Source organism: Phascolarctos cinereus, unplaced genomic scaffold (assembly GCF_003287225.1).
Source record: "Phascolarctos cinereus isolate Bilbo 61053 unplaced genomic scaffold, phaCin_HiC Scaffold_1;HRSCAF=81, whole genome shotgun sequence".
In the NCBI taxonomy this organism is placed as follows: Eukaryota; Metazoa; Chordata; class Mammalia; order Diprotodontia; family Phascolarctidae; genus Phascolarctos; species Phascolarctos cinereus.
Window position 1 is genome coordinate 214,670,053 of NW_027555514.1, and position 115,495 is coordinate 214,785,547.

The following is a 115,495-nucleotide window of genomic DNA, read 5'->3' on the forward strand; positions in this document are numbered from 1 at the left end:
CGAATACTCCCCATGCCTGGAATCTTTTCCTTTCTCATTTCCACCTCCTGGTCTCCCTGGCTTCCTTCAAGACTTTAAGTCCACAGTCTACAAGAAGCCTTGTCCTGTATTTCCCACCCTTCCCCCAGTACTTTATTGCCTATGTGACCATTTGCCCATCACTCCCTTCATCTGTGCCTCAATTGCTCTTCTATAAAATGTGGAAGTTGAGTTTGATAATCTTATCATCAATTTATCTTATCTATCTCTCACATATACATGGCCATTTGCATGTTGTCTTCCCATTAGATTGTGAGCTCCTTGAGGGCGGGCACTGGGCTTGTCTTTGTTTTGGTATCTCCAGTGCCTGTCACTTAATAAATGCTTGTTGGCTGACTATCCGACCTGCAGACCTTGGGACCGGGGAGGGACATCAATTCAATGAACAACACTGGTTTTTACCTCTCCCCCCGCCTTTGTTCCCCCAAAGAGCCAATCTTATCTCCTGCTTTTCCCTTAGTCCCTCTTTGGCTGTCCTTTTTGTTCTTGGCGTTGCCCTAGGGCACCATGGAGGGGCAGCTTTCCCCACAGTCACCCAACATGTCGGTCTAGTCCACGGAGGATGGGGTAAACTGGAAGGCTTCTGCAATGCAGGAGCCAATTTTTGCCAATAGCTGGCGGCTTTCTCAAGCTGGAGACTCCTGGCCTTGCTCTTGCTCTTGCTCTCGCCCTGGTGGGGAGACATGAGACTGCAGGATAGAGAGTTAACATGGAACCTTGGAGATTATGAAATCCAACCTTCTCATTTTATAAAAGAGCAAATTAGACACTGATGGAGGGAGTGACTGGCAAATGGTTCTACAGGAAATGAACTGCAGAGGCACGAGTTTGAATGAAACAATTAAAGATAAATACAAGCCAGTCCTTCTCTAGGATAGTAATCTCCAAACTTATTTGATTATATGCCTCATCTATATATGGACATATAGACACACACATATATATATATACCATACACTCTCATATATGTGTGTTTACTTATTTATAAATTTTTGACATGTACTCTTATGTACATTATAATACTTACATTGTAGAAAAAGTAGAAATATAATAAATTATAATAATACAATATAAAATAATAAAATAAGAAATATATATATTGTAGAAAAAGTAGAAATCGGAAAAGAATGAGAATAATATTTCAATAGAAGTCCACTGGCATTTATCATATAGGCAGTGACATGGTCAGAGATCACTTTAACAAAATCACTTTGAAGTTGTGTGGAGGATGGATTGGGGGAGAGGGTGCAGCAGGAAGAGATCTGAGGCAGGGAGGCCAATTAGAAAGCCATCATAATAGCTAAAGCAAGAGCTGAACAAGGGTGGTGGCTATGTGCGTAGAGAGGGGAGGACATACAGGAGAGATGTTGTGGAGGGAGAAATGTCAACTGATTCGATGTGTGGATATGGGGTAAGGGAAAGTAAGCAGTCAAAAATAACTGGAAAGATGGTGGTACCCTTGATAATAATAAGGCACTTTGGAAGATAAGTTGATTTGGGGGATGGGGAAGGGAAAATAATATAACACTGTCTATGATCCATTAACAATTGGTCAGTACTTAGTTACTCTGTGTGACTCACTCTGTCCCACCCTATGTGAAAAGCATAGATTGAGCTCTTTCTCATTAGTCATTGCCCCCCCCTCCCCAGCTCAGACTCTACTCTCCTAGTGACACCAGCCACAGTCGTGAAGTGACCTAGGATACAGAAATTTCCTAGTGGCCCTTGAATGGTTGCTGTGGGTAGCCTTGGTTTAAGTTATAACTACCCTGAGGGGCTGGTAGCCAGCTCAGAAGAAGGGTGGTTGGAATGTAAGATGTCTTTGTTTCTTCTGACTATGATTGGTTCATCACACACCCCTTGGGGGTCAGGCCATACTATCTTGCAATGATGCCTGGTTCCCCAGGAGATGCTGACTCCTACTTTGGAGACTCTGGAGTCTTTGAAGGCTCTGAGGAGCCCTTTTGTTGGGGGAGGGAAGGCAATCAAGGTTAATAGGGACTTGCCTAGGGTCACACAGCTAGTTAAGTGTCAAGTGTCTAAGGCTGGATTTGAACTCAGGTCCTCTTGACTCCAGGATGGGTGCTCTATCCATTGCACCACCTTGCTGCCCTGGGAAGAACCTTTCTTGATATCATATATTCCATGTGGCTTGAGCTAAGTCCCAAAACATTACATTTCTTTTGCCTTATAATCTGCAAAACACTTGCCTTATAATAACCCTATGAGGTAAGTGTGTGAGAAGTATCATAATCTCCATTTGCAGATGTGAAAACTGAAGCTCAAAGAGATGAAATGATTTGCCTGGACTAGCAGTAGAGCCAGGAGGGGAGCCTACATCTTGGGGAATAGGTTCTTAGAGCTCACGCCCATTTCTTCTGTTTCACAAACTAGTTCTGTAGCACATAGAGAAAGAAAGCCCTTCTTATTATCTGTGTGACCCTGGGCAAGTCACTTAACCCCTATTGCCTAGTAAGAGAGAAAGGAAGGAAGGAAGGAAGGAAGGAAGGAAGGAAGGAAGGAAGGAAGGAAGGAAGGAAGGAAGGAAGGAGGGAAAAGAAAGGAAAAAATAAGAAAGAGAAAGAAAGGAAAGAAAGAGAAAGAAAGCCCTATCAGCATCATTAACTGACTGATTTTGGGCAGGCACCTTCATCTTTATGGGCCTCAGTTTCTTCATCTGTAAAATGAGCCAGTTGAACCATATGACCTCCGAGGTCCCTGTCTGCATCAAATCTATGATTCCATAATCCCCTGGAATCAAGTGCTGTAGCTTCTTAACTATTGAAGTTGTTCTAAAATGTCTTGTTCCAGTGGCAGCTAGGTGGTGCAGTGGATAAAGCATCAGCCCTGAAGTCAGGAGGACCTGAGTTCAATTCCAGCCTCAGACCAACCACTTAACACTTACTAGCTGTATGACCCCGGGCAAGTCACTTAACCCCAACTGCCAAAAAAATAAAATAAAATAAAATGTCTTGTTCCCTGTCACTAGAGGTTTTAAAGAAGAGGCTGGATGACCTATAGTTGCAGACCTTTTAGAAGGGCTTTCTGCTCAGGTATGGGTTGAACTAGGCAGCCTCTAACGTCTCCCCTAACTCTGGGATTCTGTGATATGTTTCTGTGATTATAGTGAATGGTCCTTGAGTCAGAGTAGGGGAGCTTTGGTGTGATACAGTGGAAAGAATATGGCCTTGGAGTCAGGTGGTAGGTTCAGGCACTTATTAGTTCTGTGTGACCTTGGGCAAGAGACTCACTTTCTGAGCCTGAGTTTTCTTCTGTGAGGAATATGGAAGTTGGATAAATCATCTTTTAAATTTCTTCCAGCTTTTGGTTCTATTATTTTTGGCTTTCTTTCGCTTTCTCTAACTCCCAGTGACCAAGACAAAGTTCTAGAGATGCATGGGTGAGGCTCAGTGTCAGTGGTGGCAAAGAGAAGAAATGATTCCGCCTCCCCCCCCCCCAACCCCTCTTTGTGTGTTGGAAGGAAAAGAGAAAAAAAAAGGCCACATCTCAAATTCTGGGTATTGTCTGGCTTCTTCTGCTGTCTGACGTTCTCCTAGGCAGCCATCTGCTGGGTGTTTCCCCATTCTGCCTCTCTGACACAGACCCCTTTCTCAGACAAAGAACGATTCTAATGAGCTCTTTTCTTTAAAAGCCCCAGGGGCCTGTAGACACTGGCAGTCAGCATGATTACAGCCTTTGGACTAATTAGAACCACTTCAAAAAGGAAGCCACCTCCCCAACCAAAACCCCTTTCCCATGCTGACTGACCTTATGTGTTGTGAAATCAAGAGCTAGTACAGACTGGAAGCAAGCATTGGAGGGGCTGTGGAAAAACAGATGCACCAATACACCGCCCATGGCACCAATGAAGCATGTCTCTTGACATAGAGGATGGTGGCATGAAATGAGGCAGACACTGGCTAATGCATTGATTTTTACTTCACTATAATTTTTTGTGACAAAGGGAGGGTTCTATCAGAGTTGGAGATGAGTCATTTGGAGTAATAATAGCTAACATTTATATAACTCTTTAAAGTTTGCAAAGCACTTTACAAGGGGCAACTAGGTGGTACAGTGCATAGATCCCTGGCCCTGGAGTCAGGGGGACCTGAGTTCAAATCTGGCCTCAGATGCTTGACATTGTGTGACCTTGGGCAAGTCACTTAACCTCAGATTGCCTCACCGAAGCAACAACAACAACAACAATAAAAGCTGGGGGCAGCTAGGTGGCACAGTGGATAGAGCGCCAAGCCTGGTGCTCTAAGGCGCTGAGTTCCAATTCTGCCTTAGACATTTGCTAGTTGTGTGACCCTGGACAAGTCACTTAACCCTTTTTTACCTCAGTTTCGTCATCTGTAAAAAATGAGCTGGAGAAAGAAATGGTATTTTTACCAAGAAAACCCCAAATGGGGTCACAAAGAGGTAGATATGACTGAACAACGACCATAATCATTGGGCGCTAAACATATGCATACATACATACATATATATACACGTTCACACATATATGTACATGTATACATACACACACACTCACGCCCCCATATATATATGCATATATATGTATATATATATATACTCGAAGTTCTTCAACTTTTCACTTCTGTGCATCATCTCTTCAACTAGATTGGGGGGGACAGGGATCTTGTCTAAAGATACACATTTATGGAGGCTAAAGCTTTCATGAAGTACTGTCCTCACAGTAACCCTTCCAGGTAGGTCATAGGGTCAGAGTTGAAAGGGATCATAGAAGTAATCCAATAATAATAATAATAGCCAGTGCTTGAAGGGTTATAAAGCCCTTAACAAATGTTATTTCATTTTATCCGCACAACAACCCTGGCAGTTAGGTGCTTTTATTGTCCCCATTTTACAGATGAGGAAATGGAGGTACAGAAAAGGTATTTACCCATAATCTCCCAGCTGGGTAAGTGTCTTACGCCAGATCTGAACTGAGGTCCTACTGACTCCCACTCCCAGGCTCTAACCATTGAACCACCTAGATGCCTCTCATTTTCTAAGCTTCTGATTTTACAGATGGAGAAACTGATTCACAGAGGAGTTGACCTTTGCCTAGGGTCGCACAGAAAATAAGTGGCAGAAGTAGAATTGGGACTAATGTCCTTTGACTCCAAGTCCAACATTCTTTCTATCATACAAAACTGCAGGGCACATAGTGTTATCATTCATATTTTACAGATAGGTAAACTGAGCTTCCAGGGGGTTAAGTGACTTGGCCAAGGTCACATAGTTAATGTGTTTAAAAGCCCCATCATTCTGCTCTTCCTACTACTGATGTACATGGCCTCTTTTCTTCCCTCTAGTAACTCCATCAGTGCTTTCCATATAGGAAGTGCTCAATGTGTGCTGAACGGATGATGGGATGCAGTGAATAGAGTTGGGTTTAGAGTCAGATTCAGGTGATATGGGCTCACCTCCCAGGTCTGCCACTTACTATCTATGTGAATTTGGACAAATTCCTTCTGCTCTGTGTTGTTCAATTGTTTCAGTCATGTACTACCCTTTGTGATCCCATTTGGGGTTTCTTTGCAAAGAGGCTGGAGTGGTTTGCAATTTCCTTCTCCAGCTCATTTTACAGATGAGGGAAACTGAGGCAAACAGGGTTTAAGTGACCTTTCCAGAGTCACACATCTAGTAAGTGTCTGAGGCCGGATTTGAACTCAGGAAGACCAGTCTTCCTGACTCCAGGCCTGGGCCTCTATCCACTGCGCCATCTAGCTGCCCCCTTCTCTTCTCTAGGCCTCTGTTTTCTCATCTGTAAAATCCGGAGCTTGGATCAGATGACCTTCAAGGTTTCTTGTAGTTCTAAAGGTCAGTCTCCTAGTATTAGAGGTTGAAGGCATGCTTCTTTATCCAGCATTTATTCCTGTGTCCTGGTAGCCTAGCATCATTGGGGACTAGTTCTCTTCCAGATTAGAAGGACATGGGACCCTTCAACTCTTAACAATTCTTCATTTCCTAGGCCAGGTCTATACTTGCTCATGTGGGAAAATAACCCTGAGCCCACTCACAGGGGATGATTGTGTATTAATGGGTTAATAGATATGTCAGGGCATGTGGGGTTGAAAAGGCAGGGGTGATGTTTATTGTGATGTAGGGTCTCTCAGATAGGCCTATAAAAAGCGGCAAGTTTTGGCTTTGCTCTTGGCCTGGTGAGTGGGAGAATCCCACGCTCATAAATTGTATGAAACAACTTTCCCTTCCCTTTTATATTGTCTGAGCCCCCTCCCAGGGCGCATAAAAGGGAGGGATGGTTATTGGGCAGGTCACAAGTCACATTGCCTTCTCTCCTGACTTCCTTTTTCTCAGGAACTTTCACCTAGGGAGACATCATGGCCTGCCGATCTTCCCACATCAGTTGGAAGAGTGGAACCAAGAACTTCAGTTCTTGCTCAGCTGTGGTGCCAAGGCTGGGAGCCCAGCCGAGTGTCACTACCCTCTCCTACCAAGCAGGAAGCCCTGGGGGTCTGGGCTACAGGAAACTTGAGGGCTTTAGCAGCCGGAGCTTGGGTGTTGTGGGGTCCCCTCAAATTTCTGTAGGCAGTGGACGCCCTCCACGCAGTGGGGGCAGCTTTGGCTACCGAGTTGGGGGCCTGTGTGGGCCCAGTCTCCCCTCTATCACGACTGTTACCATCAATGAGAGCCTTCTGACCCCACTCAACCTGGACATTGACCCCAACGCCCAGTGCGTGAAACAAGAGGAGAAAGAGCAGATCAAATGTCTTAACAACAAATTTGCTGCCTTCATTGATAAGGTGAGTTTGGGATCTGGGATCACCTGGGAGCCAGGAGGATGGACACAGAGGAGTTCACGCATTGACTCTCTTTAATATTCCATCTTCTGTGGCAAACATTGATTTCCTCTTCTCATTTGACACTGCCATTTCTTCAAATTTAATTTCTCTATGGAGTTGATCACTATCCCAATTAATACTCTTAAAGGAAACATACAGGTATCAGGAAAGAAAGATCTTTAATGCAAAAACACTTAATTCCTTTCTCCATATCTGTGTCATGCAACACCAGGTAATTGATTGTGGGAGGAGGAAGATAGATGACTCTATTCAGACTGGTACCATCCATCTAAGAAGTGATGCTGTAAACCTAAGCATTCATTCATTCATTCATTCATTCATTTCTTCAACAAACATTTATTAAGCAGCTTATCATGTGCAATACTCTTGAGAAAACCTAAAGTTTGATCTGGCCTCTGGCACCAATATGCCTCCAGTCTAGTAGGGGAGACCAGGAATGCATACAAACAGCTATAATATAAAACTGAACATAACCAGTATGTGAGTGGTAGGAAACTGTGCTCTGAGAAGCAGGGAGGAGGAGCAAGCCAGCTTTCCATTACCTCCTAAGCAGAGTCCTTGGAAGGTTATTTTAGTATTTGTCGTGAGGGATTTTGAATTCCTACATTACACATCTATCTATTGTAGCCTGTATATATACCACATATGGGTTACATTCTTGGTTTCTTTGGAAACTGTGGGTTGACACTCCCTTCTGCTCTGGTATATGTGCGTGTGTGTGTGTGTGTGTGTGTGTGTGTGTGTGTGTGTGTGTACTGCTTTAGATACTGGAGGCCTATCATCCAGGGCCATTGGTAAATGTTTAACAACTAGCTGGGGAACTTTTGGGGGGGAAAAGTATGTGCAACAAAATTTTAAATTTAATCTACATAATTAACATTTTGCTTAGCATGATTAGCATAAATAATTCAGCATTAGAAAAGCATACTTTTCTAAAGTAGATGATTCTTAAAAATCTCAATAAATCAAGCCTTGGCTTGTGGCATTTGCTCATTTCCAAAGCATAAATGCTCACACTGAAAATTTAACAACTGGCTCTCAGAAGCCAGTTCAAGCTAGCTGCAGCACACCCCTAGGCTTTTTGTCCCAAGCTGGGCTGGGGCCAGAGCTACAAGGAACTGCAGAGAGCATTCAGTTTAACCCCCTCAACTTACTGGTAAGGAAACTGAGGCAGAGGTTATGATACTTGTCCAGGGTCACTTGGGGAGAAAGTAACAGAAGCAGTATTTGAAGCTAGGCCTTGTGGCTTCAAGCCTAGCGCTCTTCCTGCTACGCTATGCTGCTGAGGGAGAGGTTCCTTTTGGAGTGTGTGTTCTGGTCTATGTCTTTGGCATAGAGCCTACAGGAGGATACGTGTCCTCACAAGACTGGAGGGATGGGGATTGGTCTGTCTGCATTTATGTCAGAGGGATAGATGGAAAGAAGAACCTATGGTGATCAGAGATTTCCCAAAAAACCCATTCACAAGCATGATACCAGGGAAAGAGCACTGAGTTTGGGGACAGAGGCTCAGAGTTCAAGTCTTACAACTATTATTTGATGCCTGGGTGCCTTTAGACAAGTCACTTACCTCCTCTGTGCCTCAGTTTCCACATTTATAAAATAGGTGACCTCTAGGGTCTCTTCCTGCTCTAGATCCATGACATTCTGATCCAAATACATTTTCATGATCTGCACCAGTGGCTTCCTTCTGCAATCCGGGGCTTGAGTCCATTTGCATGAGACGCTCTTCATTGCCAGAAAAGGATTCCTCGCTGCTCCCTGCCTGCCTTGAGGGAGCGGAGTAGACAAGAGCCCGAGAAGTGAAGTGATTCAAAGCCTTCTGTGTTCCAGTTTTAAGAGAGGACACAGCTAGTTCCAGGATCTTTTCAGGAAGGGGTCTCTGGAAGGAAAGAAAAATTTGGGAAAGAAGAGGACCTGCAGAGAAGCTATATCCTAATCCTACTAGACACTGTTAAGGATCTTCAATCTCTTCTGCCAGCTAAGGCCACCCTATTTCAGAATTAGAGAGAACTTAGAAATCATTTTGCAGATAAGAAAACCAAGGCCCAAAGAGAGAGAAAATGTTTTATCTAATTTTACCTAAGGTCACACAGGTATCAGGTTTAAGAGTCAGAATTCAAACCCAAGTCATCTAGTACTTTTCCCACTACTATGTAAGACCCCCACCCTCCCTTCTCAACTGGGGTGCAGTTAGCCCTATACATTAAAAAATTAATTTATTGTTTGGGAATTATCCACGGAGTTGAATGCAAGACTGGCTTTCCTTTTCCTTTGTTTTCCAAAGGCATCCATACATTCACAAGCGCAATTTTCTAGTCCTAGAATGTATCCCTTACTCATCTCCACGTGTCGAAATCTGTCTCTTTCTTCAAGGCTCAGCTTAGATGACATCTCCTCCACAAAACTTTCCCTGATCCTTAGGAGCATGGATTTAGAATGGAAAGGAACTTCTTAAGCCATTCACTCTAACTCCTTCCTTGTATAGATGAAAATGCCCACATAGAGGCAACATGACTTTCCCAAAGATACACAGGCAGTTAAGTATCAGAGGCAGGATGCCCCTAGTTGAAAGTGCTGTCTCTCTCACATTTTTCTAGAGCACCTTACCTGAATTTCTCCCTTCTCCCATCACACTCTTTCTTGCAACATGCTAATCTGAGAGCATGCTATATCTCCCTGAAGAGCTATCCAGTTACAGAGCTACGAACCCTTGAGTAAAGCAGGGAAGGGAACAAGCATTTATTTAGTACCTACTAGGCACCAAGGCAATCAGCACCTACTATGTGCCAGGCAATTAGCCCCTATTATGAGCCAAGTAATTGGCACCTACTGCGCTAAGAGCTTCACAGATATTTCATAGCCAGAAGGAGTCGGGATCCTGGACGTGCTGCTTACTGTCTTCCTAGAAATCAACTTAACTCCTCTGGGCTTTAGTTTCTGCATCTGTGAAATGAAGGGGTTTCATTAGATGACTTCTAGGGTCCCTTCTAATTCTAAGTCTATAACCTACTGATCTACTCAGCTTTTGTAGCACATTCTTTGATTTGGTGTTGGAGGCGACCATCTTTTAACCTTTCCATTCTATTGTGTTGAGGCTAACCATGAGTTTTCCACTCCTTATCATTGATTAACATTTGGTGAAGGAAAAGAAGGGACTTTCTTGGTTGGACTTTCTTAGGAAAATTCAATTCTGGTGCTCCCTGCTGAAAATAAGGCTATCAGGTGGAAATGACATAGTTCTTGTTTGTGGAGCCTGTAATCTAATTAATCTAATCTAATTAAAGCCATGGCAGGGTAGGGGTGGGGGAGCCCAACATTCTTCTTGTAGCCTTCCAACTACAAGAAGAATCATAGTTTGTGTCTGTTGTGTTGCCTATATACAAAAGAGGAGCTATTGGTGAACCAAGGGAAATTTGGTTCATCCATCCTCAGGGTGATAGTGGGGCAAGAGTCCAGGGAGTTGACTAGTTTCTAGAAATCTGAATATTGTAATTAGCAGGGTCCTTAGAGATCATCTAGGCCAAAATCTCTCATTTTACAGATACAGACACTGGAAATTAGGGCGTTAAGGTGGCTGGGCTGAAATAACTGGCTACAGGCTCTCCCATGATGTCTTTCTCTCTGGTGCTACAGGTCCGGTTCTTGGAGCAGCAGAATAAGCTGCTGGAGACCAAATGGAACTTCTACCAGAACCAGCGATGCTATCAGAGCAACATGGAGCCCCTGTTCAACGGCTACATTGATACCCTGAAGCGGGAGCTGGAGAGTGTTGAGACGAACAGTGGACGGCTGTCCTCTGAGCTCAACCACACGCAAGAGGTGTTGGAGGGCTACAAGAAGAAGTGAGTCTCAGGTTGGGAAGGAGCCAAGAGGCTTTCATGAAACTTGAATCAGGCTGAGTCCATAAGTAGTACAAGGGGAATGGGAAGATCAAGTCATTGGCTCCAAATCACAACTTTCTGGTCTCCAAGGTGTTTAGCCTGAGTCTATATGAGACAAAGGAGGGTCCATCAGTTTGCTCCCCCTTCCCCTCCCCTCCTACGTTCCATTATTCATACAGCCTTGTTTTGAGCATTTGGGAAAAATCCAGAAGAGAAGGATACATGATCCCTGTCTTTGGGGTGCTCCTAGTCAGAGAGAGGATATGGCACCGAAGCTACAAACAATATAGATTGATGCTATGGAGACTAATAGAAAGGCGAATACTTAGTAGTAGGAATTGCATATGTTACTGCTGAAGGGTACTTAATACCTAACTATGGAAGGTTGACTTCCTTGATTAAACAAGTAGAATCAATCAATGAAAAATTCCAAAGGAAGGTGATTTGATAATGATCTAGTTAATTTGATCAATGCGTATAAAAATGGATGGTTCTTTCCTTCCTTACCTCTTTCCCTCCTGTCTTCCCTCCCTTCCTCCCTTCCACACTCCCTTCCTTCTCTCCCTCTTTCCTTCCTTCTCTCCCTCCTTTCTTCTCTTCTCTCCTTCTTCCTTCCCTCCCTCCCTCCCTCCCTCTTTCTCTTCTTCTCTCCATCCTTCCTCAGATCTTCTTGACATCAGGCCTAGCACAATATCCATCATGACACCTAACTGTTTTAGATAGCTGGGAGACTGAGTATTTGGTATTGTTATATCTAAACATCATGCTTAAATTTTTATGGGTTGATGTTTTGACCAGAAAATTGTGGGTAATAGTTTGATTTGTGGTGAGACTCTGGTTCTTATCCAGTTGATTGTCTGCATTCTGCAGGATATTTTGAGGCTAGTATGGGATTTTGTCATTTCATGAAAAATAATGAGTTTATAAAATATAATTCTTGCCATCAAGTCATTTCTTACTAGGTATAGTTGTTACTGTTGTTGAATTGTTTCAATTATGTCTGACTCTTTACGATCCCATTTGGGTTTTCTTGGCAAAGATACTGGAGTGGTTTGCCATTTCCTTCTCCAGCTCATTTTACAGATAAGGAAACTGAGGTAAACAGGGTTAAGTGACTTGCCCAGGGTCACATAGCTACTAAGTGTCTAAGGCTAGATTTGAATTCATGAACATGAGCCTTCCTGACTTTAGGCCCAGCTCTCTATCTACTATGCCACCTAACTGCCCATATTAGGTATTATTAGGTAGCTTGCTAGTATTTTTTCAGCCTTCAGTGATGAGTTACAAAGTTTCTACCATGTCCTTACATAATTTATATTGACTCATTGATATACAAAGTCCAGGTTCTTTAAAATTAACCTTTGTGTAATTTTTGGAGAAGACAATATGGTCTTGAATTGTTGCCCCTACAAAGCTTTTCACTTCCACAAACAATTCTGCATGATTCAACCATTTATTCTGTGCTTCTTTGTTAATACATTGTGGGCTGAGTTCCTGAAGATGTCACCCACGGAGAACCTTTTGATTCTATTCTTGAATCTTAGTTGTTTATTGGACTCCAACCAGGGGTAAAACACATTCAATTACATTGAACAAATTGAAAGTTGTTTATCTGCTGTCATCCTTTATTATTTTTCAATGAAATAATGTTTACTTGTTTCAAAGGTGTTTCTGTAGGTTTTTGTGTCTACCAATCCTCTCTTCTTTTTGGTTAGGTAGTATTTTCCTATGGCCATCTTAGGATTATGGACCCTGTGTTTCATTAATATTGTACGGGTTTTTGTGAAGACACTTTTCAAATATGTTATGGTCCATTTTACATTTCCAGGAGTAAACATGAAGACTGGTGTTATATAGGTGTTGATTGCTTTAAAGGCATTTATTTTTTTAAATTGATCTTTGCATTCAGGGTGCCAGTACATCTGTTAATGTATTGAACCATAGCTTTCTCCTTGATAACTTCATGCTTGATATGTCCTGCCTAGGAGAACAAGGTATTTGTAGATATCTTTCTCCATCAGTTTAATACTTTAGTCTCCATCTTTTCTTGTCTTGTATTAAGACGTTTACATTTACTGAGTCCAAGATATCACTGAAGGATTTTCATGAGATGAAGTGACTATTGCAGTGGAGCCATGTAACTTGATTCCATTCATGTGCATCTACTGATTAATAACACATTTTGGTTACAGTCTTCTAGTTTGAGATCACATTTAGTTCTATTTAGGAGAGATGATGATGGGCTTAAGGATAGATAAAACCATAATGGACTTTAACTGTCTTACTAAAGAAATGCTACATTTTATTGTATTTTAATTAAATTTTTTTCAGGTCTACATTCTCTTCTATCCATTTCTCTTCCCCCCAATCAAGAAAGCAAACAACAACAGCAAAAATCCTGTTATAGACATGTATAGTCAGGCAAAATAAATTCCCAAATTGGCCATGCCCATACACACACACATAGAAACACACACACATATGCATATGTATGTATCTATGTATGATATACATATATGTTTATATCTATTTTATATATATCTAGTTTATATAGATGTCTATACATAGATGTTTTATGGATATATATATATAATATATATATATATATGTGTCTCAATCTGTAATTTAATCTTGACATTATTGTATTGGTGGCATATTTTAAACAGAAAACAGTTTGCCATGTGGATCTCAAATTCTCTAGAATTTGCACTCTGCTTAAGTCTGTTTTATAAATTTGTGCCACATGAATAAGCCATGAATGGGAAACAAAGTCAAAGGTTTGTTATAATCAACAAAGACAGTACAAATGTTATATGGTGCCTTGGGGCAAGTGTTCATTAATTACTAAGTGCTATAAATAATAACTTGCTCTTTACACACACACAGGGCTTTGAGGTACACCTTTTTTGTTTCTCAAACAATAGATAATTTTTTGCATATATGTGTATATATATATTTATATATATTTTAGTGACATAAGCTGTGAATGCTTTATATAAAGTACATAACACAACTGACCTATTTTTGGAGGGTACTTTAATGTTCTCATCTAATGCCTTTTGTTCAGAAAGATGAGAGCAGGCATAAGGGTAAGTTGGTAAAATGGCATGCTGGTAATTCACGGACCACTGTGAAGCATTTGAGATGACACATATGGATTTTAACTGCTCCTGCTACTTTAGAAGCTAGAGTTGTAGTTACCTCCCTTGATATAACTCTTCTCTGTCATTCGCTATATGAATGGTGCTCAAGCTTTCTATTTCTCATTTGATCTAACTTGGATTCTTATTGTACTTCTTGCAGCTATATAGATGACTGAAAATGTTCCACGTAACTGTTATTATTGTCATCGTTATTATTAGGAATGAAGACCTGCCACTATTCTGTAATTTATGGTCTTAGAGGGTTGCTTGGGGGCTGTTTAGAGGTTAAACGACTTGCTTCAGGCACATAGCTAATGCATTTTCAAAGGGATGACTTTAATCTACATCTTCCTGCTGCCAAGGCCAACACTCTATCCACTAGGCTATCTTGCTTTTCCAAGAGATAAGAACAGGGACCAGACCTGTGATTTCATTAGTGTAGGGAAAACCTAGAGAAGGAAGTCCCTCAACCAATCTGGGTCAGTCTTAGAGAATTGTCTGGGGCACTGAGAGATTAAGTGACTTGTCCACCGTCACACATGTGGCCAGTGGTGGGACTTAAACCTAGGACTTTCTGCCTCCAATGCCAGTTCCCTATCCACTAGATCAGTGATGACAAAATCAAATAGAAATAGATCCCACCTGACTACATATTAACTTATAAAACCACAAATTAACATAATCTGTGTTGTATTTTTATTCATTTTGTTAAAATTGTCTCAATTACATTTTAATTTGGTTTAGGCAACATTCAAGATTTTTGTGGGTCCCATATGGACTTTAGCCCATTAGTTTGACCCCTCTGTACTAGACCACACTGACTTCCCAGTTATTATTATTAATGTAAAACTTTGTAGTGAAATTTCCTAGATTATTGCTAATTTACCCTCACTTTGTGTCATAAAGATGCATCCTGAGTATCTAAGTCCCACGTTGATTGGAATTTGGGGAAATGATACAGTAGAGAACTAATTCTGATAATTCAGAAAATCACTTTTTTTTGAGAGTTGGTAGGGACCTTAACCACCATCTTGTCTAACCCACACAACCAAGACCTCCTCACCACACCGTACCCAATGAATGGTCATCAAGCCTCTGTCTGAAGACTTCCCAGGAAGGGGAAATCCACCATCCCTTTGGAAGCCTATTGTACTTTTTGACAGCTCAAATTGTTAGAAAACTTTTCCTATCATCAAATCTAAATTTCCCTCATTGCAACTTCATTCACTGCTCCTGGTTCTGTCTTCTGTGACAACATAAATATACAATCTCCCCTCCATAAATGCTTAAAAGGCAGCCATCGTATTCCCCCTGAGTCTTTCCTTTCCCAGGCTAAATATGCCAGATACTCCACCTCATCCTCATGTGTTATGGGCTCAAGGCCCATATGTTGTACTCCGGCTATACTCCCATGGAGGTCTGAAAAGGGCAGAGTACAGTGAGATGGTACAGAGTACAATTACTATCATTGCCTCTTAATATTTGTTGTTGTTCAGTTGTTTAATCATATCTAATTTTTTGTGGACCATCGCATGCCAATACTGTCCATAGAGTTTTCTTGGGAAAGGTACTGAGTTCAGTATCAGAATCAGAAAGACCTGAGTTCAAATCTAGCCTCAGACACATATGAGTTGTGTGATCTTGGGCAAATCACTTAACCTCTGTCTGCCTCAGTTTCTTCAGCTATAAAATGAGGACAATAACAGCACCTATCTCCCAGTGTTAGGATGATACAATGAAGTAATATTTGCAAAGTGCTTTGAAAACACTATGTAAGTGATAGCTATTATTATTACTATTACTGCTATTGCTATTACTGTTACTATTGTTGCTGCTACTGTTACTATTACAGTTACTATTACTACTACTATCATTACTGTCATCATCATCATTGAATAGGTGCCTTTGCAACTTTAAGCAACGAATCATCAACTACTATACCTATTCTTCCCCTGGCCCTTAATGGATGTCCACTTATCTGATACCGTTCTATGACTCTACTACATCAGTCTTTGGAGAACAAGCAGCTTCTCCCTCCTCAGGATATCTTTCCTCTTCAGGAAGAACTTTATATCTATTTTAAAGCTCTAACATTCTCTTCCTCTTCCTTCCCTTTCTCATCTTTGTAGTGTTTTTCCATTCTCTCCCATTCTGGCAAGGTCAAGCCTCCCTTCCTCTTCCTCAGATCCCTTTTTTTTCTGTTGAAGCCTCACTCTTGTTTCCTTTAAGAACATGTTCATTTTTCATAATGGTCTGGAGTGGGAAGAAGTCTTTTTTTTCAAGCTCCTAGATCAGTCTGAAGTGGGAACACAGATAACTTGATTGTGGTAGAAATATAGACTTGCAGGGTCAAATCTTTTACTTGGTTTTTTTTCTTTTTGAATTACATGCAAGTGTTTGTACCACAACCATAAGCCTTTGGCTAAAACTTTTTATAGCCCATTGTCCTCTCCATAAGTTGACATTCCCACTCAACTTCTTTTTCTTAGTCTCAACAACTCAATAATCAGATCCACCTCCCCATCAGCCTTCCATCAACCTATCTGCTTCTCCAATTTGTCCCATCCACCAGGCCACTGAATCAATGTTACCCTTTAATTGTTTCATTTATCTTTGCTTCCTCATCTTGCCTTATCTTGCCAACAACCTTTTCCTTATTCTTCTCCAATCTGCCTCTCTAGGTTCCATTCTCTAATCCTTCTGGATTCTCCAGATTTTTTTTGTATGTCCTTTCTGATTGTCTTTGATCTTTTCAACATGGAAGTAGAATCTGGACCAGTATTTGGGCCTGGAACTTGTTCTTCAAATTTTCCTCAATTTGTCTCCAAGTTTGCTCAAAATTTACTTTATAAAAGCAACCCCTGACCTAGGATAAGTTTTTCTCAGTAGTTCCTGACATTCCTCATATTCTTTCCTTTGCAGTTTGTAAAGACAGTGAAGTTTAACGCAGGAGATAGAACAGCTAAAAGATATCTCTTTGATTGAAAGAGAAAAGTGCAAGTATAACTCCTTACTATTATTTAGCTCATTTTTTTCTCTTTTCCTGACCCTTCTTTTATAACCTTATCTTAAAGAAACTCAAAGTAGAATTCCACCCAATGTGGAATTTTAGTTATGAACTAGCTAGACCAGGGACATGGATTCTTGCTTTGGTCTCCTCTGAGGTGTCAGAGAAAGACAATTGTTTAGCTCATGTTTTTTTCTTTTATTTTTTCCCCCACTGTCAGGGTTGGGAAAGATAGAATTCTAGAGCTGATGTTTCACAGAAATAACCAAAATTGCCCAAGATATCCATATCCTGTAGTTTAACTGTAGTGGACCTTACTGCCAAGCTGAGGAATGTGTGGGTTTCCATGCCAACTGGGGCTGAATTAACCTCAAATTCACTTCCATATTTTATGAGAAAAGGCAGCAGATCTAGAGTGGGAAAATCTCTCCAGAACAGCATGAACTCATCTTTATTATGTCAGATCATAAAGATTCAAGCCACCAGTGGTAGAATTGGGAATGAAGGACTTGAGTGAGAATAGGGTTTTTTTTTGGAGTAGAGCTCCATTAGATCTGAAGGGCATCTTGGAGGTCATATGTATTAATCCTCTCATTTTACAGAAGTGGATCGTGAGGCTCACAGAGGGCCTATGACACCATTTAGCAGTTCCCAATCTGATCTTTTCACTGAATTCTTGGCATTTTAAATTTGTGAAAATGAAAGCCAAGCAAGGTTTAGCCTGTTCTTTGAATTTTGAGGAGAGTCAGCCTGAAACAGTCCTAGGTCTTTCTACCCCTTTTGCTCTCTCTTCATAGGTATGAAGATGAGGTAGGTCTCAGAGCTACAGCTGAAAATGAGTTCGTGGTCTTGAAAAAGGTGAGTGACTCTTCCTCCATTCAAAGTAAATGTCATTGCAAAGAGAAATCTGAGTTCAGAGGTATGGTTTAGTTGTCACCCTACATACAGGGTTGTTAGCGGACATTTGAATTCACTGGTTAATGTTATTTAGATTGACTCAGAGGGAAATGAATAAAATAGAGGAGGTTATCTTCCATCTTTCCTGGCTTCCATGTCTCCATTTAGGACCCAGGCACTCTGTATTTACTGAGCATTGAAAATCATCTATTTCATTCTGAATGACTTTGTCTCTTTGTGGGCAACTGAGTGAATGGCTGTTTTCCTCTCACTTTATTTTGAGTTTATGTAGATACAGGCCACCTAAGACAATACTAGTCCATTATCATAGCTCTGTGACCCATAGTCCTTACTAGCTGCCATCTAAGATACATCTTGAAGAACTTGTAATGGTCACTATTCCAAAATATTGGACTAGCCCCCAAGGCAAACTTAGAATATAACCTCATGCCCTTTAATTATGTATAAATTTAGTCAAAATTAGCACCTTCTTTAAGATATTGTCATGGAACAGATAGATAGGCAGAGGGAAAAGCAGACAGTTGAGTCAAAACAGAAGTCCTGGTTTGTTTGGTCAGAAACCTCTGCTTGATCAGAGTGAGACAATGGTCTGCACAACAGAAAGGACTCACAGTGAGTTGTTCATTCTTTTTTTTTTCAGCCAAAGACAAGGTTTATTAGAACATCCACCATATTGAGCAGACTCTTAAAGAGTCTGAACATTAGTGAGCTATTGGCTAGATTATAAGAATCTGAGCCTGAGTTGTTCATTCTTGAATGACAAATGAACTACGAATCTGATTTTCCAAGGAGTCAAATTCTAGTGGCTCCATCAGTGACTTTTATACCTCTCTAAGATGTGAGGAAAACAGCTTCCACTAACCAACAAGCTCTCAAAATACTAGTGTAGTAAGGTCCTGCTTCCCACTATCAGTGACTCCACTTGAGAGAAGAGCTACAATGGGTATTGTTGAAAGCTGGGTTCAGTTTGACCTGAAGGGATAACTGAGCAGAGAATCCATTTTGGGATGGGGCCAGCCTGGTGTTATGGCTTGACTTTGAGTTCCAGATCTGGCATTTTCCTTGGTTAATTCATTTCTCCTTGAAAAGCTTCAGGTTTCCAGTCCATTAAGTGAGAAGGTTAGACTCCACAATCTCTACAAAGACTTTAGAGCTTAAGGGGGCCTCAGAAAGTCCAACCCTCTCATTGGATAAAGGAGAAAATTGAGGCCTTTGGAGGCTGACTGACTGACCCAAGGTCAGATTGGTAATAAGTATGAGAGCAGGGACCCAAGGCTAGGTTTCCCGACTCCACGTCCAGTGTTTTTCCTACTATTCAATGCTTCTCCAAGTTCTCTTTCACTGCTAACATCATGTCATAAAAAAAGGGCAGTTAAATGGGACCAGTGGGTGGAGAAACCTTGAAGGTAGGACTCAGGAACTTGCATAAAATATTCTAGGGAAGAAAGAGTCCAAATTAACTACAAAGGATATATGAAGGAAGAGGCTATCTGCATCCAAAGAAAGAACTGATAAGTAGAAGTATGTATAGAATGATTTTATATATATGCATATATATGTAGATATATGTATATATGTATGTATATACATTATATATGTATGTGCACGTATATATGTTATATAATATATATATAAACATCCATCCATCCATCCATCCATCCATCCATCCATCCATCCATATATATAATGGTAGCCACCTCTGGGGGAAACAAGAAAGAAAAAAAGGAAAAAAAAGAAATTTGCATGATAACTTTATTATATATTTAAAAGGAATAGCAAGTTGTACATAATAGATTTGTTGTTTCACGTGCAATTATCTTTTTTTAAATTATGTTATAGAAATGCTTGTTTTATTCCATAAATTAAAAATAAAATAAATAAAAAATTTTAAAAAGAGTCTCTGTTTTTGAGCAGAGGAAGAACATTGTTCTCCGTGGAAGATAACTCTAAGAGCATTGTTAAATGCATATGAAGGGAGAAAGAACTTGCGATCCAGCAGGAAGCCTGTTGCAGTCACTTGGGTGGGAGCTGATGAGGGGCTGGACTAAGGTGGGGGCTCTGGGAGTCAGAAGGAAAAGATGAAAGCTAAAACACATGGAGAAGAAAGAATCATGACCACCTCTATCTTCTTTCTCCCAAGGATGTAGATGGTGCTTACCGCCGCAGGGCAGACCTGGCAGCAAATACTGAGTGCCTAGAGGAGGAGATTAGCTTCCTTCGAGCTCTGTATGAGGAGGTAAAACAAACTTTGTATTAAGAGGGACAAGAAAGGAGCCCAGTGAAGGCATGATAAGCCCTCTGGGTCCCTGTTTTATAGGCAGTTGTAGACCCTAAATCATCCAAAGCTTTAACATTCCTTGCCAATGAGACATTCCCATCTCAACTGAATCCCCTTTGTTACATCCACAACACATTTTTGTGGTTTGTTTCTTCATACACATGTGAAATGGCTTGTCTCCTTTGATCTTTAGGATAATCTTGAATGCTGGAATTAAGGTTACATCTACACAGCACAATGTATGTCCATAAGAGGGGGATATGGACTTTTGGCAATTATTTTATTCATTCTTGGAGTAGAAACAAACAAAATAGCAAATTCTGAACCTCAGATCTAGTCAATGGCTCATTCAGCAAGCCAGCTGCAGATAGCCAGTGGAAATCAACCGAGCCTCAGAGGAGGATGCTTCAATTGGACTGTCTGCTTGGACCAGAAACCAAATTCTTATCTAATCTCCGCTTAGCTCTTGGCCGTGGGAATATGACCCAAGTAACTCCTTAGCCAGCTCTTCCTAAAGTTGTCTGACATTTTAAGGTTTATTCCCCAAAGCTCAGGGTTTGGTACCTGTCTTTTGTGCTTGATCTCATCATTTCATCAGATGAAAGTTTAACGTTTGAGAAAGGGAAGGGAGGGAACTTCCAGCCAAGAGTAATGGCCATCCCCTCTTGTAGGAGATTCGGGTACTCCAGTCACACATCTCAGACACCTCTGTCGTGCTGAAGATGGACAACAGTCGGGAGCTCAACATGGACTCGGTTGTTGCTGAGATCAAGGCTCAATATGATGACATCGCCAGCCGTAGCCGGGCAGAGGCTGAGTCTTGGTACCAAACCAAGGTTAGAGGATCCATCTCCCTTGTGTTCAGGAAACTGTAGTGGGGAGGATTCAGGGTAGATTTTGAGCAAGTGAACCTGGTGGGATGGGGTGAGACTTTTATTAGGTTCTAGTCAAATCTATAGGTAGCATCAGTCTTCCCAGAATCAGGGCTAGTGGCCTGATTCAAGGCCATGGACACTTTGAGAAGATGAAAGTTCACACGTTCAGACGTAAAGTGCCCTGAAGTTCATTCGTTGCTGGATGGAGGAAGGAGAACAAAGATACACCATATCTCCTCTTGATTCTGCATGCTATTGGAGAGGAGCAGTGGCCTAGCTCAGTACAAAACCTACTGTTAGGCTCAAATTTTCTAGTTCCATTGCAAAGAAGCCGGGTCAAATCAACATGGCTAACCTGTTTGATGGCTTTGATGGGCAAGGGGCTTGAGGGATGGGTGAAAGAGTCCTGACTCTATGGCTTGATGATCTGGGTCTAGGCACCGTCACTTAGAGTGTGATCTTGGGGATGCCACTTCTTTCTCAGCATCAGTTTTTCTACTCTGTAACTTGAGGGAGTATGGATGAAATGAACTTTAAGGTCTCATGTGCCTCTAGAAATCTGCATTTCTCTTTGGACCTGCAGTGTGAGGAGATGAAGGCCACTGTGACCCGACAGGGAGAGAATCTCCGGAGAACCAAGGAGGAGATCAATGAGCTGAACCGCATGATCCAGAGGCTGACGGCAGAGGTGCAGAACTCCAAGCAGCAGGTCAGAGGGCAAGGGAGAAGGGTGTGGGGCACCACAGGGTGGTACCCTTCATTAGCTCTAGCCCCTTACATCTTCTGATCTATATTCAGGTCAAGGAGTGACTCTGTAGTGCCAGTGTGTTGCCGAGGCTGGCTTCTCTTGCCCCCCAAAATGGTGGTGCTATGTCCCCACTATCCCTCATTGGTCAGGACATGTTCAGAAAAAAGCAAGATCATTTTAGTTCTCCTCTCCCTTCCTCCCTTAGCGCTGCAAGCTGGAGGCAGCGGTGTCAGAGTCAGAGCAGCAGGGCGAGGCAGCTCTGAATGATGCCAAGAGCAAGCTGGCGGAGCTGGAGGAGGCACTGCAGAAAGCCAAGCAGGACATGGCCTGCCAGCTGCGGGAGTACCAGGAGCTGATGAACATCAAGCTGGGGCTAGATGTGGAAATTGCTACCTACAGGAAGCTGCTGGAAGGAGAAGAGAGCAGGTGGGGGCAAAGGCAAGGGACACCCAGCAGTTCTTATCTGGGATGGAATCCTAGAATGTCAGAGCTGAAAAGGATCCCAGAGATAATCTTCTAGTCAAACCACTTCATTTTATAAAGGAGAAAGTGGAAGCCTGGGGAGGGAGAAGCCACATAGCTACTTAGTGACAGGGCTCCTTACTATTTTCCACTTCTCCAGTGTACTTTCTGAGAAATGAGATAATATTTGTAAAGTGCTTAGTACAGAGCTTGGCACATAGAAACCATGTAATAAATGTTCATTTCCTTCCTTCCTTTCTCACACTAAGGCAAAAGCTTGGCAACTCCATTTAGGAATGGAATTCCTTCCAGGATCATAGAATTTAGGGCTGTAAAAGGCATTAGCCATCATCTAGTCTAGCCCCCTTGTTATATAAAAGAAGAAACTGAGTTCCAGAGAGGGAAAGTTACTTGTCCAAAGTCACAAGGCTAGTAAGCAGCAAGCCAGGATTGGAAGACAGGTTTTCACTGTCCAATGATGCTTTTCCATCAGAAACAGCATAAACTAAAGTTTTGTGCCATCCTCCCTACTCCCCTGATCCAAACCTGAGATTTCATGAAATTAGGAAACTCCCAGTGTGGGAAGTTCCTCATCCTAAACCTGTGATTTCATGAGAGTAGGAAGCCCCCAGTATGGGACCTTCTTCTGATGAAGTAGAGCTACAATTCTGCCATAATTAACAGTCTTATAGAGTTGTCTATGGGCACTGAGAGGGTAAGTGATTTGCCCATGGTCATGTAACTACTATGTGTTAGAGGCAGGATTTGAATCCAGGTCTTCTTGATTCCAAGGCTGACCCTCTCCATCCATCACTCCACATTGCCTCTCTAGGAACCTGAATCAGCTAAAACTTTGTTAGTCTTATCTGGATATGGCCAAACTCAAACTCAAATGATGGAGACAGAGCAGAGCAAGACAGATTTGCAGCTGGGAGGGAGAACAAGTGCACATAAATTTAATAACTCTTCATCTAAGCTAATTTCTTGACCTTCCCAGTATGAGCAACCTTAAGCCATGACACCAGTTGCACCCAAGGAAATATTTCCGATATATTTGCTCCCCCATTGAAATAAGATTCAGTCTACCCATACAAATACACAGATCTCATGACATCTATCCATGGCATGGGTAGTGTCCTACTGGATTCCTACTATGAATTCCAAGTCTCTAAAAGTCTCTGCTTTATATCTTTAAGAAAGAAGAGAGAGCATCTATTAAGCATCTACTATGTGCCAGGCAATGAGCTAAGTGTTTTATAAATATTTATAATATAATTCACATTACAATATTACATTAATATTATAACACAATATTTATAATATAATAAACATATACATTACATAGGTATACAATATTATATTAATATAATAAATTATAGAATATATTACATTGATATAATATAATAGGATTTATAAATATCACATGAGATACATTTCATCCTCACAGCAACCCCAGGAGGTAGGTGATATTATTATCCTCATTTTACAGAGGCAGAGGGATTAAGTGAGTTATCCAGGGTCACAAAGCTAGTCAGGTCTTCCTTACCCTGTCTAGGCCCTGTGCTCCTTCCACTGTTCCACCTAGTTGCCTAAGACAAAGGTCAAACCACCTACAGTCCTTGGCATTCACATCAAACTATATTTTCCTCCTCACTTTCCTTTATCTCTATGGTTTTCACAGGCTTTTCATATACAGTACTGATTGAACATCTTGGAACTAGAAGGGACCTTGGAAGACTTCTAGAAAGTGACTTGCCCAAGGTCACACAGACTGTAAATGACAGAGCCAGGATGTAGACCCAGCCCTTTTGATTCTACATTCAAGCTTTTTACACTATACCATAGTTGTCTATCTAGTCCAAAGTTCTCTATTTTGAAAAAACTAAGGCCTAGAAAAGGAAAGTGATTTGTCTTAAGTCACAAAGCTATATAGGGACTCCCCAAGCCTTACTGATAGAATGAAAACTTCTTAAAGGAGGGTCTATTTTTCATTTTTATCTCTGTATCCCTATCATACAATACAGTGTTCTGGATATAGTTGGTATCCAATAATCATAAAGCAAATGTTTATTGAATTTAGTTGCTGGCAAGGTGTTGGGAGAGGAAGCCCTATAATGTCTTCTGTGCCACCCTTACTGCTCCTTGCCTGTTAAAATGCCAGAGGAGAATATGGTGCAGCAATGGAGTACAACTACTTCCCTGGGGATAAATATTCGCCCTACCTTCTCTGTCTTGCCCAAAATTAAACTCAAGGCTTCATAAGCAATTCAGAGAACTTCTGTGTCACTGAAAAATGGAGGATTCCATTTCTAACCTTGTTCTCTATCCTTTTTTGGACAGGTTGTGCGAGGGTGTTGGCTCAGTCAACATATGTAAGTATTGTATATGCCTTCCCACATTGTAGTAATGTTCTAAATGGGGCCATGTCTATGGTTGTTATCCAAGTGCCCATTGGGAGGGGGGAGAGGAAGGAGAAGGAAAGGAGAACTAGAGAGGAATTTTCAGTTTCCTTGCTTCTGATTCCAGTTTCAGAGTTGAAGGACCCGTTTCAATCAGATTATCACAAACACTATTCACGTGCTTGGTGCTGGGACCTGGGCACGACATGCATGGATGCATGTGAGATTTAACGAATCTCTTTAACAAACAGCATAATTTCAAGAAAGAGAATGCTTAGTTTGAACTCCTGACCCAGTTACTTTGGATTTCTGACATGAATTCTTGATTATCTATTGTAGGGACACATTATAGCCCATAGCAAATTTTTGTTTTTACTGAATAATTTATATGCTATATTATATTATTATAATTTACACTTATGAATAATTTATACACACTCTTAAGTTTACAAGGTACTTTTCACACATTCACTTAATTGAACCTCAAAAGAGCCTTATAAGGTAAGAACTACAAGTGTTATGATGCCCATTTTAGAAATGAAATAATTGAGATTCACAAATGAAATAACTTGCCCATGGTCACAGAGCTAGTAGCAAAGGCCAGATTTGAACTCAGGTCTTTCTGACTCCAGATCTAGCTCTCTACTGACTTTGTCATGCTGGGCTTCTCTTATCATAGCCTCTTCCCCTCTATCTCTACCCCTATCCCTGATATCATCCCAGGCTACCATCCACAAAGATCTGTCAATAAGAAGACTGGCATTGTGAAATTTGGTCATGTTGATATGATATGATGATATCTAATTTAAAATCAGAGAAGCTATCATTTAGTGGATAAAATAGTGGCCTCAGGGTCAAGAAGACCTGGGTTCAAGTCCAACCATGACACATACTGGCTGTGGGACCCTAACTTCTAAGTGCTCTAGGGAATTCTCTAAGACTTCAAATTGGAGAGAAGGTGTCACCTGCAATAGAGGGATTTCCTCATCTGGGAGTTTCTCCAGGTCATCCTTATTAATATCAAACTGTGCTCAATGGAATTGGGAAGCTCAATCTTTTGTCTCCCAAATTAAGGAATTTATCTCCCCAAATCTGATTGAAAAAAAGCTACTTTAGGGCCATTTGTTGCTTTGACCCATCAATGTTACCATCCCATTGGGAAGAGAACTGATCACTAACTGTAAAACATGTTGAGTTGAAATCTGCCTTGCAGGAGAAACAGGCTGAGAAATCTGATGCCATGTCTTTGTCCACAGGTGTGAGCCGTTCCCAGGGGGGAGTGGTCTGTGGAGATCTCTACCCCACTGTCGTCTCTCGAGGGACAGGGTCTGTGGGTGTCAGCACTGGTGCTGGTGGGATCTGTTCCCCATCGGGGGGCGTTGGCTGTGCCAGCGCTAGGTCTGTCAGGTTTGCATAGAGAGGAGCCTGATCTGGACAGAAGGGTCTTGGAGAGAAGGGGACTTTGATTGTTTCAGGTCTGTTTCATAAAGCACTCCAGCCAAAGACCCTCAGTTATCTCTCCGATGTAAGCACGGTGGAAAAGAGCCCTGGCTTTGGAGTCAGAGGGTCTGTCTTCAAACTCCTCCTGCAATGCTTACTCCCTGTGAGACCTCCAGCAAGACACTTATAGCTAGCATTTAAATAACTTCGCCCCCTGGGGTATTAGTTCCCTCATCTGTAAAAGGAAGGAGTGGGAATCAATGGCCTTAGAGGAAACTTGATGATCTGTGATCTTTTGGCCTCTCTGTTGATTTTATTTACTTTTGTTTGTCTTAATCTTTGACTGATGTTATTTGATTGACGTAGGTTGGCTCCCACAGGTAGGGACCTGGATAGGACTTTGGACGCAACACCACCTCTAAGTTTTCTTTCCTAGGTGTCTGGAAGTGGTGAGTCATGTAAAATGACGCTTTCATGCTAAACATTCTGGTCCATCAGTCCAGCCATTCAGGCCCAAGGAAGTTAACTGCTCTTGCTTGGGCTGGGAGGTCTAAATCACTGCCCTTCGACGAATTGGCAGACCATTTGAACAACCAAGGATCATCCTGTAGGTACTAGGGAAGATACATTCCAACCTCTACAATGAAGAGAGCACACAGGAGTGGAGCATAGTTCTTTGGAGATCAAATCTATTAAACAGTCAGTTAAAAAAGGTAGAGCAGGTCCTTTCTGGAATTTTTGTTTAGAGAAGCCAGTCTGTTTAGACTCTAAGCCTTAGAGGGTAATTGGGTATTTGCCTGCTACTGAACTTCTCTGCTCCTCCTCCCTTTATCCTTCCCCCGCCTTTTGAGTAGTCTCACTCCTAACTCCAGTCACCAATGACATCACCGGTCCTTGAGATATTCCACCTAGAATAGCCCTTTAGGCAGAAGTGCCATCCTGATACAAGAGATCACAGGGACGGATCATTCACCTTTTTCTCTAAGACCCTTCATAGGATCATAGATTCAGAGATGAAAGGGGTCTCAGAGGTCATCTAGTCCAAATGGCGGATGCTGGGGGACAAAGAGTCACTTGGGGAAACTGAAGCTCTGAGCTAGTGAGATATTTTCTCATGGTTGGGAAATATAACTAGGACTCATTTCAAGGTCTGTGACTCCATGTCTAGTGTTCATCCTGCTCTACCAGGTTGAACATATATTTGGGAATAGTTTCCGGCCATTGCTTCTCTATTCACTTGTACTAAGAAGCCTCTATGTTCATCTCATGGATCAATTTGGAATCAAGGATTTTAAAAATGTTTTGCCCTTTTCCTCCTGTCCACCACCGACAGAATGGAAGTCATCCAACCCTAAGTATACTGGGAGCAATACTTTCTATCCATAGACAAATATGGCAGTCACCAGGCTGTGTCGTACATAGCAGCAGCTGCCCACACTTGGTTCATTTCCCTGCTTTTTGTAACCTACAGGGAAGTAGGCTGCCATCTGATCAAGTAGTTAATTAACTAGCAAGGGGGTGTAGTACATAATTTTGCCACCACATGATTCTACCCTCAGTCCCGCCAAACAGTTTCATCAGAAGTTAGCCAAATGAGGGGCAGCTAGTTGGGGCAGTGGATAGAGCACTGGTCCTGAAGTCAGGAGGACCTGAGTTCAAATTCGGTCTCAGACCAAACACTTGACACTTATTAGCTGTGTGACCCTGGGCAAGTCACTTAACCCCAATTACCTAAAAAAAAAAGTTAGTGAAATGCCCATGTGTTAGCTTTCCTAAAAGCTGTAGTATCCTCACTGCCCAGCAGAGGGCTTCAGCCTGACTGCTGTCATTCTCACCTACTTGAGCCTCCAGCAATTTGCAGGATGGCAAAGGCCCTGCATTCAATACAGATCTAGGAGCATACTACAGAAGAAACTGCAACCCTACTAAAATAGCAAAAAAAAAAATTCTTCTGTGTCCTTGAGCTCCTACCCCATATTTGTATAATATCCCTCTATCTGACCGATTTTTATATTATCGTTTAACATAAGCGATCTATAATGCAGTCACGTTCATTTCATTATTCAGAGCAAACAAAAGTCAAACTGTCTTTGACCATTTCTGGAAACAGCTATAACATTCTCTGGCTCTCCTTCCTGCTTTCCTTGGGTGGTAAATGAATCAGGGGTGGGATTTACACAAGGGTCTAAGACCCTTCTCAGGGAGCAGGGGCCTAAATCAACTAGGTCAAGGAAACAGAGAGGAGAGAGTTTGCCCTTCCCACCTCTTTGCCAGCTGATGCTGCTCAGAAGCTGTTCAGCAGGTACCCTGGATGTCATCTCTGCTACAGCCTGTCTCCTCCCTCAACACCAACATCCTGTAGTCCTAGAAAGCAGACTGAATCTCCGTCTGTTCTAGGTCTGGCTCTCAACTCTTGAACTCTCTCAGAAGGTTGGGTCACTGCTACATCCAGCAGGAGTCTCATCTGAAAGTATCTGTCTGATCACAGTGGCCATTGGCTTCTGCGGCCAGCATAGCATGGACCACATGGCCTCTTTCCTTTTCTCTTTTTGTAGCCTAAAGCTTGTGGCTGAACAGAGATGTTTTCCAAGAACAAGAGAAACTTGGAGATTTGTGGGATGTTGTATACCCACCTATAGCTTTTCTTGGTAGCTTGCTGATTTCCTCCCCCAATATCACTTCCTCAAGGGGGGAGGGTCATTAGGAATATCCAGATGCAAAAACCTTTGAGCAACTCTCCCCTAGGATGGATGGTTCTAAAATGGCATCTCCCAGACACCATGATGGGGGTTTGTATTGTGTGATGTGAGACATTGTGTATCTGAATCACTTCAGTGAGTGGAGACTGCCTTCTGAAAGTTTGTCCTTGGGTCCCCACTCCCACCCCCATTCCTGGATACAATGATGATGTATTCCCCATCTTCCCCATCAACATTTTTAAGCAAATGAAATCAAGTTTAAGTGAATGAAAGGAGAATTGATGGGAAAAGTAACAAAAAAGGGCTTATCTTAGAAATTATAGAGCATTTAAGCTGGAGAGAACCTTCTAAATACAGCAGAATAGAATAGGAGCTCCAACATTACTAAAATAGTAAAAAAAACTTCACCTCTATTCCTGAATTTCCACCCCATATTTGTGTAATTTCCCTGAAGTTAAGCCTAGCCTCTTTACTTTATAGATGAGGTCATGGAAGCCCCAAGTAATGAAGTGACTTACCCCAGGTCACCCAGCTAATTAGCAGCTGAGTTGGAACTCTAAGGCGTGTTGTTGCCAATTCAGGGCTCTTTCCACAGCATGGTTTTATCAGCCATTGTCTAGTCCAGGCCCCTCATTTTAGAAATGTTGGAAATGATGTTCAAAGATGGGAAAGGACTTGCTTCACTTCACACAGCTGTTTCTCACAGCTTGGTGATGATAGTGGGAGGGAAATGGGTAGTTACCAGCTGATCACATCAATGAATCCTCAAGTCTCTTTGCTTTTAGGATTGGTTTTTTCCTTGTTCATTATCTCTAGCTATCTAAAGTCGCCTCTTTTTCCTACTTTCATTGCCTAACGATCTGCTTCCCTGAATCATTGCCCATAGCATGGTACCCCAAGCAGAGGGCCCAGGGAGACTTCTCTAGTGAGTTGTACTCAAGGTGGTCTTGAATTATTGTTCACATTCTGAGTTTACAACATTCAGAGAGACACAGGAAGGAACTATAATGGTTAAAGTCCATGAGGTTCTGGGATTTAGAAAGATGAGAAATATCACAATTCATTTCTTCCTCCAGACCATAAATCGAGGCTGGATATTTAAACAAGGTTGGGGAGGGAAGCTCCTTCAGCCTCAATGTAGGTTGTATTTAGCTCAGTGGTTAGTGCTTGCTTAGTACTGGGGCTTCAAAGGAAAAAGGATTCTTAGCTATAAGTAGAGCTCTGTTCATCCTGTAAATAGGGGTTTATGCAAATGAGGCGTATCTCTGTTTTGTTCACCTGTGTTTTCTGGGACCACTCACCTACACAGTTTGTTGTTTGGGGCTATTGCCCCTTGAGTATTTGTTAGCTACTTTTTGAAGTCTTTTGTAAATTCCTTTCAATAAAGCTCTGTCTTTTGGTTAGCTTTGGCTCTTAGCATTTAAATCTTTACTTCTCTTCAAAGGAAATGCTGTTGCCATGAGAAACTGTCCTGGAAGCAAGGAAGCACCTCAGAGATGCCAGTTGTCTGTCATAAGGAAAACTGGCTGAGAGGATGGGGATGATTCCTCACCAGCTAGTTGTAATTATTGGAAAACAGCTTGAGACATGTAGCGGCCTCATTTTGGTAATGAAGGATAGGCTTGAATAAAACACAACCAAAAAATAAATAACACCCAATCCAGCTGCTGAGGTTTAGGAGCTTAGGGTGCTGAGACCCCGAAATAATAACATGCAAGCCCGGCCTGAATGAAAATTTGATCCAAGCCTTCTTTCTGCCAAAGACAAGGTTTATTAAAGATCTGCCGTATTGGCCAGACTCTTAAGGAATCTGAACATTTGTGATGCTTGTATTGACAAGTGGGCTAGATTGAAGCTCAGCCATTGGCCAGATTTTAAGAATCTGAGCACCTTAGTGGAGACAAGATGGACTCTATGTACAGAAAGACTGTGGGAGAGATCTAGGAGTGGCCAAGTAGTTTGGGGTGACTGTGAGGAAGGGTCTAGGGAGGTTCTGGATGGGAGTGTCCAGTAAGCTCGGGTGACTGTGAAGTAACAGAGAAGGAGCTGGTGAATATCACGATCTAGACCAGGTAGCCAAGGGAGAATGGGGTCTAGATGGTATCAAGGGTGAGAAGGTAACAGACAATGAAGTGGGTGGGTCAGAGGTAACAGAATTGGGAGATTGGAGATAGCCAAAATGAAAGGCCAGTTGAGGGGATTACTGGGATGATGCCTCAGGTGAACTGCTAGAGACTTAACTTGATCAAGAGGGAAATTTCAAGGAGAGTTCGAGGAGGGGGTTTCCATTCCCCCCTCAAACAAATGGTACCCAAATTCTTATGGGATAAGAGGCAAAGGTTTTGGCTTGGACCCATCCCACATCACTGCTTTTCAGGCACAATGCTTCCCAATCAGATTTACCTGTACTTGACCAAGGCAGATTTGTAGCAACTACTTAAGAAAGATTTAGTGGTAGCTAGCTGGCATAGGGGGTTAAGCATTGGACTTGGAGTCAGAAAATCCTTAGTATGAATTGGACACTTATTAACTGTTTGACCCTGAGCCTCAATTTCCTCATCTGTAAAATAAAGATAATAATAGCACCTAGTTCCCAAGGTTGTTGGAGGATCAATGTAAACCTTAAAGTGCTACATAAATCTTAGTTATTATTAGGAAATCTATAATCATAGAACTGAAAGGGAAGATTATCTAATCTAGAGCCTTCATTTTACTAATGAAGAAACTAATCTAATTAATACTAATTATAATTAAATTAAAATAAATTTAATTAATTAATATATAATTAAAACTAATATAAAATAATTGGCTCAGGGAGGCCAACTGACCTGCCCAGAATCACACAGTCATCTGAAATTTACAACTAGGATCAGGATCTAGATTTTCCCATTCTTAGTCTACTAACTTTTTTTTTTCCCACTCTAGGACACTGGAATTACCTTGGGGCACAATTTTGCAATGTCATGGGAAAGTGGGACCTTGAAATTAGAAATTTTCTGGAGTTGAAAGTTGACTATTGTCGTTGAAGCTTATTAGATTATTGAAATTTTTAAGATAAAAACAAAGATAGGGAGGAGAGGAGAGCTGGTACGAATTCAGAACTCACTATGATCCTATGATCATAGATTTCAGGCTGAAATAGACTGTAGAGATCTGCTAGTGTAACCCTCTCATTTTATGGAAAAGGAAACTGAAGCCCAGAGAGATTCAGTGATCTTCCCAGGGTAATATGGCTAACCAGGATCAGAGACAGGATTTGAACTCAGGCCACCCTGACTCCAATCTCAGCACACAGACTATTATATCATATGAAAATACCAGAATCTTTGAAATGAATCCTCAGCGATCACTTAATCCAATAACCTCATTTAAAGATGAGGAAACTGAGTCCCAGAGAAGAGAGGTGATTTGTCCATCTTCACAGAACTTATGAGGGGCTCATTCAGTCCAACATTACATTCCATCTTTTAAAAAAAAGGGGTTCAAGAGGACAAAAAGATTGTCATTTGGTGTCAGGCTTCAAACCCTCTCAGACAATGCAACAACCCCAGTGGCTGTCAAACCCTTGGGACTAACAGCACAATGGGTTTCACCTTCTCTCTCCCAGTCAAAAGAACCTGCAAAGTATCTGTGAGCCAATCAAAGAACATTTGTTAAGCACTTTACTATGTGCCAGTCACTGTGAAGAGTGCTGGTGACACAAAGAAAAAGCACAACTAGTCCTTGTCCCCATGGGGTTTGCTTTCTAGTAGAGGAGACATGTACATACATGATTATAAATAAAATGCAAAGTAGGTAGAGGGTAATCTCAGAGGGGAAGGCACTAGCTTCTGAGTGGACATGGAAAGATCCCTCACTGAAGCTGGTGCTTCCGTTGAGTCTTGAAGGAAGCCAGGAAGAGATAGTAGCATGGAGAAGAAACTGGAGGAAGAAAATTGCCTGGCAAATGTTGATATCATGGAGGAAAGGAACCACTGTGGCAGAAAACTGGGGAGCAGAGCACATCTCTTATCTGTCTGCCCACCCTTGGTTCTTTGGGTATTATAATAATAATAAACATACTCTATGCCAAGAACCATGCATACTTCACAAATATTATCTCATTTGATCTTCACAGCAACCCTGGAAGTAGATGTATTATCATCCTCAATTTTCAGATGAGCAAACTGAGGCAGAGGAATTGACTTTCCCAGGATCACACAGCTAGTAAGTCTCTGAGGCTGGATTTGAATTCAGGTTGTCCTGACGCCAGTCTGATGCTCTATCCACTGTGCCATCTAGCTGAACCACTTAGACCCATGTTCTGGATATTGTAGAGAGATGCAGATTGCCCTTGAGGAACCTCCCATTTGGATGGAGAAGATTGACACCCAATCTAGACCCAGAGAGGGATGGAAAGATAAGGATAGGACTGGGGGCACCTGGACAGATGCCAGTGCTGAAGGAGGTGATAGAGAGTGGAACTAAAGTATTCTCATCAAGGAAACAGGGATGTGAAATTGGGCTGAGAAGCAGACAAATGGGGCAAGTCTCAGCAGAAGGAAAGGGAGGGGGTTTTAGCAGGAAGAATGGTCAATGTAGTCTCAGAGACAGGGCAGCTAGTTTTGCCTGGATGGAGTGGTTTCCAGGATTAGGGAATCTGGGCTGATAAGAAGGATTAAATGGTCATGGTAGGGGGAGAACCATATTTGTAGAGGCCTTAAAACTTGAGCAGGGAAGTTTGGCTTGGATATAAGAAGCCAAAGAGAGGCGATATGCCCAGGTAGTCCTCATGGCATCCTAATGCCTACTGTTCTATAGTGGATGGATGGTAGGGGGAAGAGATGAGGGATAGGGAAAGTGGTGGGGAGGCTCTTGTTCTCCTCCAGCAGTGAGTTGATAAAGGCCTAGACTAGGGTGAGGATTATAGAGATGAACAGGCAAGGGTAAGGTGAAGAGATAAACACTGCGGAGAAAGGATGTGTAGAATTTGGTGAGAATTGAACAATAGCAAGATGGAGGCATGGAGGTGGGTTGTTATTGACATCCTAGGGGTAGGGAAATGGTGAGCTCAGTCTTGGCAGATTTCTTGCGCCCCCCTTTTTTTTTTTGGAGACTGGGTTTCCTAGTCTTGCCCAGGTTGGAAGTTCAGTAGTCATTTATGGGCCTGATCGCAATACCAACTGGCACAGAAGCTTTAACCTGCTCTGTTTTTCCCTCTTGGGTTGGTTTCCCACTCCCTTGGCAGCTGGGTGGTCCTGCCTTCTGGAGGACTCACCATATTCTTGCTAGACTTAGTGTGGACACCCAGCCAGCATTAGACTTCCTGCATCTCAGAACTGCTGAACTGGAGCAATCCACCAGCCTTTGCCTCCCCAGCAGAAGGGATTGCGGGCATGTACCTCCACATCAGGCTCAGTCTTGACATGTTAATGTCTCCTGGGACACCCACCCCATTTGTTCAAATACACGCCTCTGATACGCTGCAACAGTTTATTGAAATACAGAATGAGACAACCAGAAGGTAGGACACCCACAGACATTTACAACAAAGAGAGATATACAAGAAGTGGCCAAACCTTACTCTCCACCCTTATTCATTGCATTAATAAAACACCTTTTGTACACAATGGGAGGAGAGCTGAAGCAATCACTATTTCCATCCAGTTTTCTCTGAAATGTATAAAGGTGCAAGACACATGTGAAGTCCTCTTACCCAAGTGCTATAGGCAGAAGGAATTCTATGCTTAACCAGCTTCTCAACTGCAAAACCACATAAGGAGGTTAGCCAGAACAGGTTAACCCAAAAGAAGGAAGGCAATCATAGCCAAAACCACACAAAACAGTCAATTGCTTCCCAAAAGACAACCCTGGACATTTAACTCCCTAGTTTCCTGGCTGGGAAAGAGGAGGTTCTAGAGTTGAGTTTCTCTTTCCATTGGATTTCTATGTTATGGAAGTCATGTTTTGTAGCCTCAAAAACCCTCTACCCAAAGGGATGGGTAAATTTCCCAGTTATACTGCCACTAGGGGATAATTGGTGGGATGCTAGAGGGTGATGGTAGAAGTGAGATGATTAATACAAAGATGACAATACTATGATGAGTGGGGCTTAACTGGAGAGTTAAGGGAGTTAGAAATGAGTCCTTAAATGGAAGTCAAATAGAATCCTGGAAATTAGTTCCCTAAAATGGGAGCCAGGTGGTGGGATGGAAAGGGAGATTTCATGGAGTGTGATTTCATGGAGGTAAGAGGAGAAGGGTTAGTATTCAGGAACACAGCCTCAAGGAAGCAACAACACAGACATTCCATTCATCGTCAGTTCTGTGGCAGGAAGTTGAGAGGGTGGTGGGAGTGTGCTTTTTGCATGAGATCCCAGCTCTCTATGCAAAGCGGACAGACCGGCTGCTCCCACAGCTGAAGCCCAAGGAGCGGGGCTGGCAGGGGGCGCAGGAATCAGGTGCCATCACTGTGTAGCTGCCCCCAGAGGCAGAAGGACCAGAGGCAATCTGGAGTCCTGGGGTGGTGCTGCAGGTGAGACCCCCACAGGTCACCCCACCCCGGGAACTGCTCACGCCTGTGGGATGAGAGACAAAGATGTGAAGGGACCGAACTGACTGATCTCACACATTTCCTGTTCCCATCCCCCCTCCAGAATTCAGGGCATGCCATAGGATCAGCCATCACTAAGTAGATGTCAAATACTGTCTAGGTCATGGAATTTAAGAGCTGGATGGGACCTGGGAAATCGTCTTGTACAACTGCCTCATTTTGTAGATGGGAAAACCAAGAAATAAGGTGGCTTCCCCAATATTGCAAAGTTAGTTAACTGCAAAGATGACACTAGAATTTAGGACTTCTAACTTAGGGATCCAGTGCCCATAAAACTGCTTTTATTCTCAGCATCAGAACGGATTGATCTTAGGAAAGGAGTGGGAGAAAGAAGGTCAGTTAGGATGAAGGGGCAGCCTAGAAAAGTGGTGATTGTCTTCCTCTGTTCTCATAGTCTGCATGGATGCCACCACCAGAAAACTATTTGCTATAGCTTTAGTCCCTGCGATCCACCCTCTTCCCTGGGACTTCCCAAGAACCCTTCTGAACACATGGCTGGAGACCCACTAAACTGTGTAGCTTATGGACCCAGATTTTTAAACTGGAACCACCAGCTTTGCCCAACAAGCCATGTTGTCAAAGAGTTTGGGTGAAGGATACTTACAGACGTTCACAGACCCCACACCTTCACACAGCCTATGGAGAAAGGAAAAGGGAGAGAGGTTAGTCCTGCACATCTCAATTCACCTTCCTTGAGCTAAGAGAACTACGTTCATGATGTCATCACTGGGCACTCAGAGGGATGGAGGGAACGTCTCTGCATCCTGAACCCTTTGGGGAAGGCTTGTCTTTCTTGGATTCCCCAAACCTAAAGTCTCTGTAGAATATTCAAGTTTTACCTTACATCTACCCAAAATTTCTCTTGAAGTTGGACCTATTGTGTTTAGAATTAGCAGAAATGTCTGCTGGTTGTAGGCACTATGATCCCTAAGCCACCTGGTCTGGCCCCATATTCCACAATTTTTCTTGATAGGCCATGCCAGAATTTCACATTAGAAAGTTCTTCATCTCTAACATTGACCTCTTCCGCTGGTCCAGAGAGAGTTGCATCCCTTCTATATTCCTTCATGTCTCTGGCAGATCTCACCTGTGCTCCTCGCCCTCCAACAGTCGTTTGTAGGTGGCGATCTCAATGTCTAGCCCCAGCTTGGAGTTCATGACCTCCTGGTATTCCTTCAGCAGACATGCCATGTCCTGTTTGGCCTTCTGTAGGGCACCCTCCAGCTCAGCTAACTTGCACTTGGCATCATTGAGGGCAGCCTCACCCTGCTGCTCAGCCTCTGCCACTGCAGCCTCTAGTTTACAGCGCTATGGGGGAAGGGAACAGAGGAAGAAAGGAATGAGAAAATACCTTTTTGTTGCACGACATGATGGAGAAAGAAAGGATGGTTAAGGAGTTCTGGAAGAAGAAGGATATGGGCTAGGATCTCTAGCCAGGGGAAAGACAGGGAAATGGGGAAGATAGGTAGGAAGAAAGTGGTTCTTGACTTCTTGATTTTTATCCTACAGGTTATACCTGCATCTAATTTTTTAAATCCCTCTAGGGTCTCTGTCAGAGCTATCCCACAGCAATGAGAGATCATAGGATTTAGAGATAAAAATTGCCAGGTGGTACCATGGATAGTGTTGAGTCTGGAGTCAAGAAGACTTGAATTCAAATCTGGTCTTAGATACTTACTAGCTTTATGACCCTAGGCAAGTCACTTAACTGCTGTCTGCCTCAGTTTACCCAACTACAAAATGGGGATAACAATAGCACCTACCTCACAGGGCTGTTGTAAGGATTAGATAAGATAATATTTGCAAAGTACTTAGCACAGTGCCTGGCACACAATAGTCATTTACTAAATAGTTGTCTCTTTCTTTCCTAAAAGACCTTCTGAGGTCATCTAGTCCAGTACCTTCATCTTAAAGATGAGGAAAGTAGGCCTCAGAGAGTTTAAGTGACCAAGGTCATGCAGATAGTTGATCCCATTTTATACCTCTTCAGGGTAATTTTCCACAATATTTCTTGGCTGTTCATGTCATAATTTCATATTAGAAAGTGCTTCATAATTAACCATGATCTCTCCTTCTGGAGTGATTAGAGATAGTTCCTTGGGATTTTTCATATCTAAATGGATGGGAGTACCCACCTTTTACATCCCCCAGAGCTGAGTCTCTTCTTCTGACTCCAGAGTCAGTGGGAGTCAATGACAATACTCTCATTTTTATCCAGCCCCACAAAATGTGTGAAACTGTAAAGTTTCTAATAAATCCTCTGGGTTTCCCCATTTGGAAAATGAGCCCTGAGGCAATTTATGCCTAAGGCTTCCCACACAGATATACTGAAGTTGGGTTCAGAAAAGTCTATAAGAGTCATTGGCTTTGGAAGGGGAAGAAGGAGAAGGGTTGTAAGGGCATTTGCACAAGGACTTTCCCCCTTGTCTCTCGTACCTGACACTTGGCATTCTCAATCTCAGCCGTCAGCCTCTGAATGATGCGGTTCAGCTCATTTATCTCCTCCTTGGTCCTTCGAAGGCTCTCCCCATGGCGGATCACTGTGGCCTTCATTTCCTCACACTGCAGGGACATGACAGATGGAAGTGATTAAGGGGAAGTGTTGGGGACAGGGACACTTGAAGCTTTCCTGCTCAGAAGCCTAAATGGATTTTATCACTTCTAGTCATACTCTATTCTGGGTTTCAAGATCTTTCTACTCACCATCACCATCTGATTTTACCTCCTCCTCTCCATCACTTCCATCTCTCACCCAACCAAGCAAACTTAACCCTTATCTCCTCCATCCCTGTGTCCCCAATTCAGCTTCTCATACTTCTGAACCTTCACCAAAGTTATTCCCAGCCTTGGGCATCCTCCACCTACTTCTTCTCTCAACCCATCCATCTATTTTCTTCCTTCCAAACTCTCCTTCTCCAGAAAGCCTTCCCCAATGAGTACACCCCACCATACTCCTACTCCCTCAGCTATACTCTGCTCAGTCACAGAACCATAGACATAGAACTGTTCTTCCACTTAATTTTATAGATGAGGAAGCTCATTTATGAAAGGAGGAGTTAGCTGATTTGACCAAAGTCAAATATGTAGTAATTGTCAGGGCTGGGTTTAGAAACCAGGTACTCTGACTCCAAATCTAACTCTTTCATTGCACCAGGGAACAGATGTGCAGTCATCTGTCTGGCTACTTCTGAGTCTGCCATTTTCTCTCTGTGGCTGTATCTCTATCATGGAGCTCTATGCCACACATCCCAGACATCTATCCCATCTCTTCCATTAGAATGAGAACTCCCCAATTGCAGGGCACATTCCAGTAGAATGCCAGTTCCTTGAGAGCAGGGACTGTTTTTAGTTATACTTTTGAATTCTTAGCACCTTGAACATAGTAGTTTCTTAATAAATGCTTGTTGGATTAGACTGGCTTGGACTGGGTTGCCTGTTCCTTCTGGCTTTTCCCCAGTGTATAGTATTGTTATTATTATTATTATTATCATCATCATCATTATTACTTTAAGGGTTGCAGGGGTGCCAATGAGGCAGAGAGTACTAATGCATGTCAGAAGAGTGACCAACTGGGACTGAATTAGCCAGGGATGAAAGTATAAGGTGAATTTGGAAATACATGGATTTCCATGAGTATTTAGAATCAGGGAATTATGAAATGTTAGAGATGGAAAAAACTTAGAAGTCATTTAGTCCAAAGTTCTTGTTTTATAGGTGAGAAGATCTTCACCATAATGGATTAATCTATGGCCTTCACTTCATCAAAAACTATGAGATAATGGGACTTTCTAAGCCTCTGAGAGGTTGAGTGGATTACCAGAGGTCACACCACTGTTAAGATCAGAAAACTAGGACTAGGAAAAACAGTCATTTGCTGGGAAATTGAGACTAGGAAAAAAACCACCAATCTCTCATGTGATGGGATGGAATTAAACATGGTAACTTTCCTGATGGGTTTTCTTTGTTTTGTACTCACTGAAAGGCAGTTTTATGACACTCATTTCCTAGCTCATGAGTATTCATTTGAATACCATTTTGAGAGTCAAAGAGTAAGGCCTGGCATAGAGCAGGGAATCTAATACTTTATGGTGAGACTCATAGATCTATGTCTCTAACATGACTGTAGGATCTGCAGTCTACCCCTTTGTTCTTTCACTCCTGACTTAGTTTCCTCTACCTGTATGGATGGGGTTGGAAATTCCATTTGGAAATGCTTCTCACGGAGCTATAGAGGGCTCTGAGAATCTCTGTCCATTTTGACGAGCTCTTCCTGTGTCCTGGAATTTGGCTGTCTCGGGCACAAGGCTGTGGCCATACTGACCCCATGCTTGATAGAGCCCTGTATGTATGTGTGTGTGTGTGTGTGTGTGTGTACATGTGCTACATGATATCAGCATGAGAAGGGCAGATATGGAGCAAACCGAGAAGGTTAGAAAGCTAAGGACTGGGTAGGAACAGAAGCAGTAGAAAGAATGAAAAAGAATAAAGAAAGCTATAGATTAGGAGGAAAACAGACAAGGAGAGAGCAGGCTTGGGGATGTGACCTGAAAGACAGATAGCCCCTTTACATACAATCTCAGCATGATGTGGTAGAAGGATCTGGCATCAGGACATCTGTGTGTTTAAATCCCAGCTCTAATACTTACTAACTGTGTGACTATAGGCAAGTCACATCAGCTCTTGGGGACTCCTATTTCTTCATCTGTGAAATGTATTACAGTATATATAATGCCTACTTTACAAGCTTGTTGTAATAAAAGGATTCTTTAGCTCTCAAAGCACTGTAGAAAACTGAGCTATTACACCACCATCCCTCCCTGCACACATCTGACCCACCAAGGTGTCTAAGGCAACTGATATACCTTAGTGCGGTACCAGGATTCGGCCTCAGCCCGGCTACGGCTAGCGATGTCATCATATTGAGCCTTGATCTCAGCCACTATGCAGTCCATGTTCAGGTCACGGCTGTTGTCCATCTTGACAATGACTGAAGTGTCTGAGATTTGTGATTGGAGGACCCTGATCTCCTGTGGAGGCCAACATGCAACACATTCAGGCCAGTCCCTCCCATCTCTAAAGGACAGAAGAAAGCCCTCCCTAGGGGCCAGGAAGGGACTCAAGCCACAGCTGTTCCACATATGCATTTACATGTACATGTACATACAAACAAGAAAACACACACGTACAGATATATATCTTACTTCATATATAGCCAAGCACATGCTTCCAAACACACACACACACACACACCAGAGACCCACGTGCTCACATAGACATATGAAAAGACAAAACTACAGGCTCACATATATACATATGCACATAAACACGGTCACACATATAGACACATACATAACCATACATGTAGACACATAGATGCTCCATGTACATTCTTGTCTGGCTTGAAATGCTGTGTTTATATTAATAATAGAGGGCTGTTTTCAAAGCTGGGAAGACCTGGATTCAAGTCCTGACTCTGACACATACTGACCCTAGGACCCTGAACATGACGCTAACTCTGCAAGGCCAAGTCATGAGCCGGGTGCCAGCCACCTGTGTTGGTGGAGGTAGAGTCCTCTCTCGGTAATTCCTGCCACCACTTGAAATCACTGGTCCACTAGACTCATATTCATATGCATAGACAACCTTAGCAATGCCCAGTCCATTACAGCTCACATTCACATATGCATGTGCAAGCATCCTCACACGTGCACACACACTCCCCAGGGCTGACTGCCCAGCTTCCTCCCCATCCCCCTCACCTCCTCATACAGGGCTTTCAAGAAGTTGATTTCCTCTGTCAGAGCTTCAGCATTGGCCTCCAGGTCAGATTTCCGCAAGTAGGCACAGTCCACATCCTGAAAGTGGGGAGGAAAGGGAGCAGAGAAGCATGTGACAGCAGGCCTACCATGGAAGCCCCTTTGGGCTCAGGGGTGGGGGGGGGATTCCACCCCAAAGAGCCTGTTACAAGGACTGGTGTGTTTGTCATTTCTCTTGGCCTACTTACTTTCTTTAGCACCACAAATTCATTCTCAGCTGTGGCCCTGAGGGCCACCTCCTCTTCATACCTGGGCGTGGGGAGATAGAAGATCAGAGCTGAGGAGTGGGGCCCGTGTTCTGAGCTGAGCCTCATGACCCAGGTGCAACAATCAAAATACACACTCCCTCATACATTCACTAGCTGGCTTTCTTTAGCGCACTGTCCCACACCTGCTTTGTGCCTTCAGTACTTATGGGCCATTCAATAGAAGTAGCATAGAATGATAGGAGCCAGTAAGACCTGACTTTAAATCCTACCTCGGACACTTACTAGCTATGTGGTCCTGTGCAAGTTACTTAATATCTCAGGGCCGCAGGCAATTCTCTAAAATTCTGAGTTCAATTCTGGTCTCAGATACTTACTAGCTGTGGGACCCTGGGCAAGTCCCTTAACTGCAGTCTGCTTCAGTTTTCTCAACTGTAAAATGAGGGTCACAATGCCTGTCAGGGTTGTTGTGAGAATTGAATGAGATACTATTTGTAAAGCACTCAGCACAGTGTTTGGTACATACAGAGTTTGTCTAATAAATGCATATCCCCTTCCCTTTCCTTTCCCCTAAATTGAACAGGTTCCTATCTGCATTGGTGAAGGGATATGGAAAAAGTGTGGTGTAATCAGTAGGGCACTGGACTTAGAGTCAGAAAGACAGGGGTTTAAATCCCACCTCTGATACTTCCTAGCAGTATAAGTCACTTAAACAGTCAGTGTTAGTCACTCACACTTACTAGCTGTAAGTAAGAGGTTAAATGACTAGCTGGGTGAGTCACTCAATCTCTTAAGGTCTTAATTTTCTCATCTATAAAATGAAGGGGTTGGATTCCATCTTCTCTAAGGTCCCTTCCAGCTCTGAATCTGTAACTCTATGATCCACTTCAGGCTGGATTCTCTGCCAACCCCAAGATTCCCATTTTTCTTGGCCAAGCTGGCTCGGCTTAGGAAATGCAAACTCAATTATGGGAGTCTCATTGCATTGGAAAGTTTATACTTCTCCCAAAGAGGAGATGTCAGCCATGACACTTCAGAACCATACAGAAGAAAATTTTATATTACCCAATGCTTGGGACAAACCATACCACAGGGAATCCCCCTCTCCATAAAGGAGAATCAGGAAATCTTTTTCATAAAATTGACTTGGTGAAGTCAGCCATTGGGCTTGGTAGGCCTTTAGGAAATTGGACAGACCTATAATCTCCTGTTACATTTCTGACCTTACCTCTGCTAAAATCAGTTCCATCTTCTACATTATTGTTCTGTTAATTCAAGTCATGAAACAAACCATGAGCCCATGTTTTCTCACGTAATTGAGGTCCATATGGTCCTAGATCACTCACACAATGAATGAGCCTCCCTGCCCTCACCTGGTCCCTTCCTGACCTGTCTAAATCAAGTTGTTTAAAAATGCCAAGCTTCAGAGCCACCTCCCATGAGGACCTCTCGACTCCCTGTCCCCTCATCACTCACTTCTTCTTGTAGCCCTCCAGCACCTCCTGCATGTGATTGAGCTCAGAGGACAGGCGTCCACTGTCGGCCTCCACACACTCCAGCTCCCGCTTCAGGGTCTCGATGTAGCCGTTGAACAGAGGCTCCATGTTGCTTTGGCAACATCTCTGGTTTTGGTAGAAGTTCCATTTGGTCTCCAGAAGCTTGTTCTGCTGCTCGAGGAACCGAACCTGCAGTACCAGCGAGAGAGATATCATGGGAGAGCCTGCCACTGCCCAAAGGAGAATAAACCATACTTCTCTCTAGGATGCCATCTTTGCCACAGGGCAAAGTTGTTCCCTAACTGTCCTCTGTTTTCTTGGGAAGGAAAACACAAAAGAGCAGTTTCTACTCTGAGTCTCTCAGTGTGGGCTTTGCCTTTCTTAGGGAAGGCCCTACCTGGTTGCCTGGAACATTGGAGTCAATTAAAGAATACACGCATGAGAAGACGCCACTGGACTGATACCATCTATTGCCTTTAAGTATTCTTAGAGAGCATCATTACACATAGTATTTAAGAAATGTCCGTTGAATGTATCATTGTATACGTGAGACCATCAGGGTCAATCCTGCAGAAGGGGCACCCAGATTGCCACCAGGAAGGAAGGCAGAAGCTTATTATTTGCCTCTCCCTAGCCTCCTTTCTTCCATTGGCCACAAAATACATCTGCTCCTTCCATGGTTTTCCATCCTTCTAACCAAATGTAGAAAGGCATCTCTCAGAAAATCAGGAAGAATTTTGACTTGAGAGGCAGACTGGATCTATCATTGGTGAGTTGGAAGATGGAACAGTAAGCTCACCTGTCTGACCTTTGTTGAAAAGAGTGTTTCCACCTCTGGCACCATATTTGGAGTCAAAGGACCTAGGCCTCAATCTTTGTTCTTACCGTCTCTGTGACCTTGGCCTATCTGTTGTCTCTCTCAGTATCTGTTTCCTCCTTATTTATAAAATGATGGGGTTTGACTGACTTCTGCTATACCTTTCAGCTCTAAATATATGAAAAGCTACTAAGTAATTTCCTACCCAATCTACCCAGACCCTCAGTTTTCTCACCTTTAGAATAGAGATAGTAATGTCTATTCTTCCCATCTCATTAGGCTATCATGAGGATTGAATGACATAAGGTCATATTTTGAAAATTATAAATGCTATGCCAAGTTGAGGTATTATTGTTGTTTTTCTGCTTTCTGGGTGTGTCCCATTCTCCCCATCAGACTGGGAGTTCCCAGAAACCTGTGCCCTCCCCGTCTATGTTACTGCCCAGTGCCCAGCTCTGCATGAAAGATGAGAGGCCACATGGTGCATAAGGTGGATGCCCCATCTCACAATTGGGCAGTGAGTTGGAGCCAGAGAACTTGGGTTCAAATTCTAGCTTTGCTCTTCCTCTGAGCTGCCATTTTTTTGCTTGTAAAATAAAGAGGTTGGATTAGATGGCCCCTGAATCCCCTTCTCTCTCTAAATAGATGATCCCAGGATCCTATGATTCAGAAAGAGCTAAGAGGTGATACTGACCTTATCGATGAAGGCTGCGAACTTGCTGTTGAGACACTTGATTTGTTCCTTCTCCTCATGCTTCACGCACTGGGCGTTGGGGTCAATCTCCAGGTTGAGGGGGGTCAGGAGGCTCTCATTGACAGACACAGTGGTGATGCAGGGGGGACTGGGGCCACACACTCCCCCAGAGCGGTAGCCGAAGCTCCGGCCACAGCTCATGGAACGGTAGCCTCCAACGGAGATTCGGGGGCCACAGGAGCCCACATTACATAGGCTGCGGCTGCCAAAGCCGGTCAGTCCCCTGTAGCAGGACACCCCACGGTATGGGGCAGCAGTGATGCAACAGCGGTTGCCTGTCTTGGGGGCCACAGCCGAGCAGGAGCTGAAGTTTCTGGTGATACCACAACCCGAACTGATACGATAGGAACGGCAAGACATGTTGCTGGTGGGGTCCGAGTGGTGGAGTATAGAGAATGAATGAGTACCAGCAGCAAGAGAGTGGGGCTCAGATTCCTTCTAACCTCTCTGATCCAACTGAGTCCTTTTATTAGTGGGCAGAGGTGGGGTTGGCTGCATAAAAGGAGTGAAAATGCATTTTATCTTGTTTATTAGCTTGGGGAGTTTGCCAGCAACTCCCCAAAGACTCATCTTAATGGTGAGCTCAGAGGCGACTCTGGGGCGATGTAAGAGTATTGAAGATGTTATTAGGAACACAGTGTGTTTGCACTTTTCATCTTCAAAGCTAGTTTACATACATTAAGTAATTAATTTTCACAGTCTCCCTGTGAGGTATCCTCAACCCACACCCAGAGACTGAGCTGAACTCCTAAACAAACAGACTAGGAGTAGGGGGGATCAGAAGATGAGTTGTAGGGGACATGGAAGATGTTGGGTATCTCCTGCCTCCATTCAGGATTCACCAGCCTCCTATCAACTTTCTCTTATTCTTGAATTAAATGCAGCTGCATTGGCATAAAGCTTGGAGGGTACCAGACCTATACTTTGGTGCTCAGAAGAATGACCCAGAGAGGTCATTTTGGTTATTCCTCTGCCTCCCACAGTGCCTACAGAGGATAGAAAATAAAGTAGATAATCTATTTGACCCCTCTAGACTCCAGCCCAGAAAGTCTGGTTCTAGCTTCTCTTTCCTTTCCCAGTGAAATCCCAAACCACTTCTACTAGATTATCTGTGGTCACAAGAATGAGAGCCACCAGATAATTTCTAAAAGTTGTGTCTCTTTCTTTCCCCACAATCCATTTCCCTGGACTGTTCAAAAGACTTGGTTGCCCTTAATAAGGATGTTTGGGAAATGGCTGAAAAGAGAAACTAGAGTCTAGAAAAACCACAAGTTGGAGAACCAGTCCCAAAACACCAAAGAGTTGATTGTGCTCTCTGAAGATGTGCTCTGGGCTTCTTTCTCCAGTTGCTTGAAAGAAACAGACCTTATAATTCTCCCTTCTTCCAAAAGGTGCCAGATAGATGGATCATCCATTTCCCTTTCCAGCATAAGAATTATTCATACATCCACGAACATTCAGGGACAGGAAGAGGGAGAGGATGCATTCTTGTGGTTCCTCCAACCCCAAGGACTCTAGATTTCTTGCTCCAGGAGACTCAGAAAGCTCCTGACGCTGACCCCTACCTCCTCATGTGTCCTTGGGCCATTTGTTAGCATAATTATTGCTACTGCCCTAATGTTTACTAAGCAGCAGCTATATAGAGGGATTCCATGAAACTGAAAAGACATGATCTCTTCTTCCCAGGCAATGGGAGACAGTCCACATGGTCAAAGCCCTCAAAACTTTAAGAGGAGAATAACAATTATTAAACTTTCTTCATTCTCTGTTACCTTATTCAAGCGGCCTTTCTTGATTAACCATTTATATTCACCTTTCCTTCACACCTTCAACAGGATGTCTTAAGTTCTGTTCATCTGTCCCTGTTTTCTGTCTCTCTGCCTCTGTCTCTCTGTCTGTCTCTCTCTTGTCTCTCTGTCTGTCTCTCTCTCTCTAAGGTGTGAGTGACTTTAGTATTCGGTGCAGGGAGGAGTGGGCTTTGGCCACCTGTGGCTGGGCAGTGATTCAGAAGGTAACCAGATGGAAAAGAGGAGGAGAGACTTCGTCAGATAATCCATAAATCTCCCACCTTTCAGAAGAATCAAAAATATTTTCCCTCATGTTGTTCTCAAAGAGCACGCCTCTTTTTTCTCTTCAAAGTCATTCTTGGTGCTCATTGTTTGTTGTGCATCTTTGGGTAAGTGACCTCACCTGTCTGAGTTCCTGCATCTTTAAAATGGGCATAATAATAGAATCACAGGTTTTTGAGCTAAAGGAGACCTTACAGCTCATTTAGTCCAGGGGTTCCTATCCTTGGGTCCATGGGCCTCCAAGGAGTGGATAGGGGGTTCCATGAATGTGGATGGGAAAAATTACATTTTTATTTCAATATAATTGGTTTCCTTTCTAATACTCTTTTATTTTGCTAATTTAAAACCATTACTCTGAGAAGGGGTCCATTGGCTTCACCGGAATGCCAAGGAGGCCCATGATTCAAATCAGGTTAAGAACTCTCAAACCTCATATTTCACAGATGAGAGAAACTGGGGCCCAAGGACACATAGCTAATGTCATGACATAACATGACATAGTAAGTGGTAGAGACAAGAGAGGAAGTTTTTGATCTGGATGGGGCTATAGGGATCATTAATTTCTATCCCAGTATTATATAGATAGGCCAAGGCCCAGAGAAGGATAACAACTTGCCCAAAGTTACATAGGTACTTGGAGAGCTGGCGTTAGAAGCCAGGCTTTATGACTTTCAGAAGAGCGCTCTTTCCATGTTATCGATCATTCTTGCTGTATCAGTTAGACACCAGGGTACATTGTAAACTGAAGTGGGAATGAGGGTCTCTGGGGTGAATGAGGGTCATTTATCATGAGGTCCAAGTGTATGCACATACGTAAAGTGTTTTTTAAAAATCTTAGAGTTATATAAATGTCAACTCTACTTGGGTGCAAAGATGACAAGGAGTATATACTGTGATTTTTACTGAGGTCCCCACACTTCCTTCATCATCATTAGCATCAATAAGCATTTATTAGGTTCTATGTGCCACACACTGTAATAAGTACTGAGGACATAAACAAATGAAAAAAAAATCCATCCCTGCCCTCAAGGAGCTCACAATCTAATGTTACAATCTAATAACATGCTAGTAACTATGCACGCTCAAGATGTGTAAATGGAAGGCAATCTCAGAGGGAAGGCACTAGCAGTGGGGAGGGACAGGGGAGAAAAGACTGGAAAAGGACTCTTGCCAAAAGTGGGATTTGAACTGTCTTAGGAGGTGAGGAGAGGTGCCATTCTAGCCCCAGGGGACACAGCCCAGGAAAAGGCAAGGAAGGTCAAATTTCTCCAAGCCTTGTGTCCACGTTTTGGTACTCAGGATAAACTTCTGTCTGACCACTTGACTTCTGTGGGACAGGCAGCAGGAGAGGAGGCGGGGGTGTGGGATTTAAGGCACCTTTGAAGTCAGGAAGTAAGGAGTGGCCCCCTATGGGGAGAGAAGAAGGGGGTGGGAATATTGGAGGCACCGAAGGTTTCACTCATGCTGCCCGCATTCATAAAAACCACACCCTCCTAGACATTTCTCTTACAATTCTCCTCCCCACCTTCTTTGACTTTTGTTGGAACTTTTACATGTTAAAATCTATCCCTGCCTCTCCTTGGTGATGGTGGGGTATGAAAATAGGATGCTGAAGGGGAGACCACCAAAATGGTGACTTCCACCCCACCTGTTTGGACTGCCCTGTCTATGTGAAAAGCCCAACGCTGTGCACTGGGGGTTTGATGGGAGAGTACTAGAGAAGCCAAAATAAGGAGCAGAAAAAGTCCCTACCCTGGAGAGTTCTTAGAGTGATGAAGGAGCTAGGGCCCTGGACCCAGAGAGACACCAGGATATATTGTAAGCGGGAATGGAGTGCCTTCTGTGCTGAGGGTGACTTTTTTTGAGGGGAGAGTAGGGGATTAACCAGGGAAAGCTTCTCATATGAGAGGCCTAGAAGGAGGGGAGAGACTGGGCTGTTCAGGGACAGACTGTTGTCTCTGAGCCAAGAGTATGCTGCTAAATATTTAACAACCAGCTCTCTGAAAAAAAATACCACCGATGCACTTAAGATTAATCTGCATCATCAACATTTTTTCTATCACTATCTTAAGTCACTCTAGAGTTTAGACAATAAAAAAAAATCCCAATAAAACCAATCCTGAATGGTAGTGTTTGCTGATTTCCAAGGTGTAAATAATGCTTACGCTGACATTTTAACAATCAGCACCCCAAAGCCATTCTGAGCTGGTTCCAGGACAATCCTCCCCTGAACCCTCCAGAATAAGAGAAAAATCCATGGATTATATAAACACTTGGACTCAATTGCTCTGGTGGTGAAGCCAGATTCTCATAGACTTATCCAGGCTCACTGGAGGCACTGGCTTTCAGACTTCACCCTCAAAGAAGGCAAACCTGCCTCTTGCCTTGTTGGTCTTTGCCTTCAGCTGAAAGCCCACTAATCAGCCATGCAATCTTGGCAGGTCACTTTTTCTCTGGAGCCCAGTTTTACCATCTATAAAGTGGGTTGGATGAAGTTAGGGCTCTTCTGATGATTGTGCTATTTTTTCTTTCTTCCAAAGGGAGCACCAGGTGACCTTATGTTTCCTGGACTCCTCCCTCCCAAGTCCTGTCATATACCATTTTGGCCCCTTCCTCTCCCTCGGCTTTCTTCCAGGCTATTCGCTGTGCCTGGAATACCCTCTTAAGTGACTGCCTTTCTCCCATTATTCGAAAGATCCCTAGCTGGCTACTTCTTCCAGGAAAACTTCCTGGACTCATTAGGTGAGCCATCATGATTTGTCTTTCAATTTACCCCAATGTCAACAAGCACCTTTAAAGACACCCACCTTGCTGTCTCTGGCCTTTCCAGCCTTGCTCTAATTGTCTCATCCTACATCTAAGCCATTTCCTTCTTGTCTCAAGATAATTTATCTCATACCCTCTTTGTGGAATTTTCCTCTCCTGCACTCACACATTCTCCCAGGCAAACCCTATATTGGGATGCCCTTTCCACTACAGCCCACGGAATCATCTTCCTCCAATCATTTAAAAAGGATTGGAAGTGCCACTTTTTTTCCGGAAGGCTCCCTGATAGGGTTGGCCATAGTGATGGTCAAGGGGGAGGCAGCGCCCACATGAAGGTACACAAGGGATGTTTTAAATATTTCTCCACAGAGATACATATACATTTAAATTTTTAAAATTGTGTTTTTTAAAAACTTAATATTGAACATCAGTACAATCTACCAAACTTGCATGATAATGATTTACATTTAAATTTATTAATTCATTTCAACACATAAAGTGTTATAAACAGCTGTTCTAAGTCTCTTTCATGATTCTTTATTCAATCATTCTTAAATTCTATTTCTGAAAACTTGCATTTTTGATGCCAGAAAAATCCTACGCTCCATAGCTCATTGTGGCTAGCTAAGTTCCACATTTTACTTATATATGTATGTATATATACATGTATATGTATGCCACGTACATATACATGCATGTTTACATAATATATGTATAAATAATCGATATACCTCTGTGCCTATACACATGTATATCCGTTTACATATATGCATACGCATGTACATGCACATGCATGCATATTATATATGATGGAGAGTAACACACAAAGAACCCAGTTTTTAGATGCTCTTTACACAGACCTATGACACTCATTGGATATGGTTGCTGTAACATTCTTCAAACATTTACTCAGCACCTACTGTGTAGATCTCCTCAAGGCAAAAGGCCTAGTGATAGAATCATGAGCCTTAAGGCAACTTATGGTTCATCTCCTCCAACCTCTCTGTTTTAAGTGTGAGGAAATAGAGTTCCAGGAAAGGGAAGTGACTTGTCCAAGGTTATACAGCTGTCCAATTCCCCACCCCCACTCTCGACAACTTCTCTCTGCTTCACTATGCAAATGTGAAGACTCCCTTTGAGAGGCAGCTAGGTGGAGTAGTAGATAGAGCACCAGCCCTGGAGTTAGGAGGACCTGAGTTCAAATTCAGCCTCAGACACTTGACACTTACTAGCTGTGTGACCCTGGGCAAGTCACTTAACCCCATTACCTAGCCGAAAAAAAAGACTCCTTTTGAACTCACTTCACAAAATGTTCTTCTGAGACCTCTGAGATAACTATCTCCCACTCCCATCCTCTCCATCTCCTCCTCCTCTCCTCCATCTCCTTCCACCTTTGAGCTGTCTTCTAAGCTCCACTGAAGTCCTAGGACACCTTTCTTCATGCTCTCGCTCCCCAAACTGCTCCTTGTCACTTTTCATAACTGAATTTGAAATTCTCTTTTCTGCAGGGAGTCTGCCAAGGCAGATCAGAGGAGAGTTGATGGCTTCCCTGATCCAGTCTTCCAATTAGAGCTCTTCCAGTGATGCTACCCCCCCATTCCAATTCTCTCATTTTTTCCAGTTTGGTGAACATTTTAAAAGTGCCTACTGTGTGTGGGGCACTCTCCTATGCATCAGAGGAATAGATACAAATTTTTTAAAAGGCAAAGTCCTTGCCCTGATGGAACGTACATTTATTTTATTCAGCTTATATTGTGTTATAGTCTCAGGTGGGGAGCTCCCAGAAGGCAAAGTCTGGGGCAGCAGGACTCTGCGATTCTCATCCAGAAACTCAAAATAATTAAATCCAGTAAACATTCATTAAACACTCACTAAATAGAAGGCACTGAACATGGCATGGGGGGAAGGGATTCCAAGTAGGCTCATGTGTAGTTGGATGTCAAAACAAAAGATCCTGATGAAGAAAGACAACTCTTGTCTCCTACAATTTCAGCCTAGTAAGAGGATGAGATATAGACAGGAAAGCTGTAATATCAGCTAAAATGTGATTAGATATCTGTACAGGAGAGGTCAGAATGGCCTCAGAGATTCAAGGAGGGAGGACTCACATCTACCTGGAGGGCTTCTTGAAGGAGGTGGCACGTGAGATGAGCCTTGGAGGAGAACAAAGTCAAAGGATTGATGGAAGTGGGAGAAGTTTCTTCCAGGCAAGCTGGATGGCACATACAATAGAGTGGTGAGGGACCTGAAACTGGGGAATTTCGATTTAAATAGACATAGGGAGAAAAGGGAGAGAAGTTGAAAAGGTAGGTTCTAGTCTGACTAGACTAGGGGGCCACTAGGTGGCGCCCTGGTGCACAGAGCACCTGGGCCTAAAGTCAGAAAGATTGCTCTTCCTGAGTTCAAATCTGGCCTGAGGCACTTCCTAGCTGTGTAACTTTGGGCAAGTCACTTAAACACTGTTTGCCTCAGTTTCCCCATCTGTAAAATGAACTGGAGAAAGAAATGGCAAATCACTCCAGTATCTTTGCCAAGAAAACCCCAAATGGGGTCATAAAGAGTCTGAAATGAATGAATAAGTCTGACTACAGCAGGTCTTGAATAGTGGGCTGAGGAGCTTGTCTCTTATGCCATAAGGAACTGTTGAAGATGTCTGAGGAAAAGACGAGGTGCTTACCCAGTTAAGAGCAGTAGAAGACAATAATGCCAATCCAGCTAATATTTATGCACCATCAGAGGGGCAGTTGGGACGTGTTAGAAAGAGATTCAGAGAGTCAGAGATCCTCTGGGCCCCCCTTTTTAGTATCATCCAGATAGTGACCAGAGAAGAGTATCTGGGATTATAAAAAGTCTCAGATCTGTGCCATGTGAAGATGTGTAGAAAGAACTAGGGATGTTAGCAAGGACAAGAGGAGCCTGGTAGGGCAGGGGGAGGCATGGTAACTGCCTTGCAGTATTTGAAAGGCTGTCATGTGGAAGATAAATCATGTTTGTTCTGTCGGGCCCCTGATGACAAAATTAAATGCAATGGATGGTTGTTACAAAGAGGCAAATTTAGGCTTGATATTAGGAAAAATGTCCTTACAATTTGAGATACTCAAAGCATCTCAGGAGGTTGGGGGATCCCTCTTTGGAAGTTATCAAACAAGATGGCAAACTTTGGGGTGTGTAGGAAAAGACATTCTCTTTTAGGCTGGGTTGAACCAGCTGTTTATTCTGTGATCTTGGGGAAGCCACTTCCCAGTCATCAGGCCTCAGTTTTCTTATTTATAAAATGAAGGGAGTGGGACTAGATGACCTTATTTCTTTCCAGCTGAACCTCCTATGATGACCCCGAGTCTCAATGGGGCTTTTTCCATTTAGGACCCATCAGTCTAGGCCAGTCTCATCCATTTGGGGTAGGGAATGCCTTGTTAGTCAGAGCTTAAGTGGCTTCTTTCAGGGCCCAGTGATGAATCAGTACCATTATGGAATAGCAGTGATGGTCAGAGCAGCAGGAATGAGCTGAGAAGCTGAGTAGATTAACTGTTCACCCTGCACCAGTGACTCCTCAGATTGGACTCTTAATGCCAAGCAGACAAATGTGTTCCCTCCCTCCTGCTCTCCCACTTCCCTGTCCTGGGTCATTCCCTCACCTCTCTAGTACAGGCCTTCCCCTCCATGGAGAGGGGATGTGATCTAGAGGCAAGAACTCTCGACTTTGGGAGGTAGGTGGGTCTGGAAACCTGCTCATTCACTTGTTATCTGGGTAACCTTAAGCAGACCACTTCACCTCTATGGGTCCCAGTTTTCTTATTTGTAAGATGAAGGGTTTGCCCTACATGGTCCTTTTAAGCTTAAACGTTATGACTCCCTCTAAACCTTTTTTCACCTATACCTCTTCTAGAAAACCTGTGACCATCCCCTCCTTCCAGCTTTGTTCTCTCTATTTACGTCTTACAAAAATAAAACAAAACAAAACTTCCCTAAGGCCTCATTCCCCCCCCCCCCCAATCTGCACTCTTTCTCTGTAATATCATAGGCTCTAGAGCTGGGAGGAAACTAAGAGATTCAACTCTCTCATTTTATAGATTAGGAAACTGAGTCTGCAAGAGTGGAAGTGATTGCTCAGCTTTACACAGCTAGGAATTAGGAAAGCTGTGAACCCCAAACTCTAAGCCCAGGACTCTCCCCTCTGCACTAAGCTGTTTTTATTCTTCCTTCCCTCTTTCCTTCCTTCCTTCTTTCCTTCCTTCCTTCCTTCTTTCCTTCCTTTCTTGCTTCTTCTCTTTCTTTCTCTCTTCTTATTTTTCTCCCTTTGTTTTCTTTTTTCTCTTTCTTTCTTTCTTCTTTCTTTCTTTCTTCTTTCTTTCTTTCTTTCTTTCTTTCTTTCCTTCTCTTTCTCTCTCTTCCTTTTTCCTTCCTCTTTCTTTCTCTCATCTTCCTCTCTTTTTCTCTTTCTTTCTCTCTTCTTTTTCTTTCTCTTTCTTCTTCTCTCTTCTCTCTCTCTCTCTCTCTCTCTCTCTCTCTCTCTCTCTCTCTTTCTCTCTCTCTTTCTCTGTTATCACTGATAGCTAGAACTCTGCCTACCCATTCTTGGTCCTGACCTTGCTTGCATCACACTTTCTTCATCTTACTCAGAATTCCCCAGAATGGGGCTCCTGTCATCTCTCTCCTCTCTTCCAAAATAAAAACAGAGCTCTACTCTGAGATAGGGGAAAAGTGGCTGAGACACTGAAGAAAGTAGGAGTGTCAGAGAGCTAAAAACTCAGACCTGTTTCTCCAGACACCAAACTCTCAATTTTTCCTTAGAATCCAAGATCATGGCTAGGACGTTTCTCAGACGCCTGTTAACTTTGTGAGCAAAACTGTCAGCCGCCTGAGATCCGGGATCACGCCTTATTCAGCTTTGTATCACCCTTGGTTCTTACTACGCCATAGACATTAAATAAAGTCAGGAGTGGGATGGGAAGGGCTCTAGATAGAGCCTTCCAGGAACTGACAGTTGGCTATAGGGAGGCTGAGATGAGATGAACCTGATGGTGTTTCAGGGTTCAGATTCCATGATCTCCCAGGCTCCTTTGGGCTCTAATTTGACTGATTTCCATAGCTCTGTCCTCCAACTTGTTTCTTTAGTGGGCGCCATGGAGGATTTGACCAGCAGAGGGCAGCAAAGCCTTGAGATTATAGGTTCCTGTACTCGATAATAGCCTGCCAACAGGGAGTTGCATTGAGGCTTAGGAATGTAGATTTAAAACTAAAGAAAAACAAATCCAGACCCTGCATAGAACTACAGAATGTGGGGCCCAGAAGGGGCTCTAGATAGAATGTATTGCAACCCGTTCATTTTACAGATGAGGAAACTGAGGCCCAGAGAAATGAAACAAATCAGTAATTAAATAGCTAAGGGGACCCAGATCATTGACTGGCAGAACTAAAATTAAGCAGCCTTTTTCTTTCTCACACCCCTTCTCTTGCCTCCTGGTAACTGGTACTCTCTCTGGCTTTCTTGGAGTTATTTTGTATTGTAACTTGGTGGTGCAGGGCATATATATATTTATATAGAGAGATATAGATACATAGAAACCTGGAATCGGGAAGACCTGAGTTAAAATCCTACCTCAGATACATAAGAGTCTTCTGCCCCTGGGCAAGTTACTTAATTTCTGCCTGCCTCAGTTTCCTCATCTGTAAAATGGGAGTAATAACAACACCAACCTCTCAGGGTTGTTGTGATGGTCAGAGGAGATATTTGTAAAGTGCTTTGCAAACTTAAGCACTATACGTTGCTGTTTGTTGTCAATTTGTTTCAGTCATGTCCGAATCTCCGTGACCCCATTTAGGGTTTTCTTGGCAGAGATACTGGAGTGGTTTGCCATTTCCTTCTCCAGTTCATTTTACAAATGAGGAAACTGAGGCAAACAGGGTTAATCGACTTACACAGAGTCACACAGCTAGTAAGCATCTGAGGTCACATTTGAACTCAGGTCCTCTTGACTCTGAGACCAAAGCTCCTAGCTGTACCACCTAGCTGCCCTATGTGCTATTATTACAGGTATGCCTGGGAGATATTGTGGGTTCAGTTCTAGAGCGCCACAATGAAGCAACTATTGCAATAAAGTGAGTCACTTGGATTTTTTGGTTTTCCTGTCCAGTTAAAAGTTATGTTTACACCAAACTGTAGTCAGTTAAGTGCGCAATAATATTATGTCTAAGAAAACAATGTATATAACTTAATTAAAATACTTTATTGCTAAAAAGAAATGCTATCATCTGAGCCTTTAGTGACATAATCTGTTTGCTGGTGGAGGGTCTTGCCTCCACATTGATGGTTGTTGACAGATCAGTGTGGTGACTGCTGGTTGGGGTAGCTGTGGCAATTTCTTAAAATAAGACAATAATGAAGTTTGCCACATGGATGGACTCTTCCTTTCACTTAAACACTTAGAGGTCATTGGAGGGATATTAATTTACCTTATTTCAATATTGTTGTATCTCAGGGAATAGGGAGGCCTGAGGAGAGGGAACCAGATGAAGAACAGCCTGTTGGTGGAGCAGTCAGAACACAAACACATTTCTCGATTAAGTTCACTGTCTTACATGGAAGCAGTTCACAGAGCCTCAAACAATTAAAATAGCGACATCAAAGATCACTGATCACAAATCACCATAAAAGACAGAATGATAATCATGAAAAAGTTTGAAATATTGCAAGTATCAAAATATTACACAGAGACATGTGAACTGTTCCAACATGTTTCCAATATGCTGTTGGAAAAATGGCACCAGTAAACTTACTTGATGCAGGGTTGCCATAAATTTTCAATTTGTAAAAAAAAAAAAAGTAATATCTGCAAAGCATAATAAAGTGAGGCAAAGTAAAACGAAGTATGCCCGTATTTACTTATCTGTATACTTATTATATCCACTAGTTAGGGATGTCGTGAGGCTCAAATGAGTTAATGGATATAAAGCATTTTGCCAGCCTTAATGAAATTTTACAAATATCATTGCTGTTGTTATTTATTGTTATTAGCCTATAGTCACCAGGCCTCTAGTCTGGTGATGACTTTATTCCCCAACCTTCTATTTCACTCTTTATGAGCTCAAACAGTGTTTAAAGAGCAGTACTGGGGTATGGTAGTAAATGTTTAACAACCAGACTGTTTTTTTAAAATGTATGCACACTCACTTTTAAATTTAATCTACATTATCAACATTTTCTGATTCAAGGTCAGCAAACTCCAGCCTCTAGGCCAAGTTCAGACTGTATCCTGTTCTTGTACACCTAAGAGCTAAAACTGTTTTTTTTTTTACATTTTTAAGTACAATAAAACTTTATTTTAAAATGTAAAAACTATTCTTAGCTCCTGCCCTTACAAAAACAGGAAGCCTATCCCTGCTCTAGACAGGGATAGAAGAAGTAATAAATCAAGCCCTCATTTGCAGTGATGGCTGATTTCTGAAATATAAATGCTCATACTGAAAATTTAACAATCAGCTGTCAAGCCAGTTTCCAGTACACTCCTGTTCCCAATATAGTAGGTCTTTCACAACAGGCTCAGTTTTGGTTTTGTCTTTGTATTTCACAACTTAGAAGCCCAGCAGCACTGCAAGAGAGGTTAAATGATTTGTCCATTACACACAGTTGCTACATTACACAGGGGCAGGTATGGATAGAGTGTTAAGGCCTTGGTTCGAGTCTGGCCTCAGACACTTATGTGCTGTGTGACCCTGGGCAAGTAAATCACTTAACTTCTGTTTGCATCAGTTTCCTCATCTGTAAAATGGGGATAATAATAGCACCCACCTTGTAGGGTCATTGCAAGGATCAGGTGAGATGAAATGAGATTGTTAAGCAATATAAATGTATTCAAAATATACATGATGAGGTTAATGATGATGGTGATGATGGTGATGATGATAATGATGGTTAGAGGCAGGAGTCAAACCCTGGGTGTCCTGACCACAAGGCTAACACCTTATTCTCAACTCTACCTCAAAGTATTTTGCATAGTTGCTTAATTGAATTGAATTCCAATTCCCAGGGTAGCATACTGACCTCAGGGCTCTGACTTCCTCGGGAATTGTAGTTTGGGTGGTGGGATGGTAAAGGGAAGGGCCATAGGGTTGGGAGAGGTATAAATGATGTAAAATATACTTTTGGGATTTAGACTCTACTGATCTCTCAGGGATATCAGCTCTTCCTCAGAGCTTGGTCAAAGGGATCATGCTTTCAGTCCCAGGCCTTTTAATGTTGCACTTGTGGCATTTAAAAAGGCTCAAGAGACTTAGTTTCTGGGTAATTTAATAATTTTATTAATAATGCCAGCATTTTTTAATTAAAAGGATGGTTATTTGGCTGTCTTTCTTAGACCAAAGATGCCTATTGGGCGTGGGCCTTTATATGCCCCCTTTGGAAGTTTATATGCCCTTGGAAGAGCAGGTGCTCAATCAACTCTGATTAGTTAACAATTAATGAGAAAATGAATATTACAATGAGAAGGTAGGCTATATTATAATGAGGGTCTTGGGGTATGTGACTTGGGTCACCCAAATCTTGGTCAAAGAGACTTAGCAATTTCCCTATCACCTGTCTCACGGAAGAGAGAATCAACATTTCCCCAGACCTGTCTGAGCAAACACAATGAGCAGGAATGCACCCATTAGCCCAATTTTAGAATTTCTTTTACTGTCTGATTAGATCTTGGCCTGGATAAATCTTTAAGAGAGATTTCCCACACTGGTTGATTTCTGAATGAGGAAGTAGAAAAGGAGAAAAACCTTGGTCCTAATGCAATAATTAGTTATTAAATATGAGATAAATAAGCATTTCTCACACATTCCTTTTGTTGTCGTTCAGTTGCATCTGACTCTTCATGACCTTATTTAGGGTTTTTTTGGGAAAGATACTGGAATGGTTTACTATTTCCTTCTCCAGCTCATTTAACAGATGAGGAAACTGAGGCAGATTGGGTTAAGTTGATGGGGGGGGCATCTGGACCCCTAAAAGGAAAAGCCCCTGAACTTTCCCACAAATTTCAGGAACCCAGCCCCTGAATCCAGATCCCTGGCATTGGCCTGAGGCACCTGGCCCATCCCAGTCAATAATCCTTTTAACTGCCCTTTCATCGTCTGCACCTGGCCCACTCCAGACTACTTGCCACTCCTTAATGTCATCCAGAGCTTCCCACAGTCTTCCTGTATGAAAGTACCAATTTAATCCTCATCAAATTTGAAGATTCTTAAAATCTGGCCCACAAATACTGCAGACTCACTAGGAGTCTGGCCTGCCCCGCGGTGTCATAATAAACTCATTACTTGGACTGAAAGAAGGCTTGAGAGGTTGAATTCTTTTGAGGTAGACTCCTGCCTTGTACCTTTGCATTTCAGAATTCCCAGTACTCCTAGACCACACAAAGTGATTTGTTCAGGATCACAAAGCTAGTAAGTATCTGAGGCCAGATTTGAACTCAGGAAGAAGAGTCTTTCTGACTTCAGGCCCAGTACTCTACCTGGCAGGGTACAGGCCCATGCCTAGACCTTTGCCGCTTACCTCAAAAGAATTTGTGTCCCATTTGTTTGAGGGTACATGTTCTGGAAACCCCCCACCTTGAACTCTCCTTGAATTTCCTCACTTGATCGAGTCTTTGGCATTCACCTGAGGCTATAATCCTTTCAACTGGCCCTTCATTACCTCCTATACCCAGTCTCCCAATTCTCTGTATCCTTAACCTAGCCCAGTCTGCTCTCCCTGGGCTACTTCTCACCCTTTATTCCATCTTGGTCCAGGTCCTTGGCGTTTGACCTCCTAGTCACCCTAGCCTGCTGGCCATTCCCATCATTATCCTCCCTAGACCCCTTCTCCCAGTCACCCCAGACTACTTGGCCTAGATCCTTTCCACAGTCTTTCTGTATATAAGCCTCCATTAAGGTGCTCAGATCCTTAAAATCTGGCCAATGGCTCAGATTCAATCTGGCCTGCTTGCTTTAGCAATACAAATATTCAGATTCCTCAAGAGTCTGGCCAATATGGTGGATTTTTAATAAATCTTGTCTTTGGCTGAAAGAAGGCTTGGGTTGAAGTCATTCAGGCGGGACTCCCATGTGGCTATTTTGGGGTCCCAGCTCCCCTAAACTTCAACATATCCAGTGGGCCACCTAGTTGCCCATTGCATTCCTTCATTAGGTCTTCTAATTCTTGGCCACAAGAATGTACTTGCTAGTGCATGTGATTACTCTGGCTCTGTGGCCTGGGTGCCAGATGTGTCATGTTTCTACCCTTTCTCCAGGCTTCTCTGGTAGGCTTACAGGGATCTTGGCATTGTCTAGTCTCTGCCAATGGCTCAGACCCCTAACTGTGTTCCCCTAATTTTAGGGGTCCCAAAATTCTAGTTTCATTTAGCCACTTAGCAATCTTATTACCTTTGACAAAGGAATATTTACTTTAAAGGTGTGAGAAATGAAAGAGTTAAGTTTCCACATAAGTAGATCAGAACTCAGCATAGACAGGCTGACTTCTCCATCCAGGGGGAGTGATAACACAATTCTAGGCACATAATGTATGTTGGGGGGGGAATATAAGGAATATTGTAACCCAGAAGGATTAGGACCAATCCTGATCCAGAAGGGAGGAGTTAGGAATTCCTAACTATAAAGATTGCTCTGGCTTCTTTTACCACGTGCATTTCTCTCCTTCCAAGGAAGTGCACCTGCTTCTTGTGAGAATTGAAATGGCACACTTCAACCTCTTTAATAAAAGTCTTTGATAAGAAATACAGGAAATGGGGTACAGAAGTCTATCCTGCCCTATAGGAAAATAGAAGGGGAAGGGGATAAGAGAAGAGGGGGGAAGAGATAGAAGAGAGGACAGACTAGGGGAAGGGATATTCAGAATGCATGCCATCTTGGGGTGGGGGGGAGGGGGGAGATGGGATGAAAATTTGGAACTCAAAAACTTGTGTAAGTGAATGTTGAAAACTAAAAATAAATAAATTTATATTAAAAAAAAGAAACATCAGTCTTCAGAACTGAGTTTGGGGTCATCTTTATAACAATTTGGGGGCTCGTCCTGAGATCCAAGTAGACTACCAAGAAAGGTGAGATCTAAGTGGCTGGGGAAGCGCTCCCTTTGATTTTAACGGTCCGGTACTTGGATTTTGCTTTCCTTGGGGCTCGTGAAATCCCGAAGATGGCAGCAATTGCTGTAGAGAGAGGTTGAACAGAGGCAAAAAAAAAAAAGGAAAGAAAATGGTTGAGGATCACTCAAGTTGAGATATATATATCTCAAACAAAGGTAGGAAGAAATTTACAAAGGTAGGAAAAATTAATGAAAAATTCTGCTTTTGTTGATCTGGGAATCCCTCCTCTCTGGGAGTCAGTTTGTCTGGGTTAACTAAGCATTAGTTAATACACCTGACTTAGATATGGGAGGGAAGAATTCAAAGGAAAAAGCACCAGGGAAAGGATTCCAGGAACCCCTCCTGGAGATACCCCAAAGGGCCCTGCTGGGGAGAATGCTAGCTAGCAAATTGAGGTAGTGGGACTACCCAGGAAAAGCTTTCCTTACTGAAGGAAAAGGGGAGGAAAAACCTCGGGACCCATTCAAAGGGGACCCTGGGACAAAGTGAGTTTCTTTTGACTGGTCAAGGTTAGGATTGGAGTCTCGAGCATGTATTATCTGTCTGTCTATTTGTATTATCTGTCTGTCTGTTTGTCTGTGGATGTTTTGTGTAAGGTGCAGCTGGCAGCTTTTGCTGATAAGGATTTGGAGCATGCCACCCAAGATGGCTAGGTCCAAGAGAAAAAGAAAAAAAAGGGGGGGGAGGGCTGAGAAGAATTTGAATTCAAGTTTAATGGGATCCCACCAATATATTTGGTCTTGGGGCAATGTGTTTAGAGTTGGAAAAAAATAAGGTTTTTCTGTCTTTTAATGCAATAAGATTTCAGTGAATTGTTTAGAATGCATAATAAAGTTGTAAAAGCGGTTTGGATAGAGAGAGGGGGAGGGGGAGAGTTCTATTCGATTCTTATCTCCCTTCAGATTTGCAAAAGAAAGCTGCCTAGTTTTGGTGAGTGTAATTTGGGTGGGGGTCTTAAGTTCCCCACCCTTGGATGAGGATACCCTCTTTATAGCTTTAGTAAGCCAAGTAAGTTGAGAAGGCGTGAGGAAGTGGTCTGTTTTAAGTAGAAGGATTGAAAAATGGAAATTTTGTAGGTTGATTTCAAAACCAATAAAGTGATAGAGGGTTATGCCCTGTTCAAACTGCTGAAGCCTGAGATTTTCAGGAGGGTAGTTCTATCTGATAAGCTTCTAAGAATAAGAGAGGACTTTTTCTTTGTTCCTTAAGGAAGTAGGAAAGAAAAGGAGAGAGAATTAGAGCAGAAATTATCACCATGTGTCTTTTTAAGGGAACATATAAATTTGTGGAGAATATTTCCTTTTAAAGGGCCAAGAGTATTGGATTTGAAGCAGAATGTTTTTAAATGTTTATCATTAGTGATTATAAAATTTGGATCTGATTGGATTTAAGTTTACTGTTCTATAAAAAAAATAAGTTGTTATGAGATGTGGCATTATTATTAGTTAATGTAATTGTTAAAAGTACTAAGAGTAATAAGAGCGATCATTTCTATATGTGATAATATGAAAATGCAATTGATGTTATCTGAAGTTTATTGTTCAAGTAATTACTGTATTTCTAAGTTGTATCGTATTTCTAAAACTCTTAGACTGTAAAATTTGAGGGACCATTGTGAGGTAGAAATGGTGTTAAAGTAACTCTTGACCTGGAATGGGTCTTTTAGTAATAAAAATTAGATAATTTGAAACTGTTAAATATCTAGTGAGGTATATTTGGTTATAAGCAATAGTTATATTGATATTTAATATGGTAGCAGATTTTCATTTGAAATCTTGACTATTGAAAAAATATGTGGTGGTTTAAAGTTATAGTTCCAACATATTAATAATGAGATGACTAATTCTCTGTGCAAAATGATTTGGGAGTGCATACATCTAAAGTGATTATGGGTTGTTTCAAAGTTTATTACAATTGCGGAAATAATTTTATAATGTATGCCCTGTGGTACAAGCATTTTTTGTTGTGAAAAACTTATTGATATGTATTGATTTGGAGTTAATGAAATATTCTCTCATTTATCAGGGCCTCAACTAGAAATTAAAAAAAAAATGTTTTTAACCCAGGCCTTCTTTAGGCTAAAGACTGATTTCTGAAGCACAAGTATACATCCACAGACTAGAAAGAGAACGCATAAGCTACCTAAGAGATAGAGGAGTCACTCAGCAGAGGTTACCTCTTCCAAGGCTGGTGGGTAAGAAGAGCCAACAGGAAACCAAAAACATGTCCCATCAAGGGAAACTTGAAAGAGAAGACCAGAGGGGGACTATCTACATTCCAAGATCCTTTCATCATTATAACAAAGGTAAGCAAGAGCAAACACACAAACATCCCTACCCCCTAACATTTCAGTCTCTGGGAAGGGGATTAGGTTCTCAGTTTTACTCAGTTCCTATAGAGCACAATCCCATCAAGTTCTAAGTCTAAACACTCCACCTTTGCCCTTGTATCCCAGTAACCTGGTTTCTCAGGCATTTGCTGCTGGAAAGGTAGTAACATGAAGCCTGAAATTCTGTCTCTGAAGTCACTATGGCTCCAAGGTCCAGGGATTTCCCCATATGTGACTAAAACTGAAAAGGAAAACCAAAACAGACTTCCCAGGGCTGCAGGGTCTAAAGGAGAGGGGGAGAAGTAGACCTTTTCCTCATACTAATACGATGCCCATACTGTGGATGAATAGGACCTTAACCCCCTGGACCCTGCTGAAAACAGAGTGAGATAGTCCTAGTTTTGTCTAGTCTAGTTTTTAAAGATGCAACCTGTTTCAGCTACTTGGCCAATGGGAAGAGACTGCTCTCACCCATATAGTAGAGAAGCAGGATGACTTCTCTCCAAGAAATAAATCCTGTCCTCTCCCACATAGGTGCCTCCATATTAGATGATTTGGGCATGTGAAAAGACCGATTACACTCAGATTTATTTATAAGAGAAAATAGAATATTCAACTTCAGAAATAATCTACCAAGGTTGGGTAATTAATACCCAGCTCAGGCAAAGTGTGTGTTGTTTTTCAGTTGTGTCTAACCTGGAGTAATTGGTATCATGATCCACCTGTCTTCTCTTTTGAAATCCAAAGTTATATTAAATACAGGAAGGAATTCCTAAGGGGAAGTGATCCAGAAAGGAAATAAAGTAGTGACTATTCTGGAATATTAAACCCGAACTATATTAATATATCATTATCTTTTTCTTGTTCAAAATTCCAGTAATTGTTGACTGAAATCTACTCGGGGCAAAGTTTTATGTTGGAAGATATGGAGGACTTGACATCAGTTTGGACTGTCTCTCTCCTCTCTCCTCTCTCTCTCTCTCTCTGTTAAACATGTCTTGGCTATACATTAAAGAAAATTGGTTTTAGTAGACTCAAGTCTAAATTGCAGAGCACATTTTCTATATTAATGATTTTCTTTGACAATCCCAAATGGAGTTAGATCACAGCAATGAAAATAAGACATTGATTGATGGATAAAGACCATCCAGTAAATCCTATTCTGTGATAGGTTAAGCCTCTGCAGTTTCTTCAAGTAAGGGGATAGCTGAAAGAGGAAAATGCCAATCCTTCTGGGTTCTAGTTCTCATTGGATCCCTCTTTGAATACTCTGGTACCATGAATGAGCTGATACTCTGACTCTACAGCATCTACGTTGGTGCCTAATGATCAGTCCCATGGAAATTTTGAGTGAAACCTCCTGTGGTCCTGCTGAGATTTGTGGTGCTGGGAACCCTGAAATGCAGGGAGTACAGGGAGTCTGCCTCAGAAGAATTCAACTACTCAAGCCTTCTTTCAGCCGGAGTAGTTAGGCTTTCTTATAACACTAGTAAAGCAGACAAGATTCCTAGTTAATCTGAGAATTTGATGAGGATGGGATTGATACTTGTGTACAAAAAAGATTGTGAAAAGATCTGAATGAGATTAAGGAGTTGTAAATAGCCTGGAGTGGGCTAGCTGCAGACAATGAAAGGAGTTAAGTGGTCAGAAAGCCATAGTGAAAGGGTAGTTAAAAGGATTATTGAGTATCTAAGTAAACTGGGATGGGCCTGATGTCGCAGGCAAAATGTGACCTGAGCTGCTGAAATGTGTGGGAAAGTTTAGGGGCTCGGTTGTGTTCAAAGACAAGGTCTTTTCCTTTTAGGGGGTCAGGTCCCATAACCCCATCAGTGTCTCTGTTGTTATAACCTTTTGCCTCCTCAAGAGAGGGTATACATTGCTTAGAGTTCCTGATCCTATGCCTGGGAGAACTTCTGGAGTTTGAGAGAATGGAAGGTGCTCATTAGAGGCTCATTGTTTATTTTATTCATCATCTCTCTGCAAGTAGAGTTTATTTACTTTCTGATTCTATGCTAAAGGTAAAAATTCTGCATGTAGGAATTTAGTATATTTAACTGCTTTCATAGGGAAACAACTCCTTTATGCCAAGGTCGTATGACCTACATTCATTGAAATAGAAACCATTCAAAAGGGAGGAATTCTCTAGTGGATGGGAGCTCAGAGCCAGTTTTGAGTAGAGGTCTCTACAAATTTATATGCTTCTAACCCCTAGTGGAGCTAACCCACAAATGGGGGCAAAGTGGGAGGAAAGAAGTTCCTTGACCTTTGGTAACCATAGAGACATTTGCTCCATTCTTCTACGTAAGTGGCCAAGATGAATTTGTGACTTCCCAATGAATGTCCATCAATGCCACCAATGGGTTAAATATTTGTTGAACTGAAATATAAATTCCAAAACAAACTGGGGATGTGGAATAAGGGTGAGATGTTCAACTTTTCAATGAGTCTTTTAACATTAAAAGCCACATAATAACATTCATTATGTCATGAAATGACTTAGTTTAATAAACAAACATACTTTGTGTAGACTAAGTAAAGAACATGTTATTGATAGATGCATCACTATTTTTAAAATGTATATTAATGCTGTTATAATTAGTAAAATACAAATTCATTCAAATTATTACAGAATCATAGTAATTTTGGCTTATGTAATTTCTCAATTAATGACTATTCGAAGCATAAATAATTTTTATATTTGAAGGTCATTGTGTGGGGTACAAAGACCCTTACCAATAAATCAGAGACTCAGAGATGTTAGCAAAGAGAATAGTTTGTTTATTGGCTTTCTAGAGAAAGGGCTTCCTCAGGACACTCAAAAGATGGGGCCAACCAGAGAGTGAAAGTGTGTTCAACTCAGTAGATTATATAGATCCTAACCACAATCTCCCCACCCCCCCACTGGCTCTTCTTCCCACGGGCTGGACTTCAGAGCTCACAGTCTAGGCACAAAAGAAAATCTTCCTATCCCATTAGCTGGGAGGCAGGCTTACATTCTAGGTGTGAAAATTCAAAGACAAAGAACAAGGAAACAGGGTATAGCCAATCCAAACATACATGTCCTTATTTAGTAAACCTAATGCTGACATAGCAGTGGTGTGGTGATCAAGAGGGGGTTTAGGGCTGAATTCCCATGAGTTAGGTAATTCCTAGGAAACTGAAATTTACTGCAGTTCCCCCTCCCTAACTCCCTTCCCCCTTATCCCAGAGACAAGAGAAAGCGGGAATCTAAGGGCAAGCTGTTCAGGTTGGGGGCAGGGCTTATTCTTTCTGTTGTGTTCTTAAAAACAGGGTCTGAGCAGGGGAGGGTTTTGAAAGCAACAATCAAGAAATATTAACAAGAACTATTGATCCCCTGAGGAGGCTTCACTTTTGAGAGATCATCTCTCCTATCATCATACTTGAAAATCTAAAGAATTAGTTGTCTAAGTTATGCTATACTATCCTATAGAGCCCCCTCTAGACATTTTTATTCCTGGCACAAGCAGCACAAAATAAACCCAAAGTAAGTAGCCTGAAATCTGTCTTCAATTCATTTGGGAGTGAGGAGGAGTGTCAGAATCCTCATGAAACCTTGACATTGCTTTTGGAGAGCAGGACAAGGCTGGACCCAGGAGAAGCTCACATACTGCTTGTGACAAAAGTTACCATCTAAGACCTTCTTAATTTAATTATCCTTGCTAATTTGGTGCTAAACCCAATTAAAAGACTGAAAGTGTGAGTCTAAACAGTCTACATTTTGATACCAAGGGGCAAAATTCCAGACATCCTTGTTAAGTGACAGCTCTCAGTCCTGACTTCCTCTTAGGGGAGAGTAGAGGCCATCAGTGGATTTCACACACTACCAAAGATGAAAAAGGCTGCCTCTATTAGAACACACTGATATACTCTTTTTTGAAACCATCTTACGCTTACTGAAGAACAGTTTGGAACTGTGTGAGAAAAATCACCAAACTATTTGTATCCTTTGACCCACTACTGGAATTAAACTCCAAGGAGAAAAATCGATAGTGTAAAAAAAATCCATATACATACACACATACGCATACACATATGTGCATATACATATGCACACACATATACACACACACACATATGTATGCAATATGCTCAAAGTAGGATTCTTTGTGGAAGCAAAAAACCAGGAATAAATTGGATACTCATCAATCAGGGAGCAGCTGAACAAATTGTGTTATATAAATGTAATGGAATATTATTGTGGCATATAAAGCAATGAATACGAGGAATTCAGGGAAACAGGTGAAGACTTGTGTGAGGTGATGAAAAGTGAAGAAAGCAGAGCCAAGAAAACAACATCCATGTCTGTAATGATAGAAATAGTCATATTTAAAGTCAATCGCTTTCTGATGAATGTAGTGAAGAATCCCAGTCCTGTAAACCTGAATGAAATGAACATCAGTCTTCTCCATATATAGAAAGATGGGGAACTGCAGATGTGGAATAGGTAATGCACTGCCAGATAAAGTCACTGGTACTTAGTTTTGCTTAGCCTTTAAAATCTAATTATGAAAGAGGTCGTGGGGGAGGGGAGGAAGGTTAAGAGAAAGGGTTCAGTGAGAGGGCTACCGGGAAATGGTTGTGGTATAAAAATTAAAGGCTACAAGTCAAATGGAAAATAACAGCAGAACACACCGAAGGCCTATTTGGGGTCTTTGGATCTCACTAATTGATCCGTTCTTCTAATTCACACATGCACTTTTAGACAATTTGGAAGTCTCTTGATGTCATGGCAGACTCACATTGTGCTCAGAACAGGAAGGGAAGAATGGTAATAGAATGAGTTCCAGATTTGGAGCCAAGATACCTAGGATCAAATGCTGGCTCTGCCACATCTGCTTCTGCATTTGATCTATTTTGATAGGTTGTTTTAGCCGAAGTATATTTTATACATATACATATACATACATACAAATATATATATATATATATATATATATATATATATATATATATATATATATAAATGCAATGTGATCAATAAGAATATGTTGAATATTTTTGCTTTCTCAGTGGTTTCTAAGGTTTTTTTTAAATTTCTTAAGGACACATGGTTAATTTTTATGAATGTGCTATATAGCACTTAGCAATAGGTAGATTCTTTATTCCCATTCAATAATTGCCAGAAAGCTATTGTATCTAACTTTTTAAAAAAATTCTATTCAAGTCCTTAATTTATGTTTTGCTCATCTTTTTTGTTAAATCTTCCCAATTCTGAAAGTGATACATAGTTCCCAGCTAAAGTTTTGATATCTAATTTATTTTTCTCTGCAATTTAATTAACTTTTCCTGTAAGTACTTAGATGCAATGCTATTTGGTGTTTATAGATTGTTATAGATATTATTTCATTTTCTATGGTGCCTTTAATTAGAATGTTGTTTTAATGTTTAGCTCTTATAATTTTATTTGTACTGTTGCTTTGACTGAGATTCTTTAAAATTTTCTTCAAATAAAAGTTCTTCCCTAACCTCTCATTTGAACTCTGTCTGAATTTTTGTGTTTCTTATAAACAACATATTTTTGGATTCAGCTTTCTGATACATTCTATTACCCTCATGTTTGTGATTATGGTGGTTAATTATTTCCTTCCATCATAATTCTCTTTTACTTTTTTTCCTCTTCTCTTTGTCTTCCACCCCTCCCCCCCTTTACAAAGAAGAGAAGGCATAGAAGAGAAGGAATGTTATTAACATTTTTTGTTGTTGTTGTTGTTCGGTCATTTCAGTTGTGTCTGACTCTTCAAATCAAACGTAAGTGCTATATGTTGCTGTTTATTGTTGAGTCATTTCGGTCATGTCTGAATCTCCATGACCCCATTTAGGGTTTTCTTGGGAAAGATACTAGAGTGCTTTGCCATTTTCTTCTCCAGCTCATTTTACAGATGAAGAACTGAGGTAATCAGGGTTAAGTGACTTGCCCAGGTCACACAGCTAGTACATATCTGACATCAGATTTGAACTCAGGAAGATGAGTCTGCCTGACTCCAGGTCCAACACTCCATCCACTGTGATATTATCCCTTCAAAGTTTCTCTTGACTCCTATATATGCATTTAAAAGTTTCTATTCAGTTACGATCTTTTTATTGGGAATGTTTAAAAGTACATTATTCTATTAAGAGTCTATTCCATCCCCCCCTACCCCCAGGCTTATACTCAGTTTCACAGGGTGAATTATTTTTTATTGTAAGCCCTTAATTTTTGCTTTTTGGAATACCATGTCCCAAGATTTTCTTTCCTTTATAGTGAGAGGCAGTATGGTATGGTAGCTAAAGTGCTGACCTTGAAGCTATAAAGATCTGGGTTTGAGTTCTGCTTCTGAAGCAGATTGGCTGCATGATCCTGGGCAAGTAACTTAACCCCTCCATGCTCTAGACAACTCTCTAAGACTATAAATTATAGAGTAGATATCCACCTGCATTGGTAGAGGGAGCCTTCTTATTTGGGAATTCCTGTACCAATGAAATTACAGGTTCAGGCCCTATCCTCATCTCTCTTTAATAGTAGTTGCTGACAAGTCTTGTGTGTCAGAGCATTGTCACACTTATGAACTGTTTACCTGAACTCATGCTGGCATCCTTGGCCAAATCCTTTTCCCAGGCCTCTGGCTGAAGGCATTTTTTATTGTTTCTTTTTGAATTTCTTGATCCATATTTTATCATTTGTGGTTTTTAGATCTTTTCTGGAGTAAATATGGAGAACTGGGCTTCTCTATGACTTTTCCTGTTGCTATTTGGATTAGAAGTCAAGTTCTGTGGTTTGAACCTGGTATCAGAGCACCTGTATGTGAAACCCAATTCTAACCATGGAACCCAAGGAAAATCACTTGGCTTCTGTAGGGTGGTTAATTTTTGAGCTGCTCAGAGGCTTTAAAGGCTCCAGAGTAGAGTAAGACACTACAACCAGACTAGGAGAATGTGCTGTGAGGTGCAAAGTGCCCTCCCTTCAGCAGCTTCTAATACGCAGTGAAATGGGACAGGCACACAGTGCATTGATACAGTGGCAGAAATAGAGACAATCCAAGAGGCATGTGTAGGCAAACCTAGAAACACCTGCACAGAGTTGTACAGAAACACCTGTACCAAGGACTCCCAACAAAGCAAACTAAATATCAGTCTGTGTTCTAGAATTCTTCCACACTGAAGCAGAAGTTTGAAAGCATTTGTACTGATGATATGCACTGAAATTGTTGTTTGTCCTTCATTCTTGAAGAGATCCATAACCTCAGGGAGGTGGTGCAGTGACACACAAGTGAATTAGATTTAAATGAGCTGTGCAAAGTCACCAGCCTCACTTTCTTCTCCAGAGCCATCTGGCTCCAGTGACAAGATTTAAATCAAGATGACTGGAGATGGCCCCAGATGCAGTGGGAGACCTTGGCTTTTTTAGGCTAACATCTTTAAAATGCACTGAAATAGACATGGTAGGAAGCGGGTACCACTGGAGAATTATAATTTGTATTTCTGGATTGACAGAGGACTTTCCTGTGAGTTCGTAGCTTAAAGAAAAGCCAATAAAATGGCCAATCCTGTGAACAGTAGGGCATAGTGTTTGGAGAACAAATTTCCCAACTCAGGTGCCCAAGTCATGGTCGACAAAAAATTCACAAAGGCCAGAGGTGTCAGACAATCTGTCTGAGAGATCCTCCAGTTCAAGTGCTGCCTTGTTTTGTCATAATACTCTGCTCTGTCCAGGGGGATCTGCTCCATCCTTGGCCTGTGATTGTCTCCTCCTTGGGATAGGTCATTACTCTTAATGGGAATACACTCTATTTCTCTTTACCAGTTTAGGCTTTTCTCCTTCAAAAGCAGGTTAAAGCCCCTCCCCTTCTCCACTATCTACCTCCTCCAGGAAACCTTCTCAGGTGAACTCTTCCTTGCTCCTTCGCTTTGCCTAACTGCCCCAATTTGTATGTACTTATAGAATAGTAATACTGAAAGATCATATAGCCCAATAATTTCATTTTATAGATGAGGAAACTGAAGCCCAGAGAGGAAAAGTGTTTTGTCCAAGATCACACAGTAAGTTATTGGCTACACTTCCGTGGCATATGGCTTTGTAAGTATTCTCAAAGTCTTTGCTTCATATTGTCTCTCCTCAGCTTGACTATAAGCCCCATCTGGGATTAGGGCAGGGTCTTTCCCATATTCTCAGGATAGGCCTCTCTTTGTTGTTGTTTTGTCATTTTTTTTCAGGCATGTCAGATTCTTTGTGACCCCATTTGGGGTTGTCTTGGCAAAGATATTGGAGTGGTTTGCCTTTTCCTTTACCAGCTCATTTTACAGATGAGGAAACTGAGGCAAACAGGGTTAAATGACTTGCCCAGAGTCACACAGTTAGTAAGTGTCTGAGGCCAGATTTAAACTCAGAAAGATGAGTCTTCCTGACTTCAGGCCCGACACTCTATCCACTGTGCCACCTAGCTACCTAGGGCTCTCTAGGCATTGTGTAATTGAGAGGTGTCTGATTTATTAGATAACTGTCTAGTTCCTGCTTTGCATTTCCATAAAGAATCCCCAAACGAGAAAGACAAAGTACTTCTTGTAGTCAGCTTAGCAAGTTTATTGGAAACACCAGAAAACATGAAGAGCAACACATATGTGTATAGAAATAACTTCCTTCCCTTTTCTTCTCCCTTCACTTCTTGACAGATACATTCTAGATGCCAGAAAGCAGCTAGAGGTCTCTAACCATTGCTGAGCAGAGAAATAAAGCGTCATCCAGAGAAATCTCTTGACTTCCCACCAATCAGATGGTCTCATTTCGGCAAGGACCTTCCCTCCACCGTCCTGAGAAGCCATCCTTCCCAGGAATTTATCGATAAGCACAGCCCTAAACAGAACTAAGTTGTAGAGTTTAGGTCCTACAATGTCAGACAAACAACCCAGCAAGAAAAATATGGCATCTAGCAGCCAGCTTTCATACACACAGTGGACAGACACAGCTCCTGAGATAATCACCTGGGGATATATAACCCCAATCCTCCAAGCCAAGGGGCTCTCTTTGAGGGAGATACCAGGTCCAAAGGAATCTAGGATAGCAGAGACTTACAAATCCAGGAAAGAGGGTCAAAATAATTTCCTTTTTGCCTAAGAGAAAGAAAAGAAGCAAGGGGAGTGTGGACAAGAGAAACTTGTGTTAAGTACAAACAATTGTCTTCAAATAGAGAGAAGCAGAGACAGGGATTACTAAAAATGAATGCCAAAAATCATAGGCTTAAAGATTTTGAGTGAGAAGGGTCATCTGGATGAGATAACTAGAGGTCTTTAAGTCCAAACTCCACATTTAGTAGAGGAGAGAACTGAAATTCAAAGAAATACAGGGTTTTAGCTGAGATTACATGGCTAGGTGGTTGAGTCAGCATTCAGACCCAAGTTCTCTGAGTTTGCAGTCAGCTACTGCTCCCCTGTGCTACCACCCTGTCTCCTTCTCTGTTTCTTTGGCTTTGAAAGACCCTGTACATATTGGTTGGCAGCAGATTTACCTTCCCAAAGCTATGTGTCATGGGTGCATTAATTTGAATTTTCCTTCCTGAATACACACCGATAGGAGCTGCCGCCAGGGCTCACGGGGAGAGCCAGCCTGGGACAAACTGTGGCTCCAGAGAATTCACAAGACAGATAGCTCCTCTAGAGAAGGGAGAATTTGGGAATTAATTTAGGGGCATCTCATCCACAAAGTCCATAGTTAGGCATTTCTGGGGCCCAGCGTAGGACTCCTAAAGGTGCTTCTTCCTCTCTCTCGGGCAACGGCGGATCTCGGTTTCTTCCGTCAGTAATTGTTGCGGTGGTATGAGGTAGTGGAGACAAAGTGGACTGCGGAGCTCCGACCGCTCCGGCTACCGCTGCCGCTGCTGCTGCTGAAACCCTCCTTGGGGAGACAGGGATTGCAGGGGGCGCAGGCCTCACCAGCGATCACGGTGCTCCCTCCGCTGGTCACTGCCACATCGCCGCCTCTGGCAGAGATCCTAGATCCCTGGCTCAGGCCTGTGCTGCAGGAGCTGCCAGAACGCCAGGCACCCCCGGAACTCAGGAGCCCACTGCTGCTGGAACAGACGTTGCTACCCCCAGAGAAGCCAGGCCCGCCTCGGGCATAGGACAAACCGGAGACAAAGGCTTCTGAGCCACATATCACACCACCCCTGGAACTGCTCACAGCTGGAGAAGGAAAGGAGTCATCAGAGAGGAGCCTGAGGGAAATGACAACTTCTAGGACACTAGGCTACTTCCCAGCCCCATACATATGGACAACGTACATGTACCAGACCAAAGTGTGTGCTACACCCCACATGCCCACACAGACTCACTCCCCCAAGGCCTACTCTAGTCAGGGTAGGCTGGGAATCATATGACAAATTCTATTGTTTACTCAGCCCATAATCATTTTCTTCCCCAACTAGATGATTCAGGCCAGGTCTACTACAAGAACAAAAATCCAGATAAAAATTGGAAAAAGTGGGGCACCTAGGTGGTGTGGTGGATGGCTGGAGTCAGGAGGACCTGACTTCAAATCTGACCTCAGACACTTGACATTTACTAGCTGTGTGACCGTGGACAAGTCACTTAACCCTGAATGTCTCTCTGAAAAAAAGAAAAGAAAAGAAAAAAAACTAGGAAAAATAAATCCCTGCTGTTTCCAAATATTCAGGCACTTGGAGTTATTTCTGTTTAGCCCAAAGCAAAGTGTGTAAGAGGTTTGAGGAGTGAGGTTCTGAATTATACAGATTATAGCAGCAGTGTAGACATAGGTTTTTTTAGCTAGCCCACGTCACTCTGGGTTTTGAGACCAATGATACTCATGAGTCTTTTCAGATATTCATAGTATCAGTAATTCCTATTTGTTGGTGGTCAATCATGTCTGACTCTTTGGGTCCCCATTTGGGGTTTTCTTGGTAAAAGTATTGGTTTGCCATTTCCTTCTCCAGCTCATTTTATGGATAAGGAAACTGAGGCAAACAAGGTTGAGTGACTTGCCCAGGGTCACACAGCTAGTGAGTGTCTAAATCCAAATTTGAACTCATGAAGATGATTCTTCCTGACTCCAGGCCCAGAACGCCTACCCACTTACACCACCTAGCTGCCTAATAATTCCTATGCACAGCCCTTAAAGAATACGTCACAAGCTCCTCTTACTTGTCCAAGGTCACGCTGCAAGGTATTGGTTGGGAAGCATATGGTTCAATAAGTATTCTCAAAGTATCCTCTCTCCCACCTTGAGTATAAACCCCTTCCAGGCCAGGGGAGGGTCTTCATCCCCACATTACCAGGATAGTGCTGTGCCACTAAACACCTGTTCAACATTCTATAACATATCAAGGGTGGGGATACACCCTTGATATACCTTCCCCTTTCTACCATGCTCATCTGAATTCTTTCCAGTCTTCAAGTCCAAGTTTGATTTTCCCTTTTCCCCATGAAGCCCCCGCCTTGACCTCTCCAGGACCCCTCAAAGATGTCCCGTTGTGGACTCATGTAGCATGTATTCTTTGTATTGGTCACAACATAACAAAACCTGCCAGAGGGCCTTTGTGGCAACAGTGACAAACACTTGACAAATGGATGGGATAATGGGCCAACGTACTGGTTCTCAAGCATTTCTTTGGCTATGTCCAGTATTCTTTGACCTGAGGAATCACAGTGCACTGCATATTTAAATTGACAACAAAGAGTTCCTAGATGGCTCTTATTGAGGAAGGTTAGATTTCAACTCAGCCTTCCCCTCCAGCCAGCCACCAAGGGGTGAGCAGACCTACTTGCCCATGGATTTCCAATCATTCTTCAGGGTTTTGCCCACGGAAGGTAAGGTCTGTGACTTGTTAGAATGGGTTAACTATTTTTTAACCCTTCAAATGCTTTCCACAAAGGCTTGAAGACCCCTAGCCAGGTACTTAGCTCATCCTGCACTCACCTCAGCCTTGGCAAGTTACTGACCCAAATGTGATTTTGAGCAAAAACACAGCAACTACCCTCACCAAGCCCACTCCTATGCCACTCTTTCCCCCTACTCCCCAGGGAAAAAAAGACAATTTTCTTACATATGTTCACTGGTCCAACACCTTCACAGATCCTAAGGGGAGAGAGACGAAAAAAAGATAAGTCAAGTAGAAGAGACAGTGTCAATTTGAAAAAGTACTGAGCTGAGACTCAGGAGATTGAATTCTAATCTTGACCCGGATGCTAGTGAGCTGGGTGACCTTGGGCAGATCACTGCCCTTCTCTGGGCCTCAGTTTTCTCATCTACAAAATGACGGAGTTCTACTAGGTGATTTCTCAGGTTCCTAGGACATCTATGAGTTGACAATTCTGTTAATATTACTATCACTCTAGAAATCGCCAACTTTGATCCAAGGGGACATTCCCCAAATGGATTTCATGGCGTATTGATTTAAGAGGACCCTTAAAAGTAGGATAGCTGTAGAATTTTAGAGTTGGAAGGAATCCTCAAGCTCTACCAATGCAACTAACTCCCTCATTTCACATTTAACAGATGAAGAAAATATATTTCACAGAGGGGCAATGACCTGTCTATGGTCACAAAACTAATTAGTCACCTCCACGAATCAAAAACATTCTTCCCTACTGAAGTAGTCTACTTGTCCCTTTCTGAAGAGGTAATTTGTTTCCTAGGTCCCTTATTAATGGTCCTTTTCTCTGCCCACTGCTTCACTCCTTCCAGAAAGTTAGTCTTTCCCAAGATCTAACCTCAGTTCTTCTCCCGTACTAAAGTTGCTCACCTGTTCTCTTCACCTTCTAGGAGTTTCCTGTAGGCAGTGATCTCAACATCCAAGGCCAGTTTGACATTCATCAGCTCCTGGTACTCACGCAGCTGACGGGCCATGTCCTGCTTGGCTCGCTGCAAAGCCCCCTCCAGTTCAGCCAGCTTGACCTTGGCATCATTGAGAGCCGCCTCTCCCTGCTGCTCGGCCTCGGCAACAGCAGCCTCCAATTTGGCACGCTGTGGGTTGCAAATTGCAAGGGAGCATTTATTTGTCCTAATCCTTGGGCAGAGTCAAATAGCCTCCCAAAGATGTTGGGGACATGTTGGTGCACTGAGTCACTGGGGTGCAATTCCCCAAGTGAGGCTTACAAAAATCCATGGTCTCTGGAAGGATGTTGCTAAGGGATGCAGTTAATCCCTTCTTCAGTTGACCCCTCCTCGTCTCACCCCTCTCAAGCCCAGCACTGTGTCTCTGCCAGCTGGGATTGTCTGTCCTAGCTGCACAACCCAGTTCTCCATCTCCTACACTTCTCATCTTCTGCTACCTCTAAGTCTCATTCATAGTGGCCTTCCTGTCTGGGATGCCTTCCCTTCAACCTTCTCTCCTGGACCATCTCCATCTCCTGCACAAATCAGTCATCAATCAATCATCCAACATTCATCAAACCCCTCCTGTGTGGTAGGTGCTGGAAAAACAAACCGAAAAGGAAAGAAATCTCTATTCTCAAGATATGAATTCTCCTCCCTCCTCCCCACCCTGTTTTTCTCCTCCTATCTCTCCCCTTTCCTGGCCTTCCTAAACCAATCCCCTAGGTCAGTTGTCCCTAGACCCCTTCATCATCCCCATTATTGAAAATACAGAGTCCTAGCTAGCAATCTTTAATTTGATATTTATACAGATACATGCGTATCATTCTGTGTCTGTGACCTGGTGTATGTTGCATCTCTCAGCATCTTGATAGCAGCTCCTAGTGGGCTGGGCAGGGCTGGGTAAGATAGAACAGGACCAGGCAGGGAAAGGCCTGTTTCTTGCTCCCTAAACTTAATCCTCAGTATTCAGCAAGGAAGCATCAGAGACCAGTGAGGGTGGGGCTAATTGGCTCACCTGATTTTAGAAAGTCTACCCTAAAGGGGGAAACCCTTGGGTCTAACCTCCCTCTCCCTTTCCTTAATGATGCTGTACACACCTGTGCCTTGGCATGATCAATCTCAGTCTTCAGCCTCTGGATCAGGCGGTTGAGCTCATTGATCTCATCCCGTGTGCTCCGAAGATTATCAGAGTGCACGCCCGCTGTTACTCGCATTTCCTCATACTATAAGGGCAAAGCCAGATGAAAGGCAGAGGAGTCAAGAGTTGAGTCATTGTCCTCGTGGTGCTTTGCCAGCCTCCCCCTCCCTCACCTCAGTGCCCTCAGAGTCCAGTAGGAACGCGCACAAATAGACGGAAGAGGAGAAGCTGGCAAGATTCCATTTCCCTTAAGCGAATAACAATAATAGCTAGCATTTTATACAGCATCTACCATGTACCAGGAACTGTGCTAAGCCCTTTATAAATTGTGTCTTGTTTGGTCCTCACAACAACTCTGGGAGATAGAGGCTATTATAATCCCCATTTTACAGATGAGGAAACTGAGGCAAATAGAGATTAAGTGACTTGCCCAAGGTTACGTAGCTAGTGAATGACTGAGGCTGGATTTGAACTCAGTCGATGTCTTTTGTACCCCAGCCAGCCACCCACCCTACACACAGCTGAACTAAATTATCTTAGAGTGGCCTTCAATAGTAGCCGAGGGGTAATCAGCTCTAACTTTCCATCCTGGAATTTAATCAATTGCTTCTAAGCTCCTCGGCCTCTCCCCCCCCCACTGCTCAGCCTTCCCCTATGGGGAGGAAAAACAGCTTGTTTTACTGAAATTCAAGCCTTGCTCCTCCCTTCTAAGTGTCCTCTGAAAGTGTGAAGCTTTTCTTTGAGCAGGCAGGAGGACCCTCAAAGGACCAGGCCATGAGAGACACTGTGCTGGGGTTCCAGCTCTGACAGTTACCTCCTGAAAGTGCAAAAAGGTCATGCCCTCCACCCCTTTTATGCAGCACATGGGGAAGTCTTTTGTGAATCTTGGGAGCAACTTGTGTGTTGGGTTGAATGGATCTGACTGATGGGGCAAAACTGTCTTATCTCACTTAACTTTCCTTTTTTTCTCCTTGATTAAGAGTGGACAGTTGGGGCAGCTAGGTGGTGCAGTGGATAGAGCACTGGCCCTGGAGTCAGGAGTTCAAATCCAGCCTCAGACACTTGACGTTAGCTGTGTGACCCTGGGCTTAACCCCAATTGCCTTGCAAAAAAAGAAAAAGTAGACAGTCAGCTAGCTAGATAAATAGTTGCTGAAGCTAGGTGGTACAGTGTATAGAGTACTGAGCCTTGAATCTGGAGGTCCTGAGTTTCAATCCTACTTTAAATACTTTACTAGCTATGTGAACCTGAGCAAATCACATAATTTTTCCCAGTCTTAGTTTTCTCATCTGTAAAATAGGATAATAATAGTACTTTTGTTGTTGTGAGTATCAAATGTGATACCTTAAAGCTCTATATAAATAATAATAATTATTAATTAGTATTACGTATCTTGCACACAAGTTATCCTGATGCCAGACCCACCCCTCTATGATGCCACACTGCCTCTCACAAGACTAGACCACTGAATTCAGAGAACTCAACTAGCTCAGAGGTCCAGCTCTAGGAGGCTGATATCAGGACCCAGAGGTTGCTGGAACAATACATTTTTAATGCAGTAGAGAAGGGAAACACTGTAGGGGACTACTGTAGGGAAGTCTCTGGTCTAGGTTGTATCTATATTCTCTACCCTTCCCTCCATTCATCTCCACCATCCCCTCCTCCAACACAGATGCCCCATGGCTTTTGAGGGGTGATGTTGTTTAGTTCACCTTAGTTTGGTACCAGGCCTCAGCATCAGCCCGGCTTCGCTTGGCAATGTCCTCGTACTGAGCCCTAATTTCAGCAACTATGCCATCCAAGTCCAGGTCCCTGCTGTTGTCCATTTTCACAATAACAGATGTGTCTGAGATGTGGGAATTGAGCAACTTGATCTCCTGCATGAATCAATCATCAATCAATCAACCAACATTTTTCAAATCCCTACTATGTGCCAGGTACAGGAGATACAAACCGAAAATGAAATAAATCTCTATTCTCAAGACAAGAAGTCAGCAATAGGAGCGTAACCAGGGACTACTTTGTTTTTTGACCTGCTACCTTGCTAAGAGGTTGAAAGATGAGATCTCATCAAGAACAAAGAAAATCGAAATCAACTCTTAGTTATCTTCCCTCTCAAAAGGGATAAGAAGTAACCATAGATAATTCAAAAGAGTAGATAATGGCAAAATAGACCATCTGAAAATCTCTTCTATTGGAGTTTAGAATTATTTGGGTAATTTGAGGGGGCCAAGATCTATTTACATTTCTGAATTGTGTAGGCAGAAAGTAAAATCATGTGCCCCCAGTATTCTTAAGTCCACACACCAGCTGAGCAAGAGTAGATGGCCTATGGACATGTTAGAGGGTAGAGAGAAGCTCTTTTCCATTGGAATGTGTTCTGTACATAATCTACCCCTCAATATTTGAGAGCTGGTTACATCTCAAGAAAGAAAAGTCTCCAAACCTTAGGGGAACCACAGAGTATGGAGAGTAGGTGGTAATTCTAGAGGGAATACTCTCTGGGCTCTTCGGTCAGTTCCACCAGCTTGATTTTGATGACGTCTATGCCACATCAGGTAGCTGGTGAAGCCAGAGAAAGCCATTGTCATGGCTTGACATTAGCCCTCTGGTCATGGGAAAATTTTCCAGTTGGCTGCTGAGAAATATAGTTCTAAGACTATAGAAGAGACATTTACCTGTTCATACAGAGCTTTCAGGAATTCGATCTCACTGATCAAGCTTTCCACATTGGTCTCCAGATCAGACTTGTTTAAGTAAGCTGCATCCACATCCTACAAGAAGGAGAGAGGGAAGAAGACCTATGCTCACCAATCCAGAGCTACAGAAGGTGGGGAAACCTGGGACTACAAGGAGGGGAAGATTTGCCAGATAGGAGGCCACCGGGTAGTATTGCAGGAGGTGAGTGTTATGGAAGCCAGAGATGGAGATGGAGCTGGTACTACTACTACTACTACTACTACTACTACTACTACTACTACTACTACTACTACTACTACTACTACTACTACCACTACTACTACTACTACTACTACTACTATTCTCTCCCTAAATGCTCAGAAAATGGCAAGAGGGGACATTTTTTCTAAGATTCAATTTTTGTTTTAATGGCTATGTAAAGACCAGGGTTGATCCTGAAAATCCAGATTTGGAAAGCCAGCTTATCTAATCCCTGCTTCCCCAGGGTTCTAATGTCTGGGTAAGGGGGCTCTGGGATCCATCTTGAGGGTACTTGGGTAATGGTTCAGTGTGTAAAACATTTGCCTGTTTTGCTGAGAGTTGTCGCACACCTGCAGCTCTAACTTACCTTCTTCAGGGCCACAAACTCATTCTCTGCATTGGCCCGGAATACTACTTCCTCTTCATACCTGGGTTGGCAAGCACAAGGAAACTGAGTTACTCATGCTGGACCCAACCAGGGCCAGTTGCTCATGATTTTCTAGAACTACCCTTTTGGTCCAGCTAGGTAATGCTCCTTTCTGTCCCCTACCCACACTTCACTCATATCAGCTACAAGCCCTATCACAATTTATGCCTTTGTCTTGAGACACTGTCTCTCCATCTCTTCTTCCCCTAGCACTGTCCCTTTCTCTTTTGTCAACTTTGCTCCACGCTCTATTTTTCCAGGAAGCCTTCCCTGATTGACGATATCCAGGATTAAATGCTCTTTAAATCCATCTCCCCCCCCCCCCACACACACCAGTGCTGGTTGCTCAATTTGCATTAAATTCATTTGCACAATCAAGTTGCCTGGACTTCCAGTCCTGACTCACCTCCCCCCTTCATATTAAACTGAGAGAACTCCTTGAGAGAGGAGACCATGTCTCCTTTCTCTATTCCTTCTATTCTTTCACTTCCCCTAAATACCCAAGACAGGACTCTGTACTCTGGAGGAAAATAGTGATGTAAAGTATGGCAACCTATCACAAATTAAAAAACAACATTTCTGAGGCTGTTTTCAACCAGCAATGATAGCCTCGGAGAGTGGATTTGGAGTTAAAGGACAAGTTCTCATACATCAGCTTGGCCACTTGGTAGCTTTGTGACGTTATCCTGCCAGGGCCTAACTTTTCTTATCTGTAAAATGAGGGGATTGGAACTGTTGACCTCTAGGGTCCCTTCCAAGTCTAAATCTTTGTTTCTAAGGACTTCTTCAGCTTCAACAGCCAAAGGGGTGGGGGTGGGGGAGGGGGCTCTAAAGCCATTGTTGGGTGGCCTCAAGTTATATATACATACATATACTCATACACACTTTGTATATACAAAGTTTCCCTCCAAATTCCTTTTATTTTATCAAAGCAGAGTTTGGAGTCTAAAAGCTATCTAGAAGACTGGCTAACTTTTCTGTTTCTTGATTTGAGACATCACTTTGAAGCACTGGGTCACAAAGTACCCAATGTTGGGTTGAATCCACTCATTGTTTTTCCAAGAACCAAGTTTCGGAAAGGTCTCCTCAATCAGATTCCTACGATCTCACAATACTCGGTGTGAAAGGAAACTTGAGAGACCAACTCCTCAAGCAGACCTGTGCTCTCACCCCACCAGTAGCAGAGCATCCCGCACCACCTTTTTTCCCTGCTAGGATCCACAGACAGCATCCCTCCTCACTCCCCTTGGAAACGGTTTCCCTTTCAGGACATCCTCCACAGCCTCTCCCCCCAGCCCCTCTGTCAGAGACTTCCCACTCAGGGTCTCTAGGCCCCTTTCACACTCACTTCTTCTTGAAGCCCTCCAGGACATCCTGCATGTGGTTCCTTTCGGCTTCCAACCGGGCCCGGTCCCCAGCGACCACATCCAGCTGCCGTCTGAGGCTATTGATGTAGTTCTCAAAGAGTGGCTCCAGGTTGCTCCTGACACATTTCTGGTCTTGGAGGAAGTTCCACTTAGTTTCTAGGAGCTTGTTTTGCTGTTCCAGGAACCGAACCTAAACCCCACCAGGCAGAGGAACAAGAGCTGGGATGGCCTCACCTCTTTGTCTCAGTTGGCCATGATACATTTTTGCTTTCAGCTTTTTGCTGGCATTGCTACCTCTTTAGCTCATTTTTACTACCCCCCACCCCAGCCCAACAGGAGATGGGAGAACATTGCTTCCTTATAACTAAGCTCAGTTGAAAAGAAAGGCCCTACAACTCAGACATTTAAGAATCACCTTCTTAAAATTTTTTTTTTTAAATCACCTTCTTTGGAAAGACCAGCCAGCCAGGAGCTTAAAGAGAAAGGGGCCAATGGTGGTGATGACTCTACTTGGGCTCTTTGACATTGGACTAGAAAGTAACGGGACCCTTCCCCAGAATAAAATAGGGATCCACATAAAGTAGAATCAGTATGACAACTTTCTGGAAGTTCAAAAACACCCCAGGGTCATGTAGAGATGAATCAGAGGATTATCTGATACTGAAGGCTACCCTGGACCCTGAACCTACTCTCTGCCATGAGCAGGGACAGTTCTAAGTTGACTGCACTTGCCCATGAATATATTTAATCTACTAGGCACATTCTCACCCAGAAATCCAGGTTGAATCTACACTTCCCCAAGTGAAACAAAGCTGTAGCTTCTTTCTTTTTCATTGGTCCAAAGTGACTTTTATTCAGGCCACAAAGAACAAGTTTTCATTTGTTTGTATTTCTTCTGAATGATCTGATTTGGCCACTTAGATGACTCTAACCTGGGTGATGTTGGGCAAATCAATTAACCTCCGTGGGCCTCAGTTTCCTCATCTCTAAAATAAGAGGGTTGTATAAGATGGCCTCTTCCAACTCTATAGTTATGACCTTATAAGAAGGTTGTCTATATTCCTCTTTGGGGAAGGGGAAGTAGAGACTACTACTACTCCTGTAGTAAGGAGGAAGTTCGATATAATGATCTGGGTCATTCAGACCCAGAAAGACTTCCTCCAAATCTAGAGCACTGAGTTAAAGCTAGAGTTTGTGGACTGAATTATTTAAACCTATACCTCAGTCCTTTGCTTCCCTCTATGCATACAAGCATAGCCCTAGCTTCAGAAAAACAAGGAATCCTCAATGACATCCATAGAACTAAGAAGACAGAGAATGCCCCAGGTCATTCTGTGAGCCTGAGGCAGTGAAGTTTCCCCCAGATCCCCAAGGTCCTTTGGGTCTTGCCATACAAATGAGGATGGACAGGTGGGGAGCAGGAGGTAAGAGCCAAGGGCCAGATGTCTCTTTGGAGGTGGCCACCCCATGCACCTCAAATCACCCGTGCCAATTTTCTGCTTTTCAGATATAAGTGTGGCCAGCAACAAACCTCTCCAGCTTTAAGTAGCTTTACACAAGAAAAAGATCTAATCAGTGATCAAGTTACTGCCCATACCCAGCTGATGGGCCATATGTTGCCTAAATATTCTCCTATTTGACTGACTTCTCCAGTTTTTCTCTGGATGTTTGATTGTCTGCCTGATACCTTGTTCAACTAAGAGTATATTCATTCCATCTGTATCCTATGCTAAAGAAGATTGACCCTGAAAACATACAAAAGGAGCTTCCGAAGCAGATGTGGAGAATACAAGTGATTTGGCCAACACTCCAGCCTCTTGAAGGAGAGAGAAAATTCACATTCATTTGGTAATCCTGGCCCCAGAGAATCAGCTGGACAGATATGTAGATACCTTGTCAATGAACGAAGCAAACTTGTTATTTAGAGTCTTGATCTGCTCCTTCTCATCCTTCTTCACCCTCTGAACATTGGGGTCAATCTCCAGGTTGAGAGGTGTCAGTAGGCTTGTGTTGACAGTCACAGCTGTGATGGAAGAGGCAGCTGGGCCTCCAATTCCACCTACTCTGTACCCAAAACCAGGTCTGCCAAACCCATAGCCAAGACTGCCACTGGGCCCCAAGCCAATGCTACTTCCAGCTCCAAAGCCAATGCCGCTACCAGCCCCAAAGCAGGACCCACTGTTAGGTCCAAATCCAAAGCCAATGCCACTGCCAATCCCGAAACCAAGCCTGCCACCAGATCTAAAGCCAATCCCAGAGTGGATGGGGTAAGAGCTCACTGCCACCCTTCGGGGTGAGTAGGATCCAAAATTGCACAGACTCCGGCTCCCAAAACCACCCAAGCCCCGGAAGCTGACACCACTTCGGCAGGAGACAGAGTTGGCCTGGTAATGGTTCAGATGCTGGGGTACCACTGCTGAGCAGGAGCTGAAGTGGCCAATGCGGCGGCCAGAGCTAGCCCGAAAAGAGTGACAGGACATGGTGGCTTCTAAGTTGGAAGCAGAGAGTGACCAAGGAGCAATGGATCCAACTGGTGCTAGAAGTCCCTCTGGAGCTAGTGGGGCCTGCTCAACCCTTTTATGCATTTGAGGATGTCAGGTTTGGCCCCATAAAAACAGGAAAAAAAAGCCATTTGGTGGCTTTTATGAGCTTGGGTTGTTAGCAGAAACTCTTCATGCCTATAACCTCTTTAACAGTGAGCTAATCAGAGGCACACCTATTCCCATCTTCATTATGGCCTATAACATCAAACTCATAAACATTAAGAACACATAAACATTACAATCCTATTTTCTCCATAAGTCTACCACAATTGCCCATATGAGGACATTAATGGGCTATAGTTATAAAACCAATAGGGTTGTTTTCTGTGAGTGTGGCTAACCACCGAAAAGTTAGAATGGTAACTGATTTGAGCAAGAGGAAAGAAATAGAAGTATCTATAGTCATGGCCTGATGAGAAAAAATGGGGGTGGGGAGATGAGGACAGATAGTAAGGAAAGGTAGAGTCTATATACCCCCAAGGGAAAGAGAGATGTGCTACCAGTTCGCATTAATGCATCTCTAGGGAGCAGATCAATTATTCATTCAAATCTTAAAAGGATCTTTTGGATGGTCGAGTTTGGGGAAAATGGAAATTAGTTACCCTCAGTGAACCCTTTTGATTGTCTCCATATATTCAGTGAGCTTGATTACTGACAAATCTCTAGGTCACTTAGGTCAGTGTTGATACATTCCAGATGTGAGACACTCAACAGATATTCATTCATTCATTCATTCCCCCACCCTCGTAGCTCAACAAGTGCCTGCTATATGTGAGCCATCATACTGGGCATTGTGGGGGATCCAAAGCTCATATGATGCCTATTTTTGGTGAGCTTACAGTCTAGTTGGGGAAAGGATTTCTTTTGGGAACCTCTATTGGTGTCATCAACATGGCAGAAAGTAAAGGGGAGATATCAGGTAACAATGAAATTCTTAGATCTACGAAGACCATACAATTCTGTCCTTTTCTCTCTTCCCCTCATACCTCTCCTCTACAGCTTTTTGGATCCTCAATTATTAGCTTATCTACAAGGATTGTTTGAACTAGAGAGGGTAGAAGCCCAGAAACACTTGGTTGGAAAGTAGAATACTCAATCATACAGATGTTTCCAAACTTAAAGATGTTTAGCATCATGTTAAATAAACATCTGGATGACTGACTTATTTTTTTTTTTGCTTTCTGTTCTGGTGACATGAAGATGCAGTGTTATTTTCTTTTCACTGAAATCAATTCAATTCGACAATCATTTATTGAAAATATAACTCTACGTGAGGTATTGTAAAGCTGTTGTTTTGATTTATAAATTATTCAGATCCAGGAATTTATTATCATGAATACATACCAGCTACATGTGTAAGTGGAAGAGGGACAAGTAGAGAAAGAAGGAAATGATAAAAAAAAAAATGGAAGGGCAGGAGAAAGAAGAGTAAGGGGAAAAGAAAAAGCTTGGGAAAAATAGGCAGAGAGAAAGAATCCAGGGACCTAGCTAGACTTGTAGACTCTATGTGCTTCTGGAATGATAGAACTTAGAAGTAAGGGCACCTCAGGGATTTAATTCCAATCTTCTTGTATAAATAGATGAAATAAGGAACGGAAGGTAGTGCTGGTAATGGGAGAACTAGGATAGTCAGAAACCTAGGAGACATCTGTATTCTTTATACTTGATTGGGGGAAGATCATAAGGCTGGGCCACCTGGGAAAGGGCTGAGGGGAAAGGCAGACATGCCTCACTTGCATTCTCTGGAAGAAAGTCAGAGATCATTCAGAGAACTCAATTTCTTTGGGGATTATGCAGTTCTTGGGTAATGGGGTGAGCGGTGGAAATTATGAAGACCATTATTTATGTGTATGAGAGGTATAGTGGATAGAGAGATCATCTTGGAGCCAAGAAGACTGGAGCTGAAGATTTACTTCTGACCCATACTGGTCATTTCATCCTGGGCAAGTTAAAACCTCTCTAAGAAACTCTGAAATAGTAAATTACATGAAGGTGCTGACTTACATTGGTAGAGGAAGTTTCCTTCTCTGGGGGCTCCCAATAAAAAATGAAATCAAAGTTCAGTCCCTGTCTATGCCTGAATCTCTACACATTTGAGGCTACCCTCAAAGGTGAGGGAGAGGAGTGTGGTGACAGATCTGCCTTTTTTCCTTCCTTCCTTCCTTCCTTCCTTCCTTCCTTCCTTCCTTCCTTCCTTCCTTCCTTCCTTCCTTCCTTCCTTCCTTCCTTCCTTCCTTCCTTCCTTCCTTCCTTCCTTCCTTCCTTCCTTCCTTCCTTCCTTCCTTCTCTCTCTCTCTGTCTCCCCAATCTTTCACTTTTGGATAAGCCACTCACCCCTCAACTCCTCCCCCCATTACAATGGATTGGACTCCTGCATTTTCAGGACCCACAGTCCTCTTGTTCTACAAGGGCCATCTCTGTATATTTGTTACAGTTTTTGTCCCACCCTGAGTTCCTTCACTAGTTTGAAGGAGGGAAGAGAAATAATTGGGATCCAGTCAAGCAAATCCCACCTCCCACCTCCTGATGAGCTGTCCCAAGCAATAATTTATGGATCTGAGACATCATTTCTCCCAACTTTGCATAACACAATCATCTGCCACTTCAGTAGGGGGGAAGGGACAGTACTGATTTTGCTGCTGTGACAATTTCTTCTGTTGTCAGCCTTTAATCCCACATATCTGATGGTAGGAGCCTAGCCCCAGCAGCTGACAGGAATTACCGTGAAGTGATTGACTGCTGGTTCATCAAGATGCTATCTCAAGGCTCTTGGGATGATGGTGAAACCTTGATACACAGAAGGGGAGATGGAGGAGTGGCCCCACGGAAGCAGAAGGTGGAGGCAGATGCAGGTGGGTGGAGGAGGAAACCAGGCTCTTCTCTGGTTGGATTCCCAGTGGCTGGGGATAGTCCTGTAGTAAGTGGCTGAGGAGGAGGATGTGGAAAAGTTGCAATAGCAGAAATGCCTTTCATTTGACAAGGCACTCATTTCTGCTGAATGGATGGAAGTTGATCTGGTGAGGCTTACCTGTTCTGACTTGCCTGGGCTTGTTTGTAAAGGAAGCTTTGTACTCTCCACCTGGGAAAGACCTTCAGAGGTCAAAGAGGACACCACTCAGCCTGGACATCACCTGGGACTGACTACTAGACTCTTGAGAATTTCTCCTGAATTTAAAGATTGGTGTGTGTAGGAGAGCATCCCTAATTCTGTCTGTGTATGCTTGGCTTCTATTCTTCATTGCCTCCCAGCTCCATACCATACCTCTAGCTGTACCCCCCCCCAGTGCCTCCTTACACACTCTGTCCCTCTCCCCTAATGGTCCTTGACCTTACCCTGGTATCTGTATCACTGTTTCCCAACCTTTATTTCTCCTACCTATCTGTTACTTAGAAGCTTCCCTCCCCCACCTATCAAAATGCCCATTCAATTTCATTTCAATCTCTTATATAAATAAACACAAACAAAACAAAAACCATTTTTTCTTCCTTCCTGAGTCATAATGGAGACTAGATCCTGCCCCGCCCTCCACCCAGTCAGTGCCCTCTCACTTTTAATTATCTTTATTTTAGAAAGGGTGTGTGTATGTCTTTATTCTGAGTCTCTTGGGGACGGACGCCAGGCTCCCAGTCTCAAAGTCCTTAGCTTCACATTGAAGTGCTTCAAAACCTGGCCCCTTCCATAGCTTGCCAGTTTTAACACTTCATTCTCTTCTACTCATTCTAAGATCCAGCTATACTAATCTACTTGCTGTTCTTTGCACATAAGGAAACTACTTATTTAGTAAGATTATCATCTTACCAGAAGAGTTGGATCATAAAGCTGACATGCCATCTTCCCTGAGTTTCCATCAAATAAATCAATCGTCTGAGGATCATGAGGGGTGAAACTTGCAAAACTGGGATCTGGGTATCAATCTACCATGATGAGGTCATAATGAGGGTTCCATGTTGCATGGGCATGAGGGTTTGGAAGTGGTGATGAGAGAGGGGAATGGGATATCCAATGGGAGGCTGAAAAACAAGTATTTACTATGTACCAGGTATGGTGCTAAGTGCTTTACAATTATCTCATTTCATCCACACGGCAACTTTTACAAGTAGGTATTATTTTTAAACATTCAATAGTCTTTTATTTATTCCAATTACATATAAAGACAATTTTCAACATTCACTTTTTGAAAGATTTTGAATTCCAAATTTTTCTCCTTCCCTCCCCTCCCCCTTCTCCAAGATGGTGAGCAATAGGTTATACTTGTCAATCATGTAAAATATATTTCCACATTAGTCTTATTGTAAAAGAAGAAACAGAACAAAAGGAAAAAAAAACACGGAAAAAAGTGAGAACAGTATGCTTTGATCTGCATTCAGACTCCATGGTTCTTTCTCTGGGTGTGGATAGCATTTTCCATCATGTGTCTTTTGGAATTGCCTTGGATCATTGTATTGCTGAGAAGAACTAAGTCAACCATAGCTGATTATCGCACAGTGTTACTCTTACTGTGTACAATGTTCTCCTGGTTCTGCTCACTTCACTCAGCATCAGTTCATGTAAGAATTTCCAGGTTTTTCTGAAATCCATCTGTTCATCATTTCTTCTAGCACAATAGTATTCAATTGTATGTGAATATGACTTGTTTAGCCATTCCCCCATTGATGGGCATCCCCTCAGTTTGGTGGATACTATTAATATCCCTGCTTTCACAGATAAGGAAAATAAAGCAGACAGAAAGAGGATAAGTGATTTACCCAGAATCACATCAATAACTTCCCATCTCCGTGCCTTTGCAGTGGCTGTTGCCCATGTCTAGAATGTTCTCCCCCTTCACCTCAACCTCTTAGTTTCCCTGCCTCCCTTTGACACATCTCAAGTCCCACCTTCTGCGGGAGGTGTTCCCCAGTCCATCCCAAGTGTCAATGCCTTCTCCTCTAAGATTACCTTCCTATGCTCTTTAAATAGTTCGTATGTCTTCACTTATTTTTGACATCTTATCTCATCAATAGAATATGAGCTTCTTGAGGGAACAGAGATTTATAGGATCACTTAGCATCATACCTGAATAATAAGTACCTTATAAATGGCTGTTGACTGACTGCATTTCTTAGACGCCTGTGTGCGGCTTAGCATCTTTCAGCACATCCATTTCAGAAGGGGAAAGGGAAGGAGTGTCTTGTGATGGGATGAGGTGAGGACTGAAGTCTGGGGAGCAGAGTCAGAAAGGGAGATGGGGAAGAAGCGGCAGCTGAGCTCTGATCCTGCTGTCCTGTTTGCCTGGTTAGTGTGGTAGGAAAGCAACAATCCCCTCTCAGGAGGCCCCCTGGTTACTGTGCTAGCACCGACTGTAAATGTTCTTAGTCAAAATGCTATTGATACCTAATGCAACCCATACTGCTGTTGTGGACACGACTGGACATCTTGCCATGGGTGACTTGATGTTATGCTTCTTCAACAATGGGGTGGAACTAGGAGGAGGGGTAAGGAGTGGCTATGAGGATTTGAGAATGACACTGCTTAGGAGTCCTATGTAGGTAGCTGCTAGGTTTGAGTGTTAAGAGTGTAGGATGCTTGACTCAGCAGTCAGGCCAAATTGGTCATGTCTCTGTTCCTCACACATGATACTCCAGCTCCTAGAGCACATTCTTGTGCAGTATTCCAGGAATGCATTCCCTCCTCACTTCTGCCTCATAGAATTCCTCTGTTCCTATAAGACTCAGCTCAGGCCCCACCTTCTACATAACGCCTTTCCTGACTCCCCTCCAGTAGCTAGTTACCTCCTGCTTTAACCCCCTTGAATCTAAACAATTTGTGCTCATTCCCTCAGTATTTATCCTCTATATACTCATACATGTACTTGTTGTCTCCTCAAATAGAACACAAGCTCCCTGAGAGTAGAAATTATGTCGTGCTTTGTACTTGTATGCTCAGTGCCTAGAACAGTGTCTGGCCCACTGAAGGAACTTAATTCGTGGTACTTCTATTAAATAATACTTGTAATACTTGCCTCTAGGCGGTGCTGGGCCTGAAAGTCATGAAGACCTGGGTTTAGATACAGCCTCAGATGCTGCCTATGTGACCCTGGGCAAGTCATTTAACCTCTGTTTGCCTCAGTTTCCTGTAAAATGGGGACAATATTAGCACTTCCCTTCTAGGGTAGTTGTGAGGTAGTTGTAAAGCACTTAGCATAGTGCCTGACACATATTAAGCACTATATAAATTTTTTTAGCTATTATTATTATGTAATAAGATTGATTTAACACTCTGTTACTTATTCCTTTTTTAAAATGTTTATTTATTATTAATTTATTAACATCATTTTTAAAAAATTTTGAGTTCCAAATTCTCTCTCTCCCCTTCAGCTCCTCCCCCACCCATTAAGAAGGCAAACAATATGACATTAAGTATGCATGTGAAATCATGCAAAACATATTTCCATATTTGCCAAATTGCAACAAAAAAGCAGGAAAAATAAAGTGAAAAAATTAAACTTCAATTTGCACTCAGGGCTAATTAGTTCTCTCTGTGAAGGTGAAGAACATATTTTATGACTCCTGGGGAATTGTCCTGGATTATTATATTGATCAGAGTAGATAAGTCTTTCACTGTTGATCATCATTACAACACTGCTGTTACTGTGCACAATGATCTCCGGGTTCTTTTCACTTCACTTTGCATCACTTCGTATAGGTCTTGCCATGTTTTTTCTGAAACCAACCCCCTCATCATTTCTTATGCTACAATAGTCCTCCATCACAATCATGTACCACAATTTGTTCAGTCATTCCCCAATTGATGGGCATCCTTTCATATTTATTCCTTTTTAGAGAAAATATCTGTTGCTTTGTTTTACTATACTGTAGTATACCATACCGTGCCATGCCATGCCATGCCATGCCATGCCATACCATACCGTGCCATGCCATACCATACCGTGCCATGCCATGCCATACCATACCATACCGTGACATGCCATTCCATACCATACCATACCGTGCCATGCCATGCCATACTGTACCATACTGTGCCATGCCGTACCATACCATACCGTGCCATGCCGTACCATACCGTGCCATACCGTACCATACCGTGCCATACCGTACCATACCGTGCCATACTATACTATACTATACTATACTATACTATACTATACTATACTATACTATACTATACTATACTATACTGTACTATATTATACTATACTATATTACTATTTATTCTGACTTGGTCAGGGGGAGATTCAGTGGGAACTGAGCCTTGTGAGCCGTGGATTGAGATGGATATGTCCCTTTGAGTATGATATACCTGAAGAGTGGCCAACAGGGGCCATGTTATAAGTGTGCATGTTAAATGTTATTTGTGTAACTTTTGTATTCCTTCAGTAGAATGTAAACTCCTTGAGGGCAGGGATGGTTTATTTTTTTCTTTGTGTCTCCAATGCCTAGTCTAGTGATTATATGAGTAATATAATATAATAACCAATATTTACTTAACTAAGCAGAATCTTATCAGCCTCCACTGTTTGGTATTCTCCATAGGCTATTTTGTCCTCCCTTAGATTTCCCCTTTCTAGATTTCCCCCTCTTCCCCTCCCATCTACAGAGATAGAATTCTGCAGCTTTTCTCAACTCTATGACATGTCTCTAAAACTTGCCCATATTCTCCATATCTCCAGAGGGGAAGAGGCAAGACAGAACTGAGACCCAGAAGGTACAGTTGGAAGAGCACTGAACTTGGCAGTCTTTAATTCTGCCTCTGCTCCTCTTGCTGTGTGACCTTGGGCAAGTTACTCTACCTCTCTGCCCCCTAGTTTCCTTATATGTAAAATGAGGGTGTTGGACTACTTCCAGTCCTAATATTCTGTGATTTCATGAAGTCTTTGGGGATGGGGAAGGGAGAATAAAGGAATGATGGAAGGAATGATACCAGATGCTAAAGTGAGACTGAGAGCAATAAGGGAGAGGAGCAGGGTATGTAAAAAGGTATGTGTGTGTGTGTGTGTGTGTGTGTGTGTGTGTGTAAACAACTATAACTATGGAGTAGAAGTGAGTGGGGGGCAAAGGAGAACAGAAGCTAAGCAGACAGAAGAGGAATGTCAGAAAAGAGTAAATGTGAACTACTGGGGGAGATGGCTGGAGGACTAGAGGTGGTGTTGGTAGGGGGTCTCAGGATCTAGGTAAGAACAGCTTTTTAGTCTTCCTCTCAAGTCTCTCCTCTGACTACACCTCATTTTTTCACAATCCTTCATTAGCTTCATCAGACTTGGGTCAGAGGACTTGGGTCATAGTCTTTCTGAGGGCAAGTGAGATGGTCAGAGGAGCCCTGGCTTTGCTTCCTATTCCTCCCACTCCAAATAAAATTACAAAGAGCAACACCATGACATGACTATTGTCTTTGTCTCCTCAAAATGTCAGCTCCTAAGGGAGAAGGGAGGGCTGGATAAGCTCTTCCTAGAGACACATTCTCTTCCTAGGAAAATAACCACATCCTGCGGATATCGTTGGTCTCGGGATATGTCCAAGTACTACTACCACCCTGTTTCAGCCAATAAGAATTAAAGAAAAGCAAGTCAAACATAATAGGGACCTTTAGATAATTACCTGTAAAGCACTTAGCACAGTACCTGGCACATAGTTGCTGCTTAAAAGATGCTTCTTTCCTTTTCGTCTTTCTGTAGGTTCATGTATAATTCTCTCTCTCTCTCTCTCTCTCTCTCTCTCTCTCTCTCTCTCTCTCTCTCTCTCTCTCTCTCTCTCTCTCTCTCTCTCGGCAATTGGGGTTAAGTGATTTGCCCAGAGTCACACAGCTAGAAAGCATCAAGTGTTTGGTCTGAGGTCTGATTTGAACTCAGGTCCTCCTGACTTCAGGGCCAGTGCTCTATCCACTGTGTCACCTAGCTGCCCCCCTACAATTCTCTTTTTCTGTACTATTAGGTATCTAGAAATGCTAGTTTTATTTGGTACTGTTAAGTTCAGAATAAAGGAAGGGGTTTTTTTAAAAGGAAAGAAGTTAGTGGGAGACTCTAATTGAAAGTAACCATCTGTCCTTGTTCTCTTCCCCTATATACACATTCAGCCACATACTTCTATAGAATGTTAGATCCATCGTCATGCTAAGTTCTTAGGGAGCTTGCCCCTTTAGTTTTAGAGGTCATCTGAGCTCCCAGAATGGGCACAGGAGGCTCATCTATCCCCATTCATTCTTAAGCTGTGTTAACATAGCCTCAGTGGGTTATCAGGCAGGAATCTCCCAGGACAGAAGTGAATGTGATCCCTAGAACTTCTTTTTTTTTCCTTCTGCCTTTGTCCCTAACGTCTTTTCACACTTCTGTGTGTGATTAGTGTCCAAAGGCTCAGAGAAAGAAGCATTGCCTGGAATGTTCTCCCTCCTCACCTTCATCTCCTGGCTTCCCTGGCTTCCTTCTACAAAATGTCTTCCCAACTATTTGCACCTTCCATTTGAAATGATCTTCAATTTACCCTGTATTTCTTGTATGTACACAGTTTTCTTTCCTGTTCCTTCCTTCATTAGAATATGAGCTCCATGAAGGCAGGGGCCATGTTTTACTTTTGCTTTTGTATTTTGCCATTTTCATATCCCCAAGATTTAGCACGGCGCCTGGTATATGGTGATCACTTCATAAATGTGCATTGACTTGACTCTTGCTTGCATGTTGTCTCCCCCATTAGAACGTGAACTCCATAAGGTCTGGGATCATGTTTTTGCTGTTTTTTTTATCCCCAGAACTTTGGTCAGTGCCTGGTATATAGTAGGTGCTTAATAAGTGCTTGTTGATTGGATACTGCATATGTCTCGTATGAACAGAGTTATTGCGTGTTGTCTCCCCATTAGAATGTGAGCTCCTTGAGGACAGGGACTGTGCTTTTGCTTTTATTTGTATCTCTTGTACTTTGTACAGTGCCTGGCACATAGTAAGTGCTTCATAAATGCTTATCGATTGACTCCAGAATCCAGACTTGGCTCCTCAACCCACATTCCCCAATCAGATCCCAATGGATAACATCCCCTGCTCTTGCGATTCTGACTAGGTGGGAACTGCTCTGTGTTGGGGAGCTGCCTGGTGAGATGAAGTCATTAACAGTGACATAAGGGAAAGAGCTCTGAAGATGGAGCCCAGACACCTGCTTTTTATCACCTGTGCAACCTTAGGCATGTTGCTTCAACTCTCTGGGCCTCAGTTTCCTCGCTTATTCAATTAGAAGATTGGATTAGATGACTTTTACAGCCCCTTCCAATTCCATGACTTATTAAGGTACACAGGGATCACAGGAACATAGATTTAGAACTGGAAGGGTCCTTAAAGGTTACTGAGCCCTACACATTCGTTTTACAGAGACAAATGACTTGCCCAAAATCATATATCTGGGAAGTATCTGAGGTGGGATTTGAATCCAGGTCTTCCTGATTCTAAATCCAGTGCTCTATCTACTATGCTAGGATCAAGTCACTATAGATGAACTATTATAGATTCAGCATAAGCTCCCAGCCCTCAGTGCCCTCCTGTAAGTAAGGTGGATTTTAGCGTGTGTAAGGAGGATTTTTATTATTCTTTTTAAATAATAGTTCCAGGACCCTAGATAATATTTCCCACGAGTTATGGTTGAAAACAACTTCTACTGTGCAATCAAGGTAAAGAAAGGGGGTGACATAATGTGATAGTCACCATGCATGTGCCATGACAGGTCATGACGATATTGCTAAAGTTAACCTGTGAGGCTATTGTTGGCAATATGCCTTCTTTGTCTGTTGCCCTATAAAGCAAGTTGCCATATAAAGCACATGAGGGATGTGCATTTGTGCTTGCCTTGATTGGCCCCCATCAAGGCTTGGGGGGAATCTGCGTTTGCCTCAACTAGCCCCAAATGAAGCTTAGGGGATGAGGAGTTGTACTCCTACTCTTGCCCGCCCCTGTGAGAAGTGTGATTAGAGAATGCAGTAGGAGTTGGTGTTCCCATTATCAGCAACCCTTTTGAGAAGACTATTATTCTAATAAAGTAAGCTCATTTAACCCTCCAAAGCTGTCTTCCTGTCTGACCAGATCAAAAGCGAACCCATGCTAGAATACCTGTTAGTGTTAGGAGCCCTGCTGTGTTCTCCTGCCCAACAAATGGTGTTACCTGTGAAACGCTTCTCTAGAAGGAGCATTATGTGCCAGGCACTGTGCTAAACAGCTTAGGAATATTATCTCATTTGATCCTCACAACAACTCCAAGTGACAGGTGCTGTTATTATCCTCGTTTTACAGTTGAGGAAAACAGGGGTTAAGTGGCTTGGCCAGCATCAACACAGGTAGTGTCTGAGACTGCATTTGAACTGAGGTCTTCCTGACTCCCGGTTCAGCACTCCACCTATGGCACCATGTGACTGCCTAGGCACTTACAACAGAGAAGACTCTGAGATGAGACAGACCTGGACTCTGGCTCTGTTGCACAATCTCTCTTCTCCACTTCCTTCTCCCTGGGTAGAACGCTTTAATCCCATAAAAAATGGTGATGGGAGGTAAGAAAGAAAAGCTGAAGAAGGAAAAGCTGGGGGGGGTCTGCCATGGCACACACTAGGGGATCTGCCTTCATAAGGACTTTTTCCACACAGATGAAGTAGTTAAAATATCAGCACATAGAAATTTATGTGGCACATGTCTATGGATTGCAAATAATTGGGGTGCTATTTCCACATATTATGTAAGTTGTGCATAGATCTATAAGTATTGCCCACGGAGGGTGGTTGATTAGGGGATCCCCAATCTACAATCTCTCAGTCCCCTTTTGTTATAAAGAGCTGATCCTGAGCTCTTATCTTGTCCCCTTTCTGACAAAAGTATACCCTGATCAATGCCCCACCTCCTTTGTTTTTGTTGTCATTTTAGTCATGTCCAACCCTTTGTGACCCCATCTGGGGTTTTCTCAGCAAAGATACTGGAGTGGTTTGCCATTTTCTTCTCTAGCTCATTTTTACAGATGAGGAAACTGAGGCAGATAAGGTTAAGTGACTTGCCCAGGGCCACACAGCTAGTAAGTGTCTGAGGCTGGATTTGAACTCATGAAGGTAAGTCTTCCTGATTCCAAGCCCAGTTTTCTATTGCCATATCTCTTTTTAGGGGATTTATACATCTCTAATTGTTCTTCACACTTTTTTCACAAATTTTTTAAATAGTCCTTCATCCCTCAAAAAACCCCAAAAGTTCCCCCTCTCACTTTCTTTTTAGGATAAATCATCCTGATACCTAGATCCTTTGATCAAGAGTTCATTTAATAGCATATCTGTGTCTCAGGTCAAAGTTCCTTTGCTTGAGCTCCAGAGACACTGGTGATGCAGGCAGCTACTGGAGGCAGAGTTGCTCATGACCAAGGACCCATGGGAACATGCTCTAAACTAGTCTGCTGGGGACATTCTGCTGGGGGAGGGATGGATGGGGAGGAAGGGCAGGCTACAGTCAGAGATGAAGTAGGAAGGAAGGACGGAGACAATATTGCGTGTGATGTCCTGGGATATGCTGCTCTGTCTGCAGATTATTCACTTTGTCACCCACAGTAACTGTTTGTTAGATACTGGCCAGGCTTTTCCTAGCTTTTCCTGCCTGCCTCAGTCCCCCCTCACCATTAGTCAGTGTGTACGCAGCCACAGGAATAACAGAAGGAGTTAGGTAAACCTTCAGCAAAGCCAAAGATGTCCTGTAGAGTCAGCTCTCAGTTTTATAAACCAGTAGAAGCAATAAAATAGTCCTAAAGCCCTTTCTGTGGCCCAATGCCTCTCTTGAATGCCCATTCCCCACTTTAGTTTAGGTAGATATGCATTGAGTTTACTTTCCCTGAGCTAGTTGAGAGATAAGGCATTGGGGAGCCAGCTGGTTGCAAGGGGGTGGGAATGGGGCAATTTTGTTGTATGGATAAAGAACTGAACAAAATGGATAATTCATTGTTTTGTGTAATGATCCTGTTTTGTGAAAAGATTGGGGGGGGCATCTGCTATTTTTACATCTGTTGTTTATTTAACCAGCTGCCTAGTTAGAGTATCAGTTCCTTGAGGTTAAGATCTGTGCCTTAATGTCTTCAAATCTCATGATTTCCATCCTTGCCCCTGCAACAGTATCTAGCACAGTGCAGATCAAGAAACTACAGTGAAGGGTAGTTTCAAATGAAAACACACTATTGTGTCACCAAAAAAAAAAGAGTTATAAAATGATTGGTTTCAGAGAAACTTGGGGAGATTTGTATTAACTGATGTAGAGTCAAGGGAGCAGAACCAGAACAACTTATACAATTGCATTCACAGGTAGGAGCAAAGTGGATAGAGTGCTGGAACTGGAGTCAGAAAAACTTATCTTCATGAGTTTAAATATGGCCTCAGACACTTACTGGCTGGGTAACTCCAGGCAATTCTCTTAACTCAGTTTGCCTCAGTCTCCTAATCTATAAAATGGGCTGGAGAAGGAAATGGGGAACTACTCCAGTATCTTTGCCAAGAAAACCCCAAATGGGGTCATGAAGCATCAGATGTGACTGAAATGACTGAACAACAACAATCACATTGTAAAGAAAAATGGCCGTGAAAGACTAAAAACTCTCACCAAAGAAATGACCAACTATGACTCCGGAGAATCAATAATGAAGCATGCTACACACCTCCTGATTGAGAGGAGATGGGCTCAGGTTGCAGAATGAGATACATTTTGGACATAGCTAGTGTTGGAACAGGTTTTGCTTGTCTATGTATATTTGTCAGGAGGGTTTTCTTTTTCTTTTTTCTTGTTGGGGATGGTTGTGAGAAAGAAAAAAATGTATGCTTGTTAATTGAAAAAAAAAAAGACAAGTTTCAAAAACCACACAGGGTCAATGCAGAAGGTTTTGGAGCTTGTAATTATTCTGGAAGCTGATTGGGAATCCAGGGCTGAGAAGAGCCATCAGGTTCCTAGCCAGGCCAGAGGACGTTAGCATTTGTGGCTAGATGAACCACCAGGCACAAGCTTGATGCTTGAGTTCCTCCCACTCCCACAACTGAACCCACCCTGAGAGGCACAAGGGACATAGAGCTCGCCAGTGCCCACCACAATGCTGCTCCCCACAGTGCCTGAACTGCAGCCCCCACTGCTCCGAATGCCGCTCGAGCCCCCAGGGCAGAACTCTGTTCTCACCATGCAGGGCTCGTACAAGATGGCCCCTTTAGAACTGCTGACAGCTGTGAGGAAGAAAAGGAGGAAAAGAACGAAAATATTTATCCAGAACACAACATAGTTCAATAACCATCCATGTCAAATTCCAATGCTTTAGCTAGAGCTACAAGTCCTTTCCTTCCACAATCTCCATTCCTGGGATGTTGAACGGTCCTCTGGCCACGTACACCTGCTCCCATCCATCAGCCACAGCTTCCTGCTTCTTAGGCTTTGAGATCATTTCCCCAGCCTGGGGCAGTCTCCCTCCATCTCTTTCTAGCCTTGACTCTCCTCTCCTTCCCAACCTTCCCTCACATTCCTCTCCAACACATTAGATCCACTGGCTCTGCTAGCCCTAATCTCTTCCCATCCCTCCAGTAATGAAGTCCAGAGCTCTGACAAATGGATTCCTAGTCGTACCCTTCTTTATGTCTCTCTGCCTGTTGCTGCCTATCTCCTTGTCAGAGTGGGTGATCCCTGAAGGCAAGGGCAATGTTTTCCCTTCCTTCATTATCTCCTCTCTAGGACTCAGAAAAAGACTCCATCCACAGGAAGTGCTAGAACATAGGGCTGACTATTTTTGATGGACAAATACAAGATATGGGCCAGGGTTTCCTGAACAACAGCCAACACCCCAACTTCACAAGATCCCATAACTACCTAGGACAATTGTCTACTTACATATATTCACGGGTCCAACACCTTCACATAGCCTGGGAACAAGAGAGAAAAGGAAAGATGAAAAGACATTCAAGTATCACAATGAAAGAGGATGAAGAAGATTTTTTAAATGTTATAATCCCACCTCTATGTTCCCCTCAGACTGGAAAGAACCAAAGGAATTGGCCACTGTTGCCCTTGGTTAGCACAAATAATCCGCAGCTGACTGCCAATGAAAATGGCTAAAATAGATAGACAGTAGGAAGGAGAGCCAGAAACAAAAACCCTGGAATATCCACAGGCTGGGTCTTTAACTCATTAGCAGTCTTTACTAAGCAGCCTGCTCACCTGTGCTCCTCGCCCTCCAGCAGCCGCCTGTAGGTGGCGATCTCGATATCCAGTCCCAACTTGGAGTTCATCACCTGTTGGTACTCCTTCAGTAGACAAGCCATGTCCTGTTTGGCCTTCTGCAGGGCCTCCTCCAGCCCTGCCAGCTTGCACTTGGCATCGTTGAGGGCAGCCTCTCCCTGCTGCTCAGCTTCAGCTATGGCACCTTCAAGTTTGCAGCGCTACAATGGGACACAGAGAGGGACTGTTGGGGATTACCAGCATCACTAGCAACAACGAACTGGGTTTGCTGAGAAATTTAGAACTACTTCTCACTAAACTACATCTGCAATTTCCTTTTTAGAAGCGGTAAAATACTGCTTTGGAGGAAATGGATGCATGTCTACTGGCTGGTCTTTGCTGGCTTGTAAAAATAGAATTAATTTGATTTCCCAACTTGTTGGAAAACCCCTACCAGACCTATAATCATAAGATCAAAGAATCTTAGCACCGAAAGAAAACCTAGAGGCCATCTATTCTACCCTCCCATTCAATGTAATGATCCCATTTATAGCAACCTTAACCAATAATCATCCAGACTCTGCTTGAGTATTTCTAGTAACAGGGAACTCACTTTCATGGCAGTACATTCCATTCTTGGGAAGCTCTTTCTTATGTTGACCTAAAAATCCGCCTCCTTGCAAATTTCACTCCTTGGTTCTAGTTCTACATTCTGGAACAGCCCAGAACAAGTTTTCTCACTTTTCCATGTGACAGTCCTTCAAATATTCCAATAGAAAGTTGGCCCTGATTTCAAAAGAATGGGCCTGAATGAATAGATAAACCAGAATATAGACTAGTAATTCAGAATAGAATTGCAACCAGGGTTATGTTGGAGCCAGCTCCAAACAGCTAGAGAAAGCCGATTTTGTTAAATTTTCATTGTGATGTGAGTATTTACACCTTGGAAATCAGCAAACACTAAAAATTGCAGCTTGATTTATTGTTTTACTGTCTAGATTTAAGAAAGTGTTAATAATAGAGATTCAGTTTAATATTAACCTGTGCATTTGTTTTTTCACGAAGAGCTGGTTGGAGAGCACACTCCCACCTGTAATGAACAGTTTTGAGTCAGAGCTCACCTGAGCTTTAGCATTCTCGATTTCTTGCTGTAGTCTTTGGATTAGTCGGTTCATTTCCAGGATCTCATTCTTGCTGTTCCGTAGGTTGTCACAGTGGTTTCCAGCTGTCAATCTCAGCTCTTCATACTGCCAGAGTACAGAAGAAGTCAGAATCGCCAGGGCCCAAACTGGGTTAATCCCAGCAGTGGTGTTCTCCCTTATCCAGCATCCTTCTATCTGGGCATTTGCACATTCAATGGCTGTCCCAAATCAGATTCTCTACTCATCCGTGTCAACCTGTCTTCTGTCCACACTTCACCTCAGCTCATTCTCCTAGGCTTCTCACTAGAGTAACTAACATTTTGCACTCTCAGCTTTGCCTCTAGCCCTAGCACTGTCCCCCTTCTTTCTAAACCTCAATCCACAGCCTCCTGCTTCTCTTCTGTCCTATTCCTCTTGTAACTTGAGTACTGACATACAGAGTTCTGCCCTTGATCTTTACTCAGTCCTTGGCTCCATCTAGGTCCTGTCTCTACCATCAGACTCACCAAGAGAATCACCATCTGACTCCCACCACCCCCTCTCTCCTTCCATGGTGGAGCTGGAAGAGGGGAGATGAACAGAAGGGGAAAGCACACAGGATGGAGCTTCACACATCAGTGTTCTCAGGTTCAGATAAGACCACTGACCTGAAGACTGATACCCAGAATTAGACTAACTCTGCTCAGATTCTTTCATTAAAAAAAAAAAACTCTCAAAACTCTCCATTTCTTGCTTTAACTTTTTAACAATTAAAAAATATCTTTGGTTTCTGGATCTAATTTCTGAATCATGACTTTAGTAGGAATGAGTTTTCTAAACTGATATTAACTGACTTAAGATTCAGGCCACCCTAAATTTCCTGAATTTAATGGAAGCACAGATGATATGATAGCATAGATGATATCAAGTAATCCTAAAGGCAATTTCTCTCTTGTTCTGAAACTCACTCTTTTTGTTTTTTTTTCCCCTAGGGGAATGATTTACCTTTTAATTTTGTTTAGCTGAGGAGAGAATGAACTTAGAAGTGAGTTTGTATCCCCTGAATACACCCTGGCAGAGGGCAACCCAAGGGAATGGGGAGGAGTCAAACTGGAATGAAACTTAGGCTGGTATGAACCACAGAATGGATAATTGAAATGGCTTTTAAGACATTTCTCAATGTCCAAACCTCCCCCTCCAATATGTTATAGGTCACTATGCAGATGTTTATCTCACTTCCTACCCTCTTGGTGTGTAATTACTTGATTGCACAAATTGGTGGCCATATTAATCATTATTTCTGCTTGGTCGTTAGTAACCATTCTATTCCACCAGTCTCTCCCACGCTCAGCAAATAGCCCACTAGCCATGCCCAATAACATCACTATCATTGTCAAGTGGTATTTATTGAGGGCAACTTAAAAGCTGGAACTGGACTGGGAACTTTCAATGAGTCTCAGGGTAAATAAAACTTGGGCACCCACTGCTCCCTGATGATAGGTCTGGTCTGTTAAACCAATCTTCCTCCCACATGCCTCACTGGGACTCAGTCCTCTAACAGCCAAAAACAACATTGTCTGGGATTTACAGAGCATCCTGTCACTTCATAGGGGCCTTGACACCTCACCAGTTAACTTTAGGGGAAGTCTGCCCTCTGCCCTGCCTCCTTTCCACAGAGGACAGAGGAATAACCCCTGGCTATCCTCACCCGGCATTGGTACCAGGCTTCAGCCTCAGCCTTGCTCCGGCTGGCAATGTCATCATACTGAGCTTTAATCTCAGCAATTATGCCTTCCACATCCAGATTCCGGCTGTTATCCATCTTCACAATGACCGAGGTCTCAGAAATCTGTGACTGGAGCAGGCAGATCTCCTGGCAAATGAGAGAGGGAATTGGAAAGTCAAAGAGGTCTTTATGGCAGGAAGTTGGGGGAAAGGAAGAGAATGAAATATGGACACTATACTAGAAATAGTTTCTCCAAATGATTCAACGGCTATGTTTTTGTTGCCTCTTCAAGTATTCTCTCATTGATTCACCTCTCTTCTTCACAAATAGGCATCATCTTTGGTTACATTTGGTTACATAGCAAAAAACACAAGCCCAGACCCTCAGAGACTCCCTGACTTCTGGTTGAAACCAACGTTGAGACTGAGAGAAAGAAGATTCTTTTTCAAGGAGGCTCACTGGCACTGCCCAATATTCATTGGTTCTAATACCAATGAGATAAGAGTTTTAGAACTCTTTGCCTGGAAATGTTCTCACTGACTACAGCAGGGGTTCTTTGTCTTTTTTTTTTTGGATCATAGACCCCTTTGGCAATCTGGTGATGCCTAAGGATCCCTTCTCAAAATCATATTTTAAAATGCATAAAATATATAAAATTACAAAGGAAACCAAAAGTCAATGAAAATAAAGACATGCCCTTTTCCCATCAAGTTCTTAGGTCTCCTGAAATCTATCAATGATCCTACATTCCAGACTCTTAGGTTAGAGGCTGAAACCACACCCAGTCCATAGATTACCACAGCATGAGCTCATTTACCTCCTCATACAAGTTTCTTAGAAAGTTGACCTCCTGAACCAGAGCTTCTACATTGGTCTCCAGGTCAGCTTTGATCAGAAAGGCTGTATCTACATCCTGAAGGAAGATAAGACATGTGAAATCCTAAAGCAAGGGCACTCCCAGGTATTTGCTGAGAGTCTCTAAATCCTCCCTTGGCTGAGGCCATCCTTCACTCATCAGAGCCATTTTTTAGGCTGTTGAGCAAAGGGAAGCCAGAGTCCTGTGGTTGCTTTGTTTGGTAGATGGGGAATGAAGGGGATGATGTAAATGGAGGAGGAGGAGGAGGAGAAGGAATCATCAGCAATAGGGCTCCATATATCACAGCTTGTTGGCATTAGGGAAGAGAAAGGGTACATTCTATCCTGACTAGGTCACTTTCCTGCTTTGGCAGGAAAGGGTTTTGTATTTGTTTTGTTTCTAAGGAACACCTATACTATAGTTCTCTGAAGCTTTGATTACCTAGTTGGAATTTCATTGCTTGAAGTGTCTCTGCATCGTTGGAAAGATTAGGGCACTCTTTGTGTGTGTATATGTACATGTATATGTATATGTATAAGTATATGTATAAGTATATGTATATGTATATGTATATGTATATGTATATGTATATGTATGTGTATGTGTATGTGTATGTGTTGTGTGTGTGTGTGTGTGTGTGTGTGTGTGTGTGTATACACCAACTTTCAATTATCTGAGTATCTTAGACAAATTGGATTTGGGGTGGAGGAAAGGGCCTTTAAATTGGCCTTAGCATTCAAACCTTCTTTTGCTTTAATCAGTTGAGGAAGTTAAGACATGAGAAGATGTGAATACTCTAGAAAAGTTGTTTGAATTATCTATCAACCATAAGCTTCCTCACTGCATCTCCTCCATCATCTAACACAGTGCTTTGGACATAGTAGCCACCTAATAAATATTTTTAATTTAAAGGAATTATGTGGATGAATACTGCCCAGCCCCTCCTTTGTTGCAGGATACCCACAGGAGGCAGGTTGCCTTTCCTCTTGAGTGGTAGGAAAGGAGAGCAGTATTGATATTATTACTGGGCACTGTCCAAGGTTCTTGTGTTCTGGAGAACCTGCCTGGAGGGTTTTAGGAAAGTATCTATGTCAGGCCTTCCCTTACCTTTTTCAGGGCCACAAATTCATTCTCAGCACAGGGTCGCAGGGATAGTTCTTCCTCATATCTGAAAGGCAAGGAGAGAAAATTGCTTTCTCTTGGTTTATCCCATTTGGAGGTCACCTCTTAGGATTATGGGATTTGGAATGGAAAGAGTTCTTAGCCATTTTCTAGTTCTACTTCTTTGTTTTACAGATGAAGAAACTGAGAGATGAAGAAACAAAGAGGTGAAGTGATTCCTTCAGGGTCACAGAGATAGTATCAGAGTGACAATTCAAACACACAGTTCCTTCAACTTCTAATCCAGTTCACTCTCCTCCCCACCAGTACAACATTTTCTAGCTCTGGATAGATGGATTTCTTGGTACAAGAAATCCACCTCTAACCAACGGAGGCATTTAATAAAGATAATCCCTTAGTCCAGAGCCTCACACGTAGAATGCGTTTCATAAGTGTTGGTTGAGTTGAATACCTTAAGGGGCATTTCACTTCCCTCCTGCCTGGAATGCTCTCCCTCCTTCCCTCTGTCTCTTAAAATTTTTAGTTTTCTTCAATGCTCAGCTCAGCACCTAATGGAGCCAGCACCCACCCTTCCATTAGTATCCTGATCACTCTTTAGGAAGCTCTTCCTTGTATGAATTCTCATCCTAAGTACTGGGCTGAGGAAGTTCATTTCATTCTCTTCTTTCTACCGGTAGTTGGGGAAGAGTTGTGTGTTTGCTGTCCAAGAGGGGGAATCTGGTGAATGTGACCCTCTGTGTTGAAAGCTAATTCTATAATTTCTGATTCTTATCAGCTGGTCTAAACGTCATCCTCTTTCTCCACACAGAGGTGAGTGAAGGGGTGTCAATTACCCAATTCACTGGACCCATGTAATAACAGGTATCATCATTGCTTACATTTAATTGAAGATTACAGTTTACAAAGTATGTGTGTCACAACAACTCAGTGGGTATGTAAGATTGCCCCCATTTTACAGATGAGGAAACTGAGGCTCTGAAAGGTTAAGGGATTTTTCTAGGGTCACATGGGAAGAGCCAGATCTCCTGACTCCAAGTCTAGTATTGTTTCTGTTGCTCCAGTATGAGATTTGAGACCTACTCGCCTTCGCCCAATTTAATACTGGGATAGAATGATTGATTTTGATTTCCAAATGGCTCCAAAGATTCAAACAACTTCCTATCTCTCTTCCCTACAGCATAACTTCCTGCCCAAGCACCTATTGTGACCCTCTCTCTCATCCATCATATCCAACCCAAATATCTTTGCTCAAGCTTAATGTTCTCTCCACCACCTCTCCCTCACCTGACCAGTAGAATTTCTTGTGGTTCTCCTATAAGGATGCTCTTTTCAAGATTCCTGATGCCTCATCCCCATCCCTCCTTTGGTGTCTATTCTATAGAGTGTTCCTTCCCACCTACCATACTTCCCTGACCTTTTCTCTTCACCACCTCCTTTCTCTCTCCTTTCAAACTCTGTCAGCCTATTTTCAGAAAACCTTCCTTGATTAATTCCACTTAACATCATTACTTCCTGTGTCCTTTGCACTTACCTACTTAGGTTCTTACCCTTCTTTTGCTCTTATTTCTATCTCTAGCTTAGACCCTGAGTATATGTCCGTTCACATCTGCTACCTGACATAGTGGATAGAGTATTAGACTTGGAATCAGGAAGACCTGAGTGGGAATCCTGCATCAGATACTTCCCTAAACAAGTCAACAGATCTTTCTTCATCTGTAAAATGGGTATAATAATAATATCATAGTATTATTGTGAGGCCCAAATGAGATAATATTGATATAGTGTTTCCCAAACCTTAAAATGCTAGATAAATCGTAACTATTATGATTATTTTCAGTATATGAGTTCTCACAACACAGGGATAATGTTTTCTTTTACCCACCCTGCCTCCCCCATACACAGAACAGGACCCTCCCTGACCAGGCAGCTAGGAGATCTTTCCTATACCTCTTCCCATCTTTTAGCACAATGCCTTGGCTTCTATTTCTTCTTGCCTGGAGTGAGGGAGGAGGGCAGACTCACTTTCTTTTGTAGCTCTCTAGCACGTCCTGCAAACCACTGAGCTCTGCCTCCAGTCGCACCCGGTCCCCTGCCACACAATCCAGCTGCTTCTGAAGGGTGCTGATGTAGGTGTCGAAGATGGGTTCAATGTTGCTCTTGCAGCATTTCTGCTGTTGCAGGAAGTTCCACTTGGTTTCCAACAGCTTGTTCTGCTGCTCTAGGAAGCGCACCTGCCAAATCAAATAGCCAGGGGATCACTTGGGATTGGGGGAGGCCCCGGAGAACTTTGCCTATCAGGTGTAACTTTGTGCTAGGAACTGAGGAAGATGCAAAATTTAGATTAGAGCTTACAGTCTAGTGGGAGAGTAGACACTATATGGATAACTATAATACACATTGTTATGTGACAAGTGTAGTCACAATTTAGAAAGTGAAATATGACATGATCTTCAGGAGGGATCTTCAGGGAGGCCTCCAGTTCTGCCCTCCCAATGCATTTTCAAACCAATGGAGGAGGATTTCAGAGGCATCCTCTGATTAAAGGTTAAAGGAGCCCCAGGGAAGAAATTTGGGTCAGGGGGGTTCCTCCTGGGTCTTCTGAGTCACTATCCTATATCCACAAGTATCAGTATAGACTAGGTGGATGTTAGAAGTGGAAGGGGGATTAAGGATCATCTAATATAATCCCCTCATTTTTCAAAAAAGAAAATATGGATGTTACCCTATATCTGAAAGGAACTTCTTCCTTACTTCTTTCTTGTAGAAATCCAAACATCTTGGAAAGCACAGCCCAAGAGTTACCTAATTACCAGGCCTTTCTCAATTCTCCTACCCCACCTCCACCTCACTCCCCACTCTCATTGTTTATGATTTTCAAGACAAGTCAAGTGACTTAGCCAAGGGCATACAACCAGCTGATAGCAGAGTCAGAACCAGAACCCATGTCTCCAACTTCTAGTCCAGTGCTTGCTCCCTTTCAGTGTAGGGATGATGATGATGATGACAATGAACATGAAGATGATGATGATGATGATGATAACATCTGACGTTTAGATAGTGCTTTAAGTTTTGCATTTGTTCTTACATCCCTGTGAGGTAGGTATTATTATCATCCCCCACCTTGCAGAAAGATAAGTAGATGACAGATAGAGATAGATGGGTAGATAGATAGACAAATGAACAGATAGAGATAGATAGGTAGATATCTATCTAGAGATAGATAGATAGATAGATAGATAGATAGATAGATAGATAGATAGATAGATAGACAGATAATCTATTAAGCCCTTACTATGTGTCAAGGCTATATGGAGAGATAGGAGCTTGTTTGAGATCAGAACTCATTTTTCTTAAGGTTCTTTTCGTTAAGCCATCATAGCTTTAGAAATAGGGAGATAACATGGTTCAGGGTCATGGCTAGTGTGGTGGACTTGGAGTCAGAAAAGCCTCAGTCGAAATCCTGCCCTTTCCCAGCTGCCAGTTGTGTGAGTTTCCCCATCTATAAAATGAAGTGCTTGGACTCAATGTTTTCTAAAGTCTCAGGAGGTTCCTCAGATAGGAGGGAGAAGAAAAAGCAACTTGGTAATCCACTGACTGGAATGCCATTTATCTGTCTAATTGAGAAAGAAATAATCATAGTTCTTGTCTACTGCATTTCATTCATTCATCTACCTATCCATTCATTTATTTACGCATTCATTCATTTTTCAGTACTTCTTTAGTACCTATTCTGTATGTCCATGGCACTAAGCTAGGTGCCTAAAAGTCTCTGTTGGGAAAAAATTATTTCCCCAAATACATGCAAATTATTACAAAAGGAGTTGATAGAGATATAATTTTAGAGCTAGTCACTTCACTTCTAAATGATCTTAGTGTTGGAATTGATTTGGAAATACTGAGAGATAATCTAGTCTAACCCCATTTTACAGATGAGGTAACTAAGGCTCAGAGAGGTGATATGATTTGCCCAAGGTCACATCCATCAGTCAGTTGATAAACATTTATTAAGCACCCACTACATGCCAGGCATTGTGCTAAGTGCTAAGGATATGAAGAAAGGCAAAAGACAGGTGCTGCCCTTCCTCACAATCTAATGGGGGAGACAATATGAAACCAACTATGTGCAAACAATCTGGATACAGGATAAATAAGAAATAATCAACAGAGGGCATGAACTACAATTAAGAGGGGTTGTGAAAGGCTTCTTGTAAAACGTGGGACTTTAGCTGGGAACCAAAGGGAGCCTGGGAAGCCAGGAGGCAGTGATCCTATTAGTGGTAAAGGAAGGACTAATATCATGTGAGAGGAATGAAGGCAATCCGAGGCTGACCTACACAAGCAAATTCTTCTGGTGAGTAGCTCTGGGTATAGGCAAAGGTTAGGCTGAAGTAACTTAATACATTGGATTATCAGTGGGGCTTTTCTTTTGCAAAACAGGTATAACAATTCCTGCCAATCTCCCAGGGTTATATGATACTCAAGTAAGAGAACAGGCATGCACGTGCTTTGTCAATAAAAAATATAACATCATCTTTATCCAGGCTACTCCTGTATTCCTCCACATCTCCCTCAGCCCCAAGATCATGGATAATGGAAAACTGACTTTCATAGAACATGGTCTTGGTTTTGCGTGCCTAGGTTGGGTGGGTGTTGAAGTCTACTGCCTTGATGTATTCTTGGAGAATAAAGACATGGATTTAGGACTAGACAGAACTTTAAAGACCACCCAGTTCAAACCCATCATTTATAGATCAGAGAGGATGAGTGGTCTGCCCAAAATCAGAGAAGTAGTAAGTGGCAAGTCAGTTCAGCTGATACTTCCTATGGGAGATCTTTCTTAATCCTCTCCATCTCTAGTCCTTCTCTCCTCCTTGAAATTCTGGAGGATTATAGTTTATATTTACTTATTCATATAGAAGTTATTTCTTCCCCAATAAAATGTAAGTTCCCATTCTCTACTTTCTGTACATTTGTTCATGTTATATTTTTATATATTTTGCACTTGTTTCTGTAACCTGACACCTAGCACACTGCCTGGCACATAATAGGCATTTAGATGCCTTCTGAATGAAAAATGAGCTGGGATTTGAACCCAGCTTCTCTGACTCCACATGCAGCACTTCTCTCACTGAACCACAATCACTCTCATGATCATCTCTGGCTTCCCAATGGCCTCTGCTTTCCATAGCATACATGGAAAATGCTTGGCACATAGTAGGTGCTCAATATATTCTGTTTGAAGAATTGTGCTATGACTGATCGGGCCTCTCTGCTCTGGTTTCCTGTTGAGTTGATTGAGGTGAGAGAAAGGAAGCCATTGGTTATGATTATTTAAGCATGAATCTTGGTTTTTAGTCAACCAGGCTTCCTCTAGGACTATGGATAAGGTAGACCCTAATGAGAACTCCCCACCCATGATACATGGCCCTCCCGGCCTCAGTCTTCTCACCTTATTGATGAATGAAGCAAACCGGTTATTGAGACACTTGATCTGTTCCTTCTCATTCCTCTTCACTTGCTGTATGTTAGGGTCTATATCCAGCTCCAGAGGGATCAGCAGGCTCTCATTGACCGTGACTGGGGTGATGCAGTGGGGAGGTCCGCAGGCTGCCCCCACCCGGTAGCCAAAGCTGGGCAAGCTGCACCTGGAGGCAATCCGGGGCTTCCCGCAGCCCACATTGCACAGGCTTTTGGAGCCGAAGCAGCCCAGCCATCGGAAGGTTCCCGTGCCCCCTACCTTGCATGGCCCCTTACTCAAGGAGGAATAAGTCACTGTCCGAGGGATAACAGCAGAGCAGGAGCTGAAACTACGGTTGCCACATCTGGAGCCCATCTGGAAGGAGCGGCAAGACATGGCAAGAGAGATTCAAGTGACCAGAGCCTAAGGGAAGGAACAGCAGAGACCAGACACCGGCACAATTCTCAATCAAGTCATTAGAGAGCCTTGCCCCCCTTTTTATCTGGTTGGGGGTGGGATCGCTGGGCTAGGTTAAACTCTAAATAACCATTAAATCACTTTTATGAGCTTGGGACATTGGTAACTGCTAAGGCCCAAGCCGGGTAATTAGGAATGGAGAGGAGAGGCCAATGGCCAGGGTGGATGAACCATATAAAATTCCCATTTGTCCCCTCTTCTTGTTTATGAGAGTGATGAAGGGGGCTGACTAGACAGGTATGTTTGATGTATGAATGCAAAGCCCCAAGGAAAGTGAGAGTTAGAGATTTACCCCCATTTTATAGGACTGAGGAAGTGGGAGACTGGTTCTTCACCTGGATGATTATATGCCTCAGCTGCCCTGAGACCTCAGCGAGAATGAAATATGCCCCCAAAATGTCCTGTCTATTTTCCTAATGATACTTCTAGAGTTTTCAATGATTTTTGAGACATAGGTCTCCTCTGTGGTTTCCCAGATCCAGGTGATCCCAAAGAAGGTGACTTTCATCTGGGTGGGATAACATTCTGGTACATCCCCAAGAAACCAGTTGTGACCTAAACTGTTGTGACCCAAAATATCCCTCCCCCAAACCCTACAAAGGGAACAGGCCACCCCAGAGATTCCAGGTATAGAGACTGAGGGATCTCTAGCCATCTTACCTGAAGGTAAGCTGATTAGGGATGCCGTTGGAGTGAGGACTAGAGAAAGAACATTCAAGTCAGTGGACAGACCTCTGGCCTATACAGCAGAAAATAAAAAATAGAAATTTGAGCCATGAGCTAAATGGAAAGCAGAAAGCAACTTGACGGAAATCAGATTGAAAAGATATATAATACACTGAGTTTCTCTTCTCAGGATTCCCCAAGTTGTGACTGGCATTTGCCAATGCTTAATGATAATAATATCTAACATTTATATAGCATTTACTAGCTGCCAGACACTGGGTTAATCACCTTACAATTATTATCTTGCTTGATAACCCACAACAACCCTGATGGGGAGATGCTATCATTATCCCCATTTTATAGATGAGGAAACTGAGACAGACAGAGGATACGTGATTTGTCCAGGGTTACACACCTAATAAGTGTCTGAGGCTAGATTTGAGCTCGGGTCTTCCTAACTCCAAGCCCAGAGATTTATCCACCATGCCACCAGCTGCCTTTACTTCATAAGTATTGTGTACTTCATAAGAGTTTGAGTTGGAAGTAGTTAGAGAATCTAATTCTCCAATTTATAGATGAAGAAAATCTGTTTTCAGAGGGGAAGAGATTTATTTCACGTCACACAGGTAGTGACATGAGCAGAGCCAAGACTTGAAACAGTATCCTCAGACTCAAGACCCAGGACCTACCCCAAGGGCCTAGCTAATGTTTCTTCAAAACACCTGCGGATGTTATTGTTATTGTTGCTGAATTGTTACAGTTGTGTCTGACTCAGGAAACTGAGGCAAACAGGGTTAAGTGATTTGCCCAGGGCCACACAGCTAATAAGTGTCTGAGGCTGAATTTGAACTCGGATCTTCCTGACTTTAGTTCCGGCTCTCTATCCACTGCTATCTAGCTACCTGTTACTGACTGCTTTTTAGATTAGATTGGGTTAACTAATGATTTTGTGTTGATATAGTAGAAAGAGTTCAGGAAACTTGACTTTGAGTACCAGCTCTTCCAATAGCTTTGGTCACTACTAGTTGTATAATTATAATTATAATCTTTCCCCATCCTTAGTTTTCTTATCTGGATATTAGAGAAATAACACACTTTCTACCTCACAGGGTCATTATGAAGAAACTGGATGTTTTATGCCATGGCCTGTTTCTTAGTTTTGGTTTGGAAAATTGTTCTCTTCATGGGTTCCCATGGGATCCTATCTTATGGAGACTCTGATGGGGCCAGGTATTGCTTTTGCTGTTCTCTGAGCCCTGGGGAGGGAACAAGGAGCAATGAGGTCTATAAAGAGGGTCTATGAAAAGCGAAAAGATGGTGGTGAGGAAGAGACTTAGGACCTACTGGGGTCAGATGTAAGCGTTCAGCCTACTAGAACAAGGAGAGAAAGCTCTCTTGAGTAGAAAAAAAACCCTTTATTTTAAATATAAATTTCAATGTGTATCTTGTTTTTTACATCACTTACACTTTTCCCCATTCCATCTAAAAACAAGTATTTTTAAAGAAAAAAGAGAAAAACCAATCAATTCATAGAAAATGAATCTGATATATGCGATGTTTCACATCTGTAGACTTCTCACCTCTGTAAAAGTGTGTGTGTGTGTGCACGTGCATGTGCATGCGTGCATGCATGTGTGTGTGTGTGTGTGTGTGTGTATGTGTGTAAAGGGGAGGAAGATGTCTTCTCATATCTCTTCTTTAATAAAAACAATGCTTTATTAAGACTTTTCAGCTACTCCTTATCCGCCCCAGGACACATGACTCTGCATCCTCTCATCCTCTACATGGTAGCAAAGGGAAATGAAGGGGAAAAGGGGCGGGGGAGGGTTGGCCCGGACAAAGGGAAGAGCTGAGAACTTCCACATTGGATGGGGACAAGTTGGAGTCTGTTGCCCAAAGGACACCTTTTAACTTTCTCCAGATAGTGACAGTATGAGTCAGAACATTTGAGAGTTTAGGCCACAGATGCATCTTCCCTTGAAAAGTATAGCTTTCTCAGTAAGCCCTGGCCCTTAGGACTTTTAGGGAAGCCTCACTCTGCTCATGCAGCTCAGAAATTTGGAGAGAGCCTGGATCTTCCCCAGGACTTATTTTGACTAGGGACCAGGCCTGGTCCTTTTGCTTCAGCAGCTGGGAGTGCCCTGGGCCAAGCCACTCTCCCCTAAAACTATGCTAGGGCCATGGAAGCTTCTGGTTTCACTTAGAGACTAGGGAAGTGAAGTGGGAGATGCCAAGATCCCTTGAAATGACACAATTATTTTCAATAGCAATGGGGCAGAGGCGCTTCATAAAGTTACCTCTAATTTTTCTAGATTGGGAAGAAAAGAAAAAGAAACAGCAGTAGCCTGACTTCTGAACTCTCAGAATCTGAACCCTGGGGACATATCTGTCCTGTTGGTTAGTTCAGGGCCTGTAGTAGCTGTGGGAGGGGGCAGACTGAGGAAGTCCTAGCTGGTTCCTATATGTCCTACATTTTTGCCACCATGTTTGTCTATTTGGAACTCCAAGCCTTTGTAAGGCCTTTCATTTCCTTTTAGCCCACATGTCTCTCTGAGGTCATCTTGTTCAACCACCTTGTTTGACAGAAGAGGAAACTGAGGCTTAGTGAAAAATGGCTCATCTAAGGATACACAAGGGGTAAGTGGAAGAGCAGGGATTGAATCTAAGTATTCTCACTCCATATCCCTGTCTCTTGAGCCAAAATCCTGTTTCTTTCCACCATGTCTCAGACTTTTCTGAAAGCAATAGGTAGATGTTTGGGAAAGGCCTCAAGGTAAAGGAAGTGTAGCCTAGCCATCCATGGTGGTCTTCAGCAAGACCATGGCCCCTTGGGAGCTTTTCTTCCTCAGGCTCTTGGTCTCTCAGAGGGCTTAAGCCTGAGGCCTGGAGGCAGCATGTCCTTTTGCTGTCATAACCCCTTCCCCAATTCTGCCCCACCACTTTGCACACCAGAAAGCAGATTATCCACACCCTCACTGAATAAGGGTGGGCATGAGGGAGGTGGGGAGAATAGGCTTGTAGAGAAGCAAAAGGCAGCATGACACAGTGGTTAGAGAACAGGATTTGGACCCGGGTTTGAGTCCTGACTGCTGTAATCACTTCTCTCTCTGGGTCTATGTCCTCATTTGTAAAATGAGCCCTAAATCCTATAATTATTGGAACTAGGAGTCATAAGCTCTTGGCTTGAATTCCTGCTATCATTGTTTATTTGTTCTGTGACCTTGGGAAAGTCATTCCTTCCTTATAGGACTCAGTCTACTAATCCGTAAATGATAGAGATTGAGTTAGCGGACTCTAAGAGCTCTTTCAGGTCTCATGCTCTATGAGTTTCTCCCCCATATCTTTAGCTTCTCCCTTAAAAATAAAAAAGCCTGCCCTGGACCTGGGGGTAGAACTAGAAGGAAGAATGATAGAATTGATACCTGCCATTAGGAGCATCCACTTTGGTGGGGGAGGGGGAATCCACCTTTTGTGGGTCCCACACAGATGCTCTTGAGTTCTGAGTTGACTGAGAGGTTGTTACTAACAACCACAAAACAACAATGGCTTTCTCTGCCAAGGTAGCGTCATGGAAAGAGCCCTGGGCTGGAAGTCAGGATATGCAGCTCCTAGTCCTGGATCTGCTAATCACTAGCTTTGTGGCCTTGGATAAGTTTCTTAACCTCTTTGGGCTAAACCTCAGTTTTCTCATATGTTAAATGAGGAAAATTATCTTCTTCTGCCCATTCAGGTGAAGACTCCTTGGGTTCTTTCTGGGAGAAAGCCATGGAAATTTAACGGTTGTGTAGAGGGAAAGTTCGTTGGATGTGGAGTCAAAAGAACCAGGTTGGAATCTTGCCCTTGCTACGGCATCCCACGTGACTTTGGGCAAGTGACGTTACACTTCTGGGGCCTTCGTTTCCTCATCTGTGAAATGATAGCATTGGTCTATCCCAACTCTGAAACTGATCACATATTTTTAATAGCTTGGATACCCGACCACAATTGGTGGAGAGAGATGTGCAGAGTTTGGATAGAGATTGGGGGATATACAAGATGAGGGCTCATTCTTCCACAGTCTAGGAAGGAACCTGCCTCTATCCAAGTAAATGCCACAGAAATGGGCATAGGGTACCAAGAATAGTGTGACAAATCCAATCAGAGGGACTTAAAGTTCTGAAGAGCTCTGAGTTACTTCAAAGGTGCTTAAAAACGAATAGATATTAAAGCATTTTTTGAAAAAAAAATATGTATAGGGTCCTTTTACAACAGGAGGACATGAGGTTAGGTACTGGGAGGAAAAGCAAAGATGAGAATTACCAGAGATCTTGAGTAACAGGAGATAAGCTATGTGAGCTAAGAAAAGAGGCTGTCCCTCCCCAACACAGGCAGACCCAGCCCAATATTGGCAGACATACAGAGGTGAGGTAGCAGAAGTCCTAAGAGGTATCCGAGCCTTACTTAAGAGATGTATTCCAGGTGGCGTGATCGTCAGAGCATATGACAACAAAAATCAGTCCAGACCAGACAGTTTGACTGCCTTTTATTGAAGCTCTTTGAGCAAATGGACCTGGAGGGGGGGTACAGGAGAAGGACCTGAAAGAAGGGGGGCTTTTTTTCTGTTAACAGTCACCTCTGGAATCTATATTAGTGGAGGAACAGGAAACATGCAGAAATACTCAAGTTCTTTCTGCTGGTCTTGAGAATTACATCCATCTTGTTTTGGTCTTGGACAAAGGTGATGTGTGATGCTTTGGGAATTCACAATGCAAACTAACAAAGTTTCACTATGACCACCCATCACAGAAAGGGTTGGGAAGTGGTCCTACTTTCCCAATCTTTTCTCCTTTCAGTGATGCTCACACCAGCCTATACTGAGTTCTAAGTCTGTTATCTTTTTTGGATCATACCTTCCTTTGGGGGGTGAGTAAGTTGGTGTATTTGTTTCAAAGTCCTTCTAGTCTGGCCAGTGTTGGGTTGCAGGTTGCAT

At 42.7% G+C, this 115,495-nt stretch overlaps 4 protein-coding genes across 5 annotated transcripts; 1 reads left to right on the plus strand and 3 right to left on the minus strand.

Moving 5' to 3' along the window:
- The first annotated feature begins 6,379 nt into the window (after nt 1-6,379).
- LOC110194019 (keratin, type II cuticular Hb5-like) lies at nt 6,380-26,367 on the plus strand. The gene is made up of 9 exons (XM_020966132.2): nt 6,380-6,815; nt 10,512-10,720; nt 17,707-17,767; nt 19,968-20,063; nt 20,777-20,941; nt 21,564-21,689; nt 21,934-22,154; nt 24,531-24,562; nt 25,846-26,367. The coding sequence occupies exons 1-9, from the start codon at nt 6,393-6,395 to the stop codon at nt 26,004-26,006; spliced, it is 1,494 nt and encodes a 497-aa protein (XP_020821791.1). The 5' UTR covers nt 6,380-6,392; the 3' UTR covers nt 26,007-26,367.
- An 8,723-nt stretch (nt 26,368-35,090) lies between these two features.
- Nucleotides 35,091-44,768, minus strand: LOC110194075 (keratin, type II cuticular Hb5). 2 transcript variants are annotated; one of them, XM_020966222.1, is made up of 9 exons: nt 44,349-44,768; nt 42,818-43,026; nt 41,324-41,384; nt 41,079-41,174; nt 40,182-40,346; nt 37,756-37,881; nt 36,407-36,627; nt 35,924-35,955; nt 35,091-35,284 (listed from the first exon to the last, which is right to left on the minus strand). In XM_020966222.1, the coding sequence occupies exons 1-9, from the start codon at nt 44,766-44,768 to the stop codon at nt 35,091-35,093; spliced, it is 1,524 nt and encodes a 507-aa protein (XP_020821881.1). The 2 variants fall into 2 exon arrangements, with proteins under 2 accessions (XP_020821881.1, XP_020821882.1); XM_020966223.1 differs by having other exon boundaries at nt 35,091-35,277; nt 35,920-35,955.
- A 26,497-nt stretch (nt 44,769-71,265) lies between these two features.
- On the minus strand, nt 71,266-83,867 carry KRT84 (keratin 84). The gene is made up of 9 exons (XM_020966327.1): nt 83,280-83,867; nt 81,369-81,577; nt 79,961-80,021; nt 79,332-79,427; nt 78,366-78,530; nt 76,613-76,738; nt 75,442-75,662; nt 74,743-74,774; nt 71,266-72,865 (listed from the first exon to the last, which is right to left on the minus strand). Exons 1-9 carry the CDS (start codon nt 83,865-83,867, stop codon nt 72,480-72,482), a joined length of 1,884 nt encoding a protein of 627 aa, XP_020821986.1. The 3' UTR covers nt 71,266-72,479.
- A 13,936-nt stretch (nt 83,868-97,803) lies between these two features.
- Nucleotides 97,804-109,779, minus strand: KRT82 (keratin 82). Its single transcript, XM_020966133.2, has 9 exons — nt 109,375-109,779; nt 105,948-106,156; nt 103,911-103,971; nt 102,765-102,860; nt 101,930-102,094; nt 100,222-100,347; nt 99,101-99,321; nt 98,774-98,805; nt 97,804-98,118 (listed from the first exon to the last, which is right to left on the minus strand). The coding sequence occupies exons 1-9, from the start codon at nt 109,777-109,779 to the stop codon at nt 97,871-97,873; spliced, it is 1,563 nt and encodes a 520-aa protein (XP_020821792.1). The 3' UTR covers nt 97,804-97,870.
- Nucleotides 109,780-115,495: the final 5,716 nt, after the last annotated feature.

What these genes read in the sequence shown, in the direction of transcription:
- LOC110194019 (XM_020966132.2), top strand. Translation starts at nt 6,393, where the DNA reads ATGGCCTGCCGATCTTCCCACATCAGTTGGAAGAGTGGAACCAAGAAC. An exon ending in AGTTCGTGGTCTTGAAAAAG is followed by an intron (nt 17,768 to 19,967) that starts GTGAGTGACTCT and finishes CTTTCTCCCAAG; the next exon opens with GATGTAGATGGTGCTTACCG. An exon ending in TGCAGAACTCCAAGCAGCAG is followed by an intron (nt 21,690 to 21,933) that starts GTCAGAGGGCAA and finishes TTCCTCCCTTAG; the next exon opens with CGCTGCAAGCTGGAGGCAGC.
- LOC110194075 (XM_020966222.1), bottom strand. Translation starts at nt 44,768, where the DNA reads ATGTCTTGCCGTTCCTATCGTATCAGTTCGGGTTGTGGTATCACCAGA. An exon ending in AATCCTGGTACCGCACTAAG is followed by an intron (nt 37,882 to 40,181) that starts GTATATCAGTTG and finishes ATGTCCCTGCAG; the next exon opens with TGTGAGGAAATGAAGGCCAC. An exon ending in TTGGAGGGCGAGGAGCACAG is followed by an intron (nt 35,956 to 36,406) that starts GTGAGATCTGCC and finishes CTTTCTCCATAG; the next exon opens with GCTGTGTGAAGGTGTGGGGT.
- KRT84 (XM_020966327.1), bottom strand. Translation starts at nt 83,867, where the DNA reads ATGTCCTGTCACTCTTTTCGGGCTAGCTCTGGCCGCCGCATTGGCCAC. An exon ending in TGAAAGCTCTGTATGAACAG is followed by an intron (nt 78,531 to 79,331) that starts GTAAATGTCTCT and finishes TGATTCATGCAG; the next exon opens with GAGATCAAGTTGCTCAATTC. An exon ending in CTAGAAGGTGAAGAGAACAG is followed by an intron (nt 74,775 to 75,441) that starts GTGAGCAACTTT and finishes CTCTCCCCTTAG; the next exon opens with GATCTGTGAAGGTGTTGGAC.
- KRT82 (XM_020966133.2), bottom strand. Translation starts at nt 109,779, where the DNA reads ATGTCTTGCCGCTCCTTCCAGATGGGCTCCAGATGTGGCAACCGTAGT. An exon ending in CTAGAGAGCTACAAAAGAAA is followed by an intron (nt 103,972 to 105,947) that starts GTGAGTCTGCCC and finishes CTTGCCTTTCAG; the next exon opens with ATATGAGGAAGAACTATCCC. An exon ending in TAAGAAACTTGTATGAGGAG is followed by an intron (nt 102,095 to 102,764) that starts GTAAATGAGCTC and finishes CTCATTTGCCAG; the next exon opens with GAGATCTGCCTGCTCCAGTC.